The 144,179-nt window shown below is 35.9% G+C and overlaps 1 protein-coding gene across 2 annotated transcripts; it reads left to right on the forward strand.

The window, feature by feature from the left end:
• Nucleotides 1-13,063: 13,063 nt before the first annotated feature.
• Nucleotides 13,064-113,252, forward strand: CABCOCO1 (ciliary associated calcium binding coiled-coil 1). 2 transcript variants are annotated; one of them, XM_012762753.3, is made up of 8 exons: nt 13,074-13,363; nt 21,654-21,757; nt 36,248-36,417; nt 40,559-40,703; nt 44,907-44,979; nt 107,175-107,297; nt 107,728-107,868; nt 112,858-113,252. In XM_012762753.3, the coding sequence occupies exons 1-8, from the start codon at nt 13,304-13,306 to the stop codon at nt 112,930-112,932; spliced, it is 891 nt and encodes a 296-aa protein (XP_012618207.1). In that variant the 5' UTR covers nt 13,074-13,303; the 3' UTR covers nt 112,933-113,252. The 2 variants fall into 2 exon arrangements, with proteins under 2 accessions (XP_075866139.1, XP_012618207.1); XM_076010024.1 differs by lacking the exons at nt 107,175-107,297; nt 107,728-107,868; nt 112,858-113,252 and adding an exon at nt 82,331-83,991 and having other exon boundaries at nt 13,064-13,363.
• Nucleotides 113,253-144,179: the final 30,927 nt, after the last annotated feature.

Genomic DNA, 144,179 nt, shown 5'->3' on the forward strand with positions numbered 1-144,179 from the left:
TATTGACAATTTGCCACGTGAAAGCATGACATTTGTTATGCTTATACTCAAGTTGCCATGCGTTTATTATTTTAATGGTCTAGTACTGAGTACATTGGAACCACAGTATTGGGCCTTATGGAAATAAAAGAAATAAACAATCTTCTACCTTCCAAAAGTAAGTTATCCAGAATTTTTTAAAAAAAAGAAAGAATAGCACACATTAAAGTTCACCAGAGGGGTTAGTCCATCAAAACCCACACACTGCCACTAACACACAGTGTGAAAAATGTGCCTTTAAAGGTTGGTAGAAAAACAGGAATCTAGAGGAGAGGTTTTTAAGTTATAAATATACTGGATGGTGGTTCTTACACCTCTTTGTGTCTTTTATTCTTCAGTGGGGAAAATAAACTCATAGGAGTCTGTTTTTTGCAGGTAAGCACATAATCCTTTGAAGCACGCATGGCTCTTAACTTCTTCTAGAAACTCCTTATAAACATCTGCTTGCACAGCACGAACTGTATTTCAAATTCTGTATTCAAGAATGAAAGTGCTCCCAAAACTGACTATAGAGCATACTGAACCCTTTTACTAAAACGTGCTTTATTTACCCTGTTCTGCCCTGATTCCTAAACTGCCTCCCTAATAGATGAAGAGAGGTGACAAGCACATACCGAACTGGCGACATCATCTTTTGGATCTTACTGTTCACAAGCTTCTTGTTTACTAAGTATTCAAAGGAACAATGATAAACCGCCCCAAAACAGAGATTTTTCTCTGTTTTTTTTTCCACTTTGATTAGAAAAATTAAAAATCACATTATTGTTTTACTATTTTCATTAAGAACACTGAAATGCTTTTGGTGACTAAAGCATTAGTCACTGAAGTTTTTAGTGACTAAGCCAATGCTTTGAAAACAGGATTTGAGCAATGGAAACAAAATGTTTTTCAAGGGAAGATATAACAAATTTTTCATAAATAATTACAGTTAATAAGTTGCTCTAGGAGGTTTGAACATAATTGGGTTCTGGGCAACTGAACTTTTTAATATTTTTTTTTGTATAAAGGACTATAGTGGATAGTTGTTGAAATGGAGTGCTAAATCAGTGGAAGTGCATTATACTATTCTCTCTACTTTTGTGCAAGTTTGAAAATTTCTATTAAAAGTCAAAAAATTATATTTCATATTTATTACAGAAAATTGGCAAAGTACAAATAAGCAAAAAAATCACCCAAAGACACTTAATATTTTAGTGAACATTCTTTTAGTTCTTTTATTAAATAAATATATGTTACCATTATTTATACAGATACATAAATGATTATTATGCTATGTATATCTTACTTTGTACTGTCCTCTCAATTTATCATAAACAATTTCTCTAACATGACACTACGACTACATTCCACCTAGATAAGAAAGTGAACTTTAGCTGTAGGTCTGCAAATGAGTTGAGAGGAGAGAGGTAAAACTATGGAGGGTCTGTGGACCCAGCAGTGGCAATCTTAAACTCAAGTGCATTTTCCTTTATCCTCACCACCCCAGAAAGAACTCTCATTCAAGTTCAGCCACCTGAAGTCTATGACTGAGTAATGAAACTGTGATGGTTTTCATACTATTCTACTTCCTTTAATGATACCATTATATAGATTAAAATAGGTGAAAGAAAACATAAATTATTTTGGTCATTGACCTATTTATGTTCATAAAAGGAATAACATTCCCCAGTGTCATTTAAAGCAACTATGGGCACAATCTATATTATGTTCTATTTCCTTATGTGCAGTAGACCCTCCTTATTCATGGGTGATATGTTCCAAGACCCCAGTGCATGCCTGAAACCAAGAATAGTACTGACCCCTGTATATACTGCTTTTTTGTACACATACATACCTATGATGAAGTTTAATTTATAAATTAGGCACAGTATGAGAGTAACAATAATTAATAATAAAATAAAATAATCATAAAAATATACTGTAATACAAGTTATGTGAATGCATGCATGTGCTCTCCTGCTCTCGCTCTCTCTCTTTCTCTCTCCCTCTAAATATCATAGTGTACCTTCCTGTGGGTATAAAAAGTGAAACCCCCCATGTATGATGGGGGACTACTGTAGTTGCCATTTTAGAAATTCATGTTCATGTTTTTATCACTGGATTTCAACCTATGTTCCTCCCTTGCTAATTTTTAAAAATTAAAGTCCAGCAGGTAAAGAAATAAAAGCATTATATTACTTATATAAATGTATTGTCCATATTCTATTTTAACATGTATGCATCATGACTATAAACATATGTACTTATTATAACATATATTTGTTTATAACTCCAAAAATTAGTATAATGAGACTCTTCCAGCCATGTCAGTCTCAGTATCAAACTAATTTCAACATTCTGACTTGGTTTCATAGTATTAAAAGAAACAAACAAACAAAAAAACACTTAATCTACATAAGTAATTGCAAATGGTAGTTAAGAAAAAGAAAAAACACAACTTTACCTGGTAGTCACATGATACTTTTCAATTAGGTTACTCAGAGCTTAAAATAAAATCAAGGCTTAGTCACTAAGTATACTCCAGCTCTTCTCAAATGTAAGTCAGGACAAAAGCACCTAAACCTAACAGTGCTAGGACCACCTTTAACCACTTCGGTACGAGCGTCGACTGTAGTCAATAGCCACAGATGAACCGAGCGTCGACTTTAGCCCACAGCCATGACGTGACTTTTCTAATTTTTCATTTGTCAAAATAAAATTGTGAACATTTAAAAATAACGTAATGAAAACATATATGCATATATATAACATATATAAAACATATATGCATATATATAACATATATAACATATATAAAACATATATGCATATGTTACCTATTCTGATTTACAAGTAAAGCTGCCCATAAAAGTAAAACAAGCTTTCAGTGCTTTAAAACTTTTCTTATCACACAAGAGCAAACCGGATTCGTGGTCAATGCACAGCACAAACTATCGTGCGGACTGTGAGTGCCGGCTGTGGGCTAGGTTTCGAGAACTGGTGAGCGCCATACTGAAGTGGTTAACATGGCCTTGTATAAACATGTTATGGGTTTTCTTGTTCATGAGTTGTTGGTTCCACTATGATGCAAAACTGTAACCAGCAGAAATACCTGATTCTACTCTGAACTTGAACTGTTCAATTTTATGTGAACAGGTATGCTAAGGCCTGAATTTTTTTTTATATTATGAAAAATTAAAACATTCCTAGCCAATGAAACATTTATATACTGTTTAAATGCACAAAGATGGAAAACAATTTTACATCTGCACAAAATACCTAACACACAGTTTAACAAGTTAAGGAACTCCAATATATTAATATTTGGATTATATTATATTTGAGTACATGCTTTTGAGCATTCTATCATATGAATAATAACAGATGCTTTAAAAAAACTAATAAAAGCCCAGAATTCACTATATAATCCATCTATGTAAATAAAAACCACCTATACCCCTAAATCTATTAAAATTTTAAAAAACCTTGAATCAAATCGAATTTCCATGGATCTGTAAATACAGTTTGTATTTACAAATACAAATACAGTTTGTAAACTACTGCTTTGAGACACAGTGCAATATGGTGTAACTTGGGCTCTCAATAAGATAGTCCTAAATTTAAATTCTATCATTTCCACTAAATAGCTCTGTAATATTGAGTAGATAATTAACTCCTTTAAGCCTCAGTGACCACATCTGTTGCAAGGTTTAAGGAAGAAATGCACCAAAAGCATTTACCCAGGATGCTGGTTATGATAATGGCGATGATATGCTTTGCTCAATTGCCATCTTTTCTCCAAGGCCTACCCTGAACATCCTATTTAAAACTGTAACATGCCCAGATTCCCCCAACCCCACGTTTCTGATCCTCCTCAATCTGCTTTATTTTTTTCCATAGAACTTACCACTTTCTAAACAAACTAGTTACTGTTAGCCAATAGAATATAATTTCCAGTTTTAAAAAAAGTCACATATACTATCAGGCTCTTTGTAGATCTTAACTTCTCAGACTCACATAGACAAAAAATCTTTCCAAAATGATAATTAGTGAGTTCTCATATCTTGAAATAGGATCTAGGTTGATCAACTCACTAGAATGGAATTTCTCAGAAGACAGGTAGTTTTTGTCTCTTTTGTTGCCCAAATGATTAGAACAGTGCCTGACACACAGTAGCCCTAGTACACATATTCAGTGATTTTTAAAGGGCCTTAAATGGTGGAGAAGATTCCTTTTACTCCATTTTCCCCCCTAATATTCACTGCAATAGTATGACTGAGCACTTATGACTAGAGGTAGAGTTAGAAGCAAGGCCTTAATATGGAATCTGTCTCTCCATATAAGGATACAAGACCCAAAACAGTTTCACTGGTACCCCTCCACGATTTAGGGTTCCAATAGGGAAGAAAGGGACAGCTACATAGGCAAAGAGGGAAGTCAACATTTACTGCATCTCATCTAACACACACTGCTACCAGAGAATAGGTAGAATGGTTCCAAGAGCTTCTGTGTCCACAAGAAAAATAAGCCATTTCTTGTTCAGTGAAGGTGGGAACAGCAGTTCTGCCAATGAGTTCTAGCAATATGAAATCAGAAGCATATCCTGCCCTGTTGTCATAAGGTCTCCTTGGCCCTGGACCTGTGACCACTGGGCACTACCACTTATGGAGTCCAGTGAGTAGTCCGCTGAGTGTGGCCAAAATTTGATGAGAAGGCTGACACATCAAGAATGGCCAGGCATTCAAGAGTGGGCTATCCAGGTAAGAGTAACCCACAGGTACATTAATAATCTACAGTTTAAACATAACTCCACTACCTAATGCCACTGCTGAATGTCAATCAAGTACCATCAGTCAAGGTCATATCTATGGCCATCGCATCAATTATTTTAAGAGAGTGTAATGATCAAAATAAAAATATATATATAGTCTCATTTCAGAGTGTCATTTGTTTCAAGGATGCAGGTCCCAAAGTGGGCATTGTCCTGGTGACTCTCCTACTAATTACAAGAGTAATTCCAGGGCAAAGCAGGACCTACCAGAACAGTGTGGCCTAATCTCATATGACCTCACTCCTAATGACAAGAGTGTGATCTAATGTCATGGTGGTTTCCACTCGGCTTTTCTAGTTGATTCCATTTTGTCTCGCCAAAGTCCGAGTGTCACTTCAGTTCTACCATCCACTTCTCCTCCCCTTTGTTTTTCCCCCCAATTTTCTGCTGTTGTTTTTCTGTGCAAACACTCTAAGTTTATATGCCTCTTTTAAAAATTTTCTCAGAAGAACCATCAATATTACATATAAATAGAGTCACTTTTCCCAAGGTTTCTTAGCTGGTCAAAAATCTCACTTGCCACAGTTAACTATGCTGCCTAGCACCAAAGCTATGTCTGCCTGGACACTGGTGGCCATGAGGTGGCTCTGTAATGAGCATGATGGGACGCTTGTCAAAATAACAGGCTGGAAGCCAACCATTAAACACTGATAGGCTATGACATCAAGTTTGAGATATATCGCATATAATATTCTCATGCTCTTCACAGACCTAGCCTCCCAGCTCACATAGAAAATCAGCCTGTGCCCCTCAAAAATTAATGACTTCTGTTATTATAAAATAAAATAGAAAATGACATAGTAAATCCTATGATCGTTTGTTGCACTCTTCTGATTGTTTTACAATGACATCATGAATTTCTATAGTGTAGATGTTTCACTCAGCGCCGAGGCGTGCAAAAATGCTATTCATATGAAAAGGAGGCATATGGGCCTTTTGGTGATATAGAAAAATAATATTTAAATTTTGCCATCTAGTGTAGTAGAATCAGAAATAACCAGAACTACAAGAGTGTTTTCTATTGATTAATTTACATCCTGCTCCTCCTGTTTACTGGACGCATGCCAAAGCACTGTAACAGCCATCGTGGAGGATAGAAGAAATCATAATAGCTTCTGACACTACTAAGTGGAATAAAGCTGTCTCTAAGGTAAGGTCTTAGAAGGCACCTGAAAAGACCTGCTGTTTCGAAAATATAAGCCCCACAGCTTGGCGAGCCTCTATTAAAATCTCCTTCGTTTGAGCTGCAAAAGAATTTTCCATCTTCTACAGTCTCATGGTAAAAACCAAATACCTCCTGGTAGGTGCGAAGCCATATCATCTCGTACTCTAGTCATTACTATATACCTTGGTTGATAACCTGCTACGAGTAAAGCACTCAATGAGATAGCAATTATTGAGAAGGGAGGGGATGGGCGAGAGGAGATGCGTTTAGTGGGGAGATGGAGAGACTCCAAAGATAAGTCGCATCCTCCGGCCAGGTTCTTGCGTGCACCATACAGCTGAGGTAGTGTGACATAGCTGGGCAGCGTGACCGTGGGCCGTGGAATCACAGGAACCAGTTCATACCTGCCCCTGCCTACCACATTCTTAGCCACGACACATTAGGTCAGTTACCTGGGCCCTCTGAACCTTACTGTCCTAACCTGGAAAACAAAAAACAATACTTCTTGTTGTGATTCTGATGATGAGATGAAGTAATGTATGTTATTTCATTTTCCTGGAATCATAAACACGCATATACATGAGAAATGTTTAATAATGGTAATGCTGTGTATTTACCGAGAGGTTGTCTCAGCAATGGATGCTTTGGGAAATTATGTTGTAATAGAACTTTCGGAGATGAAGCTTCCTTAGAGATTGTCTAGGCTTTCAAACTTTTTAAAATTCAAATCCTCCCTTCTAACAAAATTTGCAAGAAAGATATTATGTGAAACAGATAAAAGTAGAATTGTTATATTTCAAAGTGGGGGAGGTGGTGCTGAGAGGTAGCGTAGAGGAAAGGGCGATAGTTGCTCAGGCGAGGTACTTTCCAGAATCTTCCAGCAGAGGATTCCTAAAACAATGTCTTTAAAGAGGAATGGAATTCCTTTCTTTTTTTTTTTTTTTTTTTTTTTTTTGAGACAGAGTCTCACTTTGTTGCCCAGGCTAGAGTGAGTGCCGTGGCGTCAGCCTAGCTCACAGCAACCTCAAACTCCTGGGCTCAAGCGATCCTTCTGCCTCAGCCTCCCAAGTAGCTGGGACTACAGGCATGCGCCACCATGCCCGGCTAATTTTTTTATATATATATCGGTTGGCCAATTAATTTCTTTGTATTTATAGTAGAGACGGGGTCTCGCTCTTGCTCAGGCTGGTTTTGAACTCCTGACCTTGAGCAATCCGCCCGCCTCAGCCTCCCAAGAGCTAGGATTACAGGCGTGAGCCACCGCGCCCGGCTGGAATTCCTTTCTATTAATTAAGTGGCACTAGTGACTCTCAGGCAGTTTTAGAAGAAAAAAAAAATCAAGGAAAAGTATTTGATCATCCATGTTTCACAAATTTATAGTATAGGATGAATCTTGATTTTTTTGAAAAATTCTTTATGACCATCTTAATTTCTCTATTTAAAGATCTGCTCTGTGCTTTAGGAATTCGGGTCAATCTGCCTTGGCTAACATTCTGGAAACAGGGTGCAGTGTTTTCTCAGGTGAAATATTTTCGCAGAATATGTATGGCAGTGCTTAGGTTTGTTAACTTGGTTTCTTTTTGCATTAAATTACCAGCTCACAGATATGGATCGATGACTTAAAAGTAGTTCACTGAAGCATAAAAGGAATGATGAAAATACGTAAATACTACAATGAAGAGCAATTTGTAAATGGAAATAATTAACAAGACTTGAGTGCAAATATGGATTATAAATCTAAATGTGCTGGGACAAGTGAATCTGTGAACAGCATGCATTCTCACCAGCAGCTGCCCCTGCCAGGTCTGTTCCTTGTAGTCGCCATACAAATTCACAACATCCCATGATACTGGGATGGGGTTTTACTAGGAAAAGTCAAAGCTCCAAAGCCATGAACAGCAAGAAGAGGAAGGCACTGTTCTTTCCCCCACACTCCCTGTCATCCATGGAGAGGCATGCCAGGGCCCAGTATCTGTTCTTTTGCCTTTTTATAGGGCAAGTTTTAAAGAAGTCAATGGGGGAACTTGGCATTGGAAAGTTAGGATTTGGGGAACCAGCAATCTAGACAAGTTGTCTGAAACAGCCAGCTGCCCAGGACATGGATAGCACAGGTCCCATGTGTGGTTATGGTATCCCCCAACTGCCACCAATCCTGAGGGTAGCTGAGCTTAGTTGCAGCCCCCTCAGCCCAGGGTGGGCTGGTGTGCAGCACTACCTACATAATTGTTCAGGAAATCCACAACGAGTACCCAGGGTCACTTAGAGACTGCTCACTGCACAACAATTAATTGGTGAGCAATAACAACAGTGTTGAACAAGCCAGGCATAGTCTTTCTTGTTTTGGAGTTTGGCTGGGTATGCATGGCTTACACTTATAATCCCAGCCTTTTGAGAGGCTAAGGTGGAGTATCATCTGAGGCCAGGAGTTGAAGATCAGCCTGAGAAACACAGAGAGATCCCCCTCATCTCTACCAAAAAATTAAAAAAATAAAAATTTAGACGGGAATGGTGTTCATGCACTTGTAGCCCCAGCTACTTGGGAGGCTGAGCCAGGAGGATCACTTGAGCCCAGGAGTTCAAGGTTGCAGTGAGCTACAATCAGGCTACTGCACTCCAGCCTGGAAGACAAAGCAAGGCTTTGTCTGTAAAAGATAAAAATGAGAAGAAGTTTTGGAGTTCATTTTTGCAGATATCAGTCAAAATCCTAGCAGGAAACAGATGGCACAAACGTGGTATCAGTGGAAAACTTAGTAAAGGAGCTATTTACAAATATGTGGACAGCCATAATGGAAATCAACAAGGGGTGTGATACACCTCAGGGCTAACAGCAAGAGGAAGCCAGTCCCACCCTAAGGCCTAAAGTCACAGGGGAGAGATGGTTACCAAAGCCCAGACAGAGCTGTAGCTGTGCAGGGGATGAGGGACAGGCTGTGGTCTTCAAGGCCTTTGGTGTTTGTATCCAGCTACTCCTATCCTGTAATCCTGCAGGGAAGGACCTGGTAGGATAAATACCCTGACCTAACTCTTCCACTCTCCAACTTCCTGCTGATGTTCCCATTGATGTGTCAGAGGCAAGGAACATGGCAAATCCAGCTATTGGAGTCCATAAAGGTTAGCCTTCCAGGGAATAAGACCAAGGGGGGAAGAGTAGAGATGAGAGGCAAATGGAGAATATCCATGTATCTAGGAAGACAGGAGCCAGTGGCAGCCCTTGAGAGGACAGCTTTAGCAGAGCAAAGGAGGTGAGAGACTGAATGCAGGGCATGGAGTGGGTGAGGAGAGATGATAAGTGAGAGACTACTCTTTCAATAAGCTGATCAGGAAGGAAAGGAACCAGTTACAAAACAGTCTTAAAGAGGTCTCTGGAGCAGCAAATGATAGTATTTTCTGAAAGACTCAGACTTTTTATCTGAACAGTAGACAATGGCCTCCACTGTCAAGGGAGTGACCAGAGAAAAAGTGACTAACAGATGGACTAGAGTTGGGAGAGGATAGAATTTTGAAGACAAGTAGTAGTACTACATAAATCATGTCAAAATAGTACCGTTTATTGGAAATTGTGAACTAAAATAAAATCTTAATCTCCACCACTAGCTCGCTAAATGGACACCCTCTTGGCTAAGGGAAATCCAGAAATACCCTAACATGGAGTTGCTGGCCATGAGAAGGGAGGTCAGACATGCCTCGTCATGTCCCCCTCCCTTCTTGGAGACATCCTTTGTAAATCATTAGCAGGCCTAAGGCTATACAAGACAAAGCTTAAACCACACCTGCAGGTCATTCGTTTACTTAATAGATCACTTGAATCTGAGTGCATGTCTAGTATATATGTCCAATATCTTGTCTCTGATTAACAGACTTCCTTATCTTAAAACACTCCGAGCCTTGAGACAAACCTTCATTCCTTTGATCAATTACAAATCAAAGGATCTTTAAGAACACCTACAACCTGTAATGTCTCACTTCAAGATGTCCTGCCTTTTCAGGCCAAACCAATGTATGCTTCCATATATTGATTTATGACTTTATGAGTAATTCCTGTCTCCCTGAAATGTATAAAAGCAAACTGTAACCCAACCACAGTGAGACCATTTGTGCAAGGCTTCTTGGGCATGGCTCTCTGGACCATGGACACATATTTTTGGCTTGGAATAAACCTCTTTAAATTATTTTACAGATTTTGAGTTATTTTCCATTGACAGAACCATAACCCCTCCTTAGGGTAATAATTAGGGTACCCTACCTCTATAATAATTACTCGTAGAATGTATGCGACTACTGTAGGTTTACTATATCATCTCCTAAGTGTGTTTTATTAAGGTAAAACTTTGCAATGTTCTCACATACGACTTCAACAGATTGCTGATTTGACATAAGAAGAATAGATTTGAGCATTGGGTAAAGGTTGAGAAAACTTTAAATACATTTCAGAATTGATTAACTATTGGAGTACTTTCTTTGCTAGAAATTATGTAGGTAAGAAACAGTGAAGGCAATTACTTACAAATTAAATTGCTTCTTATATTTTTTCATTCTACACCTAACAGTTATAATGTATTTCAAGGCTAAGAGACAATGTGCTGTCTAAATTCCATTTGTAAAATTATGAGGTCTCTCACTACCATTTAAAGGGCATATTGGAATTTTTCCAGCCTGTTTGATTGCCTTAAGATTATCACAGGTGTCACTTAATAGATTGAAGACCTCAGCAATCACAGTGTGTGAACTTCTAACATGTCATTAATCTTATTAGTGACATTATTTCATTTATTGTTGAAGAACCTCATTCATACTTAAAGTGAGCCAGTGACATAGGAACCATGAAAAGAAAAGGAATATTTGGAGTAGAAATATTTACTCACCCTAAGAAGACAGCAAAAATCTCACTGTTGGTATTCATTGCCAAAAAATTGCCACACTAGACTATTAATATCTATGATAAAATTATCTAGCCCTTTCTTATGTGCTTTTCTGGTATTTAAAGTATGCTTTAATTTAAACATCCAATATTGAATTATAAAAATGCTCCTCTTCAAGAAAACTTGATTCCATTCATAAAATGTTGTGTTCCTCACAGGTTTATGGGTCTGTAGATTGAAGAACTTTCATTAGAAAGGAACCAATTCAATTGATCAAATAATATCAAGCTACCCCACATTTCACTGTGATGTGGTAAAAGTCCTTTAAAAAAATAAATAACTGTGAACTACAAGACCCATGTGTTTCCTTTTCTCTTCCAGCCCTAAAACAATAAACTAAGATAACAAATGGAATTTTGCAGGCTTTGGTTAGTAGCTTTTATCTTCAAAAGAGTCTGAAAAGGAAGACAGGAAGACTTAAAGTGACCTTTCCATGTAAGAAAATGTGTCACCTACTGAGATTTGTCTTCCTCGTTGGCACCTGCCTACAAAAGAAATGGGAGGCTAAAATCAGCTTCAACTTGTGCAAATTAAAAGTAACCTTCAGGCTAATGGGTTTTCAACACTACTCCTTACTGAGCAAAAAATTTGTGTTCCATAAAATTACCTCCTCAAAACAGACTTCTCCAATAAATTATAACATTAAATATATTAAAATAAAATTGGAATTCATACAAAACAATTTCCCACTCCCTGAGGTAGCTGTCCTGTTACTGTTAGAATTGATTCCATTTTTGATGAAGTTCTCCCTCTAGTTCTGGGATCCAAAACTAGAAAGGGGCATAAGAAAACCTAAAGACTGTCCAAGAAAATGGCAGTAAAAGGCCAGGAAAGTAAATCAGATCTTTGTGGAAACTTAGAACTACCATTCAGAGAAACAAATGTTTTAGCACTTTAATAAACACAAAATTTGAAGAAGTTTTTGACCTCACTAAAGGTGACTAGCTATTTTCAATTTCTTTGGAGTAGTGATCAGATGAAAGCAATGAAAACATTAAGCATTGCAATAAGTTGCCAAGGTGGTGGCTCTTGTATTAACTCTGGCAATACTAAAAATTGACTATATCTTCACTAATTAAAGAAGTTCTAATATAGTTCTTTTTAAATGGGGTTTAGAGTCATAAATGTATTGTTGCATTACATACTTTATACTAAGCACTAAACTAGTTCTTTTGGGGTGAAAACATCAGGAATGGGGAACATTACAACCCACTTGAAATGATGAGCCTTACATATACAAAACTAGAGACAACTCATACACGTGGTTGACAGTACAAAGTGTATGCATAATTTAAACAGTAATGCAATTATGAGGATATATAGAGCTAAGGTGTTACATTTGGTTTGAGACAATGGGCTAATTAATATAAAAGAGAAGTACATGATGAAATATTATCCTGGCAGCTGTGTACAGAATGGGCTAAAGTCAGGAGAAGGATAATACTAGCACTATCGAACACTTATAGACCATATTAAGTGGACAGGATTGATGTAAACATGCCCATATACATTAACTTGTAAAATTCTAACAGTTATGCTTTGAGGCCCATACTGTTATTATCTCATTTAACAGATGTGGAAACGGAAGCACTTAAACATGCATTATTTTTGCAGTAAGCGCTTTGCATAACAACCTCCATACAGGTAAATACAAGCAAAACATTTCATTTCCAAGGCAGGAACTGACAATCCAACGAAGTGAAGAATATTCATGCTGCCACGAAATATATCTTAGTGTTTTCAAATATTGTTATTACAGAGAATTTCAAACATATACAAAAGATTAAGAATAGCATACAGACTGACCTCTCACGTACCCAAGCTTGATTCACCTACTTACAGGGCCACTCATTTTCCACCCCCCAACCCCCATTATTTTGGAGTAAATCTCAGACTTTGTACCATTCCATCATCTCTAAATCTTTCGGTATCACTAAAAGATAAGGACATCTCTTTCCCTTCCAAGCACGACCACAATACTATCACAACACCGTAAAATTAACTACAATTGCTTAATATGAAATATCAATCAATGGTCAAAGTTCCAGTAACGTGTCTCACTTTAATATGCATTGGGAACTTGCGCTGCGCTAGCGTTAGGCACTTTCACGTACACAAGTTCAAGTTCATTTCGATTGCTATTTAATATGGCTTTTCTCGCCTTCCTACTGAAAGGAACCACTCTGCCTCTCTACCAGATGCGTCCGAGCCTCCGCCGCGGCCTCCCTCCGGGTCCCCAGCCCCTTCCCCCGCGGGCGGAGGCTCCGCGCCGGGAGCCATTTCCGTTGGCATCTGACCCCGGCCCGGGACGCCGGCCCCGCCCTGGTTGCCAAGTGACGAGGGGCCGCGTCTCCCGGTGAGATCCCCGCGATGTCGCAGGCGACGACTCCCGGGGGAACGACCCCTGCAGGGACCACGCCCGAGTCGGAGGTACGCCGCCCCCTTCCCATCCCCGTCCGGGTCCCCAGCGACCGCCGAGCGCCAGCCCCGCCGCCCGCGGGGTCGGCGGGCGAGGCGGAGGCCGAGGCCGGTCCGCGGGTAGGCGCCCCCCACCGGGCCGGAAGCGGGACTGGCGGCGGCGGGCCTGGGAACCGGGCCGGGGTGGCGCTGGGGACCCAGGAGCGGAGCGGGGATCCCGGTCACCCGCCCTGCCGGCCGCCCCCTAGCTCGCCCCTGCGCGCCGTGGCGTCGGGCAGCGACTGTAAATTGCATACGTTCTCCATAGACGGGTCCATGCCCAAACAGCCTCACAACCGTGCGCTTCTACCTTAATTCTTTTATTTATTTAAAAATTAAAACAAATGATCCCAGGTTGTCAGACAGGCCAGTCCCTTTTTCAAATTGCTACTAATTCTGTAACGATCACAGTTGCGATTGCCCAAAACGTGTCATGGAATAGTTAACCGTTTATAGGTAGTGGATTGATTCATATTAGAAGGTCAGGGTTGGTGTTATTTCGCCATTTTTCTAAATAAATAAATACAGGACAGGAGACAGGGCAAAGGACAGCGGCTGTAAAATCAGGCTTTTGGTTAGGGCTTTAGTCGCCTAACCTTGTGTTTAGGAGAGTCGTCTAACCTCCTCGAACCCCCAGTGCCTTCTGTGTGACACCAAGTTGTTGTCCGTAGGCCCCACCCACAGAGTTGGTGTCCTTAGCCACCGACTCTCAATAATAAATGGGTTTTAGATAACTTTACTCATAAATCTAATATCCTGAGATTTTAGTTAAAAACACATCTGCCGTGCCAGATAGTACAAGAAAAAAGAAAAATCTTTAAATCTTCACACAGAGTTTATCATATTGTTCCTCAAAGTTCTTTTCCTTCAGTTTTTTTAAGGCTCTGAAGGTGATTAATAATGTATTCATTAACATTGCTTTGCTCAACTTTCTTAGTAGTTTAAACAACATTCTTTGAGCAGATGAGTATTAGCTGTAGTTTTATAAATGAGAAAACACTGATAGCCAATAATTCCGTCTTGAGCAGACATAAGCAAACGTCCCCATCCAAATCCTTCCCAATCATTACTAAATACAGACTGCCAAGGCATGCCAATTCTCATATGAGCCTTTTGAAATTAGTATACACTAAAAGCACATTTTTAATGTGATAAACTGGCCAGTTACTCCCTTGGGATCTCTAATGTAAGTAATGCAATTTCAAAAATAGCACAGGAAATTTTCCAATTAAATGTGTTATTTAAATATATACAAAACCTTAGAAGACACAATCGTCAGTGTACACATACTTATGCTTACCCGTGTAGATAATGTTCTTTCTAAAACTGATCATCTGGGGTCTTAAAGAATCTGCAAAAAAAAAAAAAAATTATTATTTTAAAGATGTAAAGACATGCCGTGCTTCAGGAAACAAAAATCACTTTTTACAATGGTTAAGTGAGATGAATGAGCTAGTTGAATACCTAAGACGATCATCTACCCTCTGAGGACTGTCAGCTTGCACATTTGTTAACTTGGAGGAGCAAGTATTCCCCATGACAATACAATTCGGGGTATGCTCAGTCTCTTAGAGGCTAAAGAAATCAAATTGTAACTTGGACTCACTTAGCAGTGCTCATTTACTGGTAACACGTTAATAGCTGAAATTTCATTTTCCATTCTAGTGAAGGTAGAGTTCCTGTAGTTCACGGGGAAGACAGTTGATCCATAGAACTGTGCCATTCATTAGAATGACAAGTCCTGCCTTCCACCCATTTGTGCCGACGAGAGTTTACAGATATTAGATGGAAAAGATGGCAAGAGTCTCTTGTGGTTTGTTCCCAAGGCTGCCACTTTTTAGGTAGATACTGAAAACTTCTCAGGTCAGATTCTTTCCAGAGTTGATCACCCAAGAGTTAATCCCTTATGGTGTCATTTCTAATAAATTCTGTATCCAAATTGACTTAGCCAGTAGACCATGTAGTCAATTGAGCCAAGCAGTAGTAAAATATATTTTTTTCTTGCCAAGTCTATCAGAAATAAAGCATAAGCTTCCAACAGTCTCATGTTTCCCATTTGTTTTTTGTGGCCAATACCTAGAATAAAAACAATATTCCAATAACATAGTAAGCACTCAATAAGTTATGATAACTAATTAAAATCATGAGTGCTGTGAGATATGCCAAGAAAGGTATTATTGTAGACTAAAATCTATTTCATAAGATACTGTAAACAAGCAGGCATGAGATGCATATCCAGGGAAATAATTTTTTTCTGTGATATCGCCTAGTCCTGCATGCCAACTTTTTGAACATGTTATGATCACAGTGTGTAGATCAACCAGTGCAGGTTATGGGGACAAGGCAAAAAAAGCCACTTAAAATATTGCAGAGAAGACAGTACTAATGGACCTCAAAATGTTAGTATACAGTAGTAGTATTTATCAGACACTTAGAACCTCTGGTAAACACTGGCTGTGAATACCAGCTGTAGACATGGAGATATTGACAAACACTTAGACTTGTCTTTCTTACTGTTGGTCTTTGAATTTACTGTCTTGTTTAAAAAGTCTAGCTCCTATGCTCCGATCGGTCCTCCTCAGGTGGCACAAATAATCTTCAATTGTTTTCTAATATTTAAAGTTTTGTTTTACTGAAGTTAGGTCTTTAACAAGACTAGAATTAATTTTTGATAGAAATATTTTGTGTATTTGAAATGAGTATCTTATTTTCTTCTAGAGGTGAATCACCATTTATGTAAGTTTCATAAACTAAGCTTACTAAATAAACTAACATAACTTTTCTAAGAACAAACTGACTTGTTATCACATTATACATATACATGAATAGGCATAGAATGAACAAAATAGAGCAAGAGAAAAGAGAATCTCAAAATTAAATATATGTAAAATATTTTATTTCTAAAATTTTATATATGTATATGTATATACATATTAATATATATACACTAAAATTTTGGATCCTCTATTCTTTTCCACTGACTAGTTTGTCCATTCTTGTATCACTATCATACCATTTTATTTTTATTTTTTATTTATTTATTTTTACTTTTTATTTTTTGAGACAGAGTCTCACTCTGTTGTCCAGGCTAGGGTACTGTGGTGTCAGCTTAGCTCACAGCAACCTCAAACTCCTAGGCTCAAGCAATCCTCCTGTCTCAGCCTCCCAAATAGCTGGGACTACAGGCATGAGCCACCATGCCTGGCTAATTTTTTCTATATATTTTCAGTTGTCCAGCTGATTTCTTTCTATTTTTAGTAGAGACGGTGTCTCGTTCTTGCTCAGGCTTGTCTCAAACTCCTGAGCTCAAACGATCCTCCTGCCTCGGCCTCCCAGAAATGCTAGGATTACAGGCATGAGCCACCACTCTCAGCTATTATACCATTTTATATTCAGCTTTAATATCTAATTTGGAAAGGTCCCTCTCATTATTTTTCTTTTTTTGCAATGCATGTTTTCTTCCATAAGAACTTAAAAATTATTTTGTGAAGTTCTAGAATAATCCCATTGGGATTTGAGATTGTCATTGCCTTACATTTATAATGCAGGAGGGATTTAATATTTTGAAATTGAAGGCTTTTAATCAATCTCTTTTTTCAAGTCTTATTTTTAAACTTTTGATAGTTTTATAATGTCTTATCTAGGTACTATACCTTTTTTATTATATTTATAACCAGTATAATTTAATCAAGTTTTTGCCATTTTCATTTCTAATCACTTTGTTGTATAGAGAAAAACAATTGGCTTTTATATATTTTTGCTAAATATTAATAGAACTATCTTACCAATTTTTTATTACGCAATGTTAGTGCAATGTCAGCTTTCTTAGTTATGCCACCATGTAATCTTCAAAGATTTTTAAATTTCCTCATTTGTAATATTTAAGCTACAAATTTAGTTTTTTTATTGCATTATATTAGAACCTCTCAGTGTGTTGAATTACAATAACATTACTAGCCAGAATCTCTTCTTAGTTTCTAATTTTTGTGAGAATGACTTTAGTATTTCACCATTCAATATGATATTTGCTGTTGATTTTGGCAAAAAGTCTTTTTCATGTTTAGGTATTTTTTTCTTTTTATATTTTACTGAGAGTTTTACTACTGAATTTTAGCAAATGCCTGTTTATTATTTAAATAACTATAGAATTTGTATCATTTAATTTGATGTAAAAATTATGTTAAAGAAGTTAATGATGATCCATCCTTAGATTTCTGAAATTAATCTTATTTGATCATAATAATAGCTTATCAACTTTTATTACACTAGGGAATTCAATTTTCTAAAATGTATTTTAATTATAATTTTTGCATCTGAATTCATTAGTGATGTTGATTTATAATTTTCCTTTTTGCTACTTTAGGGTTTTGAGTGTAGACTATACTGGCTTCTTAAAAACAAATTCTCTATAGTCTGTATTTATTATGCTAACACAGAATGTATGAGTTCTTTGATTATTAGGTAGTACTTCAAGTGTAAAACCATCTGGGCATGGTGACATTTTAGAAAGTAGACTTCCAGTTTAGTTCCTGTTTGGTCAAGTTAATTTTCTTTCTTATGCCTGGTCAATTTGAATAACTTATGTTTTCCTAGGAAATCATCCTTTCCTTGGAATTTTCTAATGTAACACCATTTAATGTCACATATATTTATTTTCTTTTTAAAATCATATTTGCAAATATTTGCCTATTCATCATTTTAAAGAACCAACTTTGCTTTTATCTATTCTTCTTTCATTTATTTATATTTTATTTTTTGTTAATATTGACTTTGTAGCTCTATAGCAAGGCTATAGTAAGGTGAATGAGGCATTCTCCTGGGGTACAGAATTTAAGGGGATGCCAAAAAAACTTAGTAATCAAGATAAATTATATTTTAATCCAATACTTTAAAAGAATCGAAATTAATGCAAAAAAAAATCCATGATGGATTCAAATTTTAAATAAAGGTCAGATCTGTATTGTGGATTTTTTCTTTTGCCTCAGGCTCAAATATGGCTAAACACAGCACTGCTCCTTAGTTCATTTATTTTCAGGCTTGAAAATATCTTTCAAAGGCAGGAATTTAGTAATATTGATGAAATCTATTATCTCCCTTTTAATGTAAGACTCTTTTTTATATAAAACACTATTAGTGATTAATACAAATGTATCTCTGAAAGCTTACATTCTAGAAAGAAGACACATATACAAATGTGAAAAGTTTAGGTGACATTAGAAGGAAAAAAATCAGAGAAAAGATTATCTGTCAAATAATATCAGCCTTATAATTTTATTGCACTTAGAATAACTGCTAAAATCCACCAGGTGGTGGAGTAAAATGAGTTAACAGTGCCATTTAGCTTACATATTTTCCTAGTTGGAGATGTAATTTTACAGAGAAAGCCATTATTATATATCCACATTTTTCAGCCTATTTATAAATTTTCTATTGGATCTTTAATTTTTATAGGTTGGAATGTATGTGTTGAAAAATTTAAGATTTTTAGCTATCTAATATCCTTTATAGTTCAAGGCAGTGTATAAAGAAACAAAAAAGAAGTCTAGTTTAAAATAGGCCTAGGAATACAATTTAAAACAAAAGAGAAAACTCAGAGTCAAACTATCCTAAAAGATGATTATCATAAGGCTGCAAGTTTTAGTAAAAAATGGGGCACTAATATTAGTCATCTTTACTAGAATTATTATTGTCCAAAAGATTAAGATTATTGTATTCTCTTTTGTATAGTTCTTGTGTGACCTACTTTTCTTCTATCCAGAGATTTTTCAAATCAAAGAAATTGATCTGAATGTCTATATAATTCACTTTTCATTTATATCTTTATTCATTATTAATAATGACAGCAATCTTGTGTGTATTAAAACACATAAAATGATTTTTAAAATTAAATCAAATTTAGGTTCAACTATCTTGCCTGAAGTCATAAAATTAATCAGTAGTCATAAAATTAATCAGTAGTCAAGCCATCATGAGATCCTGGGTTCCTAAGTCCTGCACTTTTCATCGTGCTTTGCTATCTAACAATGTCATCACATGATGAAGATGAATTCAGACAGTCCATTAGCAACCTATGTTGACATATCAGGATCTTCAGAATTCTAAAAAGAAGTGAAATATTGAATGACTGTCCCTGAGGAATTTGCAATCTAATGGGATTGATAGTATAGGAATAATTAAACTTCATTGCTAATAAATATATATATATATATATATATATATATAAAATGAAGAAACATTTAAATAAATATATAGCCATATATCATACACCAAAATACTATCCTATTTATAATCTGAGTGAATTTAATTCAATTTATAAAGTATCTGAGTGCCTACTAGGTACAAGGTATTAGTATTATATTAGGTACTAAAATATTTTTTTCTTACTGAGTTTATAATCTAATAATATGACCTAGTTTAGATTAATTTGCTCACTTACAAAAAGAAGGCTAATAATGTAGCATATTTTATTTCTAAACTAGATATTTAAGCCAAAATATAATATAATAACCTAATATTAAATTACAAACACTAAGACAGTTACCATTATCACGAATAAGTGTTAGCTTTGAGATTACTCTTGAAAAAGAATAAGAATTAGTATGTGGTTTGTTAAACTACAGCGAAGCATTTCCTTGCTGCTCGTATTTATTGGAGCTCATTCACATGGAAGACTCTGTAATTATTTGTTGAATTGAAAAACATTTACCCTCTTCCCCCCTCTACCCCTCTGGCAGAATCTCACAATTTTGGATTTTTGTGTAGCTGCTGCTGTCTTACCTGTTTCTTAGTCCCCTTTTCCATTTCCCATTCACAGCTCTCCTCTCATGCTATGGCTTCTCACAATCTCATCCATCCTCACACTTGCAGTTGATTCGTAAACCAATGGCTTTAAACTTGACCTTTCTGACTCCAGCATTTCTAATTAACCTCTAACCATTTCTTCCTTGCTATAAGTATTCCACCTTAAACTCAACCACCAAAATCAAACTTATCTTGCCTTTCTAAAACTGGCATCATCTTCCAATACTCCTATTTCTATTAGTATAACAAGGGTGCCATGTACAGTTGTGCAGGTTGTACTCTGAAAAAAAGCACTTGGCTGGCAGGTGAGTAGGAGCTGAAAGTATACTCTATCCACATGTGATGCACTTGGGCACAGGGCTTTATTAGCCTTAAGCACTTCCACCACCCAAAGCAGATGTCTTTGGTGTTGTTGGAGGCCCTAAGTATTACCACCATTTTCTCCAAGTCACCGAATGCAGAAACTCAGAATCCCCATATTTTTCTTCTTTTAGTCCCCCATAATAGGATTGCATTTACCCCTTTCTTTTCATCCATACTGCCAGGAGGCCAGAGAAACTCCTGAATTATTTTCATGACCTCTTTGTTCCACTCTTCCTCTGTGTTCTTGCTCTGCTCCTGTCTTCCCTTCCCTTTGCTACAGATTACACTTCCTTAAAGCACAGTTATATCTTTCCGTTTCACTGTTCAGAGCCTTCACAGATTTCCTATTGCCCGGGTTATTAAGAACAACCTCCTCAACCAGCCAAGGGCTAATATATTTATGGTCCTTTGAACAGTATCTTACACCTTGTAAGCCCTCAGCAAATATTTAATATTTGTTGAGTTATTAAATTTAAGATCTTCCACAGTACGTTCCCAATGCCCACTTCCCACCCAAGGCCAACTCCATTGGGAACTTCTGGATTTTACAGAACCAATTCCTAACTATCCTGTCTTCATAACCTTGGTGTTGCTGATGCATTCACCTAGGGCATTATCCACGCCTGGAGCTCCTCTCTATAGACTTTCCTGTCTCTGTCCTTGTCCCTTCTTTTCAACTAAATGCCACATTTATTTGGTTCATTTGTTCTTTTCTTGTTTTAGAGTCATCCTTGCTTTGTTCCTCTTGCTAGATATTAAGCTTGTTGAGGTTAGCAAGTCTTTCTTGATTGTCTTTGCCTGCTCTGGAGCCTCAAGTTCAGTAGGGAATATACAGATATTCAATAAATATTGGTTGAATTCAAGACCGTCACTTAGTTTTATATATGCTTAAAAGACAGATTGACTTTTATTTTTCAGAACAGAGTTACCATTACATAAAAGTGAAAAAGAAAAATGATTATTTCGGACATTGTTGTTTTTAAATTATTTTCCCGACAATAACTAGACTATAAGAAGAACAAATTTTGATATCATTGGGTTTAATATGTAAAACATGTGATTGAAATAACTCATTCTGCTTTTCTTGTTTTTTGTCTAGGGAAATGCTGAATTGCAGGAGCCTGAGAAGATTCTGTCTCCAGATTTCCTTTCAGTTGCCCAGATCACTGCTTTGTTAACAGAGAATATTGATGGAGTTCAAGAGTAAGTAATTCAATATTACAATCAAATATAGAATAGTTATAGTTCTGCATCTATAAATGATTATATTATTATATATTTAAAGTTTTTGCAAAATATTTATTAAATTGAGCACTGAAATACATGTAGACTCTGAAACACAAAAATTCTCAAATAACTGACTTTTTATAACTGCCTGACAGTCTTCTTTATGGGAGAAATAGGTTGTGAACCAGCTTGTTAATAATAGCGAAGAGTAGGGGTTTATTGCTAAAAGTAGCCTTTAGCATGTGCCATCTTCTGCTTTTCTCTTTCATTCATAAAACTGTCAATATGCAGAAGAATCTAAAGGACCCTCTGCCTCTTACTCATCATGGAGTAAGTTGTGTTTTCTGTAATAATAATAGACTACGGGGGGTGGTGACTACGCCTGTAATTATAGCACTTTGAAAGGCTGAAGTAGGAGGATCACTTTGAGGCCAAGAGTTCGAGACCAGCCTAAGCAAAGGTGAGACCCCGTCTCTACAGAAAATAGAAAAATTAGTTGGGTGCGGTGGCATGCATCTGTGGTCTTAGCTACTCAGGAGGCTGAGCCAGGAGGCTAGCTTGTGCACAGAAGTTTGAGGTTGCAGTGAGCTAGGATGACACTAATGCCCTCTAGCCTGGGTGACAGCACAAGAACCTGTCTCAAAAAATAAATAAAATAAATACATTTTACTATTTTGGAAAGCCTGAATATTTGCCATCTACCTGTGATTTTTTTTCACTTTGCATTTTATTGAGGTAAAATAAATATATTAATATGTATATTTATATATATATATATAATTTACCATCCTTACCATTTTAAGTGTATATTTCAGTAGTAATAAATACATTTATTATCTTTTTTATTCTTTAGTCCCCCTGCTCTTCCCTCCCATTCCTGGACTGTAGTAACTTTCAATCTGCTCTTTATCTTCATGAGATCCACTTTTTTAGCTCCCACATGAGTGAGAACATTCGGTATTTATCTGTGTTTGGCTTGTTTCATTTAACGTAATGGCCTCCAATTCTATCCATATTGCTGCAAATGACAAGACTTCATTCTTTTTATGGCCAAATAATATCCATTGTGCATATGTACCACTTTTATGTTATCTATTCATCCATTGGTAGACATTTATGGTTGATTCCATATCTTGGCTATTGTGAATAGTGCCACAATAAACATGGAAGTGCAAATACCTCTTTGATATATTGATTTCCTTTCTTTTGGCTGTGTACCCAGTAATGAAATTACTGGATCATATGGCAGTTCTAATTTTAGTTTTTTGTGTAACCTCCATACTGTTCTCCATAGCGTATTTACTAATTTACATTCCTACCAACAGTGCACAATGGCTCCCCTTTCTTCACATCCTCACCATCATCTGTTATTACCTGTCATTTTAATACAAGACATTTTACCTGAGGTAAGATGATGTCTCATCATGGTTTTGATTTGCATTTCTCTGATGATTAGTGATGTTGAACATTTTTTCATATACCTGTTGGCCATTTGTATGTCTTCTTTTGAGAAATGTCTGTTCAGATCTTTTGCTCATTTTTTAATTGGCATATTTGGAAATTTTTTACTATTGAGTTATTTGAGCTCTTTATATATTTTGGTTATTAATTGCTTGTCAGATGGAGAGTTTGCAAATATTTAGTCCCATTCTACCAGTTGTCTCTTTCCTTTGTTGATGGTTTCCTTTGCTTCTTAGCTTGATATAATCCCAATTGTCTATTTTTGCTTTGGTTGCCTGTGTTTTTGAGGTCTTACAAAAAAATTCTTTGCCCAGACCAATACCCTTGGGCATTTCCCCCAGTGTTTTTCTCCTGTTGTTTCATAGTTTCAGGTCTTATATTTAAGTCTTTGATCATTTTTTATTTGATTTTTATGTATGGTGGAAGATAACGAATCTAGTTTCACTTTCTAACTGGGTAGTTATCCAGTTTTCCTAGCATCATTTATTGAAAAGATTCTCCTTTACCTGTTGTTTGTTCATGTCACCCTTGTCGAAGATGAGTTGGTCATGAATATGTGGATTTATTTTTGGGTTCTTTATTCTCTTTTATTGGTCTATGTGTCTGTTTTTATGCCAGTACTATGCTGTTTGGTTACTGTAGCTTTGTAGTAAATCTTGAAGTCAGGTAGTGTGATACCTCCAGCTATATTATTTCTGCTCAGGATTTCTTTAGCTATTTGGGGTCTTTCGTAGTTCCCTATAAATATTAGGAATTTTTTTCTATTTCTGTAAAAAACATCACTGCTATTTTCATAGAGATTGCATTGAATTTTTAAATTGCTTTGGGTAATATTATCATTTTTTTTCATTTTTATTTCAGTATATTATGGGGGTACAAATGTTTAGGTTACATATATTGCCCTTGCCCCACCCGAGTCAGAGTTTCAAGTGTGTCCATCCCCCAGACCATGTGCACTGCACTCATTAGGTATGTATATACCCATCCCCTCCTCCCCCATCCCATCTGCCCGACATTCTATGTTAATAAAATGTGGTATATGTATACTATAGAGTTCTGTTCAGCCACAAAAGCAATGATGATGTAGCACCTCCTGTATTATCCTGGTTAGAGCTGGAACCCATTCTACTAAGTGAAGTATCCCAAGAATGGAAAAACAAGCACAACAAATTGGCTTTAACTGATCAACATTTAAGTGCACATATAGTATTATCAGTTTAAAAATATAAATTCTTCTAAACTTTGAGCATGGAATATCTTTCCTTTGTGTCCTCTTCTACTTCTTTCATCAGAGTTTTATAGTTTTCCTTATATAAATCTTTCACTACTTTGGTTAGATTGGTTCCTAGGTATTTTATATTTTTTGTAGCTATTGTAAATGGGATTGCTTTCTTGATTTATTTTTCAGATTGTTTGCTGTTGGTGTATATGAAAGTTACTGATATTTGTATGTTCATTTTGTATCCTGCAATTTCACTGAATTTGTTTATAAGTTCCAACAGTTTCTTTATGGAGTCTTTAGGTTTTTCTAGGTATACAATCATGTCATGCATGAACAAGGCTAATTTGAATTCTTCCTTTACAGTTTGGATGTCTTTATTTTTTTCTCTTGCCTAATTGGCCTGGACTTCCAGTATTATGCTGAATAATAGTGGTAAAAGTGGGCATCCTTGTCTTGTTCCAGTCCTTAGAGGTAAAGCCTTCAATTGTTCCCCATTCAGTATGATGTTAGCCTTGGATTTGCGATAGATGGCTTTTATTATTTTAAGGTATGTTCCTTCTGTACCCATTTTAATGTGAGTGTTTATCATAAAAGGATGTTGAATTTTATCAGATGCTTTTTAGCATATACTGAAATGATTATATAATTTTTGTTCTCAATTCTGTTAATGTGATGTATCATGATTATAGATTTATGTATGTTGAACCATACTTGCTCCCCTGGGATGAATCATGGTGAATGATCTTTTTAATGTGTTTTTGAATGTGGTTTGCTGGTATTTTGTTGAAGATATTTACATCTGTGTTATTCAGTAATATTGCCTATATTTCCTTTTTTATTGTGTCTTTGTCTGGTTTTGGTATCAGGGTAATGCTGGCCTCATAAAATGAGTTTGAAGTATTCCTTCCTCTTTAATTTTTTTGAATAATTTGAATAGGATTGGTATTAGTTCTCTATAAATGTTTGGTAGAATTTGGTAATGGATATATCAGGTCCTGGGTTTGTCTTTGATGGGAGACTTTTTTTTTTTTTTTTTTTTTTTTGAGACAGAGTCTCACTTTGTTGCCCGGGCTAGAGTGAGTGCCGTGGCGTCAGCCTAGCTCACAGCAACCTCAAACTCCTGGGCTCGAGTGATCCTTCTGCCTCAGCCTCCCGGGTAGCTGGGACTACAGGCATGCGCCACCATGCCCGGCTAATTTTTTTTATATATATATCAGTTGGCCAATTAATTTCTTTCTATTTATAGTAGAGACGGGGTCTCGCTCAGGCTGGTTTTGAACTCCTGACCTTGAGCAATCCGCCCGCCTGGGCCTCCCAAGAGCTAGGATTACAGGCGTGAGCCACAGCGCCCGGCCAAGATGGGAGACTTTTTATTACAGCTTCAATCTCATTATTTGCCATTGGTTTGTTGAGGTTCTCTATTTCTTCATGGTTCAATTATGATAGGTTATATGTTTCCAAGAATTTATCCATTTCTTCTAGGTTTTCCAATTTGTTAGAATATAATTGTCCATAACAGTCTCTAATTATTTTTTATGTTTCTGAGATCTCAAATGTTATGTCTCCTTTTTGTTTCTGATTTTATTAGTTGGATCTTCTCTCTTAGTCTAGCTAAAGGTTTGTCAATTTTGTTTATCTTTTCAAAAAACCAATTTTGCATTTCTTTTATTGTATTTTTTTAGTCTTAATTTCACTTATTTCTACTCTGATCTTTATCCTTTATTACTTCTTTTTGTGTCTACTCATTTTGGGTTTAGTTTGTTCTTGCTTTTCTAATTCCTTCAGGTTCATAGTTAAGTTGTTTATTTAAAGTCTTTGTACTTTTTTGGTATAGGCATTTATTGCTATAAACTTTCCTCTTAGTACTGCTTTTTCTGTATACTATAGATTTTGGTATGTTGTATTTCCATTTTTGTTTGCTTCAAACATTTTTTAGATTTCCTTCTTAATTTTTTCATTGACCCATTGGTCATTCATGAGTGTGTTGTCTAATTTCCATGTGTTTGTATATTTTGTGAGGTTCTTCTTATTTATTTCTAGTTTTATTCCATTGTGGTCATAAAAGATACTCTATATGATTTCTGTTCTTTTAAAATTGTTCACATTTGTTTTGTGGCCTAGGATACATCTATTCTGGAGAATGTTCCATGTGCCAATGGAAAGAATGTGTATTCTATAGCAGTTGGGTGAAATGCTCTGTAAATGTCAGTTAGGCCTATTAGATCTAGTATACAGTTGAACTCTGCTGTACTTTGTTGATTTTCTGTCTGGATGATCTATCCATTATTGACAGTTGGGTTTAAGAGTCCCCTACTATTATTGTATAGCAGTCTATCTCTCCTTTTAGATCTAATAGTGTTTGCTTGATGTACTTGAGACCTCTGATATTAGGTGCATAGAAATTTATAATTGTTATGTGCGCTTGCTAAGTGGACCCCTTTATCATTATATAGTGACAGTCTGCCTTTTTTTACAGTTTTCAATTTGTAGTCTATTTTACCTGATATAAGTATCGCTATACCTACTGTTTTTTGGTTTCCATTTGCATGGAATATCTTTTTCCACCCCTCTACTTTCTGTCTATTGCAGGGGTTCTCAAAGTTTTTAAACAGGGAGCCAGTTCACTGTCCTTCAGACCATTGGAGGGCTGTTGGAGAGTGCAGCGCACATTCCACACATGCACACTGTGGACCCAGAACAAGTCGGCTGCTAAGCAGGACAGACAGCAAAAACACCCAGTGGGCCAGATAAATGTCCTTGGCTGGCCGCATGTGGCCCGCAGGCTGTAGTTTGAGGACGCCTGGCTATTGTGTCTTTATAGGTGAAATGTGTTTCTTGAAGGCAGCATATAGTTGGGTCTTGTTTCTTTATCTGGTCAGCCCTTCTATGCCTTTTAATTGGAAAATTGAGACCCTTTACATTCATTGTTGTTATTGACAAGAAAGAATTTACTACTGCTACTTTGTTGCTTGGTTTGTGGTTGTTTTGAGAATCCTCTCATCCTTTCTTCCTTCCTCACTGTCTTCCTTCATGGTTGAGTGATTCTCTCTGGTAGTATGTTTTAATTTGTTGCTTTTTATTTTTAGTGAATCTATTATAGGTTTTGCACTGTAGTTACCATAAGGCTTATAAAAAACATGTTATAGATATGACAAGTTATTTTAAAGAGAGATGACAACTTATCTTAGATAAAAAATGAAATAGTAGAAACAAAGGCAAAAAACACACAGATATATTCTACACTTTAACTCTGTCCCCTCCATATTTTGACTATTAGTTGTCTCAATTTACATATCTTTATATTATCTATTTCTTAACAGGTTGCTGTACCTTTTATTGTTTTTAATAGATTTGTTCTTTGGGCTTCATACTAGACTTATGAGTTGACTGCACACCACAAATATAGTAATAGAGTATTCTGGGTTTGTTCACGTAATTAATTTTTCCAGTGGGTTTCATACCATGAAAAGTTTCTTTTTTGCACATTAGTGTTTTTTTCTTTCAGATTGAACAACTCCTTTAGCATTTCTTGTAAGATGAGTCTGGCGATAGTGATTTCTCTTAGCTTTTGCTTGTCTGAGAAAGACTTTATCTTTCCTTCCTATTTAAATGATAATTTTACTGGATACAATATTCTTGAATGCAGTTTTTTTTTTCCTTTGAGCACTTTAAAAATGTCATTCTACTCCCTCCTGGTATGTCTTTTGCAAGATTAATTGGAGATCCTTTATATATTATTTGCTTCTTTTCTCTTGCTGCTTTTAAAATCCTCTATTTGCTTTCGTCCTTTGAGAGTCGGATTGTTATATATCTTGGTATAGTCTTATTTGAGTTGAATCCATTTGGTGTTCTAAGACCTTCCTATACCTGAATATTTATATCCTTCCCAAATTTTGGAAAATTTTCTTGTGTTATTTCTTGGAATAAGCTTTGTACCCCTTACTCTTGCTCAGCTGCCTCTTGAGTACTAATAATTCTTAGATTTGGTACTTTTAGGTAATTTCCTGTATCTTGTAGGTGGTATTCATTCATTTTCATTCTTTTTCTTTTTTCTTCTCAGACTGTGTATTTTCAAATAGCTGATCTTTGAGCTTACTCATTCTTTTCTCTGCTTGGTCCATTCTGCTGTTTAGAACTGCTAAAGACTTCTTCAGGTCAGCAAATGTATTTCTCATGTCCCAAATTTGTTTGATTTTTTTGATTATTTCAATCTCTCTGTTAAATTTCTGATAAAATTCTGAATTGATTTTCTGTGTCATCTTAGAGGTCACTGAGTTTCCTTAAAATTACTGTTTTGAATTCTTCATCAGAGAGCTCACAAATCACTACTTCATTAGGGTCAGTCACTGGATTTTTGCTTTGCCCTTTTAAAGAGGTCATAGTCCCTGTTTGCTGTTGTTTCTTGTGTGTATACTTCTATGTCTTTGCATTGAAGGAGTAAGTATTTATTCCAGTTTTCTTTCTACAGCTTGTTTTGTTTTTTATTGAATGTATTTGCTTAGCAAACCTTTACCACTAGGTCACTGCTTCCTTTTCAGCTCTAGGTGGTTTCTTAAGCCCAGGTTCACCTCAAATTTAGTAAATGGTCAGAGTGCTGCCTGTTCCAAATGAGAAAGATCCCAAAGATTATCCTGACAGTGTGGCTAGGGGTTCATGCCTAGGAGACCTGCAGAATGCACCCTCTACAGTGTGGTGCTGCTGAACAGCCACTCTGACTTGGCCTTAGTTCAAATTACAAAGCAGAGTTTCCAAGGCTGGGAATGGTAGTCCTGCTCCCCCCCCCACCCCCATTGTCTCTGTCTGTCCTCGTGGATATTTCACCCTTTGGGCAGTTATTAATATTATGCTTCCCATGGGTTAAGGCAAGGACAGGTGTCCTGCCAGGGAATCCAAGAAGGTAGGGAAGCCTGTTGACCATCTCAGTTTCACATTTTCCAATACAGAAACCATGAGCTAGCGAGGGAGATACCCATGTACTTGGTGCTGGGCAGAATATTCGGGGAGGGATGTTGTAGATGTGGAAGTCTGAATCTCCTTACATCTGTTTAGAGTTTTTGGCCCTGGGAACTGTCTCATCCTCATGCTTGAGCTCTGGGTTGGTGCTGGTATAAATTTCAATGCTGTATATTTGTTTTTGGTTTTCTGTGATGGGGAGTGAAACCAGCTTGCCTCTGTGCTGTCATTTTGGAACCAGAAATCCTACATGTTATTTTTACCATAAATAAAGCTCTACTAAATACTCTGATTACATACAGGTTGCTTAAAATGTGAATATAACTTAATTTGTGGGCCATAATTCTATCATATGTATATCTCACTCTTTAGGGCATTTAATTCTACAGTAGATCATCTATTTAGAACTTTTGTCAGATATATCCAACGACACAATTTCCTAAAAGGTGTTTTTAGTAATCACCCATTTAAAAAATTATCTCATTTCGGAATGGAAGCCTTGATTGGCCATAATGTGTGGAGAGTGGGGATGATGTCATGGTCTGGACCATAGAATCCTGGTATTAGGTCTTTGCAAGCCAGTCCTCAGGACACAAGCAGGGTGTTGTGAACCGTAACAGACAAATAGAAAATGACTCTGTCAGTGGTTATCATTTACAAATCTTACAAATATTATGGATAAAGGCGATTTACTACTGAGAAGGAAATATGACAGATGTACTGGCTGGAAGAGAAATCTGAGAAAGGAAGGCTTATCAAGAGCAGGCAAATAAAACTGACAGGCCTTTTCCCAAGATGCTCTTCACCCTCAGTGCTTACAGCCTCTGCTAAAAATTGATGATCTCAATTTGGCCACACTGCTTATTCATCAATGAATTTAAAATTTTACAGATTTTCAACAAGTATCTCCTGACAGTTTTACCATTTTTACAGAAATTAACATTCATTGGGAATTCCAATTCTTAGTGTGAGAATTGATAAGTAAAATACATCTACTGTATTAATATCACTGATTATGTCTTTATATAAAATATTATTTTCCATTTCCAGGTAAACCCAAATGTTATTCATTGGAACACAAAGGAATAGGTATTTAATACTAGGGAAAATAATACAATGCAAATAACAGATATTTAGTACAGTTTATAATTTAATATATACTTAAATAATTTAAATACTAATTAAAAGATGTTACGTTAAATACAATTAATAATAAGAGGTATTGCAAACAAGGTGTTCTTACCACATTGTAAGGTGTGCCGTGTATCATACTTTGTGTGATAATGTTGTTTATCAATTATTGCCTCTCTTTTATTGTTAAATATCTAAATTCTGAAAGTATTTTTAGTCTTTAGGTGGTGAGGCCTATGCCAGAGTAAATGATATAGAAGCTAATGCAGAATGTAGCAATATAAAGGCAGCCAGGTTTAATAGAAGGTTGATCATTGGATCATAATGAGACAGAAACTGTCTCATTAATATAGGAATTACCTTCAGTAATCTAAAATTTTAGGACAGCATCTTTGGATAAATAATGTCACTATTATGTTAGGAGCCATTTCTTTGTAAAGCAATTTTCTTGAGATTCTTTATATGATTTTTGTAACAGTAATCCTGAAATATTTGCAATCAATCACTCACTTTCAATTTAAAATAGCATCATTATAAATGGGGGTACCATGCCTTTCAAAATGACAGAAATATAATTTAGGTATCCTGTCACCAAGTGACAGAAGTATGTGAAAATCATAAAGTCTACAAGGCTGTAAACTTATTTAAATAAATTATAAAAAATCAGCACATTTCCCTACCTCTTAAAATTAAAAATTGCTCTCCATGAAAGCAGCCAACCAAATGAAACATTAAAGTATCATTAAGACATATTTCTGGAATACACTTTAAGCAGATAAATGTCTGGGTACATTTTTCATGATCTCTTAGTTACTATCAATCATACATATTTTAATGTAACCCTGACTTTATGTACAGATCCACCCCAATTTTTTTAAAAAAGAATAGGAACAAACTTGAAAATAAATATATAAACACAAAAATAGCATGGAGACATCTTTAATAACCTTTCTGTCACTGGGCCTCCATGAGCTGTTTAGCTCTTGCCTTAAGGCTTATTTCTGCATGTCATTGTATTTAAGAAGTGAAATGCACTCCAATTTTAAGAACATGGGAGAATAATGTAATATTTTTACTGAAATTTTTAATGAGACAAGGTGGATAGGCACATCACCTATCATCATTGTAGCAACACTTCCTGAAACACAATGAAACATCTTTGTCTTTCCCTACATCTCTTCCACTGCAGCTAAGGCCATCTCTCCCCTCTCCCCTGTTCAGTTCTCTAAATCCCCAGAGAAAAGGTTTACATATTTACCAGTAAAATACATGGAAACTTTACATTCAAAATGCAGCAGTATCTTGCTACAAATGCCTCCCTGCATAATCTCATTTGGAGTGAAACGACTTAGCAAAGAATGAAAATGATAAATTCTTAGCCCTGTAGTTCAAGTTAAAGGGGAATGTTCAGATAGTGCTAGGGAAAGTGGTGTAGGGGTGTGGGGGAGAACAAAAGTGAAGGGAGATTGAAGAGATTTCACCAAAACATTCTTAGGCAAGTAGTTGCCTTTATTCAAACACAATTAAACATTGGAAAATAAAAGCAAAAAACATATGCAAATATTCAGGTCAAATATTTAATTAAAAACATATAGTGTACAGATGGCAGAGGATGAGTACACTCAGAAGGAAAACTAACTGCTAGAAACAACAGAAAATGTTAGGCAAAAGCTGATGATTACAGAGAGCCTCAATTCCACACAACAAGAGATTAAAGAAGAGATAACAAAATAGAAGAATAAAGCTTTATGCATTATCTCCAGGATAAAGCAAGTCACCCAGGGAAGAAAATAATCAAACAGGCCTCAGACTTTTCCTTAGCAACTTTAGGCAGCAGAAATCCATGGAATGACAAGTAACCAAAATTTCAGGAGTCATGAGAATCTGATTCCAGAATAAAATTCTAATTTGGTTGTTGTTTAGTTATAGTTGCAAAAGATACTGTATTATATGGAACAGCTCAGAAAATACAGTATCCATGTGGTCTTATTGAAAAATCTACCTCATAACCCAGCTAAAAGATAAATCAATTAATTGGTGAATTTAAAATAAACAAAACTGCCAATGAGAAACTGATATAAGAAGCCTGGCAGTAAGCATGGGGCTTATTTAAAATTAAAAGAAAAAGAAAATCTAATATGATAATAGACAGAATTATTCTAAATCATGTCAATAAAAACAGGTGTGCAAATGGGGAAAAATGTAACCTAATTTCCTTTTTTCACCAAAATAAAATTGAATGTCAGGTAACAAAATGCTTTTAAAAATCCTGTTACAAATGTAAAGGATTAGTATCCCAAGTATACAAAAAGCTCTTAAAAATTCACAAGAAAAAAATCAACTAATGGAGGACATTAGAAAGGAATCCAATATAATGAATAAGCAAAGAAATTCACAAAAATAGTAGTTTTATTAGATTAATAGGTATTAAAATTATGGGCAAAATATAAACTAGATTGTAGTATGGAGAAATGGACCTTATTGTATGGTACTGATGAAAGACTTATTTGGCATTGCCTTTCTAGAGGGAAAGTTAACAATATATTTCACTATGTCAGATATAACCCAACAATTCCAATTTTAAGAACTTGTTGCAAAATATAACTAGAGTTTGGAAAGGTCTCAATTAATCATTTCTTTTTACTCTAGGTTCTTAACCAATGGAGGACATTGAAGCCCATTTGGGAATGTATATTCCTGATATATTGCCAACTTTATTTAGAGCTCTCTCTTACTGATAAGACTGGAGAATGTATGAAGGCTTCCCACTTCTCCTTCCTTACTGAATACTAATTTTTTTAAATTATATTCATTACATTTTTCCCCCAGTCTGCAGGGTTTTTTTTTCAACTTAGTTATATCATCTTTGGTTATCCAGGAGTTTTTTGTCTATTTAATATAGGCCAATTTATTGGTCTTTTTCTTTATGGTTTGTATTTTTGGCGTCATGTTTAAAAAATTTTGGGCTACCCAAATGTCAGAAATATATTGTTATCAAAAGTTTATAATGTTTTCTATTGACATTTAGATCTTTAATCCACTTGGATTTCATTGCATTGTGTTTGGTGAGGTAGTATTTTATTTTATTTTCCATATGGATAGCCAGTTCTCCCAGCACCATTTTTGAAGAGTTCATACTTCCTTCACTGATTTCAAATACTGCCTCTATCATACACTATGCTCCCATACATATTGGGTCTGTTTCTGGGCTTTCTACATGTTCCATTGACCTACTTATTTTGTAAAAATGCCACAAGTTTTGTTATTGTAGAAGTTTTCTTACTGACTTTCATTTAAGACTTAATGATGCTATACGTTAAACATTGAAAAATAAATTTTGCTGAATGATGTCCAGTGCAAATTAAAGATGCCTGGTTAGTACAGTAATACCCTGCCACCAACAGCAAGGTTTCCATTTATATTTGCATCTGCCAGTTGAGTTGTACACTTGGCAAAATGTATCAAAATGTATAGTCACATGCAACATAAAAAAATGGATCATATTGACTTAAACAAAAAAGTATATACTTATACATACATATACATATATGTATAACATATCACATACAGGAAATTCAGAGATAGTTGACTTCAAAGTTGGTTGAGTCGAGACCTAAACAGCATCATCAAGAAATGAGACTTAATCTTAGGACTGAATTTTCTTGCGGTTACAAGATGGCTGCCAATAGCAATCAGAGCTACTTATTTACTCATTTTTTTGGTTCAACAGAAGAAAAGGAACCTCGTCCTCTGTTATGAATTATTTAGAAAAATTTAGGAGAGTACCCACTATAGAACAATAATTATTATAGAGACATGCCATATACTGAATGGCCTTATAAAACTATATTGGGCAGGTGGGAGGGGGGAGGGGGGCGGGTATATACATACATAATGAGTGAGATGTGCACCATCTGGGGGATGGTCATGATGGAGACTCAGACTTGTGGGGGGAGGGGGGAAATGGGCATTTATTGAAACCTTAAAATCTGTACCCCCATAATATGCCGAAATTAAAAAAAAAAAAACTTTATGGGAAAGAGACAGGGATTGGCGTAAAATAATCAGAACTCTCTTTTGGGTTTAAGGTCTACCCTGATACCACAATGGATAAAATGCATGTTGGAGAGTTAGTTTTAAATACATATCAATACCAGCTTTATTTTTTTCCCAATACTTGTTTAATCCTGTTGTATTTATTACTCTGCTCATATCATTTATTTCAGTATTATGAATAATAACAACTTCCTTTTATGAAGATGTCAGTATAAAGTTGTCACCTACATACCTACCCCCTCTGAAATTACATAAAAGCAACAAGGAAATACCAATTCCATCTTTGTCAAAACCAGAATATTGAAAGCCCAAACCACAAAATATAAAGAGGATTGCCACAATTGTTATAGATCAACCAGAAGTGCAGGAGAAAATATAAGGAAGAATACACATAGTTGCAGAGCTTAGAATGAGCTAAAAAATCTACTTACTCCCCCAGAAGGAGAAAACCTTAAAGTGCCATTCCAAGAACCTTGTTTGCTATAGCAGGACCAGAATGGGCAGGCTTGAAGCAGATACTTTTTGTATCACAGGTAATAGACTGTTTATGTGATGGTGAAGAGAGCCTATCCATTCTTCTCTTTCATTTCCCCCACTAGTTACCAAAAAAAAAAAAAAGAAATGCTAGAAGAATTGACACAAAGTTACTTCATACAGAAAATGCCTACTAGTTTGTAACAGGACCAAGTTTCCACCTCCATTGTATTTCTTAAAAGTAGCTATTCAAGGACAAAATCTCACTTCATGCAAACAAAGATAAGTAATTAACAGAGAATATGCATACAAACGTTGCAAGAAAAAAAATAAGAGGAATAGGAAAAAGAAACAGCATATAAAACACACAGAAATATATAATCATAAGCAGACAAAATAAATGATCAAATATTTTATCATGAATTTAAAAAAACTTGTGAAGCAATTGCAACAAGAGCATTCAGCAACATAAAAGCTCAAGGAAGAGATAATGAGAAATAAAAGGTGATAAAACATGTAAAAAATAAAAGAGATAGAGAGTAGAAAAGGAAAGATCTTGTAGAAATTGAGGTGAAATTTATAGCTGCCCAAGGAAGAAATAATACTGCTGAAAAAACACTTAGGGACAAAGAAGACAGTAATGAGAAAAATATCCAAAATAAAAAGAAAACATACTTGAAAAAAAATTTAAAGGTTAAAGAGAAATATCATAGCTCTAGGGAAAAAATGAATAAAACATACATAATTGGAATTCCTTAAAAAAAGAAAATAGAATATTTAAAATCTAATTCCAGAATATTTTCAGAAATAAAAGAATCTTAATTGTTTGAATGAAAAGAGACATTGAATTTCGGAGGAAAAAAATACTAGTATAGATATTGTACGTCAAAGAGGGAAGAAGGAGGTAGCGGAGGAGGGGTGAAAGAGAAGAATTAGAAAATAAAGAGGAAGAGGAGGAAGGGCACAAAAGAGTTTGCACCTACATGCACTCACACTGTTTCTCTTTTGAATGTTATTTTAGTCTTACGTATTTTGATGTAACTGTATATTTTTAGATTATGGGTATTACATAATTTTAATTCCAGAAGAATATCTGTTTTCAAAACCTAAAAAAGGAGCTATTCAATGTCTAATCTGATTTATTGTCTGGATTTTTCTTTTTGTTACAGGAAACTGGGAACATTTTTGAATTTCAAAAATATTCAAACTTGTTTAAAGGATGCCATTCTACTAGATTATTATGTATCTGGATTTTTGTGGGCTAGAGAAAAGGAATTCTCTATTATTCAGTATTCAAAATTTTTTACTTTACTAAATATGTTACTTCATAATCTTAAAAGTAAGTACTTTATTTTTGCTCTCTTTTAAGAAAAGAATATTTAGTTCTCCATCTAAATTAAGGTTCTTAAGTAAAAGTTCCTGATTTTATTGTAATTCTTTCAGTGAAAATTGTGGGATTTTTCTGATTATAGCAAAGATATATTTCACATTATCATTGATTTTATAAAATCTCACATAATAATTAATAAGGCTAAAGTTCTCTTAATAATCAATTTGCCAAAAATATGTTAATTTCACTTAAAAACTTTATCAGTGCCATCCATCCTCTAAATATTTAGGAACTCTGAGATATTCTTGCAGTTTTTCTGTAAATCTAAAACTACACTGAAATTAAGTTTATCAGTAGGTATTAACATATCCCTAGAATGGAATACTATGCAGCTCTATAAAGGAAAGAATGAGAAAGATTTCTATATATTTTATTGGAGACTATCTATTGTTATTGAGTTAAGCAAGGTGCTTTTGTTTATGAAAGAGACAAAAATAGAAATTTTTGATAGAAATAGAAATTTATATATTTTTATTGGTATATACACAAAGAAATGTTGTAAGAATACAGAAAAAACTAATAATCAAAATTACCCATGGGAAAGGGTAATGGGAACTGGACACATAGGCAGCAGGGGTTGCAGGAAGTCTTTTCACACTATTTCTTTTTATATATGTTTGAACTATGAATATATCACCCATGAAAATATTAATTTTAAAAGATAATATGTGACATAGACATTCCTGAGCTTTGCAGCCTCAGAGCTGAGTATCTGTAAACTAGAAACAAAATAAAGTAAAAGTTTTCATGGATCTCACATACCAAATTTGAAAAGGTGTTATCATTTTAAGCTTTTTCCGTGACTTAAAACTAACTCAAGAATATTTCTTCTCGGTGAAAGTTTATGTTGTTGATATCAGTGCAAAAATGAGTTTCTAAAACTTGAACAGAATCTATCCAGCTACTCATAAACCGGGAGAGAGTGAAAATACGTATGTAGAACTTAACCAAAAAAAAAAGGCAAGGAATGTAGTTTTTCCTTCTGGCAGGAAAAGAAACCCCAAAACCCTCAAACCTTTAAACTTAACAAGGTTATAGTTATCAGCAGGAAAGAATGTAATTTTAGTCAAGTGTGCCAAGGGAGGAGGTAAAGGATGTTTACACTTAAAATGAGTGGTAGTAGAGTCCTGAGCACACAGTCAGCACTCCCATTCAGCAATGTCTTACTAGAAAAGTCCCTGCAGAGCGCACTCTGGCCCGCTAGCTGTGGCGTGGGGCGTCTCGTGTGAGAAATGCATTATATGATAACTTGGTTTCTGATCTGATCCTAGTCTCAAACTTGTGCTGCACGTCTACAAGGCATTCTGCAGTCAACCCATCTATTATCAAATTGGATCAAACTGAAAGATTATGGGGCAGAGAATCTGTAGTTGTAACAGTATATATTGTGACATCTAGTTTTTCTAGAATCTGACCAAGGATAATCTATAGAGGATTAGACTGGCTATTTGGCCTTTATCCTGGTCCACAGGCCTAGATTGACTCCCTTGTGTATCCCACAGATACTATTAATAGTAACTATAAAATATTTTTCAATTCTAATGATGCTAAATTGTCCCCACCCCCATCCCCAAATAGGAATAATAAATACAGGTAATGCTTATGTAGGATTAATTTGTGTCAGCCACAGTGCCAAATATTTTACAAATACATGCTTATTTAATTCACATACCACCTTATGAGAAAAATTAATGAGTCAGAAAGGTTAAATAACTTATTACGGTCAGACAGAGCCAACCGTAGTGAGAGCCCATCCTTTTAACTACTACATCAAACGTCCCTGCCTTTGGGCTGAATTCTAGAAAGCTATATATACACGTAATATACTAGTATATGTATCTTTTAGTTTACCAAGTTTCACATGCATTTCTTAATTGAGCCCCACAACAGCACTATAATTTTGAAAATAGATACTAGAATATTCTCATTTTACAGGTAAAGAAAATGAGACTAAGGTTGCCTAGCTAGTAAGTGTCAGTTTTGAGGTATCAGCCTAAGTTTTCCAATTAATTCTAAGTCTAGTGTGTTCTTTCATTACCCTAAATTTTCAAGAATAAATTTAATTTCTAATAGCCCTTACTATTTAAGTGGTTTAATCTTTCATATTTTAATCACATCACTAAATGTGATTTTTAAAAGAGCAAATATTTCAGTTAGATAAATGAAATGATAACTTCCCTAATTTTTAAAGCAATTATCTACAGAAAGACATTAGACATTAAAAAAACAGTTTTGGAGTCAGTTTTTTTTCAGCATAAGGAAATAGTCATATAAATGTATTTTTTGTGTTTGATAAGTATAATTTCACCTAGAATTATAATCAATTATCTAAGAATTACTTTTTTCTCTGCATCTCTAATTAATATCATTTTACTAGTAAAATGATTCAGATGTTTAATTCATTTATGAATTGCTTTTATCCAACAGATTTTTCATTTCTGAAGTTACTTCCATTATTTTCAAAATCAGTTTATCGTGGAAAAAGAAATGTACAATAATAATTGAATTCCTCTTAGAATGACATAGGAAAGCCTAGTTATCCAACAATAATTCAGTGTATCTGACAGACATAAAAGATGATCTGGAGAGAGGCTATGAGAAATGGACCAATTGTAATTCATTAAACCAGATTTTAATTGTTATATAGTTTTATGCTTCTTTCTAATTCCTATAAGTAAAAAAGAATCTAGACTAAATGGATTACAAATCGATGTGTATAGTATCTAATATTTAAAATTAAATATAATATTTAAAATTACTTTACTGTCATTTTATTAGTAATAGTGGGGTTTGGGGTATCCAAGCAAGAAAGAGTAGCTGCGTAACCAGAAGTGGGTGGTCCAACAATCACCCTGTGTTTTCAGAACTTCTTTTCATCTCCACATCTGCCCCCAAATCAACCCCATTCGAAGAAGTGGAAAGTTTACCAACCGCTTCCTAAGAGAGGGTTGGTTGGTGGAGTCCACATAGGGCAGCACAGTGCACCCCAGAACCCACCCACATCTGGGCCCCAGCTGACAGTCACCTTCCCCGAGCAGCCAGTCCAGCCTCACTTTCTGTAGAGCCTTTCAACTCTCCACCTCCAGGCTCCTTGGTCTTATGTCCATGTCCCCGTCATTTGTCAGCCAACAAAGGACACTTTGACACTCCAGTTACCTGAATCCATCTTCCAGGGGACTGGTAAGGATTGTGTGTGTGGACCGTTAATAATATTTTGTCTGGCACACATACCACAGAGCATAATGAAACCAAAAGAGAAGATGGAAGTTTATATTTTTATTATAGACACCCTAAAAGTTAAGTCTAAGGTTTTTGACATTTGTCTACTTCTTTTTCCACTGGACAAATGCCACAGCAGAGAGTTTGTGGGTGTTTGGGTTTGTGGCTTTGTAGCTGTAAGAGCATAGACTAGAATCACTGAGTCGCTTGCTGGTGGCGATGGTAGCAAGGTTGTGTCACTCTGTGCACTGTCATCCAGCTCTCACCAATGCCCCCCGGGCACACATGAGAGAAACAGATGACGTACATTATAAGTCTGTAGCTGTGGGAAAGAAAAAAGTATCTTCATGTTTTACATAAAAAATCCATATTTCTGGATTCTATTGAAAATTTTCATACCCAGATTTCCACATGGTAACAATTGGCTAAAGCCCCACTCACTCGGAGTTCAGCATTACTGTCTAGTGGCTCAACCTACCGTCTAGGTCTTCCTCCCCAGCTCAGTCAACCCACCTTTTTGTAATTTTCATTTATGCTTTTATTCTAAGATTCTAAAAACAACAACAAAAAAACTCGTTTTCATTTTAAAGCAATCTTTAGATAGATTTTGAAAATTTTTTTGCATCTTAAAATAGAAACATAAATTCTGCAGACAATTTTGTAGCATTAGAATAATTTACAATTGTTGGATCTGTCAGCTGCTATTCTTTTATACAAAATAATTTATAAAGAACAAACAAGTAGAGTTTTACCACTTATTTTTACAAATATTTAAAGTAAATTTTGGCACATTAAAGACATCTTGGATTATTTTGTTCTAAAAACATCTATCAAAATAATGCTTAAAATTTCCCTCGATTTTTTTTTCCAGCACAACACATGTCCTTAGAGGACAGCATAAAATGGGTTGGGGAAGTCATGGCTGAAATTGGACCAGCTCATTCACAAAAATGTACGAAAGGGAATGTCTTTGACATAAAACAAGCAAATGCTATCGTGGATTACTTAAAAATCAGGTATGATTTTTTTTCACTAGCATTTATTTTTCATTTCACACCTTTTGGAAAATGTCTATTAAATAAAAAGTAATTCAGTTTTAGCCAGTTCAGATGTTTACAGAATTTATGCAGTAATTACCCTAACCACAAATTAGATAATTAAATCTTCTTTAAATTACATATTCATATCTTTCATCCAATACATAAAAGTCAAGATATTGAACGTTTGAGCTAAATTTGCATTCTTAAAAAAGGTTTGTGTTTGATAAGTATAATTTTATCTAGAATTATAATAAATTATCTAAGAATTTCTTTTTTCTCTGCATCTTTAATTAATGCCATTTTATTAATAGAATGATACAGATTAATCAGATTGATTTGCAACAGACTCTATATTTTAGGTAATTACCTAATTTTACATTTTAAGAGGCAACATTCATTTCCATTGGATGTTTATTTAAATGCTTTGTTTTAGAAATTGAAGAGATTTATGAATATACTTCCTCAAATTTATTATGTGCCCTGAAATATTTTGTAGTACTGACCAGTTAAACTCATTAAGTCTTTTCTTTCTGCTATAAAAATGATGGTAGATGGAGGGAAAGTATTTTTATTACAGTGATTCTTCATTGCTGAACTAAGAAATCTATCTTTTTATATAATCTGTTACAAGGTCTGCAATAGAGTCATGTATCTCTCCAAAGGAACATTTTTAGAGTTTGCAAATATTCAAACAAGAGTAGGTAAAAATCTTTGACCTAACTGAAAGCTTCTGCAAAGTATCTTTATTCCCCTTGTATTATATAGTCCAGTGTTTTTCACTTTTAGAATTTAAAATTCTAACATAAAGAGTGCTGAATGATATCCTAGACACACTCATGATTTTCTTGGCAAGGATCCTGGGTATAGTCTGGAAGCTTTTTAAATATTAGTGTGTTTAATATGATAAAGTTTATGTACTGGTTTCTGGCATGAATTAATAATTGCATATGATATAATGTGTTTTTTACATAATAACATTTGATATACTGTGATTTCTTAATATTAAAACATTCCTTCTAAAGAATGTCTCTCACTAAAGCCATGGTAGTTTTCATACCAATTAGGGTAAGTAAGGCAAGGTCCTTGTGTGGGGGGAAAGGAGGAAATGGAAATCCAGAATTGGAGGAGAACCTGTTCCTCGATGTCTTTCTCTCCATCAGAGTTTGAGGATCCCCGGGCAAGAGGAATTCTACCCTGCACATTTCTATTAACATTCTTCTTTCCCTTCTCTCTCTATTTGAACATGCCAGGTTTCTCTTGCAGAACACATTTTCACAGCTGAGCTCTAAGCCCTGAGGTTTATAATGGGCATGGGCACTGGTAGTTAACCATGGCCACAAAACCCAGGCAGGTGCTGTTAACAAAGTCCTTTCTAGAAGGTAAAGGACAACAGCTCTTTTCCCTTTCATCTCATCTCTCTGGGTAAATGTTCATGGATGTATTTCTTGACACTTTCTTTCAGAAAATGATTCAGTTAGGAGAGGATGTCAGTGTTAGTCACCTTTAGATCCTAACCAGAGTAACTTCACATATCAAAAATTCCTAATCTTTCTTCACTGAAAAAAACCCCAAAAAGTAATATTTAAGAAATTAATCAAATAAAGTAAACCAGAACTATTTTTGATGCTATTTAATCTTCATATTGCAATTTCAAAGAAATTATACATTTTTAAATATCCCTATTACAGAAAAATAAAATATCAGTTAGTAGGATATATGAAATTGATACTGAAGTTGTGTAAATGAAAATGTGCTTTTTCTACACCTGTTCAGAATCCCTCATAAGTCCGCAAATGGAAGTTCAATAGCAATTAAATCATATAATATTTTTCATTTTGATGACTGCAAAGCAGTTTTATAAATATGAAGGTAACTCAATTATCAAATGTGTAAACATGTTTCAGTTTAACCTAATATTAAGTTTATTCACCCACTAAAAAGCTCTAGTCACTTTAGGGAGAACAGTTTTTGAAACGTAACCCATAGAACATGAAACTTAACTGACAATAAAACTGAAATTTCATCTGATGCTTTTAATACAGCCTGTCATATGTCTGTGATTTAAAAAAACTAATACCGAATTTCCTCCCCAACATTACTATACGTACTGATAAATCTACTTGCAAGATATATATATTTGTACATATTGTATAATGTATTCAAATATAAATACTACTGTAGCTTTTTAATGTAAAACATCATTTACATATATATCTGGTCCTAGTACACTTCTGTCATTGTGGATTCTACCTATTTGTAGGAATTAGCTGACAACAGGCACAGGCATATACCCAACATAAAAAAATCAACCCTGCCCCTCTATGCACCACAAGGTATTACACTTCCTGGCATGGAGCCAGATGTCTTGACCAATTCCATCTCCCTTCAGTTTGGGGCTAAGACTAAATGTTTGACAAAATAGTTTAGGAGCTTGAGTCAGCCGGAAGTCTAAAGGAAGAGGGAGAAAATGGCACCCTTGCAGCTGAAATGTCACTTTGTCCTCTTGCAAGACCATGATTAAAGCTGAAGGGTGGGGTGAGGTGAGGATGGCCTGCCCCTGAGTAAGTGCCTCTGTAGGTGCCCCCAACCCTGCATCTTTAACCACTGCCTCCAAGTCATGCATTTTAGTTTCATTGTAAGAAGTGGATTTCCCTCTTGGCATGGGACAATCCAATTCCTGTATACAATGACAAGAATAAGGCTGAAAGATTATGAAATTTCTCCAGGGAAGATTTATGAATTAAGTTCTTTGTGGGACACAAGACAGAAAGAGGGAAATTTTATACTAGTTCACTGAGAGAAAGCCAAGCTGTTTCCAGAATACTCTATAGTCTAATTTTTCTTCTCAAAGTTAATTATTGCCAGAGAAATCTTTTTGACCTTAAAGCTTTCTCTAGGTAACCAGTGTAAGGGAGATAGAGTTTGAATTTATTTTGCTTCATTGAATTATCAAACTTCACTAATTTTGATGTATTTTTATAGCCAATAAATCAAAGTAATGTCAAAAGCTAAGTTACTTTTCTGAATGTTGATGAGTAATTTGAATGTACAAGGTTTCCCCCCCAAAAAAAATAATACCATGACTGAGCCTGCACACCCATCACTTTTTAATGGATTGTGTTAGTGGTGAGATCAACTGCTAATATAACTCAGAGAGACCCAGCTGCCTGAGGATTTCTTCATTGATTTCAAATGAATTGAAACTTTGATCCATTACAACATTCAGGAGAAACCATTATTATACATGCTCTGTAGCTACATTTTGCAAATGTTAATTTCTCAGTTATATTAAAATCAATTTTCTTAAATAGCAAAAGGCACCAGAGTGAAAGAGAAACCACTAAGACAATTTTTTGTTCTTGGGCGTTTTGCTGTATTATGAGTCTATTAATTTTCACAGCCAGCAGGAAGAGAATTAGAAAAATTCAAATATTACCACAAACAGGATATTAGAAGTCAGCCCCTCAGTAAATTTTTAACTCTTAATAATACATTGCTCTTTAAACTTACTAGAAATATTTGTTTTAAGGACCTCCTATCCTTTGGCTCTTTATAATGTTTATACGCTGATCACCTAGTCTTTAGGGTAGGAACTGAAGAAATGATCTTTCTTAAAATAAAATTCCTCCCTTTCATGTATGGCCAAATATTCTGCAGGAAAGTCAGACATCTTTTAAATGGATTTCAGTTCACGTGTTATCATTTCTCAGGTGTTATTGGAGATTAATTTAATCTTGAAACAGTTTGAGCATGTGAGAAGAAGTAATTGATACAGAAGTAGATTATAGAATTCAGAGCTATTCAGACCAGAGTCTTATTGGGAGCAAAATGTGAGAAATAATGTGAAGTTTGATGTTATTTAGGAAGGATACATTATTTGATTTTAAGCTAAGAAAAGTCAAGATGCAGTCTAATTGCTCCTTTATTCCAAACTTCTCCACTCGTCACAGATGGGTTTACAGATATTATTCTAGGTCAATGTCTCAAAAAAAAAGTAAAATTTTAATTTCTTATATTTCTGGACAATTTCTTTTGTAGTAAAGGAGGTGGCTAACTCTATATTAGTGTTTCATATCATTAGCTTGTTAAATATGAATTTTCCTTTAACAAATGCCTTTACATATTTTCTTTTTGTCCTGAAATAAATGTATCAGAGTTGCACGTTATTTTGTATTTCAGCTTATTTCAACACTACAAGCTGTATGAGTTTATGTTCTTCTCTGCCAGGGAAGAAATTGTGATAGGAGCTGAGGTAAGTAATCTATCTAGATGGAACCAATTAAGCTGAATCACTTACTGCATGCTGATCAGCATCTGGATCTTTCACTGCTTAAAGCAACTTCTTGTCAAGATTATTCGAGTGTTAATATAACCAAATAGTAGTTTGCAAAAAGAATAATTATATAAAGTGATCTTTGGATTAAGAAAATAAGCTGTCTTTGGCATTAAAAGCATTATTAATCATGTATACTTTATGTATTTATGGATCATTTGACAAAGCACGATTGGATAGGATATGTATGTCCTCATATAATTAAATCAGAAAAAAATGAGATAAATTAATTCAGTAAATTCTCTTCTAATTTCACATTTGTTTTTATTCTCATTGTTTAAGACCCAATTCAAATCCCATTTTTTTTAAGGAAACAAACTTACCTTACTTGCATCATATCTCAAACAAAATGTTTGGACAATCACACTCTATGATTTTATTCCAATTGATCTCTTATTGCTGAATTTTGGCTACTGTTACACCCATAAGCAAAAAAAACCCAAAACGCTGCATATAAAAATATGCAGTGTTACTTGGTTTTCTAATTTTTTCCAACAGGTTGATATAGTCAACACAACTCAACAGTAATTTCTCAAAGCAAGGACCATCTGCTGTTTTTCTACCACTGCATATAGTATAATTCAGGATGCAGTAGCCCCTCAATTAGTGCTACATAAGTGATTCAAGGGCAGTGCATAAAACAGCAGTTTTACAATAAATGGTCCACCTGGAGACACTTCTGAACAGCCTTACTTATAATCACATATTTGTAATACTAGAAATGAATCTTGAGTAGGAAAACATTTTAAGGAAACTAAAGATGCGATAATAAATGCTCCTGTAGGTTCTTAATTACTTTAGGAGGCTTCATTGCCTCCTAGAAGTATCAGGGACAGGAGGGGTCATGATCGGAAACAAGCAGTGAATAAAGGGATATTCACATTATCGTTATAATATTAAGAACCAGATAAACTGTGTCAACTATTCCGTCCTCTTGAGTATTGTCCTTCTGGAATTTATAAATTACTTGCTTCATAAAAACCTCAATCACCATTGCTCACCCTCCATTTGAGTACTGGTCCTAATGCCAGCCTTACAAAAATGAACTGCCAGAAAACATGGAACCCTTTTTGCTTTTGGCTTTCCTTAAAATTACTTCTTTGCAGTCTCTTCATACTGTAGCTTAAATTAGGTGTCACTTGACAAAGTTTCACTGAAAACGTTTCCATTTCAGAATTACATCATGTCGTGTGACAGCACTGCAATAATTGTCTGTTTAGAATATAACCCTATATCATCTATTCAGAAAAACTTTGGGTAAATGATCGTGGTTGAAACAGCAGCATAAGTAGATATGTAAAGTCATCAAGAAAAAATTTCAGAAGGAACTTCATTTCTCTTTGTTAATTACACAATCGTGCCTTTCTTCTATATTGTAAGGATATATTTAGATGACATTTATGCTTATGGAAAGATAAAATGGAGCAAGCAGACAGTGATTGGCTCCTTTATTTTCCATTGTCTTTTGTATTTTCCTCAAGCCGACCAGAGCTATAAAAAAAGTCTTAAGGAAAGGATATTGAGTCCTCAAGAATTAGGCCACTCATGGTATTTTAAAGGATTAACAAAAACAGATTTTTATACTACAATACTTTATGGTATTTTAGAAGTGTCTAAACCTTGGCACTAATATCTGTTTTTTAATTAACAACCTTTCATGGATGAGGCAGGGGTCTGCCCCACTAATGTGATTATTCATGCTGATCTCAGTGCTCTGGGACCAAACAAGAGCCACATGACAACCACATGAATGTTTCAAATTTAACTCTCAGGCATTCAAGTTAGATAATACTGACAAAATTTAGTTCCTTTCTTAATTGTGGATGGAAGATTAGGGGGAAAAAAAAACATATATGCCCTCTATTCATAGAAGTATCTAGTTCATAAATGAAAGAAGAATGATGAAATAGAATATCACCATTTGTCAACCCTTAATGAAATAATAGATCTTGATAATGATAATCTGTGGCTGCTAACATCACAAAAGGAAAGAAAATCATGCATCACTTGCCTCCTAATAAAATTATGCAAACCCACATATAAATTGCTCTTGCAGTTTTAACTGATTAGTCTTCTCGTCAGTCTTCAAACACTAACTACCCATATTTACTGGAAATATGGAAGATAGCATAACCTGTTAAATATGTCACAGGAATGCAATTAGGTAGCCAGGCTATGAGAGATTAGAAGATGTGGAATCCCCAATAAATAATTTTCAAATAAATAAAAAATAGACTTAAGAGTGAACTTATAAAATAAAAATCACTTGAATCAAATTGCAACATAGGTACATTATTTGGATCCTACTTCAGATAAACAAAACAGACCAAAGCACAAACACAAAACTGTTATGAGATAATCAGGGGCATTTGAGCACTGGCTATATATTTGATGATGGATGTATACTATTAATAATTCCTGGAACCTATGAGTATGTTACCTTAAATTGCAAGAGAAACTTTGCAGATTTGATTAAGTTAATGCATTTGAGATGGGGAGATTATTCTGGATTACCCAGGTAGGCTCAATGTAATCATAGGCTTCCTTATAAGAGAAAGAGGAAGGTCTTCTTGTTGTTCTTTTCAATATTCAGTTGATTATCATTATAAATTTTCCTTAAATATGAAAGTTAGAATTAAACTTATGCATATGTGGGTTTTTAGTATATGGTATATATGAATATTTAGTAAAATGGCATTTAAAATCTGTTGGGATAATTGACTAGATGTTTGATAAAAAGAAGTTGGATTTCTACGTTACACCAAACTTAAAAATTTGTCCAATTTATTAAGAGATCTGTTTCCTATAATGGCAGACGTGTTGCATAATGGCAAACTATAATTTTTTCAATACTTTCACTTAGAACAACTAGAAAATCTATACTTTTTTAAAGTTGTAAGTGTTTGAAAGCTCATCTAGCAAAGCTCAAAAACGTTATGGGTCCAAGAAGTGAACCTAGCTTTTGGAAATGCTTGGTAGATGCTATGGGGATCTACTAGTTTGAAAAAGGTGGCTAAAAGATGTACAAGCTAAGAAGTGAAGCTTTGGTAGACACATGGAGCTAAGAGAACAAAGTTGCATGTTGGAACTTGAAAGGACCACATTTTAGGAGATCAGCCCCCACATGGAGTGAAAGTCAGTTTCAAATTATCTCAGTGTCTGGTGGATTTAGGTTATCTGTATTGCTGTTAACCTTCTCTCTAAAATAAAACAAAGCCAAGCTACACTCCAGATTATATCAACAGTTTTTATAATCAATGTCTGTCACATAAATTCACATAAATTCACCAGGTACACAGAAAATAAAAATTTGCCATAGATGTTCCAGATGATGGAGTAATTAGTCATGTACTCTAAAATAATAATGCTTAAGAAGTTCTTGAAAGTAAAATATAAGATGTGAATTTTAGCAGATAACTAGAAACTATTAAAAATGCTAAATGGAAATTCTGGAATAGAAAAATACAATAATTGAAATTAAAAACCAAATAAATGTGTTTAATAACAGATTGGTCATGATTGAAGAGAAAAATTGGTAAACTGTAAGGTAAGTCAAAATAAAAAAATCTAAAATAAAGCATGGGTTGGCAAAAGCATGGTAAAATACAGAAAGATGGAAGATAATGTGGATACAGTGAAAAATATTCAATAAAGATAACAAAAGTCAATTCCAGAATGAGAAGTTAAAAGCAATATTTGAAGAGTTAACTTTCCAGAAACAACCAACAATATTAGGTCACAGATTTAGGATTCAATGTCGACATTACTCAATATGAGTAAATCCACACCTAAGCATATCATAGTAAAATTTCTGAAAATGAAAGGTGAAGAAAATCTTAAAACCTGCCATAGGAAAAAGGAGACATTTCCTTCAAAGAAGCAACAATAAGAGTGGCAGCTGATTTCTCAACAGAAACAATGAGAGCCAGAAGACAATGAGGTAACTTCAAATTGTTCTAAGAAAATTACCACCAATCCAGAATTTCATACCAAGCAAAAATATCCCTTCAAGAATGAATATTTTAATAGAGCAATTTTCAGGCAAACAAAAAATAAGAAAATTTATTACAAATGGAAACACAGTAAAGGTAGTACTAACAGGTGCTCTCCAGGCATAAGAAAGTGAGTCCAAATGGAAAGTTAGAGAAACGGGAATAAAGAACAAGTAAAATGGGGTAGATAATTAGATAGATAGATAGATAAAATATTGATTAGGTAGATAGATATACATAAATACTGAATGTGTTTCACAATGTTTCATGAGGTTTATCAAGGAACTACAAAAAAAAGATATTTTAAATTTTAAGATTGGCTAATAGTATAAAGATTGATTAAAATCTTATGTTAATGATGATGCAAGAAAACTTGACTCTATATTTATTTTGTAAAGCCACTTAGGAGAGCAGGTTGGCAAAATCTATAAAGATATTCTGAATGTGAATATCCTTTTTCCCCTAAATTCTAAGAATCTTCACTGTAGATATACATGCTCATATTATATAAAGATGTTTATGTGAATATTCATCAAACCATGCTTTATAACAGCTGAAAATTGCACAAGATAAATCAGAAGGGAAATGGTTAAATAAATGAAGTATAGTCACAGAAATAATGTAGTAGATTCATATGTATGGTTATGTTAAGATGTTAAAACATATTCTTAATTTAAAAAGGGTAGAAGCAGAACAATATGAAGTGTTCCTAGTTATTTATTTTTAAAAGCAGATAAACATAATAATATAAAGACATGTATGTGCATGTAAGTGATAATATAAAAACTAGAAAAATATATACTAAATGAAAATGGCTTACCTTTGGGGAGTGAGTAGAAATGGGAATTGGATAAGATGTGAAAAGGGGCATTTTATTCTGTATATTTCATATCTGTGTTAGACTTTTACAATGTGAATGTCTTCATGTATTACTTGTATAATAATAAAATTGTTTTCTAGTTTATTCCTGAGAAATATTAAGGGACGTTTTTTATTAATAAATTAAGTGTAGGCATATAAACATGCTCACATGCTAACATATTGATAGACATTATCTGGGTTTTTACAAGATGAAAGTTTGAACAGGAAAAAAATTAGGTGAACTCTCTCAATCCTCAAACACTTTACAAGTGTGTTGCTACTATATTTAAATTTTCAGTATAAACTAGGTTTAGCTGAAAAGTCATTTATAGAGTAAAAATCTGGTGTTGTGCTATAACATCCCAAATTTTCCCCAAGAAAATAAAATTTGTATCATGAATTATGCGTATCTATCACATTTTAAAAATATTTATTCAGTTTAATTTCACCAAAGTGACAACATAGCAAATCTTGGATCATTTGTACTTTCAAAGGTTATATTATATACATGTATTTAAACACATGTATGTACACACACACAGACATATATACATGTTTGCGTTTGGATATGAAAACCTTACAAGAGTAAGTCTGCTTTAATAATTTCCCTAATTTACAAAATGTGATAAGTAGGCATAGTTTTATTTGTAACTGTTTAAGCCAGCACACTGAATGTGTTTCAGGAATTTACTTTATAACATGGATATTTTCACACAGGCCCCCTTTGTACAACTCCAGGGGGCGCCATTCATGTTGTAGTCCGTGTGATTAAAGGAGTTGTACCCTGTATGGCCTGTGCAGCTATTGGTGGAAGCTTTATTTTCACAAGTGGTACTGTAGCAAGATCTGATTATTGTAAATATGATATATTTAGAAAGATATTTAAAGAGAATCATAAATATGCCTCAGTGGTTACCTTGACTAGAGTCATATGTTGGCAGCCTTTCATAACCCAAAATAATACCACTTAAGGTCAGCAAATATAGAAAATTCATTCCTCTCTAAAATCAGTGAATGTCAACTGTATATAATTTCATGTTCTGAGCACTTACACCAACAGTAAAAACAAAATAAAGAAAACAGTTTTTTCTTTCTTATTTCAAAACCCACACAGATTATGGGTGTTAATGACACTGTACTTAAAAATTGTTAGCTTTGGAGGAAAAATAACCATATAAAACATAAATTTTATTTTCTTTCTTTAAACTATAAAGTTATCGTATCCTGAATAAACAAAATATGAGATTTATGTAAACATTCACCCTTTTAAGAAAAAAAAGCAGCAAAAACAACACTGCATTGTCAGATCATGTTTTGAAAAGGAGGAAGGCAACTGAAGCGTAGCTATAAAGATATCTTTTTCCTCTTCAGTTTACCCTTGAGATGTACCTATCAAAATAATCTAAACTTATCCAGATGATGTTTTTAATCTTGAAAAAGGCTTTTTTTTTCTTGTTGGATGATCCTATTAGTAAACTGCTGGAAGGGAAAATCATAGAGGGCATAATTTGTAGTTTGACCTACTCACATTGGGTGTTGCTAAAGAAAATCAATCAGAAACTGTTGTGTTAAAATAACTCTATCTGCTCTACCTGGCGTGTGTGACTAACTGACTTTAGAATCTATCATTTAAAGAAAATGGTTGAGTCTTGGATATACAATTTGTCAAACTTCACTCTAGTCTTTTTTCTCGAAAGCACAGAAAAAATAATCATCCCTCCCTAAATATAAATCTTTTAAGAGAAATTCAAGGAATCTGTCTCCAGCAAAATAATTGATAAATGGCAGGAGCATAATTTAAAGATGGCTTCCATCACAGATCACATGGCACCTCACCTCTTGAGCCTGTCACTCAAGTCTTTTTCCATCCCTTGGCCAAGGAGCATCAATCTCAGCTCCTCTGTGACCAGTTCTCTGATCGAGCTAGGTTGGTCTTTTCACAATTACAGCTTTCCTACTTTTGCCTTGCAGTACGAGGCTCTCTATCTATTGCCTGAAATGCTCTCCAACCTTTTTCCTGCCAACCCAAGCCTATTTTTCCCTCACAGCTCAGTTTGAGAGGTACTTCTATTAAAGAAAAAAGGAAGGAAGAAAGGGAGGGTAAGAAGAAGGAAGGAAAAAAGTACTTTCTCTAACATTAGTGTTTACCTTTTATTTCCTCAGTATTAAATGCCTTGTTCAAGGATACTGTCATCATATACTTTCCAAGAAATTGACTCAAAATTATACAGCTACATCTCATAGACCGAATTATATTAATATACAGTTCCATGAGACAGGAATAACTGACCTTACTGTTTCTATTGTTTTTCTCAGTATAGGAACTATATACATTCACCTAGTGTTCAATAATTGTTTACTAAATCAATTAATGTAAAAGAAGGAAAGTTTTATTTTATTGACTAATTCTCAAAAAGTTATATTTGAAAAATAAGTTAGAGTAAAAAAACTAAGTCAGTCTTTTGAATTATCAATCATTAAGCCTGTTACCAGGAAATTAAAAGCTGGTATTAGAAGAACATATGTTTACATTAGTCATTTTTGACTATGGAGAACCAGTCTTAAATGGACCACTTTGGAAAACATTTAACAATAGCCCATTAAAAGGCAAGACTCTAAAACAGCAGTCCCCAACCTTTTAGACACCAGAGAGCGGTTTCATGGAAGACAGTTTTTCCATGGACAGTGGGGGAGAGGTGAGCGGAGCTCAGGTAGTGATGCATGGCCCAGTTCCTAACAGGGCAAGGACCAGTACTGGGCTACTGGGGGTTGGGGACCGCAGCTCTAAGATACCAGAGGTCACTAATATTTTTGACTACATCAAAATTTCAAATTTCTATTTTGGGGGAAGGAAACACCATAAACAAATTTGAAAACCAAACTCCAAAAATAAAACTTCCACCATAAATGAAAGCACAGATAGAATAGTCTTACTGTTCTTTATATTGATATCTTACAAACCAATAAGAAAAAAGGTCATCACACTTACAGGAAAATTAACAGAGCATATTTCTAAGAGAAAATATATAAATAGCCAATAAACTTATGCAAGGATTTTAACCCTTTTTAGTGCTCAGAGAAATACAGCTTGAACTAAAATCAAATTCTTAAAAATCAAAATAATAACACATTGTCTTGTGAGAGTGTAGTAAACTGGCATTCTCATATACTGCTGGGAAGAATGTAAATTAGTAAACTTTTCAGAGAGCGGTTTGGCAAGATATATCAAATTTTTAAATGTGTTTACCTTTTCAGCCAGCAATTATAATTCATTGAGTTTATCACAAGTAGAAAATCAGACAATGAAAATCAGGCAGAAATATGTGTGCATATATATGTTTATAATGGAAAAAAAAACCTGTGAAGTACCTAAATGTCTGTCATTAGAAGGAAGTTTAAAAACTTTGTGCTGCCTCTATATAATTGTCATCATTTAGAGTACTCATATAGTGTTGTACTTATAATGGAAAGTTATTCAAACTATGTTAATTATGTGACAAAAACAAGCTACTAAATGTGTCTATTGTGATTGCAGTTTATAGTTTTACATCCATATCTCTGTATATATGCATAGAGAATAGGTCCTGAAGGACATATGTTAAATTGTTAGCAGTAGTCATTTGATGTCGCTAGTATACCAGATAACCTTTGCTTTCCCTTTACATTTGTCTGTATGTCCTGATATTATTTTTCACAATCACCACGTATGACAGAATATAGATGTTTCTTAAGAGGAAAGGCTTAAATTACCAGAGTTTTACTCTATTCCTTTTTATTTTCCTTATTCAGCATTATTTCTTTTTTTCTTGCTTATTTAACTTTACAAGATTGCATAACATTATGAAAATGTCTGCTTTATTTTGAAGAGTTGCATTTCATGTTTATGTGATTAGGCAGTGTTCTTTTTCCCTAAAGCAAAAGGCTTCATTGCAAATGAAGATATAATTGTTACTTGAGGATACACATCTTATTATTCATGAGTTATATAAGTCACAAAAAATGTCCAAGGTGATAATGATAGCACCTAGAAAACAAGGACTTTAGCTACAGGGATTTATTTACTCTGTTACTAACGATACTATCTGGCCAATAGGTGGCAGGACTTGGGGATGAATTCAACCTAAGAACAAGCAACATGTTTCTATTTCCTAATCCAAGCTTCTGGTTTAAAGACAAAGTGATCTTTTTCAGTCTTTTCTAAGACTGAATGTCCAGACATTCCTAAAGTTCATCAAATCACATTTGCAAATGGACATTTTCAAATGAAAATGTGTTTTGAGGCAAGTAACCTGGATTTTCCGAGACCAGAGGCCTGTAAAAAAGAAAAGATTCCAAGTAGATATAATAACTGTCTTCACATCTAAAGGACTGGCAAGATAAAAATGAGATTTGTCTTGTCTGCCTAACTCCCAGATGGCAAACCAAAGACCATTGGATCTTCTGGGAGAAGATTTTGACTAAATGCAATCACTTTCTAAATATAGAGGTATCTAGAAATGGAGCGGGTAAGATGTGGGAAGGCAGAGGCTCATGCCTTCTTTGCTTTCATGCTACCAGCTCTTAACACGTGGCCTGGCAAACATAAGGCACTTAAGAAATTTTATTGAATGAATTGAGAGGTAATAAGTTATATCTTCTTTATATTTCAGGTTTAATGATATGATTTTTGTTGAATGATATTTTATAAAGTTGTTTAAAGCATTGGATGTGAGATTCAGCTAGATGATCTGTAGTACATGACCATCTATCCCAGATTTTTCTAGGATTTTTTTTAGGACAATTCCAATTTAAACTATTTTGTCTTATTCTTCCCAACTATACTTCCAAATGTTCTTCTCATTAGTAAAGTTCAAAATTTAGGATGAATTGATCATACTCTGGGTAGCATAACTAATAGCATGACAAAGTGAATTTCTTTCTGTCGACTGGAGATCATGTTGGATTGCTACAGTTAGAGTGGATAAATACAGTTGTTTATAACTAAAAAGTCATTTACTGTAAATATATAGCTAGCTCTATCTTGGTGAATACTGATTCACATGTTAATAAATGTAATCAAATGTAATTCAACCAAGACTCTAAGGTGATATATTTTTATTGATTACTTTTTTTAAATGAAGATTTTTTTGGTCACATTTTTATACTATTGGGCCACATACCAATGTTTCTATAGTGTTCAAGTGTGTTTGCTAGGTCACCCTTTAGGCTTGGTGAGTGTTGGACAGATGGCAGCGAATATACAAGTAGGTATGCATTGTGCAGGAAAGCACGCAAATGAAGAGTCAATCAAGAGAGAAAAAACATGCTTAGAAAGAGGCCACCTGATTGGTATTCCGACTACAGAATCGGGCAACTTTCTATGCAAATTATGCAGCTGCATCAGCACCATTGACACTATTGGAGTGAAGAGGAAAAAAAAAATAACAAAGTTCTCTGTGGCAAAATAGCTCTGTGCTTGATCAAGGAAATATTACTACTATAAGGGTAGATGAAGTAGAGGGTTTTTTCTTTAAGTTGCTTTTTTCTTCTGTTTACCTGAACTGCCAATGACCATAGCAGAAGTGGCAAGTTAAACTTATGAATATGGAGTTTCATGGTTCCCAGAGCATTGCTTTTGGACTAAGGAGAATTTAGAAGGGAGCAGCAACCTACTTTCCCTTCTTTCAAGATTTGCATACTTGGTACATACGGTATCATATAAATGTGCCAGTGCTTGTGAGATACTCTCACTCTCTCTCTTTCTTTCTCTCTCTCTGTTTAAACAGAGGAAGAACCAAAGAGGTAGATCATCCATTATTCAAGGAATTTTTTTCTGCCCTTATTCAATACACAGTAACTTAAAGGATTAGGGACTTTTGAATACAGAGATCAAGTATTTAGATGGAACAAAAGGCCTCTGCAAGCCAACAAATAAATGCAGATATTTTGCTTCATTTAAAGAGTGAAAGTCTGACTTGAATTATCTTTTCCTCTATAAAAAGCAAAATATATTAAACAAATATCACATACTAATATTCATGATCTGAAGCAACTCATGTTTCTTCTACAAAGGTTTGCCTGACTTCTGTAGACCATGCTCAATCCTCCCTCCTACTGTTCTGATTTGAATTAAGGCGTGGTTCTGTTCAGTGGCAGTTTATATGTAATCTGACTATAGCTGGGTTGCCTTAAGGCCTGCCTCTGCCTTTGGACACACAACACACTGCCACACACAGTTGATTCCCACAAGCTTGAAGGAAATGATGACTCTCATCTCCCAAACCACTGCACATAATAGGTGCTTAGTAAATGTCTGTTTATGATATAAGCAAACTTCAATTTCTTTTGACTTATACAAAAAAATTCATTCATTTGAAAGATATTTTTTAACAACTCAGACTAAAGTTATAAAGGGAAGTGCTTAAGTGTTTGAAATTAAGCCTTTTATAAGCAAGACTTGCTACTGATAACTATAAACCTTTACCTGGTGCCTGAGCCAGGCAGACATTGGGCTCAATGCACTCTGGCTTCTGGAACAGGAGGAAGCATACATTTCAGTTCACGTGGGCAAAGCTGCAGTTCAGTTAAAGCTCAACAGGTACTTTGCTCTCAGGAACAATTCTAGGTTCAAGGTCTCTATCTTCTAAATGCATTTCCAATTCTTAGTGTTGCCTGTGATCTCCAGGTCAGTGTCTGTTTCTACCCTATTATCAGGATATTTACTGAACAAATGCAGTGTAGGGACAAGCATTCTAAGTACTCTGGGGACTTCCTGTCAGTAAGTTCATGTACAAATATTACTTTTAGGACTATCATGTGACACTGGTTAGCAAAACAAACACTGTTACTCATAATGCTAACAGCCTAGCAAGAGAAACAGGTTAATTTAGCAAACCCACGGGTATATAATTACAAACCATGTACTGTAAAAGAAAGATACAGGTTATTATAAAGAGGTATATTAGAGAGCTTCCTCTGATCTGGGGACCAGTGGATCAAGGAGGGTTCTTCTGAGTTAGTTATCTTTGGGTAGAGATCTAAGGATAACATGTTAACTAGGAAAAGGGTAGGGCAAAGGGAAGTTAAGTTAGGTGAGCATTTACTATATGCCAGGCACTGTCTAAGCACTTTATATATTATATAAATGTAATCTTTACAACCACTACAGGAGATAGGCACCTCTTTAACCACATTTTAACGATGCAAAACCTGGGACTGATGCCCACATGCTTAACTGCTATCCCAAACTCCCTCTGCAAAGAATTTGATTTCATCCTTAAAGGCACCAAAGAGAACTTGAATGAAAGAGATTATTTAGACCCACTTAAGTTAAACAGCATGTAATAATATTGATGACTCACAGACATTTCAACACTTAAAATACAAACAAAATAGAACACAGTTTAACTTTATCACCTTCCAAATATGCATTTTAAAAGAATAAAATGTGATATAAATAATAGTGTAACAAAGTTATTTTAAATTGTTCATCACTTTTACAGCCTTTTCAATTTCTTTATGCTTTCTACCCCAAGAACCCCTTGATGTTCTTTTTTATATAATAAATACTGCTAACCAAATATATATATTTCAGCTTATATACAGTTTATAAAAATGGACAGTGTACTATATATTAAGTTATAGCCAAAACTGAAAAAAGAGAAGGGAAAGTAGTTCATTATTCTTTGTTAAATAATGAATGTTTTTGAAATAATATGATCATTAAATGCAAATGAGCATAACTCTGATATAAATGTAAATTTTCCAAACTCAAAATGTTCCTTAAGATAAACTCTTTGGCTGAAGTTCTGAATATTTAATTGTTCTGCTTTCACGAAATGAATGCAGTCACCTATTCAACATAATTAGTTATCTAGGGAAAAACAATTATAATTGAACATAGCTGCTTCCCAACTGCATTTTAAATAACATAAACAATCCTATGTTAAATGTTTGGCCTATTGCTTGGATGCCTTGTGTTTGCTCCTCCAGATCCATTTCTACCCTTTCCCACCCTACTGTATGCCTGCCTGAGAAGGCCAACATTTATGGAATCCAGCAGTAGGATCCTTTGTGCTCTGGCTTCTACCTGGGCCAGCAGGGGCCTGGGTGGGAGAAGAGTGAAGCTGAGGTGGTTTTACTCCCAGCTCCCGCCCTGTGGGGTCACTGGGTGTTTGGTGCATCCTCTGCAGAAGGTCAAAGTTCATAACGTGTCTGTGCAGCTCTTCTCTTTGTATTCTGGAAACTGTTTCTTCCCTCCTCCCACAGGTATATAATTACAAACCATGTACTGCAAAAGAAAGATACAGATTATTATAAAGAGGTATACAGGTTATTATAAAGAGGTATATATAATATATATAAGGTATATATAATATAATATATAATATATATAATAATAAGTAATAAAAATAAATATATAAAAAATAAAAAAATAATATAATATAATAAGGTGTATATAATATGCCTCTTATAATAACCTGTATACCTCTTTATACCTGTATACCTCTTTATGTATAACCTGTATACCTCTTATAATATATATATTATGTATAACCTGTATACCTCTTATAATATATATTATGTATAACCTGTATACCTCTTATAATATATATATTATATAAACAGGTTATTATAAAGAGGTATATTCGAGAGCTTCCTCTCATCTGGGGACCAGTGGATCAAGGGGGGGCTCTTCTGAGTTAGTTATCTTTGGGTAGAGATCTAAGGATAACATGTTAACTAGGAAAAGGGTAGGGCAAAGGGAAGTTAAGTTAGGTGAGCATTTACCATATGCCAGGCACTGTCCTTCACCCCAGAGATAAGAACACATAGGATGCTGTACCATCCCCTATTACTTTGCCCCAAACCAGCGTACACCTTTTAAAATAGTCCCTTTATTAAACCCTCCTCAATTACCCAGCTTCAGTGTGCTCTTTTCTTGGGATCCTGACTGTACAGTAATTGATACCAGGAGTGGCCTCTGAAACTGCCCCTCTAAATGGGATTCTGAATTGAGTTGTTCACATATGTGTGTGGTGTCTAGATAATGGATCCGGCAGGCGAGTAGATTGAGGCAGGGGAGTTGGGATTCAACACTGGATATCCAACAGAAGAGAATTAAATAGAAGGTTGAGCAGATAGGATGCATTGATGTGGGTGCACCCACTTAGAATTTGGGACTTGAATATGGCTCCAGCACCCAGGAGTGGCATTAATAGTCTGCTAGACTGGCTAATGAAGGCTGAATTCAGGGGTGACCTACAGTCAATTAGGCTGATGCGTCAGAAATTCCCTGGCATGTAGAGGAAGGATTCTGATGTTTCAGGGAGATGAAACAATGTGCAACCTGTTCAGCCATTTTCTAACCATTACCCCTGCGAATGTCCAGAGGACACACTCTCATCAAGGCATTAATAAATGCGTTGGAAAGCTGATACTTTTTATACTTAGATTGTTTAGACCCCTTTTAAGTTAAGCAGCATGTAATAATATTGTTTACCTGCAGACGTTTCAACAGTTAAAATACAAAAAAATAGAACATAGTTTAACCTTATTACCTTCCAGACATGCATTCTGAAAGAATAAAGGATGATACAGGTGGTTCACACCTGTAATCCCAGCACTTTGGGAGGCTAAGGTGAGAGGATTGCTTGAGTCCAGGAGTTCCAGACTACCCTGGGCAAGGTAGCAAGACCTCATCTCTACAAAACTAAAATAAAATAAACAAAATAAAATAAAATAGCTCATGTGGTGGTGTGTGCTTGTAGTTCTAGCTACCTAAGAGGCTGAAGCAGGAGGATTTCTTGTCCCCAGGAGTTTGAGGCTGCAGTGAGCTATGATTGCACCACTGCACTCCAGCCTGGGCAACAGAGTGAGACCCCATCTCTGAAAAAAAAAGAAGAAATGCCTTGGTGAGAGGGCTACCACCATCACTGGTCTCCTCAGTGGTGGCTGTTCTCCGTAGGCTGACTTCTAAGCAGAGGAGATACTTTGAACCATGTTTGGTGTAGATATCATGAGAAGGGAACAGTCCACACTCACCATTTCAATGATGTATACACTCAATGTATAAGAATTATACTTTCTTAATCATTAAATAAATTTTTAATAATATTAGTGAGAAAAGGTGCTGCAATGGAATGTTTTTTAAAGAAATCTCCAGTAAAATCGACACTGCTCCCTAATGCTTAAATGAATGAACTCTGTATAACTGATATAAAGCAGGGGAGTATTATTTCAGGTTTGGCATAAGGTAAGAACAGAAACTGATACATGAGCTTGGTTCAAAAGTGAGCCCTCCCCACGTAGTAGTTGGGTTGTCATTGACAATTTTCTTAATCTCTATCAAGCTCAATTCTTCATCTACAAAATGAGAGGAATAATATCTGCCTCCCATCGTTGCTAGGATAAACAAGATAGGGCCTGACCCAGGAGAGCATTTCAATTAACATGGCAAATTATTTGTCTTGAGCAATCCTCTCTCACTGCACTTGCAACCCAGTACTACATACTCTGCTGTAAACTTGAGGTCAGGACCCATGTCTGCTTATCTCATTTTATATCCCCAATGCCCAGTACATAGACAGATACAGACCACTTCTTAACTGTGTGAGTGAAAGAATGTATGAACAGGTGTGTTATTGTGAAGATTCCCTGGAAGTGGTCACTTTATGATTTACTTTATTTACTTTATTCCTTTATTCCTTTCAGTGTTTGAATTCCACCTCTTCATCTGTTGCCTTTATAATCAGGGACAAATAACTTATCCTTACTAAACTATAGGTTTCTTCTCTTTAAAATGGAGATAATACCTCTCTCTTAGTCCATTTGGGCTGCTATAACAAAAATATAATAAAGTGGGTAACTTATAAGTAAAAGAAATTAATTGCTTATAGTTCTAGAGGCGAGGAAGTCCAAGATCATGGTACCGGCAGATTCACTGTCTAGTGAGGGCTTGCTGTCTGCCTTCTTGCTGTGTCCTCACTTAGTGGAAGAAGTAAACGAACTCCCTCGGGCCACTTTTATAAGGCCACTGATCCTCTTCATGAAGGTGGAGCTCCTGTGATGTCATCACCTCCCAAAGGCCCCACCTCATAACACCATACATTGGGGATTAGATTTCAACATATGAATGTGGAGGAGACACAAACATTCAGACCATAGCAACCTCCCATCCTCATAGGAGTGATGTAAGAAATAAATTAGATAATAGTTAGAATATCTGCAAAATAGGGAGTACTCCATAAATTTTATTTTTCTTTCTCTTGTCCCATTTGTATTTTAAGGATCTGATACATTATAGGCACTGAAATAAATATTGTCCATGATGGACCACGCATGAACTTCTAATTTGGAAAGCTTATACTGTATTCATTCCTTTAAAAAAACAAAAAAATAACTTCTAAATATCAGATTACAGCCCATGGGATTGCAAAATATTTTTATTCCTTTTATGGCTAAAATGCTGTAAAAATTTGGAAGAGGTCCCAATTCTAAAAGTTATTGCAATAAATCCAAAATGAATAGATGTGGAAAATATTTAACATTCAACAGTTAATCTTGAATAGGAGAGATATGTAGTTAATTTTATCCCTTTTATGTCTACAAATCGTAAGAAACAGTTTGGATAGGTTACCCAAAAGAGGCTCTTTGAATCATTTCTAATGGGATACATCAACTCAAGTGTCACCCAAAGATTATTCTTAACAAATGTACATATTGTTTGACTTTACTTGGAATAAACAAAAAGCTTTAAATTAGATTATTGCTTAGACACAGAGCCATTAAATTAAAATAAGGCCAGACATTTGGAATCAAGTCAGTTTAAGATAGTCACCTTTCATTAAATCATGGCTACAATATTTGGATTGTTTTATTAGTTTTATGCCACAACCATAAAAATTCAATTAAAATTTCACAGTAAACACATAGTGCCTTTACACCAAGTCACAAAAATCACTGCCTTTAAACAAATTCATTTTACATACTAAAAGAGACTCCAATAACCACTAACTCACTAAAAATAAAAGGTAATATTTCTTACGTCATTTAAATTACTATTGGCCTGACTTCCTTTTTTCCTTCAAATAGGAAAAAAATGTGTATGTATATATATATATATATATATATATATACACACACACACATGCCCACACAACAACTCAATACTGTTTCCCCTCATTTTCATCCCCTGTCTTTTTCTTAGGGCTCCAACACTATATCACTATTTAAAATGTAAATAATTTAAACTGATTTAGTAGAACTTTAATTATAGCCTTATTTGTGTTGAGCAACTTTTCAAAAAACTCATTTTTCAGATTAATGGAAATGTTTGTGGTAGTATTAGCTTTACTTGCCATTCCAAAATTATAAAATGAATTAAGAAAAGGAAGGACATGAATTAAAGCATGAGTGACTTCATAAAAATAAACATTTGGTTTAATTTATAAATTTAAATTTTTGTTGCCTCAAAATGTAGACAGAATGATTTAAGAACATAATGTACTTATTTGCCAAAGACAGGAAGAAATTTGCCTAATGACTATTTTAAATAATTTTTCTAGTGTGTTTTGTTTATATATAGTCAATGGAAACTTTTTGTTTTATGCCACAGACTCCCAATCCCAAATACAGTATGATGATTGGAGATTTGAAGTGCAAATTAATGTTGTGTGTATCTGTGTGTAGAGACATAGATATAATGATAGAAATATCATTATTATAGCTTCTTTAAGGAGCTTTTAGAGTTAACTGGAGAAACCTTATGTTTCCATTAAACACAGTTGGGATCCTACAGCAGTTGTGATGCTATTTCTAATTCCTAAATATACAGTAAACAAAAAATATTCTCACATTTGAAAATAGTGGAAATATGTAAACAATAAAATATAAAATTTACAAATGACTTTATATCTTTCAAATGTGAAAAATACTTCATTCAAAAAATAATCATTACGGTCCATCTGCTTTCAGCTCTGATGGCCTATCTTGTAAAAGACCACACTGAAATCAAGAACAAATAGAAAAGTGGATATATTTTTTTAAAAAAATCAGTTTGAAAACTTTGGAGATCTTCCAAGGCAGTCAGGACTTAAGAGGCCATAATCCCACAGAAAAGTGAAGATTTTTGAAGTGAACCCAGTATTTGTGTGCTGCTTTTTCTCTTGGGGGATTTGTTGGGTTTTAAGAAGTACAAGGAAAGAAGTTGAGAAGTGGGCAGAGGGCAGTCCCTACGAAGCAGAGAAGCTGATAGAACTTTCAGCAATATCCTAAGACTGGAAAACACAACTTAAGAGTATAGGCCTGCCACAGCAGCCAGGAGCAAGAGGATAAGATTGCAGGAGAAAGGTGGGTGAGCCTAGCACTCTGTGAGAGCTTTTCACTGCAGCATTTGCTGATACCTAACGGTGGCAGCCATATGACTCAAATGTATACTATAAACCATAAATCAATCACCAAAACACACAAAAACTTATATGTAATAAGCAAGCAGAGAATATCAAGTGAAATAAAAATACATTAAATCCAAAATAAGGCAGAAAAGGAGAACAAAGACATATAGGACAAATAGAGACAAATAGTAAGATTGTAGATTTAAAGTCAATTATTATCAATTATCACGCTAAAGAGAAATGTAAGCCTAACTATATCAGTTATCACATTAAACAAACAACCCATATAAAAAGCAAATATCATCAGATTGCCAATTTTATGACCCAAACTATATGATACCTATAAGAATATACTTTAAGTACAAAGACACAAAATAAAAAGATGGAAAAACATACACCATGTATCAGCAAGAGGGTCCCCGGGCAGAATGAACCCCCAATAACCATGTTAACAGCAATAAAAAAAAAAAAGAAGTGGTTTTATAAATATCAGGTGTAATAGATGTCAGAGCAAAGAATATGACCAGTGAGAAAGAAGATCATTTCATAACAATAAATGATCAATTCATCAAGAGGACATGACAATCCTAAGCATTTATGTACTTAACAGAGATTCAAAATATATAATGCAAAAACCAATAGACCTACAAGGAAAAATAGACAATTTCACACTTATAATAAGAGATTTCAATCTCTCTGAATAATTGATAGACTAAAGACAAAATTAGTAAAGCTATGGAAAACTGAATAATATTATCAAATAGCTTGACATAATCAGCATATATAGAATGACAACAGAAAACATATTCATGTAAGTGCACAAAAATATTTACAAGGCAGTCCATATTCTGTAGCATAAAATAAGCCTGAATTAATTTCAAAGGATTCAGATTCTACAAAGTATGTTTTTTGATCACAATTGAATTATGACAATTCAATTCAATTGTTAGAAGTCACAAAAATCACAAATATGTACATACTACATAAGAGTTGCCAATAACCTATGGATAAAGGAAGAAATAAAAAAGGAATTTAAAAAGTATTTTAAAATGGATGAAAATGAAAACACAGAATATAAAGACTTGTGTGATAAACTAAATCAATATTTAGAGGAAAATTTATATCACTAAACAAAAAGTCTTAAATCTCTAATCAACTTCTACCTGAAGAAACTAGCAGAAAAGAAAAATTTAGCCGGGCGCGGTGGCTCACGCCTGTAATCCTAGCTCTCTGGGAGGCCGAGGCGGGCGGATTGCTCGAGGTCAGGAGTTCGAAACCAGCCTGAGCAAGAGCGAGACCCCGTCTCTACTATAAATAGAAAGAAATTAATTGGCCAACTAATATATACAAAAAATTAGCCGGGCATGGTGGCGCACGCCTGTAGTCCCAGCTACTTGGGAGGCTGAGGCAGGAGGATCCCTTGAGCCCAGGAGTTTGAGGTTGCTGTGAGCTAGGCTGACGCCACGGCACTCACTCTAGCCTGGGCAACAAAGCGAGACTCTGTCTCAAAAAAAAAAAAAAAAGAAAAAAAAAAGAAAAATTTAAAAACAAATTAAGCTGAAGAAAAGAAAACTAATAGAACAAAAAATAGAGATACTCATTAAAACTCAATAAAAGAGATAAGACAGAATTACCAGAATCAACAATGAGAAAAGTGATGTTATTAAAACGTCTACAAATATAGAAAGGGTAGCAAGGGATTATCATCATCAAGAACTGGGAAGGATCTGGGATTTTACCTGCCTCACAAGTTATCATGACACTGTTTCGTGGATACTGGTAAAAGATCCAAGATACCTCAGTTATAGACAAAGTTGGAGAACTAAAAATCAAACACATCAAATTGAACTCAAAAAAAGGACAAGGAAGTAAATAAAAAATACAAAAGCAAAAAGTTAATGAAATTGAAAACATATAAAATAGGGAAAATTAACAAAGCTGTGAGGAGATTCTTTGGACTAATGATACTAATAATCTCATAATAAGACAATAAAAGAAAGATTGCACAAAATGCAATTTCAGTAATAAGTACAGTGATAAATTGAGGCATATCTAAAGATCATACAGACATTAAAAAGGTAGGCCAATGTGAATAACATCTAAATTTTCATGCTAGATAAAAATGATAAAATTTGGAAATTTCTACATAAAATAGACTGAATTAAATTAAAATATTTTACACAAGAAAATTCCAAGCCCAGATTGCTTAATATTGAAGAAAGAAATAACATTAATCTTACATGAAATTTTCCAGAGGTTAGGAAAAACTAATACAATCATAATACCAAAACCGGAAAAGGACATTCATTATAGGAAAGGGAAATTACTGACATATCTTCCTTATAAACACACATGCAAAAATCCTAAACAAAATATTAATGAAGCAAATCCAATATCATATAAAAAGAAATGATCGGCACTTGGTGGCTTAAGCCTGAAATTACAGCTACTTGGGAGACTGAGGTGGGAGGATCCTTTGAGCCCGGGAGTTTGAGGCTGCAGTGAGTTATGATAGCACTACTACACTCTAGCCTGGGCAACAGAGTGAGATTCCTTCTAAAAAAAAAAAAAAAGAAGAAAAAGAAAAAGAAAAAATATATATCTATTCTTTTTGAAAAAGAAAAAAAGATAGTGACCAAGTTAAGTTCACTTCAAATGCAAGGTTTGTTTAATATTTGAGAATTAATTAATGCAATTTACCACACTGTTAGAATAATGATGGGAAATGATACAATTTTCTCATCAGAAGCAAAATGATCATTTCATAAATCTAATACCCAATTATAAAATCCTACAAAATCTGTTAGCAACCCTGGATAAAAGAAAAATTCCATAATATGATTCAAAATTAAAAATATCTGTGAACATCATAACTAAAGGTTAAATATTGAAAGCTTATCTTCTGAGAATGGGAATGAGGATGAGTCCTCTCATTGATTCTATTCGATATACACTGGCAATCTTAGCCAGTGCAATAACGCAGGAAAAAATTGGGGGTATAAAAATGGGAAAGTTAGATTTAAAACTATTTTTTACAGTTGACATGACTGTATACATAAAATGCAAAAGAATCTAAAGAGCAATTATTGGAACTTATAAAAGAATTTTGCAAAATCATTGAACAATGGCCAATACACAAAAATAATTTTGTCTGTATATTAGCAATAAGCAATTAGAAAATGAAACTTAATAAAATGACAACATTTACAATAGCATCAAAATGCATAAAATATCTAATGGAAAATGTGTAAGGCATTTATATATGGAACACTACAAAACATTATTGAACAAAGTTAGCATGCAGTTGGCCATATGATTTTAAAATATGTAAAGAATTGCAAAAGGCAAAAAATAGCTAAAACAATCTGGAAGAATAAAATTGGACAGTTTATACTACTATGTTTCAAGAGTTATAAATTTACAGATTTATAATTTAAAAACACTAAATAACAATGTTTGGCCTAAAACCAGGCATATGACCACTAGAAGAGAATAAGAGCAATAGAAGCACAGAAATAGAACCACATTTATGTAGTCATTTCAGTGTTACAAAGGTAACAGTGTTGTGCAGAGGGGAAAAAGTGATCTTTTCAATAAACGATTCCAGGTCAAGTGAATATTCTATAAGGAAAATAATGAATCTGGACCCTTAACTCACAATGTATACAAAATCAACTCCAAGTGGAGTGTAGATCTAAATATGAAGGTAAATTATTTAAGCTTATAGAAGATCACATAGAAAAATAACATGATGGCCTTAAACAAGTTACAAATCCCTGTCCATAACAGAAAAAAAGCAATAAGCTATACTACATTAAGGATTTCTTTTCAACAGAAGACACCATTAAGATGACAAAACTTTGAGTAATTGAGAGAAAATATTTGCCCAAAGATGTATGTGACAAAAAGGCACATTCACAATAGATAAAGAACTACATATCAGTAAGGCACGAGACAGATAAATCAATATTTTCAAGTGGGCAAAAACTTGAATCTACACTTCACAAAAGAAAATATCCAAATAAAAGATTGTGTCCAACTTGGTTAGCCATCAAAAAAAGTGAACAAAATCAGCTGGAAGCTGGCCACTCTCTATGTGGTCTCTAGAGGTTGTCTGTCCACGTAGCTGGCTAGACTTCCACACAAGGCGCTTCTATCCCAAAAGCGAAGGCTGCAAGAGGAAGGAAGCAGAAGCTGCCAGTCCTCTTAGAAGTTAGGCCCAGGACGGCGTCACTTCAACCACATCGCTTTGGTTAAAGCAGTCACAGAGCCAGCCACAATTCAACCCAAGCAGAAATAAGCTCCACCTCTCAGTGGAGGAAGTGACAGAGAATTTGCACCCATCCATAATCCATCACATCCTCCCACCTCTCTCAAATTTATGCTTGTCCCAAACCAGCTCTATCATCAAAGCTCATTTCAAATCTCTTCTCTTTTATCAATTATTAACCCCTAAACTGAAAATAGCTCTTCCATTTCCCCCTGTGAACTCTCATTTTATCTCTACTTTTCTTGGGGTACTTTTAACTTTCAACCTTGAATTATTTATATAAGTCTTATCTCCTCTACATTTTAAATAACATTTATTTCTAGTTACTGAAATAAGAAATTCGTATTGTAGAAAATTGTCAGAATTCATTTCTGAAGAATAAGTGGCTACCCCACGGCTTTGCACAGTGTTGATTTTCTAAGTGAAGACTGGAGTACAATCCAAATCTTTCTAAAAGGTCAATACTAGGTACTTTTGAGGTTGTTTGGCTTGCTACTTTCTTCCATATACTCAATCAGATTTTTTTTAGATGTAGATAGACAAATGATAATAATGTTGGTGTGTATTAATATTTTACCAGGCTTATATTGGGGAGAAAAAAATCATAATTAAAAAAAAGAAAAGAACACAATGGCTAACACTTATTGAGCTTTTAGCTATGTGTCAGACACAGCTCTGAGCACTTCATTCTCCTAACATCTTACAAGTTTTGAAGAAAAGGAAGAAATAACCAAAAAATATAAAACAAAGAAAACTAGAGAGCTAGAAAAAATGTATTCTCTAGAACCCTGAACAGCTCCAAGACATCTGAAATTTTGACATAAGTTGACTACACAGTAAGGGAAGCTAGACTTTAAGAACATATACACAAGAAAGGGCATTTTCCCTCCAAATTAGAAGCTATTGTTTCCATATTGATATAGAGTACTATCTCAGGAATTCTTCATTTTGAAAACAAATACATCAATTTTCTGCCTATTGGAACTTAGAAGGCTTCAGATTACTTTAGTTTTTAATATGATGTTAAAATCTTTAACTGCCCACACAGGAAAAGAAAGCCTAACAATAACTTAATGTTTAAAAGTTGTGCTTTAAAAATAAAAATGAGTGTAGTATGATTCCTGACATCAGAGAATTATGCAATGTATTTGAAAAGATAAAATTAAATATTTAGGGGATTAACAGGGAAGCTTTAGTTCAAAAAACAAGATAGGAGGGGAGGAAAGGGAGGAATCACTGGAATATAACAGAAAAATAAAATTTTGTTGAAGGAGCTGGGAATTGAGGTAGGGCTCAAAGAAGGGTAGAATTCAGAAAGGTTAGCAAAGACCATTCAAGATTTGAGAAAGTGGAAATTAGTAACAGCACAAGAAAGGGCATAGAGGCAAGAATGAATATAACATTTTAACCTGATAGGAAGGAAGAGACTACTCATTTTGAGCAAGGCTATATATTGGAGATTATTGGAAAATATAATCTAATAGGTAACATAGGCTAGGTTATTACATACTCTGAATGGATGCTAGTCAGTGTGGTTCAGGCTTGGTACAACAAACTGTTCCAAGCTGTACCAAGCCTTGTACCAAGCTGTAACAAACTGTACCAAGCTGTTTTCAGCCTTAACTGTGAGAGTATTCAATGTACTAAGGGGACATTTACCAAGTTTTCACATAGGAAAGTTCTTCCCAAACCATAGTTGGAATGAAATCTTTCTACTTGTTGGCCATAAAATCAGCATGATTTTCCATAAAGATTTTATTATTTTTGACATGAAGGAAAGGTCAGAGTTTGGGTGTATATTTGTGCCTATGAACATGATGATGTGTGTAGGTGTTTAAATTTCCAAAGTCAGGGTCAGTAGGCAGGTTAGAGCTACATGGTGTTGTGGCAACCAGTCATGCTATTTGTTTCAGTCCAGAAAGTAGTCCACTGGAAAATGCTCAATCAACTAAATTTAGATTAAAATAGTTATGAATTATTTGTAAAAAAGCAGCCACAGTTTGTTTAGCACAAGGTATAAAAATAAGCATAATTTTCTATCAAGATATAATTCTTTAAACATGAAGTGAAGGTCAGAGTTTGGGTGCATATGTGTGTATTTGTGCATGTGTGGGTGTGTTTTAATTTCCAAAGTGGGGGTCAGGGCAGATTAGGATTACATTGAGTCAAACCAACCAATCAAGTTGTCATTTCAGAGCACAAAGTAGACAATTCACTGCGAAAAAAGTTCAAATAACTAAGTGTAAAATAAAATATTTACCAATTCATTGTGAAAAGTCACTGGAAGTTTATTTAATGAAAGGTATTAATTCAAATATTATTTTACCAGATCTTGTCACTCTATCAAGAAATAAATTTAATTAAACCAATGGGACATATTTCTCACAAAAAAATGTTCATTTCTACCTAATGTCTATATCTTCTAGGTGCTTGGAAATTGATTTCTAATTCATAATAAAAAGTCCAGAAAAAATTGCCAAATGAAAAGCTTTCATCAATTACTTTTCATTTTATAAATATGCTTTGACAACACTTTGTTAATTTTACAGAAAGTCATTAGGTTAAATAAATCACCTTTGGGTCCATTTGCTAATGGAGTAAAATAATTCCAATATATAATTTACTTCTGAATGCCTCAGAGTTTCAGGAAGGTATTAATAAGGCCCTGAGTTTCTGTATCTTAAACCAAACATTAAATTGATCATTGCGTTCCTGAGTCTTAGAAAAAGGAATCATGAAATACCATGTTATAATGAGCTTCTTGGAAAGGTAATAACATAAGGATATGTTTACAAAACTACTTTCTTTTACAAGAAAGAAGGAAGGAAGGCGGGAGGGAGGGAAGGATAGAGGGAGAAATGAAAGAAAAAAATAAATAGACTCACTGAAGATAGAGAAAAACTTTTGAACTACACATGATTTGAACCCGCAAAGAAATTTTTAAAAAACACTTATGACTTACAAAGATGAAAATAGAATAAAATGAAAAAGGAACTGATATTCTAAAGATAGAGAAAAATAGTGACATTGAAGAACTTTAAAATATTTAGAAATAGTAAAGAGTATAAATGACACTACAGAAAAACCAACCTGTGCCATGGTGAATAAGTTTTAGAAAATCACACAAGAAATATGAGGGAAAGGATATAGAAACAGGATTGCCAGAGATCCAATGGAGATACAGCGTGCATAGGACTGCCATCTCTAAAGAAAACAGCAGAATGAATGGAATTAGAACAAAAATCACTCAAAGTAATAATTGAAATAACATTTCTGAAGTGAAGGAAGACAGAATCAGAAGAATAAAAGGAGTCACTGTTCTAAAAGAAAAAGGTAAGAATGACAAACTCTGAGACATAGTCTGGTAAAGTTATTGAACTTCAGTGTGAAAGCAGCCAAACAATAAAAATGGATCACCAACAAAAGAAGAGGGGGAAAAAACCAAAAAACAAACAAAAGAAAACCCCACTGAGTTAAGAATCTTTGTTAGCAGCTTTAGATGCAAGAAAATTGTGGAACAATGTCAACAGAGTTTTGGAGGAAAAGGGATTTGAATCACATAGTCCAATTGGTATTCAAACGTCCAGACGATAGGAAGTGATCTCAAATGTACAAAGTCTGAAGAAGTGTATCTCCTGCATGTCCAGGTAACTTTTTAAAACAATTCACTTGTCAACACAATCTCGCCAACATAGAAATTGTTCCAAATAAAAATCACAGGAATGAGAAAGTCACAGAATGAAAGATAGTTAATGAGTATTAAATTCAGTTGAACATAAAATTAAGGCCAAATAACGGATTACCAAAATATAAAACAATGTAGTTATTCTAATTCCTGAAAGAAAATCTACATCACATTGGGGGACAATGATAGTAAACCCCTCAGAGAACACCACAGGGTCCACCAAGATTCTGCACATGAAACAGCAGCCTCAACAAAATGTGAAGGAGGGTCTGTTTACATAGAAGTGGGATCTCCAAGGGCTAGTGAGCACCCATGTATGAGCAACAGCAAGAATGCATTGATACCTTTGGTTTGATTATATTACTGATAACCCGCTTCTGCCCCTTCTAGGGGAGCCTTACGGTTCTCTGCCCCTTTGAAGTTAAACTTAGCCATTTACCTATCTGGGCCAATAAAATGTGAGCTGAAATGTCATAAAACATTTGAAGCCAGTTCATGCTTCTCCATCACTCAGATCCCACTTTGGACATCAGGAAGAAGCACCACGACCCATCCACAATCGACATGTACCACAAACAATAAATAACCTTTGTGGTTGTCAGTCACCGATATTTGGGAGTAATTTTTTTATGACAGCAAATCTAGCTTTCTTTCACTGATATACTACTTGTAAGTCTGAAGAGGAAAGGGAGAGCCAGGTTGTTACTAGAGTCTAATAAGAGAGACAACCATGGAAGAGGAGTCACAAAAGAGGAACTGAAGTCACAGAGATGCACAGCATAGGCCAGAACCATAAGGAAGCAGTAGGGGAAATCGCTACCCTGACTTCTCTTTCGTTCTGCCTTCTCTCTTACATTATGCTTGTGGCTCCATTCACCAAATCAAGCTGGGAGCAGAGGACTAAGGAGTGATGTATTCTATAGAATTCAGTGTCACAAACTAGATTTCCCATTATCAGATGCTAGGATGGGTTTGGAATGCAAACATTTTATTAGGAATCAACACCTGTGAAGGGAAGTGGGGAAAGGGGGATTGCACAGAGATAGATGTTGAACGTGGTAATGCAGACAATGAACTGCAAAATCTCAGTCAGTCCATTGGGGAGCTCTGGAGTAAGAATAATCCATCAGAACATTTCACACAAGGCCAAAACGACCGGCCATGTGCCCGTAATGCCAGCTCTGAGAAGGCTGATGGTAAAAGCTAGTCAATATCAACTGGCTGAGTCATTTTCTCTACTTGGTTGTTTAGTCCTTTCATAGTGAATGGTCTCTGGTAGACATTAACATGTGATGCACACACATATACATGGCAAACTATGTTTATATTTCATCTGTTGCCTACAGTGAAGACATTGTTTTAAGCAGCCATCAAAATTTTTTAATGTAATATTTTAGTCCACAAAATAAACCTCAATAAATTCCTATATTAGAAGTAGTACATAATAAACTGTCTGACAATGATGCATTAAAATTAGGAATGAAAAACATATGTATAAAGAAACAATACAATAACAGATGTTGCAAATTTTTAAATTTCCTGGAACAACTCTTTAGCCAAAGGGCAAATCTAAGCAAAAATCTCTCGAAAAATAACAGTCTACACACTAAGTGCCAAACCTGTGGCATATAACCAAAGCTGTCCTTGGGACCTTAAAATTGTTTTAATATGAAACAATAAAAATCTTAATAAAACATTCTACTCAAGAGTTTATGAAAAAACAACAGTAACAGCAAAGAAATCAGAAGAAAGTCATTAAAGACAAAAGCAGAAAGTAATTATAAAAAGAAAAGTAGTAGAACTAATAAATTCAGGAATTGCTTCTTTAAAAGGAAAATACCCTAGGTAAAATACTAGCTAACCTAAATTAGAAAGAAAAGTAAAAGATAAGCACCAATACAAAAAAGTAGGAATCAGAAAGCAGCAATGGCCATAGGACACTACAAAGAAATGTGGTTGAAAGGGAAGTAAAAATTATCAAAATAGAGACAAGATTATATTGAAAGCCTAAACCAACCAATAGCAATGGGGGGAAACTGAAAACAGAAGTCTTCAGAGGTGAATTTTTTAAACCTTCAAGTAAGAGATAATTGGTATGGGTTTAAACTCTTCCAAGGCTAGAGAAAGAAGAAAAGTGCTCTTACTTTTTATGAAGCAAAAATAATTATTCAAATCCTGTCAAAAGTGGTCTAAAGGAGAAAACTGCAAAGCAGTTTGCTCCTGAATGTTGGTACAAATTACCTAAATAAAATTTTAGCAAGTAAAATTTAGTGATACTTTAATGATAGTGTTAACACATGATCAAGTGGAGTTATTGCCAGAATGCAAGGGTGGCTCATTGACATAAGTCATCATTTGGTAAACAAGAAGAAAAACATTGTTATCTTCACAATAAACACTAAAAAGCATTTAACACAACTCAATATTAACATACATTCCTGATAGGAACTCTTATTGAAGTAGGGATACAAGGATATTGGACATTTTAAAAATTATATGTTCCCCAAATCAAGAGCTAAAACATGAAATACTAAGAGCATTCCTATTAAAAATTGTGACAAGGTTTCCTACTGTTGTTTGTCATTTTATGATTTAACTAGTCAATGTAATAAGAGAATGAATAAAGAAGTGTACCAGTGTGCTCAGGTTGCCATAACCAAATACCACAGACTGAAGGATGTAAACACCAAAAATTTGTTTTCTTATAGTTCTGGAAGATGCAAGTTCAAGACTAGGGCGTCAGCATGGTCAATTTCTGGTGGGACATCTCTTTCTGGTTTTCAGATGGCCACCTTCTCACTGTTTCCTCACAGGATGAAGAAGAAGAGCAAATTCTAGTGTCTCTTCTTATTAGGACACTAATCCTATCAGATCAGGACCCCATCTTTATGGTCTCGTTTAACCTTAATTCCTTCCTAACTCCAAATGCAGTAACATTGAGGGTTAGGGCTTCAACATATGAATTGAAGGGGACACAATTCAGTCCATAGCAAGAAGTATTAAAATTGGAAAGGAGAAGGCAACATTGCAATTACCTTCAAACTGTATAGCTATTTATCTGAAAAATCCTAGAGGGTTAATTGAAAATTCCTAGAATAAAAGCATTCAGTATGCTGGCTAAAAATTAAAATACGAAAGTTAATGGCATTTTTATGTTTAAACAATATAATTAGAAAATATAGTGAGATAAAATTCCATTCACAGAAGTAAGAAAATATCTTCTTAATATATGCCTATGAAAAAGCCAAAAGAATATGCTAGACCCAAATGCTTAAGCTATAAATTTTTCTAAAGAAAATAAAGGAATACTTAAACAAGAGAGGAAGCTTACATTCTTCTTTGATAGAAATACTCAAAAATTTAAAGAATCAGCTCTTTCTTAATGTTTAAATCCAATGCAATGCCAATCAAAACCCTAATAAAATTTGTGGCTAGAGTATCCCCTTTGTAGGATATGTAGACTGAAAAGAGAGAATAGGCAAAATTATTCTTTCATCTGGAAAAATAAGTATATGATGTAATAAAGAGAAACTTATCCTGGTATATACAGTAACACAGAATCTGGAAAAGACCAACAGAACAACATAGCACAGTAAAGAGCTTAGAAATATATGTGAGCCAAACCAGGCATAGTGGTGTGCATTTGTAGCCCCAGCTACTTGGGAGCCTGAGGCAGGAACATCACTTGAGCCCAGGAATTTGAGGCCAGCCTGGGTAACATCTCTTTAAAAAGCAATTAAAAAATTTTAAAAATAAAAAAGAATAGCTGTGAGCCCATATAGCATATATCTTAATATATGATAAATATGGTATTCAAATCAATGAAATAAAGAAAATGAAAAAATGCTCATTAGCAGCTACTCTTTATATTGAAGAGAATGTCAGATAAATAGAGTGTATACATTTTTAAAATTAAATGCTAGAACTAGATAAAAATATGGGTGAACTCAGGATTTGTTTATAGTTTTGGATGGGAAGGCCTTTCTGAGCATGTTACATAAAACATAAGGAAAAGATTCACAATTATAAAACATCAAAATTATATTTTTAATAGAAACAGGCACCAGAAACAAGCTAGAAAAAGTTAAAATGAAGAAATATTATTTGTAACACATGTTAAAGGATTAATATCCCCAGTATTTCATAAATCAGTAAGAAAAAGGAAAAACACTACAACAGTAAAATAAACAAACAACATGAACAGACATTTCTTAAAAGAAGAAAGAAAATGGCCACTAAATATATGAGAAAGATATTCAGGCTCACGAATAATCAAAGAAATACAAACAAGATAGTGTGGTACTGTTCTTCCTTTACCAGATTGGCAACCCTGAGTGTTAGCCTATGTGTGGGAAACTCTTTTGCACTATTTGTGAAAATTTAAATTGATACTCAAGTACAGTGCAATTTGTCTAAATGTATCAAAATTTTAGAAAGGCATACTCTTTGACATAACAATTATAATTTCAAAGCTTTATTCCAAGAAAATAATTCAGTATATGTAGCAGTATGTCTGAGGATTTTTGAAAAAAATCAGTATTGTTTTTTACAATCATGAAAATTTGGAAAATAGTATTTTTCAATAAGAAATTAAGCACATGGTGGTCCATATATCCTATATAAGACTACATATACTTAAGAAATGATGAACTCATGCATTTTCATGTACAATTGACATGTCAAGATTGTAAAATACCTGTACCATATTATTTAAGTGTAGCAATATAAAAGGTATGGGTTTATTTTTACATGCATATTTGATTACATAAACTATCTGGGAAAATGTTTGCCTAAGTGTTAACAGTGTTTGATGGGATTTGGGTGATTTTTAGTTTCTTCTTTTATATTTTTGCTATTTCTATTGCTTCAGCTCTTTTACAATGATTCTCTTTATTTTTATAATTAAAAAGCAATAAAGACTCCTTAATTGGTGGGGAAAATATCATGAGAGAGGGTACTTTGCCCTTTCATAAAGTTAGAAAATACTATTTTTCATGGAATTGTATATGATTACTCAGAATTGGATGATTTCCTTTTTACTCCCACAGCCTTCATTTATGGCACTTGTCTAAATTATAATAATAGGAGACAAAATGGGATATTTGAGTTATCACCTTCTATTAGATTACAAGTTTCTTGAAGGTAGGACTGTTTCTTGTTTGTTAGACTCTCCTACAGATCTTAATATAGGGGAGTACTCAATAAACATGTATTGTGTTGAACCAATTATACTTCCACAATACACAAAATATTATACTCTTTATATCTACTCCAATAAAATGGGAAGTTTCAAAGATCTTAAATTTTCAAATCATTCTAGTTACAAAGAGAAAGATTCATAAATTGCCCATTGCATAAATATCAAGAATAATTTTTATAATAAGATTTTCATTGATATTCTCAGAATATTGAAGAGATTTATATTGTTTTAAGTTAATTAAAATACATCTAAAAGAGCTTCTGGAGTTCAAAGAACATACAACCTAACCTCTTACACATAATTTCTCTCCAATACAAGAAAAAACTAGAAATGTCTGTTTGCATCCATAACTCTCTTCAAATAGCAGAAGCTTGGTTTTAAAAAAAAAAAGTGATTTTTGCATGTATCTAGGATGAAAGAACAGCAGAAATGTTTTCCTGATAATTGTCATTCTATTCCCCTCTCTATTTTCTGTAATGTGCATCTAAGTTGATCAAGAACATTTTCTAATTTTGCAAATTATCAGCATGACTCAATGAAAAATAAACTTGAATAATTTTGAACACCTAACTTGTAATATTTTTAAATATTCCTTGAGCTGGAACAATTAGATGTTTGAATTACTTACTCTGAATGCTAATGTATGAATACTTTTCTCCTGTTCCACATTCATCTCTCTATATATAAACTATTTAAGTCACAGTATAATTATGGAATATGTTAGTAGAAGGAAGGCAAAGTGTTTTATCAATGCCTGTAAGCATCATTTACATTAGCATCTGTTACAGAATTTGTTTTAAATTTTATTTCTAGAGGCTTAAAATCCATAGGTCACACACATCAGTATTTTTAGACTATAATATCGTAGGACTAAACCTGTTTTTGAGCCTTCCTTTGTTTCGGCATGCTTTTGAAAGCATCTAAAGATATTATATCTTCCTGATTTTTTAAATCTTTCCTCCTGATTTCTTTAGCTGCTGTTAGCACTGTAAATCTTCTTGTGTGCTGTTGGTTCGCTATCTATTTTTTGTTTGTTTGTTTTTAAATACACAACATTCTTACCTGTTTATGTCCAGGGCCTTTAACACTTGATATGCCAATTCTCAGACGTTTGGCAATAAAAATATCTTTCCTGAAATATGGAAGTATGGAGACAGATCTGCCAGTATTATGATTGGCCTGTCAGTGTTTGCAAAGCAGCACCAAATATTACCAGGCAATTGCAGATCTCTGGGCAAAAACATACCAATAGGGAGCTAGCCTCATAAGTAAACTCTTGGACTTTACTCCTTGTCAATTAAAAAGAAAGAATCATCTGCAATATCTCTTTGCATTTTATATCTTCCTTCAAGGGGGAAAAGTGTATGGAACCCTTGAGATTATAAGGGAAAGCAACTATAACAATACTAGTTTCTTTTATATGTTTATGTAGTTAATCTGATTATTTCAATTAAGATTATATAGACCCCAAAAGATTACTTATGAATTTGGATTTTCAAAAATCTTGACCAGGCTAAGCTTCCACACCCCGCAGGAGCCCGGAGAGGATACAGTTTATCCATGGAAGATCCAGCTTTCTTCCTCTGGTAGGGAAGACAGAGGACTGACATAGCCAGAGCCAGGATTCCTAAGCCTTCCTTCCTTCCTCCTGTCTTCAACCCATTCCCCTGCTCCTTCCTGGAGCCAAGGCCAGGGACAGAGGATAGAGGGAATGGCAGCATATGTCTAGGGTCAAGTTCTGGACTGACATAGCTTTGAAATTTGGTTATATATGAGGGGAGCTGAGCAAATAAATATCTCAAGAACAATGAGCTTTGTCGCTGTAGGAAAAGGGAGTTATATATGTAGTAAGAGAGAAGACAGGAATAAACCATGTGATATTGGAGGCATCAGTGTTAACTAATGAGTTTTAATATAGATAGATACATAGATACATAGAAAGAAATGATATATGTTTTTCTAATTTTGTTTTCTGAGAGGGCCCAAGCAAAGATACCTCAGTAATGATGAGCACGAGTAAGGATTATGCTTTACTTTGAAGTTCTGATCACTATAACCTATGATTGTGTACCATGGCCTATTTCAGTCAATTTCTAGTATTTTGGTTGTGCTTTCATAATATCATAAATCCGGTTCAAGACATTTTTCCAAAAAAGACATATAAATAACCAACAGATATATGAAAAATATTCAGTGTCACTAATCATCAGGGAAATGCTAATCAAAACCACAATAAGATATCACCTCATACTTGTCAGGATGGCTGTTATTAAAAACAAACAAACAGTGTTGGCAAGGATGTGGAGGAACCGGAACACTTGCACACCGTTGGTGGGAATGCAAAAGGTGCCCCCACTATGGTAAACAATATGAAACTTCCTCGAAAGTAAAAAATGGACCTACCATATGATCCTACAATTCCACTTCTAGGTATTTTTCCAAAAGAAATAAAGTCAAGATCCCAAAGAGATTGCAGCACTCCTGTGTTCATTGCAGCACAATAGCCAAGATGTGGAGAAACCTAAATATCCATTGCCAGATGAATGGCAATTGGTGTATACGTACAATGGAATACTATTCAGCCTTTAAAAAGAAGGAAATTCTGCAATATGGACAACAGAGATGAACTTTGAGGACATTATGCTAAGTGAAATAAGCCAGTATTAATAATAATATAATCATTTTATAATATAATACAATAATAAGTAACAAGCAATGAGGCAAATACTGTATGATTACATTTCTATTAGGTATCTAAAATAGTCAAATTCATATAAACAAAGAGTAGGAGGTGGCTATCAGGGCTGAGAAGAAGGGGACATGGGGAATTCCTGATCAATGTGCCTAAAGTTTTAGTCAAGCAAAATGAATAAGCTCTAGAGATCTTCTGTAGAACACTGCACATATAGTCAATAATAATGTATTGCATGCTTACAAAATTATTAAGAGGATAGATTTCATGTTAATTGTTCTTACCAAAATAAAATGAAATTAAATGAAATAAAAAGTGCATCCAAAACAAAATAAAACATAACAATGAGCCCTCTTAGCACCCAACAGGACTTCCTAAGAAATGGCTAACTTTGGGTTTGAGGAAGGAAAATAATTGCATGGGTCTGGAATATGTTGTTCTGTCAGTACAGAAGTAAAGAAGCATACAGAGAATGATGGAATCTTGTCCAAAAGACACAGGATCCCACTTGAAGGGTCTCTCACTATCCAACTTGAACATTAAAATAAGTTATGATGATAATGAATTATATTTATTTGAATAAAATATCCATGAAGCACTACTGTTATAAATACATGACTTTAAAAAATAGATATACAGAGGAGAAGGGGAATGCATCAGTAGAATGATAACAAATAAATACATAATGGAATTAGAATTTTATAATTTAGTAACCATCGCAATAATTAATTTAGGAATGAATGATCAAAGAATGTTAATCTGGTAGGTCTAAGTTTGATAAGGAACTGAATGTTTACATAGTCTTCATGTATCTTTCCATAAAATTATTATTGTTTATTAATTAATAATACAACAAATTGAATAATTAACTTTGCAGTAGAGAAAACTGGCAGATGCCATCTTATCCAAGTATTAACAAGACACATTAATAAAACAAGTAATGGTGCAAATTATCATTTTTGCCTCCTGATATGCTGCAATGAAAAGAACACAACATCACTTTTGTGGTTGGTATTCCTGCCAAAACTGAATAAATCATGAGGAAACATCAGAAAAACCCAGAGAGGAATATTCTGAAAAATAACTATTTTGGGCTTTCCAAAAATGCCATGGTCACAAAAAAAAAAAAGGAAAGACTGAGGAGCTCTTATAAATCGAAAGAGGCTAAAGGAACATGTAAATACAACACATGCTACTGAATTGGATTCTGGACTTAAAAATTACATTATTGAGATAATTGATAGATGTTATTGCAGTCTGAGGATCATATGGCAACATTAAAGTGAATTTTGATAACTCTTCTGTGGTTGTATAGGAGAGTGTCATTGCTCTTAAGAAATGCACACTGAAGTATGCATTATTCTGCAACGTATTTTCAATGATTAAACAGGTTGCACTGTGTATTATTTCTGTAACTTATATGTAGATTTGAAGTTATTTCAAAAGAAAAAAAGTAAAACAAAATGTTTGGGCCGAAATTTGACGTCAAATCTAAAAAATCCCAATGCGTGCTGAGAATCCCATGGGCGTGCTGAGAATGTTCATGTGGACCTCTAGAGAAGCTGCCTCCACACGTTCTGGCTTCTGTTTCAGCTGGTGTTTTGTTTTTGTTTTGTTTTGTTTTGTTTTTCAACATAATCCTGCCCAAGGAGACATGATTTGTCATTTTCTTCACCTGAAGATGAAACCCATATAAAACCCTGGATCTTCCTCTTACACCCATTGTATTAACATTATGGAGATTTCTAGTACTTGCCAATCTCATTTTCACCTTCTGATATTTCTTGTATTAAGATAAAAACAACAGTTGCCCGTCAGAATACTGACTTTTTTAAAGAAATCAAACTTGGAAATTAAATAGACTTTTGCAGCAAAATTTTGATCAGTGCTTAAGAAATGGAGCATTTTGCTTAACCCAAATTTGCTTTTCTTTTGACATGTTATATTTTGTGAAAAATCTATTGGTATACTTTCCTGACTTTGGAAAAAATAAAAAAGTTTCCTGAATAAAGCTTTTTTTTTTTTTTTTTTTTTTGAGGAAGAGAGGAAGATCTTTTAGTATCTCAGAGTTATATAAAATGCAGCGGAAATTGCCCTATCCTTTATATAGATCCCACAAGTTGCAGTATTTTGAGTTACTGATATCAAGTCATTCGATTACAACTTATCTTTTCTAAAATTTCTAAACAATAAAAAATTCCATAACTTAAATGTTCTGGTTAACTAGATTCCAGATTTAAAAGCAAGAGTAAACTTTGATTATATGATTATTCTATTATTTAAGTATCTGATTATATAAAATTTTATAATTTTATATATAATTTTAAGTGACAATATCTTAAAATAAATTTATTATGTACAAGCAATCATTTATTTTTAAATGGATTTTTTTAAATTATTTATTGGCATAAAGATCTATAAGTATGAGCCAAAAGAAAAGATATTTAAATTAAAACAGCCTGCCTTGATTCCCCAGGTGAGTGACGAACTAGCATTTAAATTACTAACAAATTTAATTATTCAACCCAGGTGTGAACCACAAAAGTTTAGAGCCCTCTTCTGCTTTAAGCAAGTGCATTGCATTTGTATGAAAATATGATGCCATCAATTTCTAATCTAGCATTCAAGTTCAGGAAGCTGTTGAACTTGCACTGTGATTACGTTATTTTGTTTCAACTATCAATTCCCAAAACATTAAAGTTATCAATAATTAACTGTAAAACAATCTGTACCACCATGTTGATACAGCCTACTTTAACTTTTTACCAGTCTCTCTCTTCCTTGTTAGGATTTCCCCAAATGGCATTTTTTGGGGGGGGAGGCAAGACTATAATGAAATGAATAGTTTCCTTACTGGAAATAGGTTTGTTATGTAAACAGTTATTAGAACCATATAATATATATCTGTAAGCACTGCTCCTGTGACTTTTCAAATTTAATGAAACTGTCTATTCAATATAGCTTTCTTGGACTTGCATGGCTCTGTTAGTCCTCAAAATAATAAGGCAAGGCTCACAAAGACAGATGGCAACTGCCAAGATTACAATTACTTTTATATTGATTTAACTCTAGCAAAATATTAGAATATTTTATCTCCTTGAGAACAACTTGAAAATATACTAGTAAAACTGAAAGTTAAGATGAGAGGTATTTTTAAAATCTTAATTTGGGCCAATTTTCCATCTTTATCATTCCAGTGAATGTTTTTAGAGCCTGTATTGGGATGAGGAGAACCAGTTCGGAAATGCTTTGGTATTTAGGTTTGATTCTATTTCTACATTTACTAAGATTGATTTACCTACTGTCTGATTAGCTAGACATACCATTATAAGTAATATATACCATTTGTTAGTAATACTATTTACATATACTTTTTATAAATACATACCACTTATAAGTAATAAATACATGCATCTGTTGTAATGTCTCTTGGCTTCGATTATCCCAATAGTTCTAAAATGTTTCTGTTATTTCTAAAGCATTATACAACTTTATATTTTATTTCATTCAGACCATGCATCCTACCAATTTTGCTGTATTTTGAGATAAGACTTTTATGTTAAATAAATGCCTCAAAAGAAAAATTAAATTACCTATGATCATTTTTTCCATTTAAATTACCTATGATCATGTATGGAAAAAACATTTTCCATACATGAAATCTACCTATTTTGAGTTTGGGAATCTAGAATTTTCTCATTCAGGAAAAGGATTGACTGTTTAAGACATTTAATCAAGAGCTGGATAAGGAAGAATGAGTTGCTATAGTTGCAACTTACACCAGAGTCACACTATAGTGCCCTCCTGTGGAGGTTTGGTTAAAACTTCATTTTTGTGCCCATGAGAATGATTTTCAAACTAAGTGGCAAAGTCATCACATTCCAAATTAAGGAAGTACAATACAGTTTGGTCATTTTTTTGTTTGTAACTAGACATTAAATTACTTTTAAAATGTAATAAGCAGTCACAGTTCAGAAGATTTGGAGTTCAAAATACAAATTAAGGCATGTTATCTGCATTTCTTAATTATTTTATTGAAATGGATTTTCCTTGATTTTTATTTAAATAATCAAAGCATAAAGAGGAGAGAACATCATCATATCCTTAGCTCAGAAGATAAATTCTTCAGCTTTTTTTTTTTTGAGTCATTTTCAGGGTCATGTAATGAAAACAGAGTTTTCTCATTTAATCATAAAGACTATAATATTATAAAATCACAAAAGACAAAAAGACCAAAAAAGTTTAGTTTAGGCTATACACTCATTTATATTCATCAAAAAATGTGCAAAAGGTGGCTTTTTTAAAAACTTTAAGTTTCCCCACCACCCCCTCCTACCCCCTGTTCAAGAGTTAACCTTTTTCTAAGGATAAATGAATGTTACTTATTAGGTACTTATTTCAAAATAATTTGGTTCATTTGTTTTTCCTCTCAACCCTAAACTTCCTTTTACTCTTAGTTTCAGGGGTATGGAAATGTGAACTTTATCATATGTGGCACACACACACTCACATATACCCCTTTTAGTCTTGGTATACATTTATAATTATGTTTCCATGTATACAAAAACCCCAGCTGGGTGGATTCAGGTGTCAGAAATTTCCTGTTGTAGTTATTCTTCCTCCGCAGCCCACTGCTTCACTACCCAACCTTTTTTAATTGGCTAATGCCAAGAATGCCTGTTTACTCAAAACCTATAACCCGCCCTCCTTCTTAAATGGGAAATTAAACAGGTGTTAAGAATCACTAGATCCAATTAAGACTATCTTCAAGAAGTAGGGAGGGGGAAAAAAACAAAAAAAGAGTTAAGAGAAAAACCAGAAAGCTATCTGCAGCATTTTATGTCAACAAGAAATACAATGGATTTTTGTCTGTTCACATAAATCTCTTTAAATCTGTCTCCTGCAAATGGGAAAGGAAAACACTGGGTTTTTAAAGTTTAAATGTCTGTAATTACAGACTATTAGGTAACTGGCAATGTTCATAACCAAAGAAGTAAGTGGAGCTCTTTCTGAAGGAATAGCCATGATCAAAGAGCTTGTGAGTAAGCTCATCCAAACTAGAAATGTTGGATAAAATCTTAAAATAAAAACAAAAATAGGATGAGAAAATGTAGAAGAGGGTGGAAGGTGATATTAGTTTCCTTTAGTAAAAATGGCTTAATTAGTGAGACCAGATTAGATTAGAAACATAATTAAGAAACTCTACCTAACCTAAAAGTATCCTTACAATTTTAGATAAAGCATGTTTAGTCCTGAGCACTCTGGTTCATCTGTATTCTAAAGAGAGTCCAGAAGAATGAGATTTTCCAAGTGCAGGAATATATGAAATTCATTGATGAGCAAAGGTGAACTCTAAGACGGCCCTGTAAAACAGGGTAAAATCGATGGAAGAAAATTGGGACCCAGCTAGAAAATTTCCCTGGAAAGGATCCAGGATGAACTCGAACAAGTCATTTACAAAGTAAGTGCACATCATATGGCTCATAGTCAAAGAAAACATGCAGGACTCAGAACTGGACCTCTTCAGAAAGCTAATTGAGTATCAGCAAGAACTTGATGTGTCTCTTCCGAGACCCCAGGTAGGTCAGAGAGCAGTTTTCTGTTAGTAAAATCAGATAAAGTCATCAAGGTGAAATCATCTAAGACTAGGTCATTGTAATCCTTAAATCCTGACTTCTAGTTCCCCGCTGGTACCAATACAGCCTACACCAACCTTTCTCAAGCTTCTGCTATCCCATAGAAGGTTCCCCCACACCAACCTTTCTCAAGCTTCTGCTATCCCATAGAAGTCCTCTTGAAAAAGATGAAGGCCTTGCCTTCAAGGAGTTCACTGTATAGCTGTGAATACTATCATTATCTACCACCTTAGTTTCCTCCATGAAAAAAATTTTATTTTAACCCTAAATTATTTTTTCTACTTTCCATCACATGAGCCATGGCAAAAATTGGAAGGCTTGTTGAAAGTTGGGGAAGAGAAGAATGAGCAACCTAGTAAAATAAGTGGGAAGAAGAAAGGAAGGTTTAAAGAGGTGCTAGCAATTCTGACAGTCTTTCCTATGGTCCCTATCCTTAACTATTCTGAAATCATGTGGTTCAGAAGTCCCACCAAGGCCCTCTGCTGCTATCCAGAACTTGACCTTGTAGCTGAATCACCTGGAGCGCTTTTAGAAATAAGTTATCAGCACCTCCCCCATCACAATTCTAGTTCAGTAGGTCTGGGATAGGGCTTGGCATCTCTAATTTTTAAAAAACATTGTGGGAATTTTGAAGCAAGGTTGTGGCTGAAAACCACAGATTAAATTTTGCTGCAACTGGGTATAATTGGATGGTATAAGTTCACCTACCATCTCCTCCCCCAAAGAGATGAGAATGGAGGCCAGCTACAGAAGCAGCAAGATAGCAGGAGTCTAGGTCCCAAAAGATTTTGTGAAAAGCAGAACCATGGTGACAGCTTTGTACTGCCTACTTCTGGATTTTTATGTGAAGGTAAGATAAAATGCTAACTGGTTAAAGCTGCTGGAATTTGGGGTTTTCTGTCACTTTAACAGCTAAATGCTATCCAAATACACTAAGGCCACTACTTTATATGTTAACAAATATGAGCCACCTTTAATTTTTAAATATTTAAATCAAAAACATTTTAATGATAGCTCCAGAATCAAAATATTATAGCATATTTTTCCTCTCAAAAAATGTTTTCCTATAATTCTAACATAAAATTACTGTAGTATGCATTATATTATATCTTAACAATTGTCTTGTATGGTAAATGTGTGAAACTTCTTGCAAATTACATACAATAAAAACCATGTTAATTCAAACCCAAGTAACTTTGAATTTCAAAGACAAAAATACGATCCGCACTAATAGTAAACTTTGGTCTATGAAAGAACAGAGACACTCATAATTTAGATAATATTAAATTACACTGGAGGCTGTTTATAAACCAACTCTTGCTCTGTTAGGTAAGACAGAGTTTGAATTTGGCAGCATTTGCTGTTTATGTGCAAATGGACATTGCTAGTTATAGTTCAGGGTTGTTTTTGTTTTGTTTTGCTTTTTCTGAGTCATTAAAGCATATCCAGAATCTCAACTTGTAACATTTTATTAGCAGTTTCAGTTACTATACCAATCTTCCTTAATAGGTTCTGCAAGAGAACTAAGTTCTACAGAAAATGATTAAGTGACTATTTTCTTAATTTTCTCAAGAATAATACATAGTAAGATTCCAGATGCACAGGAGAGAAGTTAATTCATCACAACAGTATATACCTTGGGCATGAGGATTAAATTTTCTGGGAATCTTGCTTGAGAGGTTGAGAATCGCTGCCACTCAAAAGTGAAATTCTATTTAGAACTGTGCAGACTGCTCTCAAATTCAGACTGGCTTTCTGCCCAATTCATCCAAATTAATAATATTTGATAGATATGGAAGTAGCCTTAATTTTTCAGAAATTTGAGCTCATTTTTTAAATTCCATCTTTGGTAAGAATTCTTGTCTAAATATTACAAATAGCAAGTTAGGTTGTAGGTTTTAAGCATGAGACTGGTATAATAAAAGCAGTATTTTGAGCAACATAAATTGGCAATGTTATAACAATATTTTGAAATGAAAAGTGATTAGGGACAGAGATTAATTAGGAAATTGAGAAATTATCTTTTAAAAACTATAGAATATAGCCATAGAAATGGAAAGAGGAATGGACAATATATAAGAAACATTATAAAGAAAATTTAACATAGAAGTTGGTGACCTTTTGGATATGAAAGACTAAGAAGTTAAGATAAACCAAACTTGCATAGAATTGAGCAAGAGGATCTAAAAGAATAATTATGCCATTAACATAATTAGAAAAGCCAATTTTTCATAATAATAGTAAGGGTTGTGAATATATTAATAAGTTTGGTGTTAAATACATTAAGTTTAATGTGATAGTGAAATAACAAAATATAAACTTCCTACAAACAGTTGGAGATAAAGGGCTGGACAAGTATATTAGAAAGGTCATCGACTGAACTGGAAGAGGGACTTCTTGTATAATGATCTCTATCTAGCTACCTTTGGGCAGCTATGGTTTCTTCCGCCCTCCAATGTGACATTGAGATACAAAGGTGTCAGGTCCTTGGTTATGCTGCAATGTGAGTATGTATTTTGGGGCCAAAGACCAAAGGACATGTCGGAGTAGTAGAGGAGAAACCAGGTTTGAAATGTATGGGGCTAGAAGCTAGTCTATGGGAATTCTTCTAAACATCAGCTGTTTAAAAAGCTATACAAGTCTTGCAATGAGTTAAATGACATTTTAAGAACTCTAAAATATATTTTTGAAGACTTGGAATAAAAACCAAAGTGCAAATGAAATGCAAACATTTTATTCAGTAAATTTTGAATATAGCATTTTAACTGCAATTTGGGCAGACTTTGGGAATGTTTTAGTTCAACAAGTGAGAAATTACAACTTCTGATTTGGATTTATATGCAGGGTACCTTCTTTTGTCATCTTTAAATTGGTATATTAGAGAACTGAGAAAATTCAAAATATAATGAAATATGAAACAAGAGTAATACAAATGAGCAACGAAATTGATAAAAAATATTTTGATATCAAGAAGTAAATTGCAGTTGTAACCCCCCCCCACAATTCAAATCATAACAAAAGTAGTAATCCAGTGAGAGGAAGAGATACATTTTAAGTAAAAGCAATGAATAGGCTTCTAGAATGCTTGATAATCTAATTAATAAAGAAAAGTGAATCACATGACAACATTGAAAAATGGATTTAAATTTCTTTCTTTATATAAAAAAATACTCATATAAATGAATTTAACATAAAATGTATAATAGGCCTTAATAATGAGGGCCTCAGTAGAGGTTGGTTATTGAGTATCATCTGTTCAAGCAGTAAAGAGTATTTTGAATTGTTTCCTGCAGAGGGAATTTGAAAAGAACCTTAAATCTTGCAGTTTACGTATGAAGAAAGCTTGCTAAAAATTTGCTGAAATTGGGTATCAGTCCTAGATTGTACATGATGTTACCAGTAATAAGTTGCAAGGCTGAAACTTTCCTAAACTATCAATAATAGAAAAAAAAATTCATTAACCACCCTAGGGGAAAGACTGAATAATCCTCTGCTCTTTCTCTGAAAAAATAATATTATAATATAATTGTATCTGAAGAGCCAATTAGAGTATGAAGTACAAAAAAGTAGGGTAAAGTGTATTATAGATATGGGATAAGCAGTTAATTTTTTAATTTAATTTTTAATTTTGGGCTATTTGTGGAATTTGTTAGCTCTTTCATAAATGTAATTTGTTGTTAATTCTTTTATTATTCTATATACGCCCTTTTGTGAATTCTGTATATTCACATTTGTACCTAATTTCGTGTCATGATTTAGCTTCAGGCTTCACAAAATCTGTTCTGGCTGCTGTTTGCACTTGGTTCTTATTGGATGAGGAGAAGCAGGAGACCAGCTGGAAGGTGATGGCTGTGGTCTGAGTAGCTTGGAACAGAGCGGTGACAGGGAAGGCAGAGAGAAGTCAATTTCAGATATATTTCAGAGCATATATGACAGCACTTGCTGAACAATTGGGTGCAAAGGGTAAGGGAAAGGGAATAATCAAAGATGCCTCCCAGGATTTAGTTTGAACAGCTGGAAGACCGGGGAAGACAGGTATAAGGGACGAAGAGTTTCTTTCTGTTGGACATTTTAAGTTTGTCATGTTTTCTCCTCTATAACACCTGCCTTCCACACTGCCTATCCTATTATATCTTATAGTCCAAACCATATTAAACTGTAAACTCAGAGGGTGAGGGCTGACTGCTTTTGGCCCTCATGAACATGAGATTTCTATTCAGTTGAATTTGACATGTGTTGCACCAACTATATGCACGATGCTCCACCAAAACTAGATTCAAATCCTTTGCATCAAACTTTAGCTACAAAAAAAGAAGAAGAAAAAAGCAAGTGGATAAGAGCCCAGATTTGGAATGAGATACACCAGTTAGCACCTTAGTTCTGTCACCTGCTAATTGTGGGTTTTGGGAATGGTAACATAACCTCTCAGAGCTTCTTGTTCCTCATCTAAAAATGAGAATGATTATCCTTACCTTATAGGATTATCAACAAGTAAAAATAAAACAATGTATGCAAAATGCTTATTACAGTGCCCAGCATACATTAGCGCTCAATAAATGGTAGGATGTACTTGCATTTGGTTTTCTTGCCAATACAGGCAATATCTATAGCACAGACATCACAAAATCAGTGTACTATAAAATGCTAAGAGAAGTTATTTTTTCAGCATAAGAACATATCTTAAATAATTTCAAGAGAGGATAATAGGTTTCTATACTCTCCTAGTCCTGAAAGAAGGGAGGGGAGCTAAAAGCCACTGTGAGCAAAAATAGAATGAATTTACTCAATTCTTTACTGCACTATTTAACCTCTGCTTTCTTAATCATATGCACAGCAGGAGAAAGGATGTGCTAAAACAATTCATGTGTCATGAACAAAGCAGCCGCAGATTTTAGCTCAAAAATCACACTAGGAGAACCACCAGTTGGAAGTAAAGTAATAAGGCCAAATTTATTTTTTTAATTGAGTCTTGAGTTATAAGCAACCCTTTAATTACATTAATCAAGCAGGCTTCCTCTCAGCAAATGATGAGGGAAATATATTGTCCTAACTTTTACTAAACTTGTTTTTTAAATTGCTGGATATTATTTGGACATATGGAAAATAAATCTCTTGATTTATTTTTTATTTTTTTCTCCATCTTTTCAATGTAGCCATAGCAAAAGACAAACATACACTTACTTTTAGACATGACTTACACTAAAAGACTGTAAATCACATTTTACATTTAAAACATTTACATCTCAATATTTAAAACATTAGCACTCCCCAACTAAATTTCACTTTGTTGTTGTCAAGACTTTAACACCATGATTTTTATTTTCATTGTTCTGATTTTTGAATTTTTACTATATGTTCCCAAGAAAATTGGGTCTACCAGTTGGATGGTTGTCAATCAGCAGGTTACTTGTGCCATTTCACAGGTGGAAAAGTTAAGGTTTATAGGAGATTAGATGATTTGCCCAGATGTTTTATAGTTATTAAATACTACAGCTGGACTGGACTCAGGCCTGTTTGACCTCAGCTCTTCACCAATGTCATGTGCATCTTTTGTTCTAGAATGTTCTCCTTATGTCCGTATTTCTTTGTACATGCTACTTCCTCTGTCTGTCTCTCTGGTGTTTTCTCTCTGTCTCCAACCCCATCTGCATGCTAACTCCTGTTTATTCTTCAAGGTTCAACTCAGGCACCATCTTCCCTTAAAACTTTTGCTGATTTCTTTCATCTCTTCCCTCCCACCAGAATGAATTGGCACTCCTTCCTCTATATTTCTAGGACACCCTACATACACTTCTGTTAATAATTGTTTCACTCTGAAAATCACCTCCTATGTCCAAGCCCCCCACCCACACACTGGATTGTAACCCCCTTGAAAGTCAGGGACTGTGTGTTGTTTGTCCCTTAAATCCCACAACCTAGGAGGGTCCTTGGCTTGTACATGCTCAGTAAAGGTAAAAATGATTATATAAATGATAATTTTAAAAATATAGAGTCATCCATTTTCTGAAAAAATTATGAAAGCTGTAATGAATTGCTGAGAGTTTAGCTTCACTTTTGAAGAGACATAGGATTCATAAAGGAAGGCAGGAGGAATGTTAAAATTTAAAGCAAGTAATTTGGAATAAGCCCTGAATTGAAATTTCCAAATTATAATATCATTACAGGAAATGTAAAGAACCTTAATTTATATTTCTGTCATTGCCAGTCATACTTTGAGAATGCAATAAAAGAATTAATATTTTACAGTCAAGGCCCTAAGAGTATACATTAAACATTTTCTGTTTCCTGGCCTTAAATGATTATCCCCATGTAATTTACACTTTGTTCAAGCAAGTGAACAAACATAGCATCCTTTTAATCGATGTCATCAAGCAGCCCAACAACTATCCATTTGATCTAATATTCCATAAATTTGTGTGAGCCAGTTGGCGTTTCTCAGATAATTAAGAGCAACCTTGGATCTGGATAAAATAGAACTAGCCCTTCAGTAGGTGGCACTCCTGTGCTGTGCTGGTATATCCACCCTCCTAACACTAGGAGGTGCTAAGGAGCCAGAGCTGTTGTCCTCAGAAGGGAGGCACCATCAGTCCTGGCACTTACACTTTGCTCCACTGTAATCATAAACGAGCTTAGGCCTCATCTAAGAAAACAATATAAAAACTATAGGGGTCTTAGTAAGAGAATGGAGTTATAGAAGACCAGCAATTCAATAAAATTGAAGTAAAATATGACAAACACTTTGTGAGGGAAGTGAGTTAATGGGAGTTTTCATTTCCAAATGCACACCTATATTCTGTAGACCTATATTTCAGGTCGATAGGCCATTTGCTACATTTTTCTTGGATTAATGTCTAGTCCTTTGAAAGGGTAGCAGCATGTCAGTACTATTCCTGTGTGCATATAATCAGTAATGTTTGTGAAGAGCTTTGGGAGGAAAGGACTACATAAATGTCAGTAGTTATTAATATTTGGATTTTTTATATTTAGCTATCAAATGTGTTTTCCATAATCTATGACTAGAGGTCTATTTGTAGCCTTCTAACTGTGAACATTTTAAGTAAAAATAACCATTGACCACCAACAGTATTTCTTCTGTTCTTTATAATCAAATAATATTTATTAGAAATTAACAATTATGCTCAAATTCTTCAAGAGCTAAGTTTATTTTGACATGTTTTTTATACTCCAAGTAATTTAATGTCACATACTCCTCTGGCTTTGGGTAATTCTTATGAGGGGTGATTGACAATGGTGTCTGCCCACATACCCTACTATGCCCTTCCCTTCTTGGCTCTTCTCTTTGTCTGGCCAATCTCTAATTGGTGAATTATTCAGTTGTCAGCTAAATCAAGGGTGACTCACCCAGTGGTTTTCTATCCTAGCCCAGTTGTACCCATTTTCACATAGTATTATAACAGATCTTATAAGCATTTGTATCCTTTGCTTTCTAACTCCACTTCCAGACTGTAACCCCCATGAAGGCAGAAATCCTGCCTATGACATACCTTGCACATGGAACACGCCGAGATCAATTGAATTGAACCAAAATCTAAGTCTTACACCAAAGATTAGACTCTTCTTTTAAATCTGTGATCTGACATAGCATAAAGCTTACAAGCAAAGGCCCATAGCAAATCCAGCAAGACAGTTTTTCTTTTTTTCTTTTTTTAATGGTATTTCAGCTCCATTTGCTTGAAAGATCCAAAGTGTTTTTAAAAAAGGAGGGATGGAGCAGAACCTACAACTGGTTCTCTGAGACTAGAGTTCAAATCTTAGTTTAGGTTAAAAACCAAGATAAGATTTGAGGGCCTCTTACCAAATGCCCTATCCACTAATGCATTTTTTAAGGATCACACAAATTCCCGTGTTTGACATTGACTCATAAGACCAAGAATAGGTCAGAATATATTGGCTGAGCCACATAAAAGAGTCTACAAAACACAGGCCTATGCTCTTTCTGGCTCAGGCCAGCAGTATTAACCCTTCACTTTTATGAGCACTAAATTTCACTCTAGTTTTAATAATAATAACAATAAATATAATAATAAAATCTTGTATATATAAGAGGTTCATCTTGTTAAAAGTGCTTTGAGACTCGTGGTGCTTCATAGGACCCAATTTATGCTCTCTTTGGTGATTTAAAGGTGGTAACTTCATGTGATTCATTGACACCCAGTTCTGAATTTTAATGGTATAATGACTCATCGTGATTTTTACATTTCTTAGGGAATCAGCTTGGTTTAAAACATTGCAGTTGTTTTTACTAGGGTCATCTGAACTATGGTTCCCAGAATGTTCATGAGAAAGACATGCTTATGTGTTCTGAACGGCTGTAATCCATCATGGCTGGTGCTAGGTCGACAGATTATGAGTTTACAGTGTCAGCCCAGTGAATTAAAGCTTTGTTGCAGGCCAGCTTGCTATGCAATTATTTCCAGTTCATATGCTATAAATCTTCACTCTTCACATGACAATCAGCAAATTTCCATCTAGCGTTCTAAGCATCCATGTTTTGTCTTCATCGTGCTATCTGATTCTGCACCTAGAACGGTGTGACATGACTGGTGCCAATAGCTTAGAAAATAAATTTCACTGTCACTAGAACCTATTTAAGAAATTTTCTGTGCCCTCACTTTTTTGTGTGGAGCTGTTTGATATTTGTGTTGAAATAATAGGAAATGGATTTAAATAGAAACACTTCTCGTGTCTTATCTCTGCAAACAAAAAAAAAACATAATTTACAATAAATTAGCACAGCAGTTGTTAGTGTAGCTCAGCTTTATTTTGCAATTCTCACACCTAAGCTCACAAGATGACACTTTTTCTGATAAGGTAATCTTTATAAGGTAGTTCTGTAGGTGATTAAATCTGACAGATGCTAGTGAGATGGTGAAGTTCAGAGATATAACGGCAAGCACTTGTAAAAAAAATTCTGTTAAGATAATAAAATGTCTTATGATCTACCAATAGAAAAATTGATCTGATAAAAGAGTATATTAGTTATAACATTATATTTCTGCATCTAAAACCAAAGTAAAATTATTCATCAATAAGTACATAAACCAATTGTCACAAAATAAACCATGAGGAAACTGGTATTTTTTAGAATAAAGAATCATCTAGTAATATTACTTTCCCAGTCATTTCTTAGTATTTACATATCATTGTTGAACAGAATGAGAATAAAATGCTTCTAATACAAACAGAAGCTAAAGAAATAGAATGTGTCTTTTCATAACATTTTGATAGTCTATCTGTTCTTCAAAACATGCCTTGAACACCAGATCTTTTAAAAGTAAAACCTTCATCTTTTCCTGGGGCAATGATGATAATCAGGCAGCTGATGTTTCCAATGATACCAACAATCTGAAATATGTTAAGGTTTAATTGTAGATTGTATAATTAGATTAACCCAATTAATGCTGTGGCTTAGTTTTTGCAATGTATCTTTATTATTTGAATGTTTTTAACCCTGGTTTCTTATTTCTAGCAGAAGAATTTCAAAACAGTAGCTCATTGTCCTTGCGTGTTTTTGATTACTTAAATGATGTTAGCTTTGCTAGAGTCAACTGATATTATAAACTATTGAAGAGGTATACTGCAAGATGTGCTGTTTTCCTATCTTTCCTTTGCTATCTAAATATTGGTTGCCTAATGTACAGAGTTCATTTATAAAAATGGGGACGTTCCCTGAATGAAGCAAATTAACATCCTGGACCCAATTCGATGGCTTCATTAGCAACCCCTCATACCAAGACTGTGTTCATACAAGTGTGAAAACCGGAACAACCCTTCAAGGGTTTTCCTGGCCTGAATAATTCCCAGGGAACAGGCTATACTCATCCTGATATTCTAGTCTTATTGCCACAATCTATTCATTTTGCATCACTTCATCTAGCATGGACACTCTTTGGAATAATCTAACCATAAGCGGAGGATAAATATGAAAGAGGACCAGGATGGGACACCCAGAGGAGGAGCAACCTGACTTAAGGCCATACCAGGGAGGCGAGATATGGGGGCAAAAAATCTTAAAATTTGGCACCTTGTATGACAGGAGACTGTGTAACGAGGGAAAATTGTGATATAGTGACTTACTGACCGTATAAACCACAATACTTTGCTACATTTAACTATCCAATACATATTTATTACTTTCTCACTGTTTCTCAGTTACCTGTAAGGCAGTGAAGTGGGGAACAAAACAGAGCAAGTCCTGACCCTCGGAGAGCTTGGTTTAGCATTGTTGTATACATCAATGTGTGGCATGAAAGTTAAAGCAAAACAAACAAACAAAAAAGAAAACCTCACACTTTAACATCTTCCGACATGCCAGGCACTGTGTAAATACTTTACATTTATTGACTGGGTCCTCAGCAAAACCCATTGTGATCCTCATTTTTAGATGAGGCAACTATGGCCCTTGCTGTGGGACCATCCTCTGAGACCTGCAGTTATGCCTTTTACTTTGACATTGACAGTTTAGACAGAACAGATGACATAGCTTTTTTGGTGCTAGAGTTTTAAAACAATATTTGTAGTAGGATCACATTCTCTGTTTCCCACTCAAGACATAAATGATTCCAACCATGAAAATAGATGCCTCAAATCCATAGGTCAGAAGCAGCTCTAGAGTCTCTATAGGACAGCTGTTGAGACAAGCCAATGCCCCACTGGGTCTCTATGAGAAGAATAACTTGGTACAGCTGTATAATTCCTTGCACAAAATGAATGGATCCAATCAAGAATTAGAGCTGCAGAATGGCCAGTGAAACTCACCCACAAAAGAACTAATATTTTATTTACACAGGATTGACTTTAAAATTATACCAGCCATGAAAATTATTGCACGTGTCTTCTGTCTTGAATAATTGAGCTATATTTAATTTTAATCATTAATATGTAAAAATAATAAAAGCCACCAAAATAGTCTATAGTCAATTTTCTGATAAAGTAAATTTGTTTTTTCCCCATTTGTGATTTAAATGGCCTCCAGAAAGTTTTCTGGAACTAAATGTTAATTAAAAATATGGAAATGGATTTAAAGCACATTACAGCATACAGTGTGGAAGAATAATCACAAGAGATTTGTTCACACAACCATACCCATTCCTCAGTGTGTTTTTTAACTGTCTAGGTTATTGGTTGGTTTTCTGCATGCCTGTTCCTAGAGAAAACTGTGATTCTGATGAAAACAGTAATTACAATTACAACAAATAGGACAAATTGCTATTTGAGCAGGAACATGCAGTTTTTGTGGCCAAAAGCAAACCAATGCTCCTATGCTTTCTTGTTTACACAAATGAATTAAGCACGTTCTCAGATTTCTTTATAAACTCAGTGCTTTTTATATCTTGCTATCCTTAACACATTGGCTGCCACACTAGAAAAAAAATTATTTTTTTCCTTGGGGCCATGGTGTTTTATTATGAAAATAGAATAAAAACTTTGGGAAAAAAAAACAAGCCTTTCTAATTTAATGAAAAATGTGTTATTTTTTTATTGTTTTCTGCGTGTGAGTTATATGCAATTACATTGTCAATATTCATTGCAACAATAAGAACATCAACAAGTAAGATTTTCACAGACCAACTGCAGGGTTTTGCCCAGGGGGTCACCCATCACGTAACATGTATGCTACAGCATGGCAGCCAGAGTTGCCTGTGCACCACGTGGTTTGGCTCCCAAGGTAAAGAGACATATGAGTTACATATGCGTCACGAAGCCCCAGGCTCAAAACTAGTGTGAGTTAAATACAACTCACATGGAAGCTAATGTGTTAAAAAAAAAAAATTCAATCCTCCATGCCTTACATCTGTTGACTTATTTTGGAACAATGTACTGTAACACTGGTGCTGTGAGGAGCCAGCGAACAAATTCTCTTTCTGACATTACCCAAGAACATGTGCTTTTAGATCCTCAGTGTGCATGTGTCATTCTGCTTTTCTGAACCTCTATTTCCTCCCTAGAAACTAGATGTGAACATTTTTTGCAATCCATAGCAAACCAACAGGGTTCCACTTGTACCTGAGGATTAGGCACATGGGCTTTGGAGTCAAATAGACCGGGGTTCAAGTTCGGATGGAATTCACTATTTTCTAGTTGTGTGACCTTGGCTGAGTTGCTTAACCTCTTTCAGCTCTAGGCTCTTCATCTAAAAAATGAAGTCAATAAAACCTCTCTTCACAATGTAGCATGACTTGAAGAATCTAATATTCATAAGATGCTTTCTAAGTAGCCCAATGCCAAGCACAGAGTAAGTGCTCAATAAATGAGAGAGGCTTTTTAATTTTTCCCATCATCACTGTTTATTTTCCCAGATGGTGGCCAGCACTGCCCATGGGGCTTCCCCACTGCACAACTCTAGGAGGCGCCTTTTGCAGTGTATTGGGGGTGGGAGCCAGGGATGGTGCATGGAAAGCAATGTGAATCATGGCCCCTAGAATCAGGCAATTTGTCAGCCCCCCCTAGAAATGTTCTGATGTTACTTTGATCAGGAGCTAGGTGGGAGGGAGTGGTATCTCTCAGGAGCCCTTTACAGTGTTAATCTATACTGTGTCTGTAAAACAATTATCACACGGTTTAATGCAGTCAGATCAGTGAGAATCTGCTTGGTTGTTTGGCATTATGCTAAACAAACAAATACTCTAGGGTTCCATTGGCAAGATGCAACAATACTACGACTAGGTTCACTTCTCCAAGTGGTATTACTTTTCTTGACAAATTTTTAAACGTCATTGCAGCTGGTTAAGCAAATTAGCTCTGAAAATTTTTATTTTTTAATTGTATTTATTTTTATTGATACATATTAGATGTACATATTTTCAGGGTACATAAGGATAATTTGAAACATTCATGTAGCCCTGAACATTTTTAAGTGAATGGATACTCTAATGCAATACTCAGCATCTAATGAATGCCTGCTGTGCACAGAGACCTGAGCTAGGGGCCCTCAAGATGAATAAGACATGCCCCATGTCCTCAAGTTGTTTCCACCAAATGGTAGGAGATCACTCTACATGGCTGTAACTCCAGGTCATGTGACAAGTACTGTGAAGGCAAATAAGCGAAATACTCTGAAAGCACCAAGAAGATCAGGAAAAACTTCACGTAGGTGAGTGAGCTGGCTGGAAGGCCAGCAGCAGTGTGGACTGGCAGGGCTGAGGGGGAAACCCTCCCAGCAGAGGGAGCAGACAGGCAAGGGGGGGCTGGGAAGGCAGCTCCGTCCACACCTTGCTCTGGTTTGCTTTGCTCTCTTTCCTGTTCTTGTTTCTTTGTTTTTTGTTGTTGTTGTTGTTGTTTCTTATAACAAATATTTATGGAGCACTCACTGTGCTCGAGGCACTATGCATACTGGGACAGAGTGAGCAGTCCAGTGTGGCTGGAACTCAGCATCTCTGAGGGCAAGAACTTGGATCTGAAGGCTACAAGATGGGCATTGTCATGAAAGAGAAGGGGTTGAGGGGACAGACATCATGAAGGTGCCCCCAGAGAGTTTTGTTTCTGATTTAATGTTAAGACCAAGGGAGAGGAGCAACTAAAGGCAACCACAAAGGCTTCCAGTCTGGGAACCGAGAAGCTGGTGATGCCGCTGAAAGATAAAGAAAATGGAAGAGGAGCAGGTTAGGGGAAGATAATTAAGGAGAAATAAATGGACAAGCTTCAGCCTGTCAAAGATTCCAGTAAGCAACTGCGTGCGTAATCCAAATGTTCTACCTCATGACAGAAAAACAGCGAATCTGGGAATCTACACAGGCAGGCATGTTTGAGTCTTGTATAAATAGAGAAAAAGCCACTTGAAATTTACTAACATAGGATACAACATCTGTAACTGGACTAGGGAGGACCTAGTCCAACCCTCATTTTACAAACAAAGAAACCACATGTCAGACACACTTTCTACTGAGTGACAGAGCCAATCTAGAATTCTGACTACACATTTAAGGGTAAAAAAAAAAAAAAAAAAAAAAAAAAAAAAATCCAGATTTCTAGAACATTCCAATCTGAAATATAGATACCACCTAAATTTTTCAGAGCCACTGTTATTTTAGTTTGTTTTTAACTAGACTAGTGTGATTTGCAGATTATAGCTGAAAGGTCTTTTTTGAGAACATGTATTACTATATATACCATTGTCTACAAAATCAGTTTTATAGTTAACTTCTAAGATTTCTGCTTCCATGAAAAGCCAGGGGCCATTAGAGTACTTAGACCTATTCCTTACAAGGGATGACATGCCTTTTTATGTCATTGAAATAATGACATCTGCCACATATAGAGTTCTTCTGAATAGGAGGAAGGGCTTGGGTACTTCCTGAAAGAGCCCTGTTTCTAGAATGCCAAGCACATAAGAGTAATTGGCAGCAGTTTCCTCCAAAGCAAGAAAATCCTTCCCTGCTGACCATAGAGAGTGCCTAATACAGTTAAAGAATTAGTTAGTGGAGATTTAAAAAAAAAAAAAAAATAAGAGGCGGAGGGGTTGGGAGCTGGGGGAGCTAAACAGAGAGAGAAATATTTATAACTATGACAACATGTTTCCTGGTAATAATTTATGAGCGTACTGGAGAAAAAGGAAACACACAAACTATGAATAAAATATCTAAAACGTAAACATCATGCCTTCTGCAAATTTTCTTTAGTTAAAAATTAAGGTTGAGGTTGACTAAAGTAAATGACTACATTTTCGTGGTCTCCTATTTCCTTGATGCGAAGGGTTACCAACTGATTTACAACTTCCTGTGTTGTGTTTTAAATCTATATTTGTCAGCACATTTTTAATGTCAGATTACTTAAAATAGACATTTGGGTCTAAAAGGTCAGGAATAATAATATTATATTGGCTTCTCTAAAGATTTCATAGAACTTTACATTCTAATTCAGTCCCCAGAACTTTATATTTCTAAATGAATATAGTTTTAAGAATTCCTCCTGCCTCCTTCAATGAACAACATCAGGGTGGAAATGCAGCTCAGTCAGTATGCTTTGAAGTTAAATAAATTACATGTAAAGCTTTATCCAAATAGTTTCAACCTTCTCCTAGTCAGGTAGTTTAAACTGTCAAAGTAACAGGAAGTCCCTGCATAAAGAAAGACTAGAACCAAGGACGTATGGTTCTTCCATTGTAGTTTCTATTCTAACCATTTTAATTTATTGTCTCATATAATTTCTGCAAATTATAAGTACTTATTCAAAAAGAGTACTCTCAAATATGAAAGCCATGAAATAGCTTCATCTTCATATAAGCTATCATAAGATGTAATGAAAATGCAACATATGTAAAATTAAAATTTTAAATCTACTTTTGATCATTCAAAACAGGCTTTTCAGAAAGATAATTGCATAACTCATCTTTATTATACTAACTAATTGACAGATACTGATATTTCATTTCAAATCCTTAGAAAAAGATAACTTGGAATATTTCTTCAATTTTAAATATTAAAAAACTCAAAAAAATATATTAAAAAACTCAATTTTAAATAGAACACCCTAGATGAAACCAAACAAAAATTTATCTATGATTAGAATTGTTTGAAATATTTTGTACTGAGATCAAGGTTATGCCTTTACAGTATAACTTAGTAAGCTAAACAAATACACGCTGAATGACTTCTAAAATATATTTTGAAAAGCATTAGATATTTTCTAACTATTTATAACAGAACCATATTTTCCGTCTGTCACCCTGAGGAGGTTACAAGATAAGGTCAATCTTAAGATTAAGAATCAGAAGTACAATGCTGAATTCAGTAATGTCAAGAGCTCTGGTATTTCATTTTCACAAGAGAGACATGTTGAAAGTTTGCAGTGCGTGCCCTAACTCTTTACTTTCAGCAAAATTTGTCAAAGGGAATCTTTTAAAAATGAATGCTATCTAAGCAACCACAGGCCATATTTAAGGCTGAAAAACAAAAGATTAAGAGAGTGATAAACTGAAGGGGGGGAGGGAGGAAGCAGATTTTCTAGTTTGGAAAGTTAGGTGTAAACACGTTCCTTTTATGAGTAGGTGGTTTGCCTTCGTCCGGAGCATGCTACATAACTGCCTAATTATGTCATGCTCTCTAGGTCTCAGAAGAGAAATCATCTGGATCAAGAAAACTCTTCAAATAACATGGTATTGAATATATGTTTGATATTTTAAAGACTGTCACTATAAGGAAACAGAGTGATGGCATGTCCTCATTAACAGATTCTTCTGAGTTAATTGGACTGCGTGAGCAATGTTAACAATTACATACAAAAATAGCAAGGACAGTGTCCTCAATATGGCTACTCCAGTCTGTCTTTCTAAGATGGCATTAGAAAGATGATCCTTTCAATAATAACAGTTATTATAAATAATAATAATGATACACCTTGAGGTTTAATAATACCTTCCCTTTGAAGAACTCCCAGCATTTTCATCCACATTATCTAGTTTGTGCTTGAAACAATGCGATGAAGCAGCCAGGTAGCAATTATCATTATCATCCTTTTACGGATAAATAAACTGAGGCTTAGGGATTTTCTTAGCATCACACAAGTCGGAATAGAGCCAAGTCTAAAGCCTATAATTCAGTGATCTATCTTCCAGATTATTGTATCTTTAGAAAATATCTACGTATCTGAAAAACAGTTCTATCCCTCAGGAAATGTTTGCACCAGAGCCAGATCAAAACATCATTTCCTTTTAAATTGCATTTACACTACAAGAAGGGGCTCCTTTTCAGATTCATTAGAGAGGGTTTTATTGTCCGAGGTCCTTAAGATAGGAGTACTCATATTTCTTTTCAAATTCTAGTATTGGCCTGAAACAGAAGTACACTGAGAAATACTAAAGATCTCTAAAATACTCTGGAATCGGTTACTTTAATTATTTAGCTTTTAAAAAATTATTATTTCAAGGCCCAGCTAACCAAGATCAAATGAAGATATATAAATAAAAATGGGCACAAGGTGTTAACTGGAGTGTCCTCGCCAGATTGCAAATTGGTTTGCTGTGGCCTGCCAACTTAAATTCCTCCTAGCAGCTTCGGCTGGAATGGGTAATCTTCATTTCCTGTCCTAACTTGTTGTACTGTGTTACCGTTCACTGTTTAGGTGATTAGCATGTGTGGATCTGATGGTCTCAAAGCTCTATTAAGTTATAAATGTTCAAACTACCAGTATGCTGTGGTTAAAAATAGAAGTTGCTATTAGATGTCTATTCATACCCTGCAGAAGCCTGGCAACATTTTGAACCTTTTCAAAATGTAAATACTGCATATTAAGCTTAGGAAAGAAAATTAATGTGCTGCATTTGCAAATTTATTTCCAAGTCAAAATGCAAAAGGGGAGGAGGACTCTTGCAGCAGAATTGATAATCTACATTTACAGAATATATTAAGAAGTTTGTAATGGCCCTAACACAAAAGAAAAATACTTTAGAAATGGATTAATTAGTTTCTCTGATAATCTTAGCTTTTGAATTTACTCTTTTCATTTTAAATTTATGGCCTCAGTATGATATTACTAGAGTTTATTGCATTTTGCAGCTGGCATTCATATGTTGTTACTTTATGTGCAGTATATTGTGGGCAATGGGTTACAATTTTTTGTTAAAAATTTCCAGAACCACACAAGTACTTCTTGATTAGACTTGCAAATGAGTAATGCCTTTCTTCAAGGGGGGAAAAATAGTTAAAACATTACAAGAATTTTTGTGCCTTTTTCCCTTAGTTAATAGTCAGGAAAGTTTGCAACTAAGTTTGCTTTTTGAAACTTTGACGTTTTTTAGTAAGTTCTGATTTGCATATGAAGTCATCATCTGACAATTCCAAACAAATGTCTTTTCAAAGCACACCAGTATTTTTGTCTGTGTGCCTGTGGCTCAAAAAGGGTTGAACAGATTTATCTTGCTTTCTGCCATTCAAAATAGTGGAAAGTTGAGGGTATAGCTCAGTGGCAGAGTATTTGACAGCAAAATAGTGGAAAGTTGTAGTCTCGACAGCATTTTTAATACCTTGAATAATTTAATAATAGATTTTAATAATTTCCACCTTAATTATAGATTCTAATGGTACAAACACTACCCACAAATCACCTACACTTCCTCCAAAGAAGTATTACCAAAGAAAAACAATAAACCAGAGTTAATACTAATGATAATGTTAACATGTAAAGTAGAAAAAGAAAGCATGAAGTAATATAATACAATTTTCAAATAAAATCTTTATACTACTTCACAGACACGGTAAGATCTGGAAGCAGAATGTAATTCCTAGAAGCATGTTTTTAGATCCGAATGACCCCGTACTTGGTTCCAAGAGAGTTCAAATTTCTTAGCATTTATTCCCATGGTAGATGTCCATTTCATATTGAATATGCAAATTTTAAAAGATTTCTGGTGATTCTGTTTGGCTTGTAAGTAAAGATCTTGGATTTTTTTAAAGCTACATAATGTTTGGTGATGAAATTTTGCACTTATGAGTATTAAATTATGCCAAAAACCCATTTACTTGATATTCTTTAAATACCGTGGCACAATTCAACTTAAAGCACAATTCAACTTTAAATACCATAGCACACAATTCAACTAAAGATGTAAACCATCTTAAATAACTCTAATGCAATGTGCACATAATGAACAATGTAACTGACTTAAGTTAATTTTCATGTAACAGATAACATCTGGGGGAAATGTATATTGGCAAGTTATGCAAAACTAATTTTCCAGCAACCACATCTGTAGATGTTATTTATTGTATGTTCACTTAACAGTCCATTATTCTGTTTAGAAATCTATTCTCTTCTTTATTAGAGCTTTTAATGTACTCACCTTAGTTCAAATGGTCTGCTCATTATCAGAAAAAATATAAATGGCATTCACATGGAACAACATGATTGTTTTTATTATATCCATTTGTGTTGGAGCATTCAAAAATGGCAAGAGAAAACACATTTATTGCTTTACATTCAAAGTAATATTTAGGGGGTATTTGAAAGTCAAGCAAAACCAATCATTTGACCAAATGGATGTATGTGTATAATCAGAAACTCCTGATTTTTAATCTCAGCATTAGGCCTCAGGCAAGTCACTTAAAGTCCTTCCCTTTGTTTCCTGATCTGAAGATTATGGGTGCTATTCTCATATATAAAAAGGGACGTTGCTAAATCAGGATACCAAATAGGAGTGTTTTTTTAATAAACATTTGTGATCCCTTTTCTGTTTTTATTTTTTCGGATTTAAGAGGTAACATATTAGACTTTTGAGGAAAAAAATATGAGACAATTACAATTCTACAGGAATGTATAAAAATAGTTATAAAACTAGCTTTATTTAATTTGCTTCAACTTTTCATAGACTTGAGGAAATTATAACGTTCTTTCAGAAAATCTAACTTAATAAAGCTGACCATGTCTCTCTGTTTTAAATAGATTTTATTACAGAACCAGTGATGTTGTAAAACATGAGGTTTTGTTAAAAAAAAATACAAAGGCCTAATTGTACTTTCTAAAGAAAGTATTGCATCAGACGGTTTCATTTAAAGATATGTGCTGGCTCTGTTCTCACCACAATTATTGATTCTAATTTTTTTAAACTTGTTTTTTTAAAAAGGCTACCATTTTTAATAGGGAAGAAAAATCACTGTGATGCTTCTGGGCATTATGTTTATTCCAAAGTATATGTTTGACAGTGTACCTTATTATTATTAATGAAAAGACTTGATATTTATCCTCATCTGAAATTGGGACATTTTCTTCCCTTACAGTATCTCACTAACCTAGCTAAATGTAATTCCTCATGAAAGAGAAAAACATAGCTGTGCTTTGGTTCATTAATAGTATGCAAAACACCCTGAAGAAAAGAAATTCTCACCCTCAGTTTTTGTGCATGAATTAAATCAAGTTAATAGTTATATGAGCTCCACTCTTAAAAAAAAAAAAATCAAAGAAAAGAAAAGCTCAACTCTCAGTCAGAACCTCAGGTTCTTAGAATAAATGGGAGTTTCACTCCATGAAAGAAATGATGTGAAGCTGGAAAGTTCCAAGTTGCCAAGTGTGTGCCCAGTAGACACATACGCGCGCGCGCGCACACACACACACACACACACACACTCCCACAGTGCCAAAGACCAGGAAACTGGGTTGTTGCAAGTAATTCAGATGAGCCTTATAAAGAAATCCAAACCACAAGGGTGCGAGGCTTAAAACAAGAGAGCACAAATACTTGCTCACATTTAAGTATATAATTTGATGGGGGAAAGGGTATGTACGAGTGGGCAGATGATAGAATCTCCTTCTACCAGGACCAGAACGGAGAGGTAATCTACAGAGAACTTCCACCAGAGAGACAGGGCAAATTAGCAGAAAAGCCCAGCCTGTGTGTACAAAAGCATAGCAGCAAGACAAATATGATGACAGTAGACCAGATAAAGTTCTGCTTCATTAAAAATAATAATAATAACTTTACTTTGCAGATGAGCTCGTGATTATTTTCTCAGTGCCTACAATACATTCAGTAAACTATTCTTTTCTCTGTTCTTTTCAATATCTCGCTCATCCCCCTCTCACCCCAAACTTCCTGTTTCTCACCCTATATTAAAGTTTATACCACTAAGTAAACACCTTATCATCGTCCCTTGTCTCTGCTTCCCATGTGCAGCTTATTTATTTTACCTATAATGTTTCAGAGGCCACTAAAATATGTTTAGCTGTCTCCTTTTCCTAGCTTGGTAAATAAAAAGCAATCGACGGTGTGGGAGGATGAAAAACAAGAGTGGTGGAAAAACGTACAAATCATTTTGTAGGAAGATGAAACTACTTATATGCCCCATTTCAGAAAAATGCAATGACTCATGAATGTGATGAGAGAAGAAAACTGTTCTGATATGTTTTCTCAGTATTCTATTTTGATTAACATTTAGTCAACTTAAGATAAACAATCTGGAATGATGTCACCTAACAGAATAAAAATTAAGGGCTTAATAATATCAATAATTTCCAAATATGGCAACTTAATGACGTATTACAGTTTACTGAAAACTGCATAGGCCAAGAAGTCAGCACACCAGAGTTTAATTCCCAGCCCTGTCACGAAGTAATTATTTAACCTTTGGCCAACCATTTAACCTCTTGGTTTCCAAATCTCCTTGCCTATGAAGTTAAGACATGTCAGTGCTTCTATATATTTATACTAAGCAGCAACTTTCTATAAAATCAAGTTAAAATTAATAATATCAATATAATGAAAAATGCATACACATTGGTAAGACCAAGAAAATTATAGCTTCTAGTACATTCCAAAACCTAAATCAAAAACATTAATATTTAAATAATGAAATGTAACATGTAAGTTTATTTGAAATACTGTAGAGAAGTTAAGAATGAATATACAATTACTTCACTATTATTTTCAAGCTTCACAGGATGATAATTATTTAGTGAATTTATACATTTCCAGAGTTTTGCCTTCAAACTTGTAAGCTCAGAGTCTGACTTTGTCACCATACAGTAGGTGACTTCATCTCAGGGCCACAATAACAAGCTCATGAGAGTTTATTACATAAACTAGAACAATTTATTTGCAGTGAGGAATTTAACAGGCATGAAAAGCACAACACTCAAGTGGGCATATCTTTACAAATCAATTGAGATGGGAAATCAAATTATGATCAAAATGTTGCTTGTCAAACATGGGATTAGAACAAGAAGAGCTAATTAAATGATTTGGATATTTAACGCTATTAACACCCTGATCTCCCCTCTTTGCCCCAGGTCGTGGTGGGATGGGCACTGCCAAAACTGGCTTCCTTGGCTCACCTTTTTCTTCATTCCCAATGTTGACCAGCCATCAGCCTCCTGATTGGCACACTCTTGCTAAAGAATTGTTAAATGCTCACAGTGAAGCTTTGCCCTACCCTCTGTGTTTCTGGCAAATCTCCTCTGTGCTCTGGCTTTATATATTAACCTTTAGAGTCTTTATTGTCCTCATTACCAACTTCTTGATGGCCACTTCACTACCGCCCCCAAGAACAGCTACATTCTGCTGAATAATATCAACCCCACCAGGCTATTATTGAGTGAGCCCCTGCTGCAACTGGAGAGGACACGCAGGGTGCCTACAACCTGGTTCTCTACCAACAGAGAGCTTGTAGACAGGAGGAAGGGGATACTCATGCATGAAACAATTAAAAACCAAGAAAATGAAATTCGAAACCAGAGTATGGAAAGAGAATAAGACAGTGGGGAAACAAAATGATTTTTGTGAGATGTGGAGCTCACAAAGCGCTAGAGAGCCAAGAGGGCGATGGCATCCAGATTTCAGAGGAGATGGCACTTGGGAGATGACAGACTGGGGACTATGGGACATACAGAAGGGAACCAACTGAAATTGTGGTTTCTCTCCAGAGGCTGTGTCATAATTCAGCTCTTTTCTTTCCTCCAGCAAGTGATAGAGGTGGTCAATCCTACAGGTTCCCTTTTCCCGGCTCCTCTGGAAGAAGGAATCTCATTTGATATTTACTCAACATACATAGAGCCCCCCCCAACACTGGATACAGAGATAAAGGTATGTTTCCTTTTGTCTTTTCATTCCCCCTACCTCAGCATTATATTCTCTTGGGGTGGGAGGAAATGAACCAAGGGTTCTTCTATTTTCTGTCTCTGATTTTTCCAACACAGATTGTTTTCTGAGTATTGATTCAAAGATGAGCCAGCTAACAATGGTTCTGAAATTTTAATCTCTTCCACCCTATCCTCTCTAATCTCTCCCTTTACTTTCCCCAAAAGTAGGCAGGACCTTAGCACCATGACTTAATCTGTCATAACCCTCATGAACAATTATACAAATTCAGGGTAACATCAAATCAAAATTCAAAATCTCCCTCCAGATTGACATTGTTCCTGGTAGAAAAGTATCCAACAGAAGTTTGAGGTTCTGTACACATCCCTGAATGCTCTAGAAATCACTTGAGTCTTGTTGACTTTCAATATTCTAGGACCTGGATCAAGAACAACAGCCTGAGGAGTCCCAGCCAGAAACTGATACTTCAGATGTGGATCCTTTAGCTGGTTTCACCATTGAAGATGTAAAGTCAGTGCTGGGTCAAGTCACAGAAGGCATTCTCATGGGCGTTCAGGTACTCAGTATCGATGGTTATAGTCACTTACTTTATTATTGGTTAATTGGCCAATCTTAATGTCTGTAAACATTAATACTTCCCACATTCTGCCGGCAAAAGAGATGCTTATGATGGAGTTAATTTTAACATCTTCACATAATTCTCAGTTAAGTCATCTGATATTCAGTAAGATCACAAAATAGATTTGCCAACAGCATCTAGTGTGGTGGGTGTTATCAGTTTACAAAATCGTTCAACATCGAAACCCAAAAAATAACATGGTAAAGACTTTGTGCCTTGTCAAGCTGTAAACATTGCTCACGCAGAAGTAATTGGAGTACATTTCTAAACAGTAAACACTGAAGATCAAACCATAATTCTTAGCTAAATCCTCTCACCAAATTTCTAAAGAAAGGCTTTCAAGTCTTTGAACTCCCTCTCAGACAGTTTGTTCCTTTTCACATATAACTAATAGCGAAGCAATTTACACCAATGGCTGCATGAAAATGGTGATGGCAGCAGCCATCTCAGTAGCAGCTGCCAATGATTTATCAAATGGCTCAGTTTTATGCTTAATTCTTTCTCATTCTGTCCAAACAAAACAAACAAACAAGCAACTGTTTCCACCTCAACATAAAGACTTACAGGAATTCCCATAATTTTCCAGGCCAAATGATTAAATAAGTAAATTGCATATATTGAGTACATTTGCAATTTCTTATAGAAATGACCATAAATCAGTAGGACAACACAGTGTGTATTTAAAATACTAATGCTTCTCGGGGGAAGATTTAGTTGTCATCTGAACATGAGACCATATATTAACAGCACACTGTATTAACAACTAATTCAGAGAGAATAAAAGATTAGCTTGGCATAAGCATACCTTGTTACTTGTTTAATCATCAAATGTTATTGCACTATTTACATGAACATTTAATGATTTGGTGCCAACAGAATCAGCCAAAGTCCTCAGCTTAATAAGGGGTGTTTAGTGTTTACCAGAAATAGTGGAAGAACACGTTTTACACAAAGCTTTATTGTTAACAACCCATGAATGTAATAACTGGTTACTGTGTGGAAGGGCAGAGTGCAGTTGAATTAAGCTGAGTTTGGAACATATCTCCTTTTTAGATTTGATAACATTTCATCTAAATATAGTTTATGTATAATCATGGCCCTGGGCTCCTTTGCGATCCTGCGGCTCTGAAATGATGGCTGAGGAACTACTAGACAGTAATTGAATTGTTTTCAGGCCCCCAAAATTGAAAACATCTTTACCAAGGCTGTGTTTCATGTAGTGAGCAGTACGCTTTTAACTGTCCATTGAAAAAAAAAATTTTTTTAATATTAGCATCTGCAGCATTTGTATACCCCTACTTTATAACAGAAAGAATATGGTCATTGTTATATGTGTGTGTTATCTTCCCATTGGCCTGAGCCAACCTGGAAGTTCATTAGCTGATTCACCTAGACATAATCAGGGCTAGAGCAAACATGAGCCAAAGGAGAGGGATGCAGACCCTGTAGGTGCCACGATTATTTCCATATTAAGTGGATTTGTGGACATCAGTGTGGGCCTAATACCTGCCAACCTTTTTGATGAAATGGCATGATGACATGAATCCACCCAATGTCTCAAGATAGCAAACCCCTTAACATGTTTTCTCTCAGTAATCCCAGTAAACTTCAGGCAAGTTAGGCAGGCACTTTCCCTGATAAATTGAAATATGAGACACAGAAAGTCATTTGTCCAGAGTTTCCAGGGTCAACAACTAATGAAAGGCCCTGAATGGGAGCTGTGAACTGGGTTCTAGTTCTAATTCCAGCGTTACCCACAAAAACCACATAACCTCTAATATCACAACCAGACTACTTTGGATTTTAATACTCCCGTGGTGTGGCACTTTTTCAGTGTTTACCCTTGTGTCTTGGTCAAATTCCAAGTTGGGTAATTACTCTCTGCTTACCTAAATTTCTCCTCCTATTTTAGATGGCTGAGTTATTTTCCATGTCTAAAACCTGCCTTCCAGTGTTTCTGGCTCTAAAAACTGCCACATCCCTCCTAAGGGGCGCTGCACACGAGTGGTCTGTGTATATATGCCGTCTGAACACACTAACCTGCTGTAGGACCATTTAATGAATTGTTGTTTGTACGACGTTTAACCTTTGCCCATAGTTTTTTCTCCTTCTTTAGTAAAAAGTCATACGGTTATTATAATTTTTGCAGGAAAAATTCATGTTTTAAGTAAAGTTTTTTTCAGAGGTCCTTTTCTAGTGTGGTTTTAGGCATATTCTACCTTGTATATTACAGAAATTTCTGAAAATGTAATGTGAATTCTTAAATTTGTTATGTTGATTCACGTATTTTCCCATTGACTTACTTTACAGTTTTAGAGATTGATTAAGAATGAAGTTATCTTGGCCTTGAGATGTTAATTAAAATTATACTGAATAGAGCAAACATTTCAAGCCTATATAGTTTAGGTGTTTTAGTTTTAAAGATAAATTCAAAATGAAATTATTTTGGCCTGAGTTTTATAATAAAAGTTATACCCAAAGGAGCAAATTTTAATATATTTAAGGAATTACATTTCAGAGAAAGATGAATGCTAACACTAAATTCTTACATTAAATGTTGGCTCTTGGCCCTAAGCAATAGGGTAAAATAACATGAAAACTTTGAGGGAATTTTGCCATCTTGGGCCTCTAGGTATTTTTAGGTCAACTTGAATTTTCCAGGTTAGAAAAGCTGAGCATGAGATCAGCTAAAGGTAGTGGTCAATGAGAGGCTATTGATCCCAGGTCGTGGGTTTTCCATGGTTTCCTAAAGCAAATAGAACCAGACCCGGCCCTAGTGGCTGTGGCCTAGCTTGTCTGTTCAGCAGTGTTCTGAGGAATAACAAGGAGACATGGCCAACTACTGAGAGCCTGTTCTTCACTAAACATGGAGACTTTTGATCCAGGCTCTGGCTGTGCCTTGCCTGAACTGAAGTACCGATCGCTAAAGTCTAGAGACCCAAAACATGCCTCCCCTCTGTCAGTACACCACTCTTTTAGGCACATCCTACCTTCATGAATTTTTTTCCCCAAGGCCCACACTTTTTTTTTTTTTATAAATTCTGCCTCAGTGAAATACCAGAAAGTCCTCCAGGTTAATGTGGACACCCTGGTAAGGCAGTGAAACCGAAGCTGGCAGGTGATACGGGTACATCAGTCCTTAGCTGAAAAGAAATGAGATCACTGGTGGGCATAGAAATTAATCGAAAGTGGGAAGAGTCAATTCTTTGGGTAGAGCAATTCTTCCCAGTCCTTTGGAATTGTGATAGAGTTATTTCTCAAACCATTTCAATCCCTATATGGTCCAATACGTTGCATGCCATAAATTTATTTTAATGAAGCAGGAGTAATAATTTTTTAAATATCTCATGACTTCATGTCAATGAAAGATAACATTGGTGAAGTTTATCACAAAATTTGGAGTCAGAATTATGATTTTAAAAGCTAAAGTGTAATATTAACATAATCCTATTCCCCTACTTAATTTTTTAGATAAGAGCTAACACCCTAGCTTGCCTAAGGCTGCCTAAGTAAATTCGTACCTGGGTCTCCCCACTCCTAGAGCAGTGCTCCTATCGACTCCACCAAAATAATGTTGGCCGGGGGCGGGAGGGATCAGTGAATCCTGAAGAAAGAGACAGCATTTCTTTGTAACTTGGAGGACCATTCATCCCTCCTTTCCTGCTCCACCCAACCACCAAGAAAAGAAAAGATAAGAAACCAGAGGCCAGAGCTCAATCCTAGGGCTTCATAAAACTTGAACCAGAAAAGACTAACTCTCATGTGAACTCTGAATCCAGAAGTGGTGACGTGAATATGATCTTTCCAGAAATATCAGCTCTTACTCTGAGGTAAAATAAAATCTACTCAGATACGGCAGCATGGTCATTTCTAAACTATCTGTTATAGTTACACTCTTAAAAATAAACAAGTAAATAAATAAATATGGAAAAATATACCTGGGCATACAAAAGTGTTTGATTTTTTTAAATTCCTCCTATCCAAATCAAAAGAATAAAAGGTTCTCAAAGTACAGTTACCCCAAAGACCTCAAATTATGTTATAGATATTTAATAATCTAAACTTTGAATTTATTAATACGTATGTGTATAAACTACTCCTCATATACTTATGAACATTCTTTAAATCACCTAAACAACAACAACAAAAACACCCCATTTTGCCACATCAGCCACCACTGGTATCTCTGTACATAATTTTATTATCCGTTGTGAAAAAGGAAAGACATTTCCGGGGCTACTAATGTTCAGATAATGGGAAGGCATTTCTGGAATTGTGCAGGTAGCAATGTTAGTCCGCAGAATATCACTGCCAGAGGCTAAATGCTATCACAGCCACCGCAATCACTAAAACCTGACAGCAACTGCTTACTTTTTTCCTCCCCAAAATATACCACAAAGTGGCATCGTTTCAAGGGTTATAATATATGATGAATACTCTTCATTAGGAGAATTGTTCTAATTGTGAGATTATTCGTGTTGTTATTTGACAACAGAAGCTTTCTGGGATCTCATTTAGAATGTGTTCCATGGAGACAAAAACATCCATTGCAGGAGGGAGGGGGGGATCGGCACCACTGCAATAACTGAGCCCAGAGCAGTTATTCTGATTCGGTGCTTATTGGGAAAGTCTGTCTGAAAATACAGATAAATTATCCTATCTTCCAACACAAGGCTACGTGAAAAATGGCTGTCCAAATACCACTTCCTGTTCATAGCAGACATGCTATACATTGGGAATGTGCAGAGAAATATGATAAAGTGTTATCACATCACTACAGGCTGAAACACAGCTATGTCTGCAAAACAGGAAGGTGTGTGAGGGATAATGTCTGTCTTTAGGCACTATAGTATGTCAAAACCACAAAGACAATGTGCAGCAAAAGATAGCTCCATCATAACCACTTTTTTATGATTGTCTTCACAGACCGAGATAAACGAAAAGCTGCAAATACAGGAAGAGGCCTTTAATGCACGAATAGAAAAATTGAAAAAGGCCTGAAGACTCGGTACAAGGAGAGTGATGCTAAACTTCACAGAAACAAACAAAACCAGCCAGAATAATAGACTCTCTACAGCATCATATCTCCTTCCTTTACTTGTGAAAGGAAAACCAAGCCCCACTTTTTATTATCCTAAGTAATTAGAAAAGTACTGGCCCCAATTTTGCTATCTCCTGTCCCACAACAGCCTCTGAATTTATTGCACTGAGTGTAATAAGAACATTTTGTATATAAGAGTTTGGAGAATTGTATATAAAAATACAATTACTTTTACAGTAGTCCTTTGACGTTTTGACTAATAAACGCTATTCATCTTCAAGGAGAATGAAGCCAACTTTTTAAATAGCCAGAAATAAGGAAAAATAATAACAATTTTATCCATATTAACCCAGATGAACTGCCACATTCCTGGAGCACTGTGAAAAGATACCAGTGCCACACTGCTGAGGATAAAATTTGCTAAACAGTAACAATTCAAATGCGTATACTAGGTGTGTTTTTTTTTTTAACTTAAATCATTTGGTTTTCTTGTTTAAATGTTTCAGTGTGAAACCAATTTTCTGGAATTATATAATGCAGTTTGAAGCACTTTAATTTATTCTGTACTGTATTTGTTATTTCTAATCTTGTTACTCTCCCAGGAGAATACATGACCTATATAAAAAGAAGCAATATATAAATGGTTATTAAAGACCAACCTATATATAGATTGTAAAAATCTTAAATACAAATCAAACTCGCAGAGCTCCTAAAATTAACCATTATACTGCAGTGAAATGATTTAAAAATGTCTCAAGCCTTTAAATACCTTTATTAAAGTATAATTTCAAAAGAAAAATACCCATTTACCAACTGATTGTCCCTAGTTGGACAAATTAATTAATTACTACCTAAGCCCTTTGCAAAGGTCTTAGACTTCAGAGCATTCTAGAAAGGAGAACTTTACCAGGAGGGGGCAGTTTCTTTAAGAATTTTTGAGGTTATATATATATATACAGTACTGGCATCTAGGTAGCACCTGGGCGAATACCAGCTATAACCTTACCTTCTCTGTCACTGTCAAAGGAACTGCCCAAACATAGTCATTTGGGGCACAGTTTTCTAACTACGATGATCACAGAGTAAGAGCATATCTGAAGATAAAACCAAGTTTATTGTTCATGCATCTCCAAGGCCGGAAGGCCTGTTTCTTCCCTGAGCGGTCCTTCCGGAATGAAAACGTTGATGGTGATCACTAGGAGATCGCTAGCGACAGGACATCACTTGGAGGCTCACAAGTCTGTCAACCAGTCTTCTGCAGGGAAAACAGTGAAACTGGGGAAACTGCAAACAGGGAATAAAGGAGTTTCTGGAAATCACCCCACACAGCTTCAAATACAGTCATTGGCACAATCATTAGACCTGCACTTCTAATAAAGACTGTTTATTTGAGGAAAGATATCAGGAGTCACAGGACTCTCAAACTAAATAAAAAATAGCGCTAGGATTCCTAAACACTGCAGAGAGACAGTATGCTGCTAACCTGCTTAAAGCTGTGGCCTCTTGACTAAAGACTCCTAGCTTAGTCTGATATTGGCTTCACCATTGGCTAACGCATGACCTTGGACAGGCCACTCATCCTCTATTTGCTCATCTGTTAAATGGAGATGATACTTATTTTCTTATGAAGGCCCTTCATATTAGGAGATAATACGTATTTATGAGGACCCAATAAATTCATATTGGAGGACTGCTGTTGTAAGGTTTGGTTTCTGTTTATCGCTTACAATGTGCAAAACTCTTCCCACTCAGTTGAAATCATCCCATGGTAGCCAGCCTGCTGCCCTGCATCTTCCATGTTGGAGCAACCCAGGGATCTCTGTGGCAGCCCAACTTTAAGATCTAATAATATTAAGAGAAAAAGCAACCACAGCTTTCCGTAAATCCTTAGAAAAGTGTTTTATATCCATTCAAACAATCGGATGCTTGCATGAGTGATCTTTCTTTCTTTCTTTCTTTCTTTCTTTCTTTCTTTCTTTCTTTCTTTCTTTCTTTCTTTCTTTTCTTTGTACACAATTCACATTGCCCTTTACACTGCTTTTTTCATCAAATAATATATCTGGGAAATAATTCACTATCAGCACATTTTAATGACCATGCAATATTTCATTTTATCAATTCCATAACTTTTTGACAGGTCCTATTGTATTGCTGAACTCTTTATTGTTTCCAATACTTTGTTATCAGCATGCTGCATCGCTGCACGCTAGTGCACACTTCTTTGCGATTATGTATGATTATACCGGTAGGATGAAATTCGAGAGGATGAATTTCTAGGTCAAATTATATGTGCACTTGCAATTGTGTTAGATGTTGTCAAAGATATATTTTACCATTTTGCATGCCCTCCCACCCACAGTGTATGAGAATGCCTCTTTCTCTACAATGTTACCAACAACATGCATTAACCAATTTTTGTCTTTGGTATTCTGATAAGTAGAAAATAATGTCACACTGTTGTTTTGTTTTGTTTTTATTGCTTTACTCCACATGGATTGAGCGCGATCATAAGCAAATACATATGTTCATTTAATATATATAATATTTATGCATTTATATACATATATATTAGTCATCCTTGTAACCCTGGGAGATAAACACATAGATGATATTAGCCTCATTTCATAGTTATGGAGCCTGAAGCTTAGAGAAATTAACTTAAACCAAGTTGCAAAATTAGTAATTGGTGGATCAGGACTTCAAACCCAAGCACCTATTTTACAGATGATGAAACCAGAATATAGAGAAAGTTTAAGCAACTTTCCATGATCATACGGTCAGTAAGTGGTAGACTCAAGTTCAGAACTTGGGCCTATGTGATTACAAAACCCACGTACTTAACCTTGATCTTCCCCCTAGCCATCTCATAGTTGACATGAAATAGAGTGAAAGTGACCTTTCTTTTTCATTATTAGTTATAATAAGGGAACAAATTTGCTTATGCTAATGAGCAGATTAAGTATTTAGAGATTTTATGCAAGGAGAGAATGTATAGTTCATCTCCATTTTTTTACTCATATATTGTATATTCGCTGAGCACTTCCAATGTGCCTGGGCTTGTAGAGGTGAACCAAACAGACATTGTCTCTGCCTTAATAACCTACTCAGATGGTTAATATTAACTGTGATAAAGACAAGCTTCAGAGAGTTATGAAAATACAGAACAAAGGAGCTTGGTCTAGTCTGAGAGGTCAGGGAAGCTTCCTATAGGCATTGACAATTAGGCTGAGATCTCAGAAAGACAAGTAGAACTTAGCTAGACAAAAGAAGGTGAAGGAAGAGGCATTTTAGACAGAGAGAGAAGCATGTGCAAAGTCCCTGGGACACAGGTTCAAGCTGAACAACTGGCCAGAGCCAAAGCTCCTGCAAGGTTGTAGACCACACCACAGATTGTTATTTTTAACCTAAAAACAATGAGAAATTGTTGACAACTTTTAAGCAGCAAGTGACATCAGATGTGTGCTTTTAAAAAGGCCAGCTCCCTGTTACCAGGACTTCTAGCCATGGAGACCTGGAAAAAAGAATATTCTCCTAAAAAGATTCCCACTGCTAATAATGCATGGCATCACTTCTTAGCAATTTCTGAGAGTGGGAAAAATAAATTGTGATATTTTTTAAGTCATACGGTGCAACTACCCCTGAGTAGTTTTTGGCACAAAGGCAGCCCTCTGAAAAGCCAATTAAAAAATAATACCAACCTGGAACTTAGGAGCAGCTTTCCTCTTATCATCCACAATAAGATATGTTCCTTCCATTTGCAGGAATAATTTGGGGAGCTTTTTGCCTCGCCCCCATGATAAATTTCAAAGAGCAAATATATTCATTATGTTATGAACAAGCCGCAGACTGCCAGTATTTCAGGTATTTGCAGGCACTGTTGTGCCTAAATATAACTGTGGAGTCGCTTTTCCAAAATCCAAATATAAAGCGCTCATTTCTACCCTCCATTTGATCAGAATCATTCAACCATCCTGGTAGATAATAAGTTTGCATGTTCTTAGATTGCATTTCATTATGCTTCAGTTCCCTTATAGAATAAACGTGCTCCCTTTCCCAACAATTGTAGAGGAGAAATACTTCTGACATCTCAAATTTCAGAGAGTCTCTGGAAGACGTCCCTCTTCTGGACATGAAAGTCATTTTTTTTTTTCCTGGACACTCATTTGTTAAATAAGAGAAGTCAGGACTCCTTCATGGGAGTTAAAATACCTATTATTAAGTTTCCTAGGAAAAATGAATCTAGATCAACATAATCCCATCTTGGTGAAATTCGCATATTTCAAAACATAGAATATGAAAATCTCTCTTGCTCTCAGGTCCCTTTCTTTTTCACATAAGTACCCTCAGTGGAGAAGATTGGTTTATCATATTTTATTTGTCAGGTCTGCCAAAGAGTTTTATGTTAACTTTTAGCTTAAGAGACTGTTCAGTAAAAATATCTCCAATGATCATTGTGGTGTGTGTTTCTTTTTAATCTAGCCTGTAATTTATTCAGGGCACTTTCTAGGTACGGGGATGAAATATATAAGACAGATAAGGTCCTTGACTTCAGGGAGTTCATGGAATTAATGAAGTTTATAATCTAGAAGCAGGTGATAAACAACTGAATGAACAGGGTGATTTTAGATAACAATAAATGATATGAATGAATAACACAAAGCCATGGCATAAAAGTTTCAGGAATGTCAGGGAGTTACTTTACCTTGGGTGCTCTGAGGACTCTTCTTGGACGGAGTGACTTCTGAGCTGAGACCAGAATACAAGAGGGAGCCAGTCAAGGGCCACGCTAAGGAACATTTGCGCCAGGCAGCAAGGATAGCAAGTAAAACGCCCTGTGTGTTGCATCACCAACTAGAACTTCTGATCACCCAAAGCAGTCCTCAGGGGAGAGGGTCACATTCCTGGCAAGTAGCCAGGCTGGTTCGCAAACTCAAATCCTTACATTCCTAATCCAGTGTTCCCTTTCTACTCCACTGTATTGACATGGCCATATGACCCTACTTTTTCAAAAGAACATGCAAACTTACAACCACAAAATGCTTATCAGGATAATCCCCAAACCCAATTGAGCCCACTTACTTAGAAGAATCTTGATCCAAATCTTCCAGAAGAATTCCAAATAAATTATGTAGATACTTCACTTCAAAGGAGGAAGAGCATAATTCCTACCTACGTGTTGGCTGTACATAGTGACTTTCTTCCAAAGAATACAATATGGAAACGGGGGCAGGGGAAGGGAAGAGTGCCTTTGTGCTTAAGAAACCTGACAAACTACTTCAGCCAGGTGATCAAGGTCAACATCAATAGTCAATAAATCATGCTGATGTCACGCAGCCTTGATATCAGATGAAAATGGTGCTTCCTCTCTGTGATCTTCATCTCAAAAACCTATAACTCCAGTCTAATTGTGAAGGAAATGTCAGACAAATTTTAATAGAGAACATCCTACAATATACATACCTGACCATCACCCCCCAAAACTGCCAAGGTCAGCTGGCGCAGTGGCTCATGGCTGTAGTCCTAGCACTCTGGGAGGCTGAGGCAAGAGGATTGCTTGAGGTAAGGACTTCTAGGCCAGCCTGAGCAAGATGGAAACCCTGTTTCTACAAAAAAGTAGAAATATTAGCTGAGCATGATGGCATGCACTTGTAATCTTGGCTACTTGAGAGGCTGAGATAGGAGGATCACTTGAGTCCAGGAGTTTGAGGTTGCAGTGAGCTATGACACCACTGCACTCCAGCCTGGGCAAGCGAGGGAGACTCTGTCTCAAAAAAAAAAAAAAAAAAAAAATGCTGTCAAGGTCATCCAAAACACAAAACAAGGAAAGTATGAGAAAATGTCATAATCAGGAGGAGCTTAAGGAGACTACAACTAAATGTAATGAGATATCCTCATTGTGCTTCTCTTTTTATTATTTTTTTAATTATTATTATTCTGAGACAGGGTCTCACTCTCTTGCCCAGGCTAGAGTGCTGTGGCGTCAGTCTAGCTCACAGCAACCTCAAACTCCTGGGCTCAAGGGATCCTGCTGCCTCAGCCTCCCGAGTGGCTGGGACTACAGGCATGCACCACCATGCCCAGCTAATTTTTCTGTATATTTTAGTTAGCCAATTAATTTCTTTCTATTTTTGGTAGGGACAGGGCCTCAGTCTTGCTCAGGCTGGTTTCGAACTCCTGACCTTGAGCGATCCACCCCTCATTGTGATTCTGAAAAGAAAATATTAAGAAATATGAATAAACTATGAACCTTAATTAAAAGGAATGTGTAAATATTGGTTCACTAATTATAGCAAATGTACTATACTAATATAAGATTAGTAATAATAGTAATAATTAGTAATAGAGGAAACTCTGTGCAGGGGGGAAGGGGGAAGCATAGGGGGACTCTGTACTATTTGCTCAATTTTTCTATAAATCTAAAACTGTTCTAAAAAAATAAAATGTATTAATTTAAAAAAAGAATCTTGGTCAAAACAAAATTAATTAGAAGGAAAGATACCTAAAGTTAGATTTCATCATTAATAGAATGGCACTCCCTTCTAAATGACACATGAAAAATCAGATATAGTCATCTTGCAAATTGGAGAAAAAAGTCTTCATCAAGAAGGAAGAAGTGCTAAACAAATCCCATTTTAAAGAAGTAATTGCAAATTCCATCAGCCCTGGCCTCTCCCTACCTGTTCAGTTCTGTGGTAGAATTTGAAACTTCCCCAAAATGTGCATAACTTCATAAAAGCAGACAGTGGATTGATTTCTTTTAGCACCTAATTCTCCCACAGCATAACAGCATAATAAAGTCTACCACTTAATCTTAGCCCAAGAGATCAACTATTTATAGAATGGTCCCAGTCACTCAAGCTGCTCACAATGAGTAACTCTCCTCTGGATACTGCTAAAATTTCTCTAAATGAGCACTCCTTGTCTTATATAACAAGAAAAGCACAATACATCAATAAATAAATGCTATCTGGCTACTTGAAATCAGGCTTTGTAATGATCACATTACCTACCATCCTATCACACACACAAAAGGTTAAAATAAACTGGATATTAATCTTTTTTATTGAATGTCCATCTTAATATCAAAAGGAGAAAAAAACAGTCCCTGTTCTTATACTGGTGACACTTTATATTAATGCACTGTCAATACATGGATGGCTTTCAAAAAACCAAAGCCCAAATTCAACCAGAATAAAAGCAACATAATACTCATCTTCCAACCCCACACAAGAGTCAGTCCCTTATGATGACCCACAAAATGTTTGTGAACTTTCATTCTTTATCATTTGGGGTATGAAAATCGATACTATTATTTTTTTATTAACTCATCCAATTCTCTTTTCTCTTGTTATTGGACTTTATGGATTAGGATAAAATTAAAGTTTGCAATGAATTTGTAATAGTCAAAAATTCAAAATAAAAGAATAAAAAGTGTTCTCGCTCCATTTTGCTGGACCCCAGAACTTGTTACATCTTCTTAGGAAACATAACTGAATGGTTAAACAAAAGTAATGAACAGCAAGATTCAATTTTAAAATAGTAGCACTATAAGACCATGATGCTAAAAGTCGTAAACGTCATCTAGTTCAATCCTTTCATTATGAAGAAACTTAGGCCCAGAAAAGTGAAAAGACATTGTGATCACACAGCTAATTTGTGACAAGGTCCAAATTGGAATCCAGATCATCCATTCATTCATTCATTTATTCAAGCCTGCTTATATTCCATAAATGTTTGCTGAGTATTTTCTGTGTGTCAGAGCTATGCTAAGCATACATCAGCAAAAACAGACATAACCACTGCCCTCATGGAGTTTATAGTCTAGTGGGAAAGATGGATTTTAATCAGTGACAAAACAATTATAAAAAATAACAAATAACTGTAATGAGTGCTATGAAGAAAGGTATACCTTGCGATGAGAGCTTATACAGAGGAATTTGACCAAATCAAAGAATATTCCACTGGGAGAGTCATGCTTTGAGGATGAATTGGGTACTCCTTAGGCAAGGAGGAAAGAGTTTTCAGGCAAAAGGAACAGCAAGTGCAAAATCCCTTGGAAATAGAACAAGGAAGACAGGAGATGTGAAAGGTGGGCTGTGCGGCTGGAGCCTGCAAAGCAAAAGAAAAGCATTTTCCAAAATTGAGGATGAATAGGTAAGTGGAGATTAGACAATGCAGAGCCCTGTGGGTCAGGATAAAGAGTTTTGACTTGGTAATAAATACAGTGAGAAATTACGAAAAGATTTAAACAGAGACTTGGAGGTGGTTGGTGAAGGACAGGCATAGCTGCACTATGCAAAGATGACTCTAATCGCAGTGGGGAGAATGGAGGAGAGACCAGGAAGGCCACCCCACTTAGGATCCCTTTCCAGCCTGGTGCTCTGTTATATCACATACATGCTGGAAGCTTTCTACCAAAATCCATTCTCCATTCTTCCTAGGCACGTAGCTGAACTCCATTTCCCAGATCTTTTTGCAGTTGAACGTGACCATGTGACCAAGTTTCAGCCCATGGAATTTGGGAAGAAGTGAAATGTGCTACTTTAAGGGCTTTGCTCAAGAGTAGACAGCACCCCCTCCATGTTCTCTCTTCCTCTTCCCTGCTGGCCGAATAGGCAGTGAGGAGAGGGACAATTGGAAGCTAACAGTGCAACCGTCAGCCTGGGTTCCTGAATGAACGCATGACAGGAGTCACTCACCAATCTAGAGCACACATCCAAACCACCTTATGAGCAATAAATATAAACTTTCATTTCTTAGAGCTCCTTCATCCTTGAGTCTAGTCATTACAGCCATTTAGCCTGCCCTAATTAACCCTGTGGATGTGTCTCTCTGTGTCTATGCATATGTAATACGTTTCATATGGGTCAATACCTATAAACTGAGAAAACAACTGGCAAATTCATTAACTAGGGACCTGCTTATAGTTTTATTATATAAGGTAATTACTTCTTACTTTATATAAGCCCACAGTCCCTCCTAAACTGGCATTCTATGAAATAATTGATTGAGCCTCTCAAGTATGAGGAACTGCATTCTCAGGAATTCCTACTAGGGGCCACACCTTAAATAATTTCTCCTTCAAGTAAGGCTAGTATTTTTTTTAAAGGTCTATGGATGGCTTGAGAATTCTCTAATATAATAAGAAAAATATAAACAAGACCCTAAATTATTAATTTGCTGATGGTTTTTCCCTTAGGCCAAGGCCATTTCTTCTGCTGATATAGTCCTTACTGCACTAAAGATTGTTTGCTAAATACCTACTCCAAAAACCTGGCTAATTCCCTTACTAGAGCAAATATTGATGTGTTGGCTACTATGAATAGTCACAATACTCAGTTCTAAAGACTGATATCTATTTCTGAAGTATTATTCTGGTTTGGATAGCAGCCAGTCCCATAGGTTAAAATAAAAGAAACAGTCAGATCATAGAGCTGGACATAGAAACAGAACTTGCTCCCTCAAACATGCTCAGTCATTAGTTGTTCACTTGTGACTTGTTAAGAGTGACCACCTGAATCAGTGAGCATGCTGTTGGCTGCAAGTAAGCAAAATCCTGAACTCCAATTGCTCAAACAATAAAAAATATGCACTAACATAAAAGGAAGTTCACAGAGAGCCTCAATGACGTCATTTAGGACCTGGTTTATTCCTGTTGTTTCTCTCTGGTGCCCTCTTCAGTATCTTGGCTTTTGTCCTCAGAGTTGCCCCTTATAGTTTCAAGCTGGCAGCAGTAGCTTCACAAAAGGACCAAATGTTCAAAAGAAAAGAGTTTTTTCTTCTTTTCCATCTCTTCTTGAGAAGACGAAAAACTTTTCCCAAAGCCTGCCAAGAGAATTTCTCCTGTGGCCCTTTGGCCAGAATTGGGTAACAAGGTGACCCCTAAACCAAAGACTAGCAAGAGAAGTAGAAATATCATGATTGATTTAGCTGAGTCGGGATTTACCAACTGGGGCAGAGGATGGTCCCAAAAGACATAGTCAGCCAATAGTTGGACAAAATCAAGATTCTGTTAAAGAAAGAAAGAAAAAAGATAGAAGGGCTGTTTGGTAGGCAACTGCCATTTCTACTCCACAATGTGACCTTTTCTCTGTAAGATTTTGTACCTTATACAAAATCTTGTCCTAGCACTCTCAGAATTCTCCATTTCCGAATTTAGATATAGATGATACATAGATAGCTGATAGATACATAGAACTTTTCTTCTTTTTCAAAGATTATGCCACTAGTGCTGATTATTCTCTCTATGTGTGGGTGTGTTTTAAAAATGTTTGTCATAGAAAAAGCTACTGCATTTCAACACGTCTATGAAAAATAGCTAGACATTTTTGAAACCAAAGCTATTCAGCTCTTAAGGTGCTGGCCTCATATTGAATTATTATTGCCATTTCCTTTCCACTGAAATTTTGATGACATGGTCATCACTCATTCAACCAAGTGTGGCCATTTCAGATTTAGTTAGGTGTCTTTATTCAAGGTGTCCTCATAGGCTCCTTTATTTGTTAAAACTATTTCAAAATGAATAGCCAGATGGATCACCCGAGCGCCACTAAGCACAGCTCATGGGCCAGTGCTAAACTGAGAAAACAAAACAAATGAAATAATGAAGCAAGTACAGATTTTCAAAATTGCTCATGATACCATATAAAATGAAAAAAGTGCAATATTTATCATTGAATAGGGTACGTGTTTTGTGGGGCAAAATTGAGGGGCAAAGAAAAAGCATTCAAACAAAGTGGGAGAATATCTCTTAATGGTAAGATTAAAGGTGATTTAAAAAAAATTTGTTTTCTACACATTCTCTCTCTATACTTTTTAACTGATGAGAAGAACTAAATACTGCTTATGACAAGTTTATGCTGCATCCTGTCCTTCTGTGTCATTTACCAGCTTCCAGATCAACCCACTGGATTTTCCCTGCCCTCTCTGGACACTTAGGAGTCTTCACAGCAGCAATCATTGGAATGCACCAGGTACCATGTGGACCCAGGACGCACAAAGAGATGATTTTTGTTTTGAAAAAACTTCCAATCTAAGTTAGATACATCGACACATTGACAGTACATCGACACATTGATAGGGCCCATGGTATCTGGTAAACAGATGCATTTACATTGCTCTTGCTATGCTGAGATGAATTATAGAGTTGGATTCTAGCAAGGATTCGGTCAAAACCAACTGTGTGATGTTGGGCATCTTGCATTGCTCTACTGAGCTTCAGGTTTATTGTTTATAAAATGGATGAGTTGAAAATACGTAAAAGGAGGCAAGATGACGGAGCCTTTTTCTAAAACTCAAAAGATATTCCTAACTTTAAAAAAAAAAAAAAAACTAGCCTTAGAAGAACACAACGTTTTAAAAGAGTATCTCATATTGGCTTAAAATTGAAAAGCTAGATGTATTCCCATTAAAGCCAAGAAGGAGTTATGGGTTGTGATTTGAATGAATTGTGTAATTACCTGGTTAATGTCTGTCTCTCCAGCCCAGGCTATTGTTCTAGAAAGACAGGAGCTGTTTCTGTCTTGCTTGGTGCTCTGTCCAAGGTCTTACACAGTGTTTGGCACACAGAATAGGTACTTCAAAGAAAGAGCAGAAGGCAGACAGACAGGCTGGCTGGTTGGCTGTGTTCACCACTTGTATTTTGCTTTTCCTATATACAGCAATAAGACAGCATGTGGAACCTAAAAGTATAGTAATTAACACAAGGGTAAAATCATTATTGTTTATAAATTATAAGATTATCTACAATGAACACCGATAAGAGAAACTACTCTGAAAAACTCAATAAGAATTCAGATGAGAAAATAATTATTTAAAAATGGATTTTCTATAAATTAATAATGGTTACAAAATATAATCTAAAAATTCCCACAATAGCAACAAATATACAAAATACTTAAGGTGACGATAAGAAATGCAAAGGACCTGTCTGAAAAAAATTATAAAATTCTTCTAAGGGACATTTTGCCAGATGCAAAATTTAAGTATAGGAAAGATGTCAAGTTTTAAACATGATTCCATGGAAAGTCTCAGGAAGTATTTTTGTAGATGTTGATGTTAGTCTGAGGTCAACATGAATATTGAACCGCTGAGAGTTCAATATTCAGAAAGCTGAAAGGGAAGAGGGCTTTCAGATTGAAAAACATTATGAAACTAAAATACTCAAAAGTATGATATTAGTGCAAAAACAGAAGTCAATTTAATGAAACAGAACAGAGAATCCAAAAATGGCCTTAATACTAAGAATTTGTTTTATGGTACAATTTATTTGGGTGGGTGAGTTTATGGACTTCAGAGACACTCGATCCTGAGATGCCCTCTCAGTTCTGTCTCTTCGTAGATAAGTAAATTGAGCTATCTAAGCCTCAGTTTGTTCATCTGTAAAATGGGGATAAAATAACTATACTAGAATGTTGTTGCAAGGATCAATTAAAATGTATATTCATTAAAAGTAAACGTTAATTAAAACTATTTAGGACTGTACCTAAGTATACAATAAATGGTAGTTATATATTTTATGAACCAATAGGAAAGTAATCTATAAGAGATGATGCTAGAATAATTAATTATTTGATGAAAAATGTTTAAAGTTGCATATTTATGTTTTATATGTTGCATTTTAAAGAGAATACTAAGAAGTTAGAGCATTAAATACAAATATTAATATTAGAACTACAAAATGTAAAAAAGGTATAAGTAATTATTTTTCTGATCTTGTAATAGGGAGAGTTTTAACAAATGCAACTAGTGAAACATTATCACAAAGAAACGGCAAAGAGAATAATTTTAATTTGTATGTAGAAAAATTTTAAACTACTCCACGTAAAAGAAAATTCACCGTAAATACAAATAAAAGAAAACAAAAACTGAGAAAAATACTTCCAGCAAGATATATGACAGATATGGAGGTAATAACTTTCATATATGAACAGATCCTTAGAATCAGTATAAAAAAATCCTAGCTAAAAAACAATAGGAAAATTGCAAAGGATCTAAACAAATAATTTACAAATTAAAGAATAAGTACAAATTGTCAGCAATAATTTTAAAAAGTGTTTAGTTTCATCATTTCTGGAATTTTATCAACTCTGAAACTTAAATACACTGACAATTTAAATTAAAATTTCAGTGTATTTAAAACCAAAGAAATCTATAAAGGGAAATGCAAAAGTAAAAATATTTTGTACACTGCTAAGTTAGCAACTGCCTAAAATTGACTCAAATATGTGAAGCATTATGCATCTCCCATTTAACCCCTGCGTATTAAGGGATATTTTAAATTTTCAAATAAGATTTCGAAACTCATTTCTGGTAAACTGCAATATGCCACTTCACTCACACTCTCTGACACCCTACGTTCTTTTCTTTTCTAACAAGGCACATGTGACTTTCACACCACTGATAATTTCCATGTCATAAATGTCAATGCGGATGAGCATGAACTAGGTAGATGATGGAGGATCACTGAGGAAAACACGCAGAGATCCAGTTCTGGGTCTTAACTCACTTATCATTAGCTGCGAGGCAGGCCATGGATGAGGTATGTCACTTCTCCAAATGTGAAACCACTAAATCAGTGTTTCTCCCAGGGAGGTCTATAATTCCTACATCCCCTTCAGAATCAGAAGGCAGGATCTGGAAATTTGCACTTTTTTTTTTTTTTTTACAAGCATCCCAAACACTGCTTAGCTACTTTCAAGTTGAAAACCACTGTTGTGGCAAGCCACGAAGTCCCTTCTAACACCAAAACTCAAGTTTTCTAAAGCAAAAAATATGCATGCATATCTAGGAATGATCGCCCATCTCAACTCTCAAATCTGGGTTTTCAGATCCTTGTTATATTTGAGGTGACATCTCTTTGGGTTTGTTCTCCTGATCCCATGCATCAGATTACACTCATCGAAGCTGTCGGTCTTCAAAAGTGTTTTCAGAAGGCATATAAATTCAATCCCAAGTTTTTATGGTTCAGACATTTAATCACACCATAAAGTTAATGGAATCCAAGTTGAATGTAGATACCTCAACAGCTACCTCATGCTGAATTCACAGCATTCATAAAATGTGGGTTTCGACATGAATCACCAGCCTGATGGAAAGTTCAGAGTAGAATGCACCCCTCTCATTGGTCAGTGTCGGGACCTTCGGCTGCCAGGAAAAGGACCAGAGCTGTCAACACAACAGTGTAGCCCAGGCAACCAGCCACACTGCTAGGAACTTTTCAACATTAGAAAAAATAAAAGTTATTACACAAACTTTCAGGTGCTCTTTAGATTATCTGGACAGCCCCTGGTTGATCAGAGTAATGATATCTAGGGGTCAGACTCTGTCTGTCAGTTTAGGACCTCCTCTCATTAACAACCCAGAAAGGTATAGATCTGTGGGTGCTCCTGCCTCATCCTGATCGCCATAAAGTCTGTTTCCCCAGCGGGTGAGAGGAAATAGATACTATGTTTCCAAGATCCCAACGATTCATTAATTAAAGAACAGAAAATAAAATTGTTGTTGATCCTCCATCCAGATGTGGTCCATCCAGATGTGGTCTCAGTGATGCCTGCCATCCACCAAGTGAAGACATCTGGATGATCGATTCTGAGCTTTCCAACCAGATGCTCTACCAGAGTGGCAGTTCAACCCAACTGAATCTGGCTGGGGTTCGTAGTTATTACAGAGCTACCCGTATGAGCTCCTCTTGCTGGGAATGTCTTTTCACTTAGCTTTTCCACCTTGGATAGGGTGGCTTGACCTGAAAGAACCTCAAGATTTGTAGAACTGCTTAGATCTACCTACTCAACCGTGCTTTTTGTTCTTCCAACATTCATAGTTATTGTTAAGCTAAGTGGAAGGTAGACCAAACCCTTTCTTAATTTTTTCCTAAAAGACAGCTGGAATCCACTCATTCTTAAAAAGTTATTTACCTGAAGTAGGAACCATGCATATAAAGGAAGGAGACAGGACTCTCAAAATGTCTTGTATACTCTTTGAGTCTAATGTGATGAACTGCAAATTTAATCCACTGAAGTGGTTTCATGCAAACGCTCCTCTCAAATTCCTTTTGTACAAAATCTTGATGCATAATGTATAGAGTCTGAAAATAGATTAAACTACATTTAGAGATGGTTTGAGTTGTTTTTTTGTTTTTTTAAGCATGCAGCAAAAATGAGCAGGTTTTTTGTTGTTGCCTTTTTTAACCCTTCTTGCTCTCAAGCAATCACACATGGCTTGTGTCTTCTCAAAAGCTGCCTTCCACACAATTTTTCTTATCTTCATTTTCTGTCAAAAAGCTTGAAATGTAGAAAATTTTAATTAGAAATGTGAAGGGTGAATTAAACTCATTTTCTTCAGACTTCCCAACTAACGCAGGCAAATAGAGTGGTAAAACCTTCTGATTTATTCCTGGAAAATAATTCAGCAACCGAATAAGCAAATGAGTGGAATCTTACTGAATAAAATATTTCATGTGACTCCACAGTCTTAATTACCCAGAGGACTGCGGCCATAGATAGAACGCCAGCGTGTGTGTTAGGGGGAGGCAATGCAGTACAGGCTCTGAGACACATTTCCACCGTCGGAGCCAGAAAGGTGAAAGGGGAGGTGGCCAGAGGAACTGCCAACCCGCCAAAGGAATTGCAGGGACTTGGCTACTGTCTTACGCTTACATCTCAATGGGTCAATGTGTTTGCAGTGCTCTGTCTCATTATTTGCTTATTTTTACATATCATTTGAATACTAGTAAATGGTAATGGAAGAGATGACAGCAAGAATGAGGAGATCTGGACTCAAGCCCTAAGTCTGACCCTAGATAGTGCTGTGACCTTCAACTCACTTGCTCTCACAGGTTTCAAGTTTACCATCTGTCAAGCAAGGAGAACCCTCCTCCATCTAGCTCCTTCTCTGAGTCTTGGGGCCATTGGAAGGGACACATGAGAGGGGTAGGGAAGTACTTTGTAAAGTCTCCAGCTTCATCCAGGCTGCCGAATCCTCCCTGCTTTGGATTAAATAATGTTCTCTCCTGTGAAAATGGTGGCACTCTTAGCTCTTGTTCCACATTCTTCTTCAACCAGGCTTCCTAAAGTCATGGGTGAAGTGAGCAAGTTGTCCTAGGGGAGACTTCCAGCTGCTGCACAGCTGACCACTTCTGGTGGCCTCATGTACCTGTCCCTAACAAGAGCTTTTCAGCTCTTACCCATCACACTTAGACATGGCTTCAGATAGACACAGACACCCAACTCTCCAAACCCAACATTTCTCACGGCTTCCTTTCTGAACCACTCGCCTTGACCTATCCATGCTCCTGACCTTCTAACTAACCTTTTTGCTTTCATTTGTCTCACCCCTCCAGCTTAATAGGTAGTTCCAGTCACCCGGCTTGGGCCTTTTGATTCTCTTCTCCATCCTACTTCAAATGATTCACTTGACCACATTCCCTTTACTCACAACTGGTCCCAACACCTTCCACCCCAGCTGTGTGCATGGGACACAAACAAAGAGAAAGTTTTACGTGCACATGTAGGAGTGACAGGTGCCTCCCCAGTCAGGCAGTGTAAGGATTTCTTACACTGGGGGCATTTTCTCTTCTGGGGCTACAGACTTAGAACAACTGAACAACTTAAAATTCTATGGAGCAGGTACCTTGGGCGGAAGTGACATGGGAAGGAGGAGGATTTCTCCTACTGACTTTTCATTCCTACTTTACATGGTACCACACACCAGCACATGCCAAAAACATGGAGCAACCGTAGTAGCCTGCTGTTGAAGACATATAGACATTGAATCAGTGGATGGAGTGTTGAATGGGAAATTCAAATGAATTCCCTATAATTTCACAATACTATAGACATTACCAAACATATTGTTCAATTTCTACAATGTAGTGAGAGCAAGGACCTGTCTGGCTTGTTCACTGGAGTTATTTCTAGTACCTAGCAGAGTTCCTGGCACACAGTAGGTGTCTTAAAAAATATTTGTTGCCTGAATGAATACATAAAAAGAAGAAAAAAAGTAATCCTTGAAAGATTTCTTATTTTCTGATGCCGATAGAGAGTACAGTTAATGATTTAGAGGACAAGAATCCAGCAGTACAGCTCACTAATACCTTTTAAAACGTGTTGATGCTCATAAATCCAAAATAAACGACCTGTAAAATCACTTAAGAAGAAATAATACCCATTTAATCAGGCTTCCAGAGGCAAGTCTGAAGAAAAAGCAGAAAATTTCATGAAGAATTATTAAATCCCTTCAAATTCAATCACTGGCCGATCACAGACACACCGCATGCCCCTCAGCCCACGGGGCTGTCACTTTAGGTGGTCTTGCTCAGCCCTTCCTTGTGAAACTCCTAAATTACAGCCACCTCCTGGAGCTAGAGAGAAAGGCTTTGGATCGGCTGAAAAGGGCAAGCCCTCTTACGGGTCTACCCGGCACGCTTTTCCATATTCTACAGAGAGATCTTAAATAAAGGGGGCGAAATTGAACACATCACCCACATACTAAAGGCACCATCTTCAAAGTCTTACACACAGCTTTAGCTTCATGTCAAAAGGGCTCTTCCTCTGGCAAATAAAATTCAAAACACTGTGAAATGCCAGTCTGTGCCTCTGCTTTATAATCCTGTTGAAGTTTCTGGAATTTAACAATGTTCTGGTACCTTCCGTTCCATCCTGGATTTTTACCTCTCAGTCTGCTAATGAGAGTTACTTTACCTTTCCTGGAGTTTGATTAAGGTCCTGAGGGTGGCAGTAAAATGGATCCATGTTTTTATTACAAACTCAATTAGCAGAAGTTGGAATTGCTCTCTTCAACAAAGTTAAATAAATTGTTAATGAGAAATTTACCTTCACTGGATTCGCTAGTTGCCTTATTAGCTTGGAGTCAACACTATTAAAGGAGAAGATGTTTATTAAAGCTTAAGGTGTTTGCTGGATTGAATGTTAAAAAGAAGATGGCGGGAGAGCACCACTAACGACTGCCTGCTTCCAAAACCCAGAGGGGCCTCCACCATCCATCCAAAACCAGCAGCTTCGAGCCCCTCGTTTGGGTCTTCTCATCAGGGAAATAGCAATTTACCTGGCAAGTGAAAGGGCTGCACAGTCCTGGGTAGCATCAAAAGCTTCTCTTTTCATCCATGGCCATGAGGGCGTTTTCTAAGACAAATGAACACTGCTAGCTCGAAGAAAGACTACGCAGTAGTGGGTGAGTCTGAACAGGGCATAGGAATGCCTTTTCTTCCCTGTTAAGGAGGGAATTAAACAGCCCCCCATAAAGGTGAGGGGCATAGGAGGAGGAGGCTATTTACTCAAGAAAGTTTTCATGCAGACCTCAAAACCACTTACCCAAAGAAAACAATAATGTCTTCTCCCTGAATGTGGCATTCCTAAAATGCTTCGTCTTAATGACCAGGACCAGCTCTAGGCAAAGTTGTGAGGTCAGTCAAGATTGTTTTCAGCTCCTCCTTCTCCATTTATGTCTCTCTCAAAACTGCTCTCCCAAGCGAGCAGCCCCCATGGTAGAATCCGCAGACTGGTCCATCGCCGGCTCTTCATAGCTACTGTACAGCCCTCTGGAGTCAAAAAAGCTAAAGTCCTCATTTCCCAGAGTCCCCCGCGCCTTAGGTTCCACGTGGAACTCAGCTACAGCCAAACGGACAAGCCCTCATGAGATTTAGAAGCTGGGAGTGGAGGCGGAGGCTGCATCCCACTCCTTCTGCTAACTGGGAACTATGACAAGAGTCCCAGGCACCAGCCCCTAGCACTGTGGCTATTGAGAGGCAAGTCAGGGCATCGGATTTGTTGGTGCAGGTTGGCATCAACATGTTTTGTTTTTGTTTTATGACACTGATGAATAAGCTAGGTTTTCTAATCCCGTATAGAGGGAGCCAACATGACACTAATACTCACACAAAACGTTTTCAATTATAACTAGGGCAAGTACTGCAAGGAAAACCATAGCACACTGTCTAAAGGGGGGTGGAGGGGAAGTTGGCCTAACTTGGTCTGAGGGCTCATAGAAGCCTTTCCAGAAGAATGGCCATTCCGACTGAGCGCTGGTGGCCAAGCATGAATTTGCACAGCATGAGCAAAGGCCCTGAGTTGGAAGGAGCTTACACCAATAACAAGGTACATATTATTACTCCTATTTTACACATGATGCACTTGAGAGCTGGAAAGATTAGGTCACTTCCTAAGGTTAGGCACAAAATATGAACCCAAAGATATTAATCTAGCATATAATCCTCCCCTAAAGGTGGAAGCAAAGATACATGGCAGCCTTTACAAACAATCACTGGGAGACCCTCTCGTGTCCCTCAAGGCCACCACTCCTTCTGAAGGAGCTGAGGATAGATTTTCATTTGCTCACTCCACTGGGCTCCAGACTAAATTAAATTAAAAGCCTGCTATTTCAGACGCAAAAGTCCTGGGTGCTTTTTGGGAATGAAATCGTCTTCCCTCCTCCCCAGGGCCTTTCATACCATTATGGTGCAGTCCCAAGCTATCAATGATAGTGAAAAAATGGGGCTTTGCGGTGGAGGGAAGAGGCTATTCAATCCGCTCCTGATTTCTATAAAAGAGAGATCTTTTGATCTTTGAAACAGCCATAGGGCAGTTTGATCTTCCTCAAACTCATTTATTTTAGATTCTTGCAAATTTCTTTTCTGTAGGTTTACTTCCTTAGAAAACTCAATATTCAATTGAACAGTGACTTTTATACATTGAAATGCAATATTGAATAGCTGGAGCCTAATAAATGCCATCCCGGCTATATAGGATATTTAAAAAATCATAAAAGGGCTGATTGAGCCCGATCCAGGCAAAGATGACAAAGCGAATTCAATGCTTCTTTTGAAAATGAGTCATGGTCAGAAATACTCACTTTGACCAAAAGCATTTCTTTGAATGCCAGAGGTAAATTTGCTCACTTTCATTTTCTGCCTGGGTTTCAGATCAGCCCTGCAGAACTGAACAAAATCAACTCTGAGAGGCCCTGGCAGCTGTTCCAGATGTAAATGTGAACAGGATAGTGAGGTTGGGCTTATTCCATTCAATGCATTATTTTCAAATTATGCAGATGATATTCAGATATGGATTGATCAGACTTTGTATATTTTTTCAGGGAGGAGTAAATTATTGCTAATCTCGTCTACATGAACATTCTCCAGCACCACTTTTTTTTTTTTTTGACTTATAAAAAGGATGCTTTATGGTCATGAGCCTTCAAATTACTGGCAAAGGGAGAAACTGACATATGCTCCCAGTCGTGGGGGGCTCAGGGGAGGACAGCCACAACATATTCAATCGATTAGCCAAGAGAAACAGCCTTTGATGTTAGGGAACCTTTCCAAATTTTTTCATGTAAGACTCAAACAGTCTGTGAGAAATCAAAATTCTCAATCAGAACTTCTGCCCCACACCTCTGGGTGCAGCTGAGGCTGGGGGAACTTTTAACAATTTGTAGATGATTATTCAGGTTGAGAATGCGTTCCTAGCTTGGCCCTTCCAACATTGCACTCTTTAAGAAGATGGATAACTTCATTCTCCATTTTCTTCTTGACACATGCACCTTTCCCCTCTTGGGTATATTTTAGGAAAATGCAGGTTTGCATTGCCAAAGAGACAGATGTTTTACAGCAACACTCCCCTCTGTGTGACCTACTGAGAACGCCTGATTTTATAATGTATTATAGGAACACCCCATGTGTCACACACTCCTTGTATCAGCTGAAGGTTGGAATGGAATTGGGAAAACGACTACAGCAGGAAGAGCAGGATGCCGCCCAGAAGAGGAAAGGTAACCACTTGTGAGAAGATGCTGAAGGAGCCAGTGATGCATGGAAGATTTGGGGGTCACCCTGGCCATACCCCTTAGGGCTGTTGCCCTACCCACAATCACGCACTTTCCTCCAGGTGTCAGGGTTCCAAGGACATTCTTTGGGAACCAGTGACAAAAGTGGCTGCAGTATCTCAGAGGCTTTTGATTAAAGAGTTATCATTTTCCATCTTGAGGCCATCAAAAGCAACTCCTATACAAGAAAGTCTCTCTTAAGGGTGGATAAACTATCCCTAGCTTAAAAAATAATGGTTGATAATTAATGCCCATAATAGAACTTTAGATAGAAGATTCCAGACAACCCAAGGATAAACTTCTAAGCTTGGATGACTGATATGCTCACACCTGTCTGTAGGGCCCTTAGCTCTCCAACAGGCATTTGGGGAAAGGAACTATGTTTTCTTTAGAAGCAAATGGAGGCTTCCTTTTCTTGCCTTTAAGAGCATTTTAAAACAGACATGCAAACAAAAAACAATATCTGGATTCCTAGACACTCACAAATCTATGGCTCATGGATTTCTTACACTCCCAGGCGTAGAACATAAGGGAATGTGTTCTGAAAGGAACATAAGATATGCAAGCATTAATGTCATTCAAGGCATGGTAAGAAGATCCAAAGACAAAACAGCACCGCACACATCTTAGAACAGGAGTGTGCTCTACTTCCAGGCTGACATGGGTTGGAACAACACTATTGTGACAAGAGTCCCTTTGTCACTCAGTTAGCATCTCTTGTCTCCTTTTATTCACTCTGCTGTTTTCCCGTTGTAATTTTGTCAGGACACTGAATCAAGTTGTAGACTTCTTATGGAATAACACCTCCAGACACTCACCCAGGAATAGTTTGGACAAAGTTTTCAGTGTCAGGAATAAAAAATTTGCAATTGAAAAAGCAGTACCACCACATGCAAATATAAAATGGCAAAGAAAGGCTGCCCACCTAATTAGAGGGGTGGGAAAATATTATGAGGCAGGATCCTTAAAACCAGGAGAAAAATGGAAGAACCTGGCTTTAGATAAGTAGGACCCTCTCTCCTGACAGCAGTTTCCCCATTCCACTGCAATCCCCGCGAGACAGACTGTCTGACAATTGCTCTGGCAAGACTCATTCTACTTGTCACCAAGTAGAATGAGTCTATCGGCACAGTAGTTTGCTGTGTTCATTAATTATGGGATAAAGTCAAGAAAAATCCTCTAATGCAGAAGTCAACACTAATTTCAGTGACTGCAATCCTTAAATATCCAAAGACCTTCCAAGGAAGCAAGAGGAATAAAATTTCAAAGCAAAAAATATAATTTTGTTACCACCATTTGTAAATGAAGAAATAGAATACAGTTTGGGGGAAATGTTCGCTCATAGTAAACCAAAAGCACAATATTTGCTCCCCTCAAAGCTCCCCCAAACTTATCAGTAAAATTCTATTAAAACAAGCAAGCAAAAATGCATTCTTATTTCAATTTCTATTTCAGTGCAAAATACAGCTCTGAAAATGGCAGTTTCATCTAGTTCAACCTTTCCAAGACCATTCATAGTTAAACATCAATGAACTATAGTATTTGGAGGATGCTGTTTAATTGAATTTTCAGGTTAATGAAGGGCTAGGCAAAAATATTTTTTCTTTTCTGGTTCTGGTAGGAATCAATATAAGATATTGATGGAATGAAGATGATGGTATCCTAGAGACCCAGGAACTTAGGTCCGTAGGCAATTTCTAGGGAAGTCATATGCAAAAGAAATTTTGACTAAAGGAAACAAATACTACCTCATTGTCAGCTGTGCTTGTTCCTAGGCCCTTAGGCAGGGCTCTCTGATAGAGTTCTCTGGAGCCCATATCTCATCTCAGGACTTGTGAGTCCTGTCCCCGCCTATGCACCTAAACCCAAATCTCATGATTAGGACATCACAGGACAAAAGAGCAGAGGGAAGAACATTCACAAAGAGAAGAGAGTGCAAAATAACCTTGCTTAATATCCCAGGTGGGAGATGAGCTTTGCCCAGTCCAGCCTCATGAAAAGAGAAGCAGATTTTACCTCTTAATTATCAAGATGCTTCACAGCAAAAAAAAGTGTTTCACTTCATGGATAATTTTGTCTTTCATTAATTGAAACTTTGCTCTATATAGATGACAAGTGCCATGTCACTTCTCTATGTCTTTACCAGGTTCGGGGAGTGTAACACCACCACCATTACTATCATCACCATCAGTATAAACAAGTATTTTCCAGCACAGTTGGTTACACAATAGATTAGCATACCCATGCTTACCATAGGGAAATGTAAAAGAAAAGGACAGTTCAGAGGTGATTTAAAGAGATCTAAACCATCCAAAACATATTCCTAAATACCCTTCAAAATTCTAAGAAGAGGAGCAAAATAATTTAATTCTAAAGTAAATACTTTTTATAATTAGCGCATTGCCCTTTGATTTAAATTGTACTCAAATACATTTTTATGTATTTCATGGATAATTGAGGCACTTATATAAACAATGGGTGTGGAACATATATGCATTTAAAACTTGTCATTTCACATTTTTTGCAATTTAATAGTAGTAAGAGATCCTGATCTCATTATCTTATGATTTTGCAGTTCGTATCTTGAATTTGGTGACAATGAAAGGTCATCCCTGAGATATTTGAAGCTGTGGCCTTGTTCAGGAATACAACTTCCAAATATAACACTGTTTCAAGGGGAATGTGTTGTCCATTACATAACGATGCACTCAATGATCCGGTTTCCAGGAATACATTTTGACGAAAAGTGAGGACTGAATTTCTATTAATGAAACTTCTGCCTCCCTGCTTTAATCACTTATATGCCTTCCTTGAATCAGGTATAGAAAGCAGTTGGTGAGTTTATTGATTATGGTAAAGAGTGACCATAGGGAGCTTCATTGTTCCTTCATGGAAGACTGCTGGGAAAGAGGGACGTTTTTCCAACCTTCAGTTCACAGGGCAAAAAGACCCATGCATGAAGTGCCCACAGCACTTAGAGACCAGACAGAACAGTACCCACCAACCACAAAAACCGGTTTTCATTCTCCAGCCTCCTAAGGGGCCAGAAATTTGTCTTCAAAGAAAGTTGGAAGGCCTTGTTTGTCCAGATCTGGTCGCAAAGCTCAGTTAGGTTCTGTTCTGAGACTCTGTCTGACTCTACAGGCTCAGGAGCTTGGCTTGCATTATGGTGAGATAGATCACAGGCCACCCTCTCTGATCCCAGTGAATCACCCTCCCAGAATTTTCCCCAGGAGACCAACAGGTAGGGTATGGGAGTGCAGAGGATGGATCTGTGTAAAATCATCACCATTTCCAGAAGAAGAGTCCCAAGCATGTATTTGGGTCAAATATAAACTTGGGCATATCCAGCAAGTCTATCACATGACATTGGACTTAGGAAAAATAAATCAAATACCTGCTTGCTTAATCTTTTCATGATTAGCCATCCAAGACAACTTGCATGGATGCAGAACACATATGAAAAAGCACATGCATAAGGAAAAGCCACAAAGAAACAAAAAGCAGTAATGTCAGAAACAAAAATAACATGGCATTTTGTTTCCCACTGAATTAGTCAGAACTCTATCAGTTGTTGGTGACTGACAGAAACGCAACTCAAACTAGCTGCAACCAAAAAGAGAATCTATCGGTTCAAAAACTTGGAAATTCAAGGGTTGTCATGCCTCAGGTACTGCTGCATCTGGGTGCTCAAGTGATGTCGACATCATGACTTTCCTCTATCACATCTCTTGGCTCTGGTGGTTCTCTGTTGGCTTCACTGATCTCCCCACAAGTTCCCAAAGAATCTGTAGTTCCAGGCTTGTTTGTGTTGCTTCCAGTCTTCAAAGGGAAAAAGACCCTTTCCCCTAAGAGTTTCAGTACAAGTCCTTGGTTGACACTTATCAGCTCAGCTTGAGTTGAGTGACCATCTGGAGGCTTTTCACTACACCCAAGGGATGGAATATGCTTATGAGACCTACCCCTGGTCAAGAGGTGTGGGCAGCCCCACCTGAACAACAACTGATCAAAAGTGGGAAAGGGGAAAGTTCCCCAAAGGTAAAATAAGGAAAAATGATGATAAAGTAAGAGAAAAGGGTGTTTGACAGACAAAAAGCAGATAGTCACTTTAGCCACCAACACTCAGATGGTGTAGATTAGCCATGGAAATGTCTCGGTGCCCTCTTGGGAATTTTTTCTTGAGTTCAAGGAGCCAACACTATTTCAACCAGAAAACTCAATGTGCACCGTTAACTTCTTCAGCAACGACTGAGCATCTCCCCCGAGCTGGATCCCAGGGGTGCAATGGCAAGAAATATATATACAGGATGGATATGTATTGAGAGAAAGGACGGGGGTGATAGAGCAACTGATGTTTATCAAGTGTTCATTCCATGGCAGACACTGTGATAAACTTGTTTACATATTTTAAAGGAAGTCACAGAGCACAGAGAAAAAAATCCCAGCCCTGACTTGAGGGAGCAGGGAGTGCTTTTAGAGGAAAATGAAACTGAAGTCAAGGTTTAAAAAAATGAGTGAGAGTTTAACAAGTCAAAGGGAGAAGTTGGGTAGTTCGAGGAAAGCAAACAGCGCAAGCAATGTCCCCAAATCAAGAAACAGTATAGTATTTTAGAGGAACAGAAAGACTTGTCCAAAACCTAATGGTCTATTAATATAAATATCCTCAACAGCAAAGACTTTTCTTATGCAACTAGCCATGTGATCTTAAACAGGTTACTTGAATCCTCCGGGTCTCCTTCGCAGTGTTGTTATAAGGATCAAATGTAATAACGTGTGCGAAATACTTAGTAAATTTAAAGTCGTCTACAACTGTAAGGCACATGTCGGGAACTGAAAGTACATAGATTCGTAAAATCCTAAGTGATTAAGGAAAGATGACTAGCTCTGTAGAACTGGGCCTCTCAAGGAAAACACACTTGAGCGTTCTGATGTCTGTTTGGCCACCAAGACCTCCTTGTACTCGTGGGGAGAGGTTAAATTTTAGTCCTTAGACAGGGGAGACAGCAGTCATGTGTCCTTTGCATCAGGGATCAGAAATTTAATAAGAGGGAGTGGGCAGTTTGGAAGAGTTTGCTCTCTAGGAAAACAATGGCAGTGTTCAAAGAATGTGGGTACAATGCACTGTTATAAAAGCATCTTTGGCAGGCGAGAGAGATCTTGGGATTTTGAAAGGAAAGGAAGAAAAAGCTTGCATGCTAATGTTCTAAGAATATAATCTACCAAAAAAAATGGACATGTTTGAAAGATACCTGAGAGGAGAAAAAAAAAAAATACAGGGCATGAAGTAAAAATGGAAGATTACAAATTATGAATCTATGAGACGTCGTCAAAACCATTTGGGGGACTCACACTCTTAAAACATCAAAATAAGGTATGTTTAAATTGTAACCCAGGCCAGAGAGTCATGAATAACCAGTTTGTCTTGGAGAAATCTGGAATTATAAACAAAAGCATACAAAGCATTGTCCAAGGTAAATATTGACATAACTGAAGAGGAACTAGAAAAACTTTTAATGAAGCCAAAAATACTGCATCTGGGGAAGATGTTTCACATTCTTATGAAAAAACACTTGGGTACAAGAAGCCTAGGGATGAAGGGTAGGAAGGGTGTCCATTAGGTTGAAAAATAGGATCGAGAACAAAGACGTTCTCAAGTTTAAAACAGTAATACTATAAAAACATGAATATTAATTTTTAAGACCATGTTATTTCTTAAAATAAAAAGCAATTCTCCCTGCCAAACACCTATCTGCCCACAAGTATGAGGGGATTAGTACTCATATCCTGGAAAAGCTATCCCTTTGGTACTGTGGCAAATGCACAGTGGTTTCTGCCTCCATTCCCAGCTGCCCAGGAGTGAAGTGGTGCGGAAGCCACGCCCCGCCAGCTGGGTCGCTAGGAGCCCCACACCCTCTGCCCCTGCAGTGACAAACCTTATGTGCTGAGGCCACCCTCAGCCCCATCAAGGACAGCCAGGGAAGGACTTCACTCATTCCTCCAGGTTCACATCCTGCTCCCTCCCAGAAGGATGTTCAGGTGGAGTAACCTGAAACTTAGAATAAACAGAAGCCCATTATTGCTGCTTAGTGGGAGCCAGTGAAGGATCTTGTCAGCAGAAAAGTGCCATGGCAACCAGCTCTTCAAAGCGTTTTTTTAAAACTACAAGTTGAATTTCATCTGGAAACATCCCAATTACCCAATTAAACTAAGCTGCAAAGTCTTTTTAGAATAAGCTCAGATCATAAGTGAGTGAGTAGCTCAAACCCAAACCATTGCTTTCTGATACCCAGAAAATGCGAGTTTGTTGGTACTGTGTTCTCGTAGGAAGACAGGTTTTTATTAGCAGGAGGAATGAAACCAGCCTGCATTTGCACAAAGTCTCGGTGCTAACGTACCATATGATTGTATTCCGTTGGGAGCCACGAGAGCCTTGTTTTATCTTTCCCACTTAACAGATGGGAAAACTAAGGAGCTATAAGTAGACTCATCCCTGGGGGACAAAGAAAAGAGGCCACGGTGGGGCAAATTTGGATTTCTCTTGCATTTATGCACATTAGTGTATAGCTCCACAGAGTTGGAGAAATCAGGCTTTGAGCCCTGTAGATTTCACCTCTGAAATGTCTCATCCCTTAGTACCCTCTCTACCCTATGCCCACTGTGTGGGTCAGATTTTGAGTGTTCACCGCCCAGGCAGTTGTGCTCTTCTCCTACTGCTGCTGGGCACGTCTATGGCAGCACAGGACAAACCACAGGCTCCCCATATGCTGAAAAATTCAAAGCCTCATTGTCTCTTATGGGCCCAAATATATCCCCCCAAAATCTATATACTGACATCCTAGCCCCCAGTACCTCTGAATGTGACTGGATTTGTAGATAGGGCTTTTGAAGAGGTTATTAAGGTAAAGTGAGGTCACATGGTGGGCCCTAATCCATTAGGACTGGTATCCTTTTAAGGAGAAGATATAAGTGCACAGAGAACATACCAACCAAGCCACAGCCATGTGAGGACACAGCGAAAAGGTGGCCATCTGCAAGCCCAGGAGACATGCTTCAGGAGAAATCAACCCTACCGACACCTTCATCCTGGACTTCCAGCCTCTAGAACAGTGAGAATAAATATCTGTTGTTTAAGCACCCGGTCTGTGGCGCTAATCCTGTTATGGTGGCCCTAGCAGACTCATGCACTGCTCTGAGCATGGCAGTCAAGGTCTCCTCACTGTATGTCATGGATTAATAGAATTGTCCGCTGCACCCTCACCCACCACAAATCTGGTGCGCGAGCCATACCATGAACTATCAACGCTCTATTAATTTCCTGAGATATTCTCCATCAAACTAAAATTAACTTCTGTAACTTTGCTTCCCATCAAAGTCTTCCTAATGCCTCAAGGCCCGTCCAGGGTAGCCAATGCACACAAAGTGTTCCCCAATCCCTTGCAGGTGTACCCCTGAGACTTGAGTGACACTTTCCATGTGGCTGGCTGTGCAAAAGCATTTCCTGTGCATGGTCTCACTGCCAATCCTGTTTCATAGTTAGTAGGTGGCAACCTCACCCGCGATCCCTCTTCAGGGTGATGTTCGTTCTGTGCTCCTGCTGCACTTGGAACCTCAAGGGGAGCATGTCTATTTCACTCTGTTTTCTTTGAAAGTTGAGAGGCAGTAAGTATAGTAGTAAGTTTCTTTCTGCCTCAGCTTCCCTATCTGTGAAATGGGGATAATAATTGATTATAGACCATACTTTTGTTTTATAAGAACTACATGACTTACTCTATTAGAAGAAAACACTTGAAACTATGCCTCACACATAGCAAGTACTTAATGGATGCTAGATATTAATGGATCAGAGACTACCGTTCCCCAAACAAGAATGTGAGCTCCTCTGTCCAGGTTATCTTGGTGTCCCCAAAACCTGGGAGCCTAATGTAGTTCTCTGTGTAAGTCGGGCACTAGGTATACAGCTATTTAAATACTAATTGAATATATCATTTGTAACAGATATCACATCCTGATCACCCTCTTCCCATCACAGTTAAAATAAAACCAAAGTGTGTCCTGGTGTACCAACCATTCTCTGCCCTGGCATCTGTCTACCTGCTTGACCTCCTTTCTTCCTTTCTCTCCCTGCCTCTATTCACTCCACCACACTGTGACCACCTTGCTTTTAAACACGCCTCCCACACTCCTGTCTCAGAGATTTTGCTGTAATCTCTTCCTTACTCTGCTGTAGTTCTCTTAGTACTTGACAGTTTCTTACTTATTATCTGTGCATTTCTTTTCTATCTCCATTAGCAAGAGAGTTCAAAAAAAGCAGGGACTTTGTTTGAATTACCACTGTATTCCTTATGCCCACAATAGTGAACCAGCATACACAGGCATTCAATAAATATTTATTTCCTGATTGAATGAATAAATGAATGAACAATTGAATCTCCAAACCCCACAGCAATGCTGAAAGGTAGGTTTTACCTGCCCATTTTACAGAGAAGAAAAACTGAGGCCTAGCAACATTAAATAATTTTCCCACAGGCACATATTTAGCAAGGGACAGACCTTGTATAGTATCCATGTCTCTCCCATTCCAAAATGCTTTCCACAACACCAGGTTCTCCTAATCTTATGGCATTTGTGTGACACTTTCAAGAGTTTTGCCACCTTCCACATAAACATCAGAACTCATATTTACCTAACCTTTGCAGTCATTTATATATTAATAATATGCAAATAAGTATATATTACAGATGTACCTTCAAGTGTAATTATATATATATATATATACACACACACACCTTTAACTCATTTGCATATTATGCAAATAATTTTCTTTTGAAAGAAAAGCAATAATTTCCACGGAATATATCACACTGAAATAGATATGTATTCATTATAATTCAAATTATTCGTCAGTATATTTTGAAGCAGGGCTATGGCTCCTGCATCTGAAAACACTGATCCGCGCCCACCTGGTTTCTTCACACCCCTGGGTGGGTCTTGAACGCAGCCACTCCAGGCACCAGCATCCTCTGCATCCAACCGCGCCCTCCTCCCAACTCCCCCTTGTTCCTGCAGTTTCCTGCTAACAAGTCCTTGTGCTCTTTCGTGGGACGTTTCCCAAGGAAGGAAGGCCGGGGACGAGGTCTGGGATGCCTTGGAAGCCCCAGCCCGAGCACGCACCCCGGGTCGGGAGCCCCCGCCTGAGCCCGGGAACGACACGGCCGCCCCAGCTGCAAGCGAAAAGCAAGATGCAGGGGACAGAAATTAATTGAAAACTGGAGGCTGTCAAGCCACACTGAGGAAAACCTCTCCCTGAGTTAAAGATCAGGGACATAATCAAGGAAAGTGGCTTCTATAAAAGCTTGATTGGTTGATCGAAATCTCCAGTCATCCCGAAAATAATTGCCTGGAAGAAAGCACGGAGTGACCTGCCTGCCTGGAAAAGGCGCAGCCGGCGCTGACAACGCCAGGCGCCCCCGCCCGTCCCCCTGCCGGCCCGGGCGGTGATGAACTGAATCTGCTTAAGGAAGTACATTGCCTCATTATTTTCTGCTCCGACATACACGCCTAGTCCTTGTGGATGCTGACTGCCGACAACACAGGGGACGCGCCTGTGCGCTTTGTCTCTGCAGCTTTATTCGTTTCCATGTCAGCGTGTTAGGAATATTCCGCCTGTCTCCTCCTGGCGAGGCGTGAGGCCTGGTAACGAGGACCGCCGGCCCTGCTGTCTGTCGCAAAGCTCCCGGAAGCAGGGCTGTGGCAGGGGCAGGGCTCCCCCAAAATAAGTCCTTCCCCACGGGGCTGCCCCATCCTTGTCTACTCCCCGGCACCACAGGGGTCCATCAAAAATGCAAATGCGACCACATGTCTCTTCCAGCTCCAACTCGTCAGCATCTCTCCATTGCCTGCATAAGAAAGCCCATCTTCCTTAACGTGATTTTTCCAGGCCTTTCCAGGTCCTCTGGTCCCCCCACGTGCCGCTGCTAAGCTCCTCTCTCAAATCTTCCCTGTATCGACTCAAAGCCTTCCATGTTCTGGTACATCCTTGGGCCTGCACTACCAGGTTCCCACTGCCTAAAAGGACCTTCTACCTCTTCTTCTCACATCCTTGTCTGCCTTGGAAATTCTTTTTTGTCCCTTAAGATCCTGCTCTGTGAAGCCTTCTCTCACCAGCCCCAGCACCGAAGTCAACTGACTTGTAGAAGAAGGGTGTCCAGACTCCTAGGGAATCTCCCTGCCCAATGCCAGCTCATACTTCATCTCACCTCCTCAAGGAAGTCTTCCCTGATTTTGTTTTTCCTTAGCCCACACAGATCTCTGACTTTCCTGAATGTCTATGTTATTTAAATCTGCACCACACATCTAAACTCTTTTTTTCTTC

The sequence above is a fragment of the Microcebus murinus genome, chromosome 14 (genome assembly GCF_040939455.1).
Source record: "Microcebus murinus isolate Inina chromosome 14, M.murinus_Inina_mat1.0, whole genome shotgun sequence".
In the NCBI taxonomy this organism is placed as follows: Eukaryota; Metazoa; Chordata; class Mammalia; order Primates; family Cheirogaleidae; genus Microcebus; species Microcebus murinus.

Coding starts and splice junctions, on each gene's coding strand:
- CABCOCO1 (XM_012762753.3), top strand. CDS start 13,304: ATGTCGCAGGCGACGACTCCCGGGGGAACGACCCCTGCAGGGACCACG. Junction 44,980..107,174: donor AAATTGTGATAGGAGCTGAG/GTAAGTAATCTA, acceptor TCTTTCCTCCAG/CAAGTGATAGAGGTGGTCAA. Junction 107,869..112,857: donor GCATTCTCATGGGCGTTCAG/GTACTCAGTATC, acceptor TTGTCTTCACAG/ACCGAGATAAACGAAAAGCT.